The following is a 131,249-nucleotide window of genomic DNA, read 5'->3' on the forward strand; positions in this document are numbered from 1 at the left end:
ATAATTTACTTATTTATCTTTTGGTTGATTATTGTAAGCTTAACGTACAGTAGCAAATATTTCATGCTTATTCATGACTAGCTCACCAGTGAAGTTCAGAGCTTAGTTCCGGAGTTTTGATGGGGTTATTGGTGCTTAGTCTGATGTAAAGTGTTTGGAGCGTCTGTCTTTTCATCGGCGTCTTGGTTTCAATTGGTCTTTAATATATTCTTACTTTCAATATAACTGCCGTTTAAAATAACTTAAAAATTCATATTCAACTATTTATTACTGCACACCGAATTCAGAAAAGTACAAAATACCTACCAATTATGTATACTTCATTTAAATGTCGATTTAGTGTTGTCCGCCATCTTGGATTGCAAAATAGCAGAACAATCTGTCTACAAACAAGAAGATGTGGTATAATCGCCAATAAGACAGCTCTCACCAAGAGCCCAAAATAACACAGAAATTAACAACCAACGGTCACCGAACGGCCTTCAACCAGGAGCAAAGCTTCCATACCGCATAATCCAGTCCAGCATCTATGCCCGACAAAACACATCACAATGATGTTGGGCTTATCATCTGCATCACTTAGAAAATACCATAAATACAAATTAAACTGTCATTTCAATTAAAATTTGCAAGTTGAAAGAAACCACATGTTTTGTTAACCTGGTTTTGAAGTGATAATTGTTGGCCAAATGTATTAGTAGTAAATACACATCAATTATTCTTAATTGTGTCCTATTTCATAAATGTGTTAAGTTTATTTTAAAAAAAAAGGTATAATTTGAATTTTGAATTTGAATTTTGAAGCTGAAATAAAATTAACAACCACTTTCATGTTGAGATCAACTTCAGCAACAGACTTGTACAAATCTAGCAGTGTTTTGGTGTTAGTCTTTGTTTTCTCAGAAAAGAAGCAGTTGCTTATATCAGTGTCTGATTCTTTGCATATCTTATAGTCATCAAAATGATTAAAAATCAATTTAGACACTGATGTTGTTGTCACTGCTTTGCCATGAGTAAGGTCTTTGATTCCCTCTTTGTGACCTTTAAACTCCCTTAGCACATTGTGCTTGTGCAGTTTTTTATCATCAGGTGTTTGTCTTTCCATTATAAATTCGTAAAAGTCTTCAAAATAAACCAAAGGTTCATCTATTCCTTCTTCTTTGAACTGGTAAAGATGGTAAAGATCTTTCATTTTTGAAATCTTGATCCTGATAAAGGGGAAAAGTGATGTCTAAGTTTAGAATGTTATAACTATGTATTTTGCAAAGAAAAGCATGATTTTTGATACTATAAACAGCTAGAGTAAATGATTTTTTTTCTGTAGTACAAAATAAATGATCTTAGTATTCTTAGTATAAATCCATATATTTATATTGATTTTTAAATGTACCTTCAATGAGGTACGGGCTTTGCTCACTGTTGAAGGCCGTACGGTGACCTAAATATAGTTGTTAATTGCTGTGTCATTTTGGTGTCTTGTGTAGAGTTAATTGTCTCATTGGCAATCATACCACATTGTCTTTTTTATATTTATTAAGTGGTTGTATTTTACTATTATAATTAAAAAAGTTCTAATACTACGGTGACGTTTCGATTGAAAAGAAAACTGACTTCATCATTTAAGCTTTATTTTTTTCTGTAGTATTAAGACCGTTTTCCGTCTTTGGCAGTACTTCAAGGGCGGTAGATATTGTAAATATGTCATTTTGTAAAAATTAGTTAAGAATGAAAGTATCTGAATATCCAAATTAAATCTAATTTAACTATCATGCCATGCTAATGAAGTAAAATATTCAATTGCCAGTTAGATATATATCACATCTGTATATATTTGACCTTGTGTATCATTAAGATTCAATGATCATGATAATCTTAATTTCCAGTGCATGTATATAAAATGCAACTACAGCTCCTATCAAAGATCATGACTAATTAAAACATATAGTATTCTTAAAACATTAACTTTAAAGGTTTTTTTTTCATGTCAGATGATGTAAAAGTTGAAAAAAATAGTACTTACCATTTATTTGGTTATTTCTGTACTTGAGTGGTTATCAAAAATTTACACGCTTAGCTTTTGTTTTAAACATCTGTTTTGAAGCAATATTATCTGTCCCTAATCAGTTGTTGATGACAGATTTATGTATCTACTTAACCATTTTATAATTGAGAGAAGATATGAAATTTACCCTGTGTAGGGCTTAGTTTGAAGACTGTAATCAGCTCAAAATGCCCCCGAAGAGACAAATGTAAATCATTTCAATCGTGTAAATTAGCGGCCTAATTTATGTACAAAAACGAACGAAAAACAAATACTAGTTTGTCAAGATCATCTATGAAAAATGAAAATTTTTAGAGAGGATTGTTTTTTTTTCTGTTTTTTTTTAAAATTCAAATGTGTTGTTTGTCTTATTATTACGACTGTGTTCTTTTTTAATTTTTGAAAACTTTGTGTAAGAAAGAAGCTTATTTCCTATTTCATTTCAAAAAGATATCTTAAGAAATCTATTGATTATTTATGTAGACACTATCACACGACTTCGAGTCATTCTACATTAAATGCAGACAACTAAAATTTTACACTATTATGCCTCCTCTTTTAAGATACAATGATGCTGCCATCTGTTTGAAAGTTTGTTGCCATATATATCTTATAAAAGTGCTTATGCAACCTTAAAATACGTATATCTAATTTATATATATTATTGTTGCATAGAACAGTCTTTGTAATAAATTGACGACCGTATTATTTTTCTTTTTTATTCTTTCGTCTTTATCTTTTAATTGCATCGGAACTTCACTCAGTGAGAAAGTTTCAAATAATCATCTTGTTCCGACTTTTTAAAGCTTGAACGATATTGTCTAATTGGAACGCGTACAATAGAATTCGAATTACTGTCACAAAAATCAAGAGAATTGTTCACTTGTAAAAATCTAGCTTCCTAGATATTCCGATTATCTTAAGTCAGATTAGATTGACATGATTAATATTGCATACTGAAATAGTACAGCGGCGAATAACCTACTTTTATTAGAAGTGCAGAAACACTCATTCTCCAAGTATGTGGTATTGTGTCACACTGAATGTAAATGTACTATAAAGCTTTGTTCGAAACCATAGTTTAAGAAATACACAACAATACACACAACTGATGAGAAAAGTGATATAAAAAAGTACATACTTTCCATAAAAAACAAGCTTTAATTTTCGACACGGACTCTAGTTTTGAATTTTAAAATCATAAAGATGAAGTGTTTTAATTACTTATGAAATATTCAAGTGAAAATGGTACAGTTCATGTTGCTCAGTCTTGATTTTTCTATTGCTTTTTTACATACTATTGTTTAATGACTATATACAGAATTATAAATCAACGTTTTCATTGGGTTCTGATTATACCCTTGCATGTTTTTCTTTAGAACGACAAAAGCGCTTACAAGGTTATCCGTTTTATTATGAAATTGTTATTTTCAAAACCAATACTTGTTTATACTGTAAAACTTTAATTTTCTTTGTGTGTATGCTTTTCTAGACTAGAAAAAATATAAATAAACTCATCATAGATATCAGGACTAAATTTTGTATATACGCAAGACTCGCGTTTCATCTACAAAAGACTCATCAGGGACGCTGGAATCCAAAAAAGTTAAAAAGGCCAAATAAAGTATAAGTCAGTTCATGACATATTTCATAGACATTTGATTATCATTGAGGACCATACTAAGTTAACTTATTAGACTATACACTTCTTAATAACACAATACACAGCTTTAGTAGCTTGATCTCTAAGATATTTTCTAGTTGCAAAAAAAGATGCATTTCTAGAGAATATAACACCAAGGTATTTATAGTTCTTAACAATTTCTATCTCTTCTTTAATTTATCTTTTGTGTCGTTTGGCCTGTACATGTAATAACCATGTATCCAGCAGCAGCTCATTATAGTCATACTGCATTCGTTGTATATTGATGCATCTCATTTGTCTTTGTTTGCATATTGTACTAGGGGCATTGCCCTAATCATAATTTGGAATTCCGATTAAGTTTTCACAAAGTTCATCTAGCTATATTTGGTAATTCAACACCTTGATAAAAGTAAAATGTTAATAGATATATAAATGATTCAGTGTCCAATTAAATCATCTTTTGAAAGATATCGTGACTGTATCTTATAGCACTTCAAATACCATCCATGACATTCTAAAACTCCATCTTATTGCGTAGTTTTATTGCATATGGAAGTGTTTTACTGATCACAACAATAAGATAGAATTACAGTGCACGTTTTCAACCTCTTCCTGGTATCACCCTCTTCATGTCTGGTAATATTTTTTCCTCATTTTTTTCTCGGTAAAGAGGTAGTGAAAATATACCTGTATTCACTTCATACCAGGGTATTATCAAATTGTATATAAAGTTTACGCCAAAACGGTGTATATGAGAAGTAGAAACATTACATAAAAGCAGTATGACAAGAAATTGATCATGTATCAAATATGTACATCTTGAAATGAATCAGGACCATAATAAATTGAAGATCTCCTCTAAATACTTTTTTTTGTATCCCATTGGTGTGTATCATTTATGTATCTTTAACTTTTCAAACAAACAAGAATTCATTAAAAAAAAATAAAAAAAATCAGAGGCGGATACCGAAACAGCAAAGTTACATAAAAACCGTTATGATCACGATCCCATCTCATTAAAAATCACGAATACCGAATTGATTGCCGTCTTTGAAGCGGTTTTCTAACATGGGAAAGGTTACTACATTGTGAGAGATTTAGATTCGATTTACGGGTCTCTAGTGTACATTGTATTGTCTAAGCGTTTGTTCTGTGTTGTGTTTGGTATTTTGCATTTTCTTGCTTTAGGATTGTTTTGATTTTGAAATATCTTTCAATTTGATATTTCATCTTATATTTGATTGTAGTTGTTTACCATAATTTTTTGGCCTTTGTTGTTGTTTTGTTTTGATAAATTTTTGTTATATGTATGTTTCATGATAATCATAATAAAAAATAAATTTTTTTTTCACCAAAAATGATTTTCATTAACATGATTTTCGGGTAAACATGTTACTTATTGATTTGATATAAATGTCTGCTTCTATATAATTGTCATGTCATTTGACTTTGTGTGGTTCTGATAATGTTGTCGTTTTAATGTTATATTTAACATTGCAATAAAAGCGGGAGGTTTGGCATGCCACAAAACCAGGTTCAACTGTATCTAGTCAGGAGAATGGCCATTGTTATATTATAGTTCGTTTTTGTGTGTGTTACATTTCAATGTTGTGTTTCTGTTGTGTCGTTATTCTCTTCTTATATTTGATGCATTTCCATCAGTTATAGTTTATAACCCGGATTTTTTTTTCACAATCGATTTATGAATAATTTCGAACAGCGGTATACTACTGTTGCCTTTGATTATGAAATGGAAACATCGAAAGCTGATACATTTTGTAATAATAAAGCATATTTGTGGCGTGTGACTTTGACGGAACATTACATACGAATTTGTTACTCACTAGTATGGTGCAACAGGTGCAGATCAAATATTTTGAAAAAAGGGGGGCCATTACAAGTCAATGTTTTGGTGATTCTTGTAAAACATCTACGCAATTATCATATATGAAGGGGGCCGTACCTCCAGTAAATCTTCCTCTATGTAATATTTTCTATGATTGGTATTTGAAAAATTAGCATGAATACCAATTATGTGGTCATTTATATGAATTTCCTGTTCACAAAACTTTGAATTTTTTGAAAAACTAAGGATTTTTTTTTATCCCAGGCATATATTACCATAGCCGTATTTGGCACAACTGTTTTGGAATTTTGGATCCTCAATGCTCTTCAACTTTGTATTTGTTCGGTTTATAACTATTTTGATATGAGCGTCACTGGTGAGTCTATTGTAGACGAAACGCGCGTCTGGCGTACTAAATTATAATCCTGGTACCTTTGATAACTATTTACACCACTGGGTCGATGCCTCTGCTGGTGGACGTTTCGTCCCCGAGGGTATCTCCAGCCCAGTAGTCAGCACTTCGGTGTTGACATGAATATCAATTATGTGGTCATTTATATAAATTTCCTGTTCACAAACCTTTTTTTTTGAAAAACTAAGGATTTTCTTATCCCAGGCATAGATTACCAAAGCCGTAATTGGCACTTTTTATTTGGAATTTTGGATCCTCAATGCTCTTCAACTTTGTATTTGTTTGGTTTATAACTATTTTGATATGAGCGTCACTGATAGGTCTTATGTAGACGAAACGCACGTCTTGCGTACTAAATTATAATCCTGATACCTTTGATAACTATTATTTAAAAGATCTTTAAACACATCTTTAGTTTTTCATGGAAAGGGTTACCATTAGCTAAATAATGAATGTTAATATTTCTGATAAAACTTTACAAATACAATAGCGAATTAATGAACTACTAAAAAATCATTTAAAAGTATCAAGTCTAGTATGGTGTGTTGTGATACACATTGGATGGATAGTTTTCAAATCTATATTTTGTCTGCAACTATTAGTTTCTCAAATTATGATGACGCTTATGAGTTGACTTTCAGTTCTAGACTTGGGCTGTTTTCCCACTCTTTGATAGGGGTTTGTCTCTATGACGCCGCCCCAATTTCCATTTTCAGTTTTCTTAGATGATTTTGGTGGTTCTTTCATTGGCCCTTGGATTTGTATGCTCTTACTTAATTAGGTTTCCAGTTAGTTCACCATGAGCATACGATATGTATATTATCCAGACACATATCGTACACGCAGAAATCATCACATAAGCTATTTTGATTATGATATTCCTGAAAGTTTTGTACAAGAAAAACACATGACAAAGCTCTCAAGAATAAAAACTGTAAACTTTAAAATCCTTAATGGTTTTTCCCAATTTTACCATTATGTAACAAGCGGAAACTCACCTGGCGTGGTTGTGAATTATTAGCATTTTTAAACGGATATTTCTCCGTTGCTTGAACACTATTTTCTTGGAATAAGAGGATTTACTAGAAGTACTTGAAGTGAATTTTTCATCTGTCCCACTTAGTGTTTCTTTGAATAAATCATACATATTTAAACTTCAGATTATTTTTCTTCAAAAACGGTTTGCAAATTAAGAAAAGGCGGATGATATCAATATAAATGAATATCACTTTCTAAATTGTATGCGTCCAAAGCGCTTACCTTGACCAAAGCAATATACACAAAAAGAGAATATGTAAATACATAAGTATTAAACCTGAGATATGATAAGGATTAATGGATTTGAAATTTAATAATATAATGTTTTCGTACATAAATGACAGTGCATCATAAGCCTCTTAAGCCTGGTTGGTATAAATATACATGTTAATGAATTGAATGCTTATGTTTAAAATTGTAATATTTTGTTTTTCATGCATATGTACAAAGTTGTACTTTAAAATAAAGATATATATCTTTCTATCATAAACACGTAAATAGCAGTATCAGCTAAACAGAGTTAGAACCTGTTTAGTTATACCAGAAAGAGGTTTAGTTCAGCTAGCTATAACACCGGGTTCAACCCACCGTTACATACATAAGAAAATTCCTGTACCAAGTCATAAATATGAAAGTTGTTATCCATTTGTTTAAGGTGTTTGAACTTTTGATTTTGCCATTTGATTCGGGATTTTCCGTTTTGAATTTTCCTCGGTGTTCGGTATTTTTGTTACTTTACTTTTTTTGTTTCTAGTATTAGTGTTTTAATTTATCAATGGACATTATTATAAATGTAACTCATATCAGTTCAGAAGCATTTTATTGCTTTCAAATTTTCGATTTTGGAACATCTTTCATTTCCATATTCTCATCTTGTAATGTTTATGTTGCTGTTTTGTTGGGATCAGTTTGTAATATTATAATATGGTATGTATTAGACCGTTGATTATCCCGTTTGAAATGTTTTACACTAGTAATTTTGGGGCTCTTTATAGCTTGTTGTTCGGTGTGAGCCAAGGCTCTGCGTTGAAGGCCGTACATAATTTGACCTATAATGGTTTACTTTTTTAAATTGTTATTTGGATTGAGAGTTGTCTCATTGGCACTCACACCACTTCTTCCTTTATCTATATTATGATATTTATTATACACATTTACCAAGAATTTCATGTAATCACATTCCTTTCTGTGATAATTGCCATGTTGACATATAGTTTTTTGCGGTTCTGGTTTAACAGAATAATCTTCGAAACTGAAATATTTATAATAATATAGAAATTCGGGTCATGTGACTTTGGAAAAACATTTCATTCGATGTTTTTAGTAAACAGAACGGTGTTAAATGTACTATAATTGGTACGTATAGAATTGATAAGTCTACTTCAAGAGATCTTTAAGCACATCCTGAGTTTATCATGGTATAGGTTAACATAGCATAAAGGTAAAATCAAAGGTAAAATCAAAAAAATACTGAACTCAGAGGAAAATCCAATCGGAAAGTCCATAATCACATGGCAAAATCAAATAACAAAACACATCAAAAACGAATGGACAACAACTGTCATATTCCTGACTTGGTACAGGCATTTTCTAATTAAACCTGGTTTTATAGCGCTAACCCTCTCACTTTGATGACAGTCTCATCAAATTCCGTTATATTTACAATGATGCGTGAACTAAAAAGACATAATAAATAAAATAGTCAAAATATGGGTACAGCTCAATGATGGATGTTAATATTTCCGATACAACTTTCAAGACATAATAATAAAATTAATGCATACCTTAAAAATTCTTTTAAAGTCATGTGTCTTTTGTGTTGGAATAAATTAGATTGTTTCAGATTATCAACATTATGTCATTATGATGAAAGTGATCGAAAAAAAGCCTGCAAATTAATCTGATAAAGTTAACCTAGCCGGACGATTTGCTCTTCTGTTAAGGCTTCTTCTGATTTTCATGTCTATTTGCTATCAAACGTTATTACCTGAATAATGTAAATCTGTTTGCCTTTAGTGCACATGCTGCAGATTAAAACAGGAACACTTGTTATTGCGCTCGGAAATAACATACGTTTTTTCTCTCTATTTTCTCCTGTTTCGATAATGCTATCCATGAAATTTTATACAAGAAAATAACATTACAAAGCTATTACAAAACTAAACCTTCAGGACCATTAGTATTTTCTTAACTATACCATTATATAACAAGCGGAAACTTATATGGCGTGGTTTTGTGTGATTAGCATTTCTATCCGGATTTTGCTTCATTGCTTGAACAACATTTCTTGGAACAATGTGAATTGCAAGGAGTACTTTAAATGCACAGTTATACAGTCAACACACTGTTATTTTGAACTTATTATACTTATTCTACCTTAAGGATGTTTGCTGCTCAGTTTCAAAATAAATAACTTTCCATATTACTAGTAAGTATTGATAGGGAATGCATTGAGGAATCAAAAAAGCAAAAAAAATATAATGGTCAATGTGCTTGTTTTCGAAATATTAGCCATTTGAATTTCGGCGGGAAAATGTTCTCTCTTGATTTTTCATAGCTTAATCATTGACCAGTTAAAAGTGTCAAAAACTATTAAAAATAAATAAAATTTTATAAGACTTTTAAAAATGAATTATAATTATACATGTAAAAGATTTATAAAAAGAAAAATGGGGGTTCATGGGGAATTTTTTTAAGGCATTTAAATTGATAAAACCAGAGGATTCCGAAAATCTGACAAAAATTCCAAAACATGACAAGCAGACATCCTTAAGTTATTTTTCTTGATAAAAATAAAATAAGTGGTTTGTTGATTGTATGCATCCGATGCGCTTTTCAGGATCTACCAACATCATATATTAACGTACAAAGCCACAAATTCACAACCAATAATGTATGAATACTGAAACAAGTTAAGAGCTAAATTACCAAATTAGACCATAACAGTAAAAGCCAAACCCGTCTAAGGTCAACTTGTTTAAGGAAGTTGTAATCTTAGATTCTTTATATTTGAAAAATTACAGTAAAAGCCAAACCCGTAGAAGGTCAACTTTGTTTATAGTTGTAATCTTAGATTCTTTATATTTTTTATTTTTTAATTTTTTAACTAACTTGAAAGCTGATAATACATAAGGGGCTCATAGTGATCCATAGTCTATCTGCATTGGTTTTGATATTATACTATACACTAATGGGATATTAAAACTGTTAAGTGGATGACAAACTGACAACTCAATGTAATAAAAAAAACACGTAAAAAAATGAAGAAAAGACAAACAACAGTCTAAAAACTCAACAAAGAAAAAGAATATTACTGAGTTACACTTCCAAAATCAAAACGTTATTTAACTTTCTAAGAATTGGTCTTTAGGTACATGATACCCATTAAAGGTTCCGGAGATAAACTTCGGAATATTGTAGGGTTTGTGTTGGTCAGTCTTTAAATTCTCTGTACTTGTTGTCTTTTCGTCACCATTATATTTTTGCCATTGCGTTTTCAGGTTTTTCCTTAAAGTTGATGTGTTTCCCTTGGTATTTTTTTCTCTCAATCGATTAATGACTCCTGAACAGGGGTATATTACTGTTGCCTTTATTTACTTCGACTAATGCGTTTTGAATATCTCCAGCTTCTTATAAGATCAGAATCTAACATTTTGCTGCAATTAATGTTTTGAACGAAGATTTCTGTTTTAAATATACGTTTTCAGTTTTTAACGAAGAGAGTTTGCTTTTCTCAATGTTTTGATATGATGTGTGTTGTGGACTTGTTTTTTTCTGGGGTTTTTGTTTTGGTCCATAGTGCCATAGTCATGTGGATCTTTAGTCAGTTTATGGTTTTTACCCCCCCCCCCCTTGTTTTATCCTCCTTTTTTATATTTTTATTAAAAAACTAAATGAAAATCCTAAACAGATGTTTTTGGCATGATACACTGGGTGTCAAATGTTCGTCCTAATATTGTAACAACTAGAATATTATAACATTCCTTATTCTTTTTCAGATGGTAACAAAGCAGAAAATGAATCTCAAGAGAAATCATCAAGAGAAACAGAATTGATAAAGCTTTCACAAAATCACAACTCTCTAGAAACAGACAATACAATTGATTACAACGACAGTAAATATTCCAAAACAGGATGGGAAAATGTAATTTATGAATTTGTACAAAATGTGAAAATTCCAAACGGATATGAGACAGAATATGACGCCTCAGAAGAGGAGTACCACCATCTTCACAAGCGGAGAAAACGACAGGCAGAGACGACAATTAGTCCAGGTCACAGAGGCAGTTTGAAAATCATACAGGGTATTGAATGGCACAATGATCTGCTGAATGTCACATCAGACGCCTTTGTAGAACTTGAAGCAGAGGTACTCGAAATGGTACGTGTAAACTTAAATTTACGTTTAATGTAGTGTTATTGTGATGTTGATTTCATGTTTTTAGTGTTTATTATTTTTTTTAACTTAAAATTTCAAGTACATCTGATGATGTCATACAGCACGTGTTAAGTCTTAAGTACCTTTATAATGGTAGACCAGCTGATTTTCCTCGCTCATATTTTTGTTCGCTCCTTTTGCGTGTTAACAAAATACGCGATTACATATCGTGACGAATTACTTAAACTTGAATCTTTCATCATTTAACTACGTAACGTAAATTTTAAAATCAGGAAAATTAAAATGCAGCTATGTGGCTTACAAAGGGTTGAACGCGAAATGAATTATCTGCAAAAAATAAATTGATTTTTAGAAGTACTTGTTTTTCTTTCGGTCTTTTGTCCTTTTCGCCATTGCGTTATTATTTTATGTTCCACTTACTGTTCTATTTTATCCCAGCAACAATTATTTCCTATATTTAAAGGCTTTTGTAACGTACATATTGGATGATATGCCGAAATTCTAGAAACAATCCCTAGGATTCTACTGATCGGTAGCTTTATGGATATGTACTCTGACGACATTATCTAATTTTATGATGTTTGCAACCTATCTGTGCAGTGTGTCAGGATCTTAGTTAAGGTGGCTCGTGGGTACAAAAATTTAGCAAAAAATTAAATCTTTATTTTTTTTTTCATTATAAATTTTATTTATTACACTATTAGTTGTTACTTCATGATATGGTACAAAAAACAACAAAAAAAAATGATTTGGTTTGGCCCCAGATGACTTTAAAAAGCTCCAAATTATCTCCCTTTGGTGCAAAAAAATAATTGTAAAATTTAAGCGATTTCTTATATTAGGTTATTTTTTTATTTCGATATTTCCTCTATTTCTCCTATTAGTTCAACAGAAAAAAGAACATTAACAAAAATGTATGCTTCTTCCAGAGGCAGATTTTAGCTTAAATGAACGATGAACCCATTTTTTTATTTCATTTTTCTTTTAAGTATACGATAAAGTTCATTTATGAAAAAATATAGAGAAATCCTATATAAGAACAAAAAAATCATTTATACCCAGGAGCCCCCTTAATTGTGATTCTCAATGATGGCAGACCATTTCCCCCATCTTTTGTTATACAAGGGTGAAGGGACAACTTGTCCTTTGCGTATTTCTTTTTGCGTCTTTTTAGTAATGCTATAAGTTGAAGGTCACAAGGACGTATGCTGACCTTAAGTTGCTTATATTCACGTCATTTGGTCTCTTGTTGATAGTTGTCTCCATTGCTATCAAACCACATCTTTTTGTTTTCCATTATTGAATTTGTTGTGTTGATACCCTCGGGGAATGGAAATCGTGTTTCAAAGGTTGTTTCTGATTATCAAAACGATTCAGCATAATTAAATGACATCAGAAATTTCATAACCAAATACAACTGATCCGACAGATGAATTGTTCTGTTTCATGATAAATAGCTATTTTTTGTCGCTAAAATATTTACATAATCAGTTAAATATCGATTTATAATTAGATTGCAAATATTATCGTTATACATATTTACTTTGATTGGTTAGTGCCGTTCTGCAGATGGCGTTTTGGCATAAAAAAAAATGCTGATCAAACTAAAAGTTGAAACTTTTGTTTTAACTATTCTATTAGCGAAAGTGCTTTTTCGTTGGAATTCAATTTGCTGCATTGAGAATTACACGTGTTAAAGCAATGTTAAAAAAATGACCATATACAGAAAAGTAAAAGGGAAAGTGTATACATATATATACAATAGCTTTTGATCGTCGAAAACGAGGGAAATAAATTAATCTGGACCCAAAATTTATAACAGAGGTTCCCTAGCATAGGTTGGGACATGTGATCTTACACCCCTAATGGCACCCCATTACGGACTCTCATTAATCACGGTTATTTTTTTAGTCTTTCTGTATTTAATTTTTGTCTTAGTATGTCCTATTGTGTCGTATTTTTCTAAGTTTTATACGGATATTTGATGTCTTAACTTTTCTAAAGCGCTGTAGTTTTACTCCTGGTAAGTATCTTATAATTTCTGTTTATTTTTTCTAGTTTCATTTTTTGAAATATTTTTCCGTTTTCAGAAATTATTCAGATTTTGAATTTACCTAATCAATCACAATATTGAATGTTTCGCATTGCTCATTTATTTTCACTTTTTCAAAGAATTGTCTTTTTTCCACAGTCAAATCGCCTAGCTTGTCTCCAGGTTTTGAAATATATCACACAATATGATCAGTTTACAGAGTTTAATTCTGTCGTTAATTACCTTCTGATAATAGCATTTTGCGGCTTAATAATGCCTTAATAATACTGATCAAAACATTGAAGTTTTATCAAGTTACAGGAAAACTTGTCGCTTAGAATTTATTTATCTCAGTATGGCTGACTTAATTATAAATCTATAAAAATTTATCTGAAATAACGTCATATATGCATGCACGTTAGGAACTAAGCTGCTTAAATAGTAAATACGTCATAGATTGTACATCGTCACAGTGCCGTGGGACGAGAATCGACGATATTTTTTACCATAACATAACTCTTCAAGAAAAATCTTAATAAATGCAAAAAAGATAATTACTTTCCGGTTGTATAATACAAGCCCGGATGTAAAGCAAATATCAATACGAGACAATCATTTCCAAGAAAATTGCTATTTAATTGATTTTTAGTATGACTTCACATTTTATTGTCATTTGAAGAAAGAACAAAGATTTAAAACGAATTAAAAGAACATTTAAATCAGAGTTTCTACTCGAACAAGAATGTCATAAACTCCGAACTATCATTTAATATAATGGTTTAATTACAATTCCCGACATTTTGATTAAAGGGAAATGTCAGGATTTTTTTTTATTCTTTTTATTCTAAAGACACTTTCCGCTAAAATTCATCGAAAACTATCTTTCTTTGTTTTTGCCGGTTTAAAGTCTTTTGGTCCTCTTATAACAATCCTATCTCGAAGCTGTCTAAGGGGGACCTTTGCAAATATATAATTAACCTATTGTAACTTCTTGAAAAGTTTTAGATATCAACATGGATTTATTTAAAAAATCAGGCAAATGAACTATGTGTTTCCAATATATTACTAAACGTATTGCTAAATATTCAATGATAAGATAATTTGCAAAATTATAGAAATTAATTAGGATTTATACAAATAATCTTTTAATAATACACAACTAAACACCCTTATCCAAAAATGGAGGGACAAAAAGAATAAAACGATATAAATGCTTTTGTACAATTGAGATGAATTCAATTTGTCACTGTATCGGTTAAGGGAGATTAAAGGATACAATCGTGCATTCTTGCTATAAATACACTGAATTGTTCATTGCTTATTTATGAATTATTTTGATAATCCACAAACCTATAAATATTGAGTAATGTGCAGAAAATTCGAAAAAGAGTCACAATTTTACAGAATCAGATCAAACTCATTTTATGCAGTAGAAAAGACTGACTATTTTGAATTTCCCTTGGAGTTCGTTCTTTTCTAATTGTACGTATGACTATCATAATATCATCATAATACACCTCTTCTAACTTTATGACCAACTTTACGTGATGTCCTGAAATATGATCACTTTGTGAAACCAGGACTAGAAAAAATCGTAAGACCACCCTAATACATATCTTAGTTATAATACAGCTTGGTGAAACTGGCCCTTGAGAGATATTTCAACTGCACATTCGCATTGAGACTCTGGCCTTTAAACTCATTACTGAAACCTATTTATTTTGTTTTTGAATTAAAAAAGTAACTACATTTTAAAGTCGGATAGTTTTCTTTTTGTCTACGTGCAAGCTTTAAAGTATGTTGTAATATAGATATGTTATGACTACTTCTTGCTTCGTGTCTTGCAACATATAATGTATGATGTTTTTCGCGACATTAGGATCATTTTTAGATTCCTTTTCAAAAAGATACACACGGCCATTGAGATAGCGAATAGATTTTATAACTACTCTCTAGTCTTCATTTCTATTGATAATTAATAATTTGTGGTCGTTGAACAAAATGTTTTCGGTTGCTTTTTCTCATTGATGAAAAACGTAAAAAAAAAACATTACAAACTATGTTCAAATTTTGTGTGATCTATTTTGTTTTCGTTTTGCGTAGGTATAAAACATGCTCGTTGAATTATCAACAAATACTCTTCGAATTTTCTGTCGAGGTTTTAAAGTGTGTGTATTTTGTTTGTTTTAAAAGGGAGAAAGTTTGTTATTATTGACATGTTTCAGAAAACTTGTCATCGTTTAAATTTTCTTGATTGCTTTTGTCATATTCATTTTAATCGATGTCAAAAACTTTTTTTTGCTAGATATTTAAAAGGTAAAATCACAAAAATACTGAACTGCGAGGAAAATTCAAAACGGAAAGTCCCTATTCAAAAGACAAAATCAAAAACTGAAACACAGAGAACGAATGGATAACAACTGTCAAATTCCTGACTTGGCACAGGCATTTTCTTATGTTGAACTTACTCTTTGATTTCACTTCAGCTCTATTTTTTTGTACTTTACAATTATTTTATTTACCTATAATAATTATATTCTATAAAATGAAAATAATGCAAAAATAATCCTCATTAGTCATCAAAGTAAAATTGTATGAATTCAACACATCTTAAAAATTATATTATTTACTTTAAGGTAGATATTATCCCTATTGTATACTTAATTCTTGCCTTTTTGTATTATTAATTTTTAAAATGTTTTCTTTTTATTTCAGTTTAATAATTTCCTGATCAACGGACCACTCGGAAACAGTTACTCTTACGCTATAGTGGAGTCGTTCAGGTTTGATGATGTGTGACTGTATGTATGCCTATATCTGCATGCTATCTCAGAACTATTGATATGCCTTTCTTATATATTCGCCTTTCACCTTCTTCACACTTGTATCTTTCTCGATAACCGTCAATCTAGGAAATTAAAAAAAGTAAACTTTTATCTCAAATCGGTTTTTCTAATGAAAGCAACAATAAAAATAATTCTTGACACTTTATTAATTTTTCCTTAACAACGACAAAATAGAGGCGCTAAAATTTTGTTTATGATTTTAGTGATTACAAGCGAATATGTGTGATGACGAGTGATTTTGTGTTTTGCTTTGGCGCTTGTTTTCAACTTGAGTGTTCTCTGTTGTGGTGTATCATTGGGATGAAGTGATTTTGTTTTATTTCCAATTATTGACACCAAAGGTCATAAACATTACAACATCAATAATTTACATAATACAATACAACCAATAAAAAAGATTAATAAGAACTATTTAAATTCTTGAGGAATATGTAGATGAGGAATCTATAATACTTTTTTTTTAAAATATCTAATACATTTTATTGCAAGTGTGGTTGACATAATAACAAACAAACAGCCTAAACAAAAAAGGTATCCATAAATGTATAGTACACAATAAGTTAGATCAATTTAACGTATAATAAGTATCATAAGAATTAATAGTTAAGAATTTTGGACGGCATTTTCATTTGCAATATCCAGCATTCAAAAAATAAAGTTCAAGTCCCGAAGTTTTTATTATAAGGTCTAAAATAAAGTAAAACAAGTATTGATAGTCTGATTTCACTTTTGATTTTGTTGACAATAATGATTTTTGTTGTTTTATTTACACACGGTTTTAGCTGTCAATATGGATTTTAGTAATCCTAGTTACACCAAATTTTAGTTGATGATCTGGATTAAAGCAGTCCTATTTCCAATTTATAATCCGTAATAACAACTTTCTGAGTGTTTGGATTTTCCCACTTTTCATTTGAAGTATCTGATATTTTCTTTCCAAAAAAAGAAACGCAACATGTAAACATATAACTTACTTAAAATTTCGAGATCAAATTTGTGATTTATTTCATATCAATGAATAATCCACTAATTTAACAAAATCTGACACATGATACATAATATATATTTTTGTGTTTTTATCTCATTTGAGTTGATAGCAGTTATATGACGTCACTATTGCCCACTATTAGTCTGTAAAACAGCATTGACCGGTCTTGACACAGACGAATATGGTCTTTTGGAATACTCACGTTCTTGACAATGAGTCTGCTGCATTTCTAGCTGTGTACTTGAAGACTGCTGTGCACGCGTTTATCTAAACCACCCCACAAATACTCTATTGGGTTCAAACATATCTGATAAAGTCGTCAAAACATCCCTATGGAGACACGGATAGTGTTGGGCATGCGTGGTGTTAAAAATTGAACCCTTTATTCAATGACGTAAAGGAAGCAATGAATATTCTCTACAGGATTTTGTTTTCGTGCAAGGGAAGTGGAACCCCCCCCCCCCCCCCCCCCCATTATCAAGCACAAACCACCCCCGCCAAATTGTCCAACTCAAGGACACATTTCCCTTTGAACAACCCATTTCAAGGACTGTAGACAAGTTTACTCACTTCTTTTCTTCACCACAAATCTTGATTCATGGCCAGATTTGCCTAAATTTCTGCAGGTCCCAACCCTTTACCCTAATCCATCGGACCTTTGCAAACTCGATACCCAAGTATTAGTATTGCGCCAAGGGAAGTATTTCTGGTTCGTTCGAAGTTTTTACGGAGACGGGCTTTGATTGTATGAGCTGATATTTGTCGGAGACTTGGAACCTTTGGTACGGTTTTTATTTTCTGTAATGCACGATTCTGTTCTTCAATTAAAGAAACCGATAAACCAATCTTGAGCCGCGGATGTTATTCTAGGTCGGTAAGATAATCTGTTGAACCAGTTTGTATGTATCGTTGCAAGAGTCTGGAAATCGTGCTCCAGTGAATATTATAAAGTACATCAACTGCAATTTGTGATTCACTTGGTTTGAGATGACCAATGAAGATATCCCAGGTAGCTGTATCTAGTCGTTTATCATCGTAGCAGGTTCGAATTAATCTATCAAAGGGTTCCAACTAAACTATTTTCCCCTAATTAAACTTCAACTGTTCAAATTACTCCCGTACGCCTTTATCGTGCAGCGTTGCACATGATGACCGAAAAAAGTCACGTGATCTGAACAGCAGCTTGGAATTTAATTTTGAATTTGTAATTTGAATTTAACTATCAGGCTTGTTCTTGTGTTTCAATTACACAATTTTATGAGAAAATTCATATTTTGAAGAATGCAAATAGATTGTTGCGTTTCTTTTTTGGAAGGATATGTTTCAAAAGAGTGAATTTAACGCATGATATTTTGCACAAGTTTTGAATTTGTAATTATGTAAATATGTTTAATAGTGATCAAGAAGTGTTCATATTTGTTTTAGCTGCATAGGTAAAGAGAACTGTTGTTAAAATTATTTTTCGTTTTCGATCATTTTAAATCTTTAATTTTTTATTTGATTCATTGGCGAGGAGTAAATTAGACAGAACTCTCTTCAATGTTCTTCCAAATTGAACTATATTTATTCTTTCCCAATTAACAATTAAGTACTTTCAATATATTCTACGAAGCAGTATTAATAAGTGACAATTCATCTTAAGAAAGAAAAAGCATAAAATATAATTAAAATAGCTGTCGGTTTTTTTTTCAGATTTTAAAAAATAATTTGTTTGTGGATTGCACGTGAAAAAGGTTTCGGCTTTCACATGGAATTCATATATATTTTTTTGTAAAAAAATATCTAATATCTTAACTCTTAAGCGAATCTTGATATATTCAGCTTTGTATTATCTTTAGTCTATATTCTGAACTTGTAATTGTCTGTGTTAGTTGTGAGTGCAAACTTTTGTATTTTAAAGCTACACATGTACTAGTAATCTGCGTAATTTCTGAACTTATTCTATCTCAGTATTTGTTTACGTTGTTTTCCTCTCAATACAAAAATATTGTTATAATATTGTTGTGTGACTTCAAAGGGTAAACATTTTAAAAATTAATATAGCTGAATAAATATTTAATGTTGCAAAAACTGATATAATTCCCGGTTTACTTTACAGGAAATTGAATTAAAGACGTCACACTATGTTTTACAATTAAAATCTCTTTTGTAGTGCAATGTAAAGAGTTTCAGTTTTTGCATAAACAAATTGTTCTCAAATTACTTTTATGTACATGTTGAATATTAGTTCGTAGTTGAAAGCGTAATCTTCCCACTTGATGCAAACTGACAAGGACTGTAAACAATATGGCTTTCATCTAATTATTTCTTATATTTATTTAGGTTTTTTCCTTTATAACTTGAGATCTATAATCAAAGCAGAGATTTTTATTATATAAATAAAAAAAAAAAACATGGCACGCTATTACAAAGAAATAAACGTTTCTTCAATGATTTATTATTTCTTTTTAAGGAATGACGCATGATAAATTATAAAAAATGATTACGCCTGATCTATTCGTTTCATAATTGTTTCAGCAATTTTGTAATTTTCATAATGTGTAAATAAAAGAAAGAATCGATATCTTGACAGACATGTAATAATTACGCATTTCCTTTTGCCAGGCAAGGAAGCATAGAAGTGTTATTTGTGCTTCAACTGAAATCCAATGATTCGTCAACAACACAGTCAGCAGATACAATTACTGAATTGCTGAGACAAGCTATCCATAATTCCTCTCATTCACTTAATTTTACCATCGACACTGATGAAGTGATAATATTCGGTATGTTATAAATAATACCAAATCTCATAAGTAAGCAGTTTTTTTCCCGAAATAATAATGATGGTAGCTACCGTTGGCGGATGTCATTTACATCCTACAAAAAATAAAAGAAATACGTTTTGTTAAATCAAAGAATATTTATTCATTCGAAAAATTGTTCTACATGCAAAATACTCATATTAAAATGACTAGCTTTTATATTTTAGTTGCTGAATAAAAGTTATATTATGATAGTTAATTGAAAGACACACACAAGTTGCATAGAACAGTTGTATGTCGACTAGCGTGTAGTAAACCTCATGTGTTTTCTACATCTCCGTCTAACGATATTTAAAAACGATACCAAATCTAATTGAAAAACACAATTCAAAATATCGAAGTGTTCTTTGTGAAGCGAATCTATACTTTATTTTTAATATTCCTCAAAATTTATGAATTTCCTACTTAAACTTAGAAACAAAATATATATGCTCAACGTTACTCGAGTACGTTTGTTTTTCAGATACAGTTGGAATAACAGCCAGTACAACAGAAATGCAGCCAGTTGAACCATTAGAAAACAGCACATCAAATACGGAGCCAGCGTCAGGTACCAATTCTGTAAATTTTGAAACATTAAAACATTCTACCAACAGTGTGATACAACAAGAGTCTACAAACACAATTCCATACGTTGATACTGGACAAACCATCAGTACGGAAACCTCATCATCAGAACACAGTACAAGTAAAACAACTTCCGACGAAACCACGCCATCGTCATCCGATACATATCAGGAAACTACTACTGGTGATATAAATCTCAAGACAAGTACTGTGTCAATTGAATCAACAAGTACAGTTGGACAAACTCCAACCGAAACAATCTTCCATTCCACGGTTCAAGGCCGAACATCATCTGAAAAAAGTTTACAAAGTACGATAAGTAATAGGGAAAGACAAACAACAAATTCACTCTTAACAACATTATCTGAATCTACAACCTCAATGGAATCCTTGACAACGGTGGATGATGACACTGCAACTAACTTACCAAGGCAGTCAGAATCTTATGTTTCTAGCCAAATAACGCAAGGTTTTACTACTAGACACACTACGCCTTCTGGTTCTACAGCAGACCATACAACTGTTTCCGATTTAACTGCCAAACGGAAAACTACTTCTGAACTGACAACATTTTCTGATTCTAGTACACCAGAGCTAATAACACAAACCATTCCAGACGCTGGAGATCAGTCAACAAATGCAGATTCTACAACCATAGGACAAATGACATCGTCTGATTCCACCACCACAGAACAGAAAGCAAAATTCAATTCTGTCAGCACAGAAAAAACCTCACTGACCACAAAAACAGAAATGACAACGCCGTCTGATTCTACCACTACTAAGCAGACAACAGGGTCTTATTCAATCACCACAAAGCAGACAATATTGACTGATTCTATGTCCTTACCGCAGACAACACTCTCCAAATTTATTACAACAGAGCAGACAAGCCTGTCGGATTCTGATAAAAAAGAGCAGACAACGCCGCGAGATTCTATCATAACAAATACGGGAACATCACTTGGCTCTGTAAAGACTAACTTTATAACAACGGATGACTTAATCACAACAGACCAAAGAACATCAGTTGACTCTTCCATGAGAGATCTCATAACGTCAACTGATTCTTCTACAAGGGATCAAATACTATTAGGTGACGTTACCACATCAGGTCAAACACAATCAAGTGACGTTACCACATCAGGTCAAACACAATCAAGTGACGTTACCACCAGAGGTCAAACAATTCCGGTTCACATTTCAACAAGAGATCAAACACAACCAAGTGACGTTACCACAAAAAGTCAAACAACTTCAGGTGACATTTCCACAAGAGATCAAACAACATTAATCGAGCCTACAACAAAAAATCAGATAACTTCAGGTGAGTCTACCTCAGTGAGCCTAAGTTCATCAACTGACGCTTCCACAAGAGATCAAACATCATCAGATCACGTTACCACAAGATATAAAACAACGGCCGATGACTTTTCAATCAGTGATCAGTCTACACGATCTGAATCTACAACAAGAGATCAGACAACACTAGATAACTTGACCACATCATATCAAACAACATCAGGTGAGTCCATCACAAGTCAAACGTCTTTAAAATCCTTGTCCACAATAGATCAAATAAAACTAACCGACTCTTCCACAAAAGATCAAACACCAACCGGTGATGTTACCTCGGGAGATCGGACAATACCAAATGACTTTACCTCAATATATCAAACAGCACCAGAGGATGTTTCCACAAGAGTTCGCACAACATTAGCTGACCATACCGCAAGATATCAAACAGCCCCAGTGGATGTTTCCACAAGTGTTCGCACACCATTAGCTGACCATACCACAATATATCAAACAGCACAAGAGGATGTTTCCACAAGAGATCACACAACATTAGCTGACCATACCACAAGAGATCGGACAATACCAGATGACTCTACCACAAGATACCAGACAACACTAGGGGATGCTGACACACCAGTTCACACAACATTAGCAGACCACACCACAAGATATTTAACAAAGTCGGATGACTTAACCACAATAAGTCAAACGTCATTAACTGACTTTTCAAAGAGAGATAAGGCAACATCAACTAAATCTTCAACAAGTAATCAACCAACTTCAGCTGACTCAACAACAAGACACAAAACACCACCAAGTGATGCTACCACAAGAGATCAAGCAACACTAAGTGATTCTTTGATAAAAGATCACACAACAATACCTGAATCTTCAACACGAGTTCTGACTACATCAGATGATGTTTCCACAAGAGATGAAACTACATCAGCATACCCTATCACAAAAGACCAGACAACTGCAGGTGAAGATATCACAATATACAAAATTACTTCCGGTGACCCTACCACTAGATACCAAACAACTTCAGATTCCATAACTAAAAGAGATCAAACAACACCTGGTAAAGTTACCACAAAAGGCAAAACAACATCAGACTTTTCAAAGATAAGCCAAGCATTGCTACCTATTTTAACCACTGTAAATACAGTCCAATTACCAGACTCTATCGTAACAATTCCTGGTCATTTACCTGAAACTACGCATACTTACGCATCAACATCTATTGAAATGGCAATAACAAGTGAAGAAACATCTGCTAAAACAACCACGATCCTAGAGACTACTCCTGTTATTTCTACTGCAGAACATCAAGATTTTACCTCTGTAACAACAAGTCAGGTAGAATCAACTGATCCAACAACAACAACAAACTCATGGCCTATCCCTGATTTTACTACAACAAGTAAGGAACCAAAGTCTGCTTCCTCGACAAGAACATCTGATTCCAACACAAATGGAGAAACAGGGCTTGCGCGCACCACATCCAATAAAAAGATACCATCTGATTCTCCTACAAATAAACGGTCAACACCCGTTTCTGTCTCAACTAATAAGGAAATTGTACCAGAATTAACGTCTACACATCAGACAACATCAATTGTAAACTCTTTTACAAGTCAGACACCATCTGGTGATTTTTCTTCAACAATGCAAGATATGTCACCTACTTTTGATGAAAATGCAAAGCCGTCATCAACAGTACACGATTCAACTGTATCAAGTAAGTATGCACCTACTTCTATACAATCAACAAAACCAAACATTTTTGCATCAACAGAATCCACTTATTTATCACTAAAAATCTCAGAGATTTCCACACAAACTTATGTATCGTCAACAACGTCGGGGTCTTCTGCCGCCCCTGTACTACCATCGACACAATCATCATCAATATCGACAGCTGAAACTTACTTGTCAACGAATATGGATTCTAATAGTAGTCAGCAATCCACAGTCTCGACGTCGACCAAAGATTTTCCATCAACCACCTCCAAATCTAACACGTCTACCAATCTGCCATCCACATCATCAGAGATTGCCACGCCAACCAATCTACCATCCATATCACCAGAGATTGCCACAACTAATCTGCCATCCACATTATCAGAGATTACAACGCCAACCAATCTGCTATCCACATCATCAAAGATTTCCACGACAACCAATCTTCCATCCATATCACCAGAGATTCTGAAGCCAACCCATCTACCAACCACATCATCAGAGATTACTACGCCAATCAACCTACCATCAACATCATCAGAGATTGCCACGCCAACCAATCTACCATCCACACCATCAGAGATTGCCACGCCAACCCATCTGCCATCCACATCATCAGAGATTACCACGCCAACCAATATACCATCCACATCATCAGAGATTGCCACGCCAATCAATAAGCTGTCATCCTTATCTACTGAAGAACATATAGCTTCGACAACCAATCTGTCATCCACATCATTAGAGATTACCACGCCAACCAATCTATCATCCACATCATCAGAAATTGCCAGACCAACTCATCTGCCATCCACATCATCAGATATTGCCACGACAACCAATCTGCCTTCCACATCATCAGAGATTGCCACGCCAACCCATCTGCCATCCACATCATCAGAGATTACCACGCCAACCAATATACCATCCACATCATCAGAGATTACTACGACAACCAATCTACCATCCACATCATCAGAGATTGCCACGCCAACCCATCTGCCATCCACATCATCAGAGATTACCACGCCAACCAATCTATCATCCACATCATCAGAAATTGCCAGACCAACTCATCTGCCATCAACATCATCAGAGATTGCCACGCCAACCAATCTACCATCCACACCATCAGAGATTGCCACGCCAACCCATCTGCCATCCACATCATCAGAGATTACCACGCCAACCAATATACCATCCACATCATCAGAGATTGCCACGCCAATCAATAAGCTGTCATCCTTATCTACTGAAGAACATATAGCTTCGACAACCAATCTGTCATCCACGTCATTAGAGATTACCACGCCAACCAATCTATCATCCACATCATCAGAAATTGCCAGACCAACTCATCTGCCATCCACATCATCAGATATTGCCACGACAACCAATCTGCCTTCCACATCATCAGAGATTCCCACACCAACCCATCTGCCATCCACATCATCAGAGATTACAACGCCAACCAATATACCACCCACATCATCAGAGATTACCACGACAACCAATCTACCATCCACATCATCAGAGATTGTCACACCAACCCATCTGCCATCCAAATTATCAGAGATTACAACGCCAACCAATCTGCTATCCACATCATCAAAGATTTCCACGACAACCAATCTGCCATCCATATCATCAGAGATTCCGAAGCCAACCCATCTACCAACTACATCATCAGAGATTGCCACGCCAACCCATCTGCCATCCATATCATCAGAGATTCCGAAGCCAACCCATCTACCAACCACATCATCAGAGATTACTACGCCAATCAACCTACCATCAACATCATCAGAGAATGCCACGCCAACCAATCTACCATCCACACCATCAGAGATTGCCACGCCAACCCATCTGCCATCCATATCATCAGAGATTACCACGCCAACCAATATACCACCCACATCATCAGAGATTACCACGACAACCAATCTACCATCCACATCATCAGAGATTACAACGTCAACCAATCTGCTATCCACATCATCAAAGATTGCAACGACAACCAATCTGCCATCCATATCATCAAAGATTCCGAAGCCAACCCATCTACCACCCACATCATCAGAGATTACCACGCCAATCAACCTACCATCAACATCATTAGAGATTGCCACGCCAACCAATCTACCATCCACATCATCAGAGATTGCCACGCCAATCAATAAGCTGTCATCCTTATCTACTGAAGAACATATAGCTTCAACAAACAATATGATCTTGACGACCAATGATCATACAACAACTTCAGATTCAAGTTTACTCCCTTACTACAAATCAACTACTAGATCTACTGATTTAACACAGACGACGCTTGAGTCTGTCATAACCACTGAACTTCCATCAACTACCAAGGAATCTCCTACGTCGACAATTATACATTCAACAAATTCTACACGTTCCCTAATAACACAAGAAACAACGGAGTCACCAACATCTACCTATAAATTATCAACACCATTAGAACACGATGATCTTACAAGTATCCAAACAACAGGTATGCTTTTGTCTCTGTAATTGTTCAAAAGAAAAAAAGGATATGAAAACAATGCCACACTTCATAATGCAGTTCGATCAAGCTTTCCTCACCGTAGAATGCAACGAAAACAGCAAAAAGTATTGTTGTAATTGTTTTAAATACTCATTTATGTCAAAAATATGATTGTCTTTGCGTTTGTGAATGTCATACCATGTACATGTACTAGTATGTTATGATTTTGTCTGTGATGTTTTGTATAAAATGTTTTTCTTCCTAAAATAAATATGCTCTTCGTGAAATGTCTATTCGGTTAGTTACATCTTACATCATAGTTGCAAACAAGTATGCGCTACATTCTGAGTAAGTCTATACATATGAGGGCTGCAAACAAGCGATGCATAACAATTCACCAACGATACAAGGTTATAGGCTGGACGGGATTTGTTTCGTCATAACAAACCTAATCTGTGACACTCGAATCAAAACCACTGCAAATTCAAAAACATGAAAAAGCTGAAAAAATAGTACAGCCCTATTTATGTATTTATAAATCATACACGATCATCACCTACCCTTATTTTGCAGTGAATGATCAACAATTTGCAACTGATTTTAACGGATTCACAACAAAGATACAAGATACGACAACTGCAGGTATAAATAATAATGAACCAGATACGACATTATCAAACATAAGACCTACTGTACAAGATAAAATCACAGATGGTTTAACGTCTGGTGTACAATATGCTACAACAACAGATAAGACGTCAAGCGTGCAGAAAACAATCGCTGGACATTTGATGTCCCATGCGCAGGATATTTCCACAACAGATATAACATCTAGTATACAATATTCTCCAAAAGCAGGGAGAACGTTCAGTGTCCATGATACAACTACAGCTGTTATAACTTCCAGTGTACAAGATTCAACCACAGAAGACATTACGTCAGGTGTAAAAGTTGAAATCACAGCAGGTATGACGTCCAGCTCTCTTGTACTAACCACTTCAGGTATGACGTCCAGCTCTCTTGTACCAACCACTTCAGGCATGACTCCAGTTGTTCAAGATACCACCACATCAGGTTTAACGTCAAGAACTACAACAAGTATGGCATCCGGTGAACGGCAATCAACTTCAGAGGGAATAATGTCCAGAGATCATGTTTCGACAGCAGCAGCTACAATATCTATTGTTCAAGATGCAATCACATCAAATTTAATGTCCAATTTTCAAGATGCAACTACAGCAATGATAACATCCAGTGTACAGAAAACATCATCAGAGGGAATGCTTTACAAATATCATGATGAGACTACAGCAGGTTCAACTACTAGCATAAAAGATGCAACCACAGCTGGTATACCATCCAATGGACAAGATTCAACCACAGATGGTATGATGTCAAAGATTCATTATACGACCTTAAAAGATATGACCTCCAATGAACATGCTTCAACCACAACAGATAAAACGTCCATTGTACAAGGTACAACACCAGATGCGTTTACGCCCAGTTTACGAGATGCCACCAGCACAGATATGACGTCTACTGTTCAACAGACAACACCAGACCATACGAGATCAAACGTTATTTATAAAACTACGGCAGGTATGGCATCCAGTGAACACGATTCAACCAAAACAGACATAGCATCTGGTGTACCTGGTATAACCACAGATGGTTTAACACCAAGTTTACAAGATGCAACCTTAATGGGTAAAACGTCTACTATACAACCAACACCATCAGAGGCTATGCTGACAAAAGAGCAAATTGCAACCACAGCAGGTATGGCGTCCATAGTATCAGATACAACTTCGAAGGGTATGATGTCAAAAGAGCAAGGTGTAAACACAGCAGGTATGACGTCCATCGTGGTGTCAGATACATCTTCAAATGGTATAATATCAAGACAGAAAGGTGCAACCACAGCGGGTTTGAAGTCCATCGTATCAGAAACAACCTCAGAGGGTATGATGTCCAAAGATGCAACTACACCAGGTATGACGTCCATCGTATCAGATACAACATCAGAGGATATGCTATCAAAACAGCAAGGTGCAACCACAGTAGGTATAACGCCAGATACGACAACAACGGGTATAATGTCCAATGAACAGGATACAACCACATTAGACTTGACTTCAAGTATATCAGATAAAACTTCAGAAAGTATGATATACAAGGAGCAAGATACAACCACAGCAGGTTCGACGTCTGTCGTATCAATTACTACAGCAGAGGGTATGATGTCCAAAGAACAAGGTGCAATCACATCAGGCTTGACGTCCATCGTATCAGATAAAACCTCAGAAAGTATTACATACAAAGAGCAAGATACATCCACAGTAGGTACGACGTCCATCGTATCAGATGATACAGCAGAGAGTATGATAACCGCAGAACAAGATGCAACTACAGCAGGTACAACGTCCATAGCATCAGCTTCAAACTCAGATGGTATAATATTCAATGAACAAGGTGCAACCACAACAGGTATGACGTCCATCGTGCCAGATACAACCTCAGAGGGTATGATGCCCAAAGAGCAAGCTGCAACCACACCAGGTATGACGTCCATTTTATCAGATACAACCACAGAGGGTATGATATCCAACCAACAAGATGCAACAACAGTAGGTATAACGCCCATCGTATCAGAAACAACCTCAGAGGGAAATCTGTCCAAAGAGCAAGATAATACCAACTCAGGTATATCACCGATCGTATCAGGTACAACCTCAGAAGGTATGATGTCAAATGAGCAAGCTGTAACCATAGCAGGCATAACGTCCATCGTATCAGATAAAACCTCAAAAAGTATTATGTCCAAAGAGCAAGTTTTAACCACAGCAGGTATGACGTCCATCGAATCAGATACAACCCCAGAAAGTATGAAGTCCAAAAGGCAAGATGCAACCACAGCAAGCTTGACTTTCATTGTATCAGATAAAACCTCAGAAAGTACCGGTACTATGTCCAAAGAGCAAGATGCAACCACACCAAGTATGACACTCATCGTATCAGATACAACACCAGAGGGTAAAATATCCACACAGCAAGGTGCCAACTCAGTAGGTATGATGTCCATCGTATCAGAAACAACCTCAGTGGGTAAGATGTCAAAAGAGCATGCTGCAACCACAGCAGACATGACGACCATCGTATTAGATACAACATCAGAGGGTATGATGTCAAGAGATCAAGGTGCAACCACAGCAGTCATAACGCCCATCGTATCAGATACAACCTCAGAGCGTATAATCTTAAAAGAGTCAGGTGCAACCACAGAAGGTATAACGTTTATCGTATCAGATACAACCACAGATGGTATGATGTCAAAAAAGGAAGATTCAACAACAGCAGGTAAAACTACCATCGTATCATATACAACCTCAGAGGGTATGAGGTCAAAAGAGCCAGGTTCAACCATAGCAGGTATGACGTCCATCGTATCCGCTACAAACTCAGAGGGTATAATGTCAAAAGAGCGAGGTACAACCACAACAGAGATGACGTCCATCGTATCAGATACAACATCAGAGGGTATGATGTCAAAAGAGATAGGCGCAACCACAGCAGTTATAATGTCCATCGTATCAGCAACAACCTCAGAGGGTATGAAGTCAAAAAGTGCAACCACAGCAGATATGGCGTCAATCTTTTCAGATACAACCTCAGAGGGTATAATGTCAAAAGAGCAAAGTGAAACCACTACAGAGATGACGTCAATCGTTTCAGATACAACCTCAGAGGGTATAATATTAAAAGAGCCAGGTGCAACCACAGAAGGTATGACGTACATCATATCAGCAACAACCTCAGAGGGTATGAAGTCAAAAGAGCAAGGTACAACCACAGAAGGTGTAACGTCCATCATATCTGATACAACCTCACAGGATATGATGTCAAAAGAGATAGGCGAAACCACAGCAGGTATAACGTCTATCGTATCAGATACAACCTTAGACGATATATTGTCAAAAGAGACAGGTGCAACCACAGCATATATGGAGCCTTTCGTAGCAGACACAACTTCAGAGTCCAGTGTCGGAGATGGTATCACAACAGTCGATACATTGTCAAACATACCAGATACAACTACTGCAGGTATCACTTTTAACGAAACAAGTTCAACTCAAAAAGAAGAAATTATACAAGGTATTGTCTTTTTAAATTCTGTTTACAGTTTCATTACAATTTAATATCAAACAATATTTTGAGATTAAAAGCAAAAAAAGATGACAACATACTAATTTTGCTGCGTTCCAATCGGTTTTCATTACAAGCCTTCATCAGTATTTTAAAATATAATAAGCAAACAGAACCCACGTAATCTTTTATTTATGAGGCCATATGCATGCATGAAGTATCCACTGATTGTCTTGGATATATAAGGACATTTTTTTCCTAATGTTTGTGTTGTCTTATGTATCGTTGTTCTATCTTTAAATGCTATGTAAATATTTCACAAAATTTTCTTTTATTGCAAACCGATAATGATATCAATCCAAAAATAGAACAAAACAAGAGAGACGTATACTTGGACTTGTGATTTTTCTATTTGGAACATACATAAAAATAGACCAGCTTCTAAATATCATGCCGTCCATTTACAATGCCACATTACAATACACAAGCACAAACGTTAAAGGCTTTGGAAAGAAAGATGATACAGTTATTAAAGAAGAAATATGACAATTATAGTACGAAGATTTTACAAAATATTCAAAATAATCACTAAAACACGATGATGGACAACTCAAATATCTATAAATATAACATGAAAATAAAAGTACATAGTTTTGCTGGTATATTATTTAATCAAGTGAATCGTTTATCAACGATGGTCGCATGTAGAATCAAATTCAGTATTGATCATATCCCAAAACATTTTAGCATCCGCACTCATAACCACATTACCAATCTTGCACTAGTTAAAATAATCAATTGATTTGCCGATTATCATGTCATCGTATATATGTTTCATCAGCACGCAATTTGTAGAACAGGCACATCATTTATAATTGCAATACAAGAGAATTATGTATTTAAATATTTGTCATATCTTTTACAATGACAATAATTAACATTTGTTATATATTGCAAAAAAAACAAACACAAGGCAATATTACAGTAAGATTGACCATTACGATAACATAAATATTTCGACAAGTTAAAAACAAACCTACTCAAACTGAGCAACATGCATCAACTGTATATAACGGTTGAAACAAACCTAACAAAATCATATAGTAAGTATGTGTTTTTATGTGTACATTGTAGCTATGTTTATATTGTTGAGTAAATTGTCAATATATGTTATTCGTATGCTGTTCACACGATAAAAAGAATAACACACACGAAAATATTCTGGTCTATTAAAGATATAATAGAACGATAAAAGAAGGTTATAATAGTTTTATTTGACTATTTACTCTAATATTCAAATATATTCTCAGTCAATTTAATTTTAACGTATCACCAAAAAGTGCAAAATAAAAAGTCAAGTAAGAGAGAAAATTTACTTTAAAAACATACAGTAAACCACTATTTGGAGTATTACAAACGTCTATTAGGACGTCTTAAACATATTTGCCATTTAAGTGCTATAGTTGTAAAAATGTTTGTTTCAGCAATTATGAGATGTGTTATAATTGCCATTGAGAAAACTATCCACCATAGTTAAAATGACGAAGATAAAACCCATATGTTGTGTTAAGAAGGAATACACATGTACTTATTGATGTTCAGATATCGATACTCAGCTGCAATGATTTATTGGGTTCTAGTAATGTGAATGTTTGATTATCGTTTATTCGATTATTCAGTATCGTTTAAACGTATTTATTTTCCTGTTATGATTAAGCAGTGCAAAATAAATGCGCAATGTTATCTCGAAGTACACCAGAAAACACACAAAAAATGATCACAGTAACTAAATTATTGATAGGAGTATTCAAGTTGCTACGGCAGGGTCAGCATCTCATGTAATGCACAATTCAGTGTGTATACAAAACCTATTTCTGCAAAATGCAAATGGTTGTGAACAATAAGATTAGTAGTAAAAATTCCAATAAGACAAACTTGGTAGCTTTCAAAAAATTAATTCCTTAATTGAGGCCATTTCGATATATAAAATATTCGGATATTTAAATCAAGAATTCATCGAACAATTTGCATATGGTAAATAACACTCTAAAACTAGATGCCAATGTTGGGGCGTTTGTGTGATGTGGAAAGAAACGGGTGAGGTGTACAAAACTTAAACTACTCCAAGTAGACATAAAAAGATGAATTCCTACAAACTTATTTCACCGTATATATATTATATAAGCCTTGACTGTTAAATGGCTGAATTATTTAATTGATTGATTGATTGTTGGTTTACGCCGCAACTATTTATGCACTTTTTGGAAGGCTAGTAAAAGAGATAGGGTTTGGATTTACTTTCAGACACCACTACGGTAGAAATACCATTAGTTTCAAGTTCAGTAACTTCTTATCAAAATGACGCCACTCATTATACAGAAGAGAGAAACATCATTTCTACTAAAGATACGACATATCACGAAAGTATATCTAGCACAACATTTAAGCCCTTCGCATCAGAATCTGAAACAACTGCATCCGTTGCAAGGGACTACACTGCTAGTTCCACAGCAGGTTACACAGAGAATAGCGTAGAAACCGATATAGCACAATCAACTATCAATTATGGTAAGATGTCTACGAGTCAAGTTAACTCATTGACTTCTTCAGTATCTGCAGATGTAACATCAAATAGAATATCGACCGTAGAAGACCGGGAATCTACTGATCAAAGTACAGGTAGTACCACACAGACAACCCTAAACATAGGAGGAACCACTGAATCTTCAATTCATACAACTTATTCTGTTATCACTGACGATGAAAGCAGCACTATGAAAAATACAAACCAACGTACCACAGCGTTTATGTTAACTTCCATTTCTACCAGCAACGTTAATATAGACTTGGACAGGAACACAACAACTGATACCAACGAACATTTAACGAGTGAAAATGATATAAGTACTACAGGCAATGAAACAACTGTTGATAGACATACTACACATTCAGCTGGAAGCAGTTTAAGTTATGTTGATGAAATGACTACAATTGTAGATGAGGACACATCTTCAAGCTCTACAATTAGAACAAGCGTTGCTGGAATTTTCACTTCAGAAAATTTACAAACTACTGATATAAACAGAATAAGTACAGAATACGCCGGTGATACAGTTACATATGTAAACGGTTATACAAATCTGCAGTCCAGTAAACCTGGAGACCATGCTGGTGACACAACACCTGTTACTATCCAGCATGCAGTAATTAAGACATTCACAAGTGAGTACAATACTATTTTAAGTACCTCTGGCGAAACACTATCATCAACTGAAAAAAGTAACTTTGCTTTGAAATGACCACTGACGAAGATGAAGAAACCCACTCTTTCAGAAAATGGGACTTTCAAATATGTCAGTAATGATAATGCAACTTCATTTATTGATCAGAAAATGACTTCCAGCGATATAACAGCAAGAATTACTTCAGTTAATAGTAATGCCCATAGCAAATGGTAGTCGAAATCTTTTGAGGAAAACAATGACAATACAGATATCACTACTAATATATCTACTACACGCACCAATCATCAAAGCTTTGATTATGAAACTGTAGGATCTATTTTACGACAGTTCTAACCCTAATGAAGAAATAAGTTTCAAAATCAATAACGAGTTGAGAAACAGCTGGTATATATTCTATAGTTAAAATATAAGCGTCAGAATATTCAAAACGTTTATCAGCAATTCACAAAGTGTCAAAATAAAACATACACGGCTTACATAATACTTGAGGCGTAAAGAGTATTCTATTATATGTTACACAAAAATGTATGTTTGTGTTTGGCAAATATGTATTCATAGAAGTCAAATTAAACATTTTGAAAAGATCACTTTCAATTATGAAAATTAGTATAAAAACTCATAGAAACTTTCCAGTTCGAAAAAACGACAATTAAAACGGTTTATTTGTGTTAAATAAACAGTAATAATTTCTTCCAGTCATCATTCAAACATAATTCTAACACAATTTGTAATATTTTCAGATACACAAACAACCAAGAATCTGCCAACCACTGACGACACGTCCAGAATAATAACTCAAACATCTTCATCAACTAATAAACAATCCACAGAAGAACATGCAATATCAACACCTTCTGAGATGACCTCGGATCTGATTGAAACAGTTGTATTAACGACGGATGATATTGAAGCAACATCATTCTTTCCTAATGCAGAAACGACTTCAACGAATAATCAGCAAGAGAAAGGAACATCAACTAAAAACGAACAGACCACCGTAACAGGTTATGCTGAGTCGTATACAGAGCCAGAAACAAAAAATTCTTCCAGCAAATCAAACACAGATAAACTTCGAACGACACAACATGATTTTGAAACATCGTCACAATCTTTACAAGAAACAGAACAACCGATAACTGAATTTCAATTTTTCAATAATCCGACAACTAACACCAACACAATAACTAATTATCCGATGACAACAACAAAAACTACTGCCTCAAGAACTATTTCCAATGATCCGGCTACGACTAAAATTACAACTGTTCCTTCTTATTCTGAAAATCAAAAGACATCAAATACAAACACTATTTCCAGAACAAAAATACCAAGTAGTATGATAACAGCAGAGATACCGATATCAACATCTACATTCGAAAGCGCCCTAACGACAACTACAATCCCAATGACCACTTCAGAGACATTTAGTAATCCAACTAAGACAGCAATTGCACTCTCAACAACACCAACTACCAATAATCAAGTGACAGTAGCATCATCCCTTCCTAATACTTATACTTCTACATTGGCGATTTCTAACAGTGAAATGACAACTGAAAATCATATTCCTACAGAAGCTTTCTTCGGAACTTCTACGATATCAAATGTCCCTGCTTCGTCAGAAAACCAACATTCATCAACAATTACTGTGGAAAAAACGTCTTTCGAAGATATGTCGACCACATCTGAAGGACAAAGTAGAACGACAAAACAAGCAATAAATCTAGAAACTACAGCTCATACTTCTTCAGAAGATGAAACCTCAGAGGTTTTTTATGCTACTACATCAAAAGCGTCGGCAGGAAACCAGCAATCATCAACAATTATTGTGAAAACAAGACCAGTCGAAGATATATCAACCACATCTGAAGGACAAAGTAGAACGACAAAACAATTAATAAATCTAGAAACTACAGCTGCTACTTCTTCAGAAGATGAAACCTCAGAAGTTTTTTATGCTACTACATTAACGGCTGTGGCAGGAAACCAGCAATCATCAACAATTATTGTGAAAAAAACACCAGTCGAAGATATATCAATCACATCTGAAGAACAACGTAAAACAACAACACAAGCAATAACTACAGCTGATACTTCTATAGAAGATCAAACCTCACAAATTATTTATACTGCTACATCAGAGGTTTCCAACAGTGAAACAACATCTGAAAATCTTGTTTCTACAGAAGCTTTGATCAGAACTTCTACGACACCAAAACTGCCTGCTTCGTCAGAAAACCAGCATTTATCAACAATTACTTTGAAAACAACCCCAGCCGGAGATAAATCGATCACATCTGTAGGACAACGGAAAACGACAACAGAAGCAGTTACTGCAGAAAACACACCTGGTACATCAAAACATCAAACTGCAAAACTTACAGACGCTGACTTTACAGAAGGACTTACGACTGGCGGTGAGCCAACAGATAGATTAACTCACGCCACAACTGATTACACAATTTTACACATTTTTAATAGTTCTGCAATGACCCCTCGTGGAAATGACTTTACCCTTTCACAAACTCTCACAACACAAGATAGTAAACACAATTCAGGTGATATGGTTGATAAATCTACTGTCTCTAGTGTTGATAATACACACATCGATTTTACTTCTGCCACTTATTCACAAAATGGGGACATAACTCAGGCTACTACGAGTTTTCGAAATTTTATAAGTACTTTGACAAAAGAATTAAATACTCATGCAATAACAAATACTTTCAAAACTGGTATGAGTAGTAATTCATATGATAATACATTCCCTGCTTTTTCAGAACCAAGTACATCAACACCATCCAATAATGAAGGTACGGAATCTTCAATCCCGACAACAAAACTCACAAGCTCTTTATCCGATGGTTCACAATCTACGGTTTCAAGACAGACGGCATACACCAAACTTTCATCACCAGCTGACATAACAACCCAACCGCCAGCAGATTTCTCTTCAGCAACAAGTCCACATGTCACACGTATATCAGACTCTAGAGCATCATCCAGGGATAAGGAATTTACAACAAAGATGTCAACCATAGATTCGTTAAAAGACACGACAAATAATTTGCAAACTACCATTACAACATCGAATTCAGATGTTATATCAAGTACCACTACGGAAAGTGAAAGCATTGAAACAACAGGCTTTGAAAAATCAACGTTTGATATTGAAAATGGTTATAGATCAAGCACAGTAAAAGTGGATATTTCTTCTGGCTTTCCATTACATACTGATAATACTGAAAAAGTTGTAAGTAATTCGATTACAACCGATATTAATAGAGTAACTAAAACATACACTACAGAGAATGTTCCTTCTTCGGCGTCAATTACCACTAGACACTTACATACTGACACAACTGTAGGCTTTATTGATTCATCCTCACCTGAGATGTCACCAACTAAATATTCACAATATAAGGAAACATCCACTGCTGATTCCAGTACTTCCCGAACGAAAAGTGCAATAGCCGATATATCATACACATCTCCCGTTGACACATCTAGTGTACCATTTGGTTCCAAAATTACATCTGAAGATGCGACTTTTGACTTAACTGCGATCGTGACATCAGACAAAGAAATATCATCAGGCATTACCGTTACCATTACAGATAGTTCAGATAAAGAATCTGCATCTGTGAGTTCAGAAACAATTGGAACTGTCTCTGGTGATTTGCCTTCGACAACAAAAGGTTATGTTGAATCGGAGTCGACAACTACAAAGTCATTTTCAGAGGAACCTTCTACGGTGGTGGTGTCTACAGAACCAGTATCTGACATCAAATCTCCAGAGGTTATAATTACAGCGTTAAATACTAATGTACCATCCAAAAAGTTTGAGACTACATATTCAACTACTGCTGTCACGTCTCAAGAGGTGGTAATTACTACTTTAGGCAGTGATTCACTGACCACAGTGGATATTGTTTCACCATCGGATGTTGAGACATTATCTCCTAAAATGACATCTACAACAACAAAAACTGAAGAGCCGTCTACAGATGTAATAGCAACAACGTTAAAACCCGAGGTTTCCTCTATAAAATCAGTGTCTTCAGAGTCAAATACTGAGTTAACGTCACAAGAGGACATTATTACTAGAACGACAACAGAAGGGCCGACAAAGACAGTGCAGACTGCAATTTCGTCAGAGATGACGATGCATACAGCAACAAGTACTCCAGTTTCATTTGCAGTTAGTACTCCAAATGTCAAAGCAGATTCCACAGAGGTATATGTTTCAAGTGTGAAGGATAATTCAATATCTGGTGCAACTTCTCCATCGATTCAAACTACATATATTCATGAACAGTTTGTGTCGGATACAACAACAATGAGTAATGGTGCCTCAACAAGCACAACGATAGACACATTTTTATTTTCTGACACACCTTCTGTAGATCCAGCTGTTTCGACATCAAGTAGTACGCCGAAAATAGGGTCAAACACAGGTGCATCTTCTCTAGGTAGAGGCGGAACAACTTTAGGTACTGGTCCTTTCTCGTCAGAAATATCAAGGTCAACTACTAGTGCTGGAGGTATATCATCGGAAATAACATTTACAGCTACAGCGTCGCAACCTACAGATAGAACAATTGTGAATTCTTATACACAACAGCCGACTGGACGCGAATTTTCTGCAACAGACAACACTCATACTCGTTTGGCTGATGTAACAGATGTAACACCGAGCTCTGAGACGACGACTGATGAAACGTATAGCAGTAAAACAAGGGACTTATTGTCTGTAGAATTTACAGCTTCAACATCTTTTAAAGAGACGGATACAGCAGAAACTACTGATGCAATGGAATCGAATACAAAAACATCGTCTTCAGAAGTAGAAACTGTAACATCAACTGGTAAGACGACTTCCCAAAAGACGGAAAGTACAACATCCATTACAACTGCACCTACCCAGGAGATGGAGGTTACTACATTAATAAGCAAAACTCCCTCTGATGCAACTCATGAGGTTGACGGTACAGTATCTATTATAAATGCACTTTCGACAAAATATGAGGAATCAACGTCTGCTATACCGGTACCACCTTCAAGTCAAGAGGGAACCACCTCAATAAATGACACACCTCCCATAGTGACAGATGATGCACAATCAATTACTCAGACATCTACTAACAAAATGGATATAACAAAGTTTGTGACTGGCACGCCGTCTTTGAAAACTGAGAATGCAGTATCAGTTACACAAACATCGTCACAAGGATTAGATGTAAGAACATCGTCAACCTATACACCTTCGGAGGACTCATCATTAGCAAATAGTAAAGCATCATCACAGAGGAATACTGATGTTTCTTTATTTCCCATTGTTGCTACATCAATAAAGCCGTCTTCTGAAAAGACTGAAACCACTGTTACCGTTTCAAAGGTTTCAACTTTTCAAGATGAAACTGCTGTTTCAACTCATACCGCATATGCTACAAAGCCGACTGTACCATCAAGTACTGGACCATCTCTGCATCAGGTTACATTACACACTGAGATGACTTCTATAGACAATGACGAGGAAACATCTACAGCTCATTATCAGACAAGTTCTAAAATGGCAACAACTACAACACCAATCACTGATTTAGAAACCTTTACCATGATTAATGAACCGTATTCGAGTACAGAGGCTACCACATCAGATATTGCGACTACATTACTACGAACTGAAATATCTTCCTCTGAAGTTACACCTATTACATCAAACAGCCAGGCAGCTTCCCAAAAGGCAGTAACTACAACTGCTAGCACTTTGAAACCTCCCGACTCTTCAGTTGTAACATTTAGCGAAACATCTTCCAAAGACGTATCTCCTACAACTTCGAATACTCGTGTGCCATATATTGCGACTTCGACACCAAATACATTTACAGTTTTAACAGATACGTCTGATGTTTCATCAAATACTATGCAACATTCTTCCCATAAATCTAGTGGAACAACTAAAGCTATTGTATTTTCAGAAAGTACATCTTCGACATCTAATGTTGGAGATGAATTTACCTCTAAGGAATTATCGGCAGGGACATCTACATCTACAAATGAAACACCGTATTCTAGAGAATTGTCAACAACAATAAGGACTGTACCAACTTCGTCAGAGGTAACAAAACGTACGACAAGCATTAGTATGGTTTCATCAGGGGTAACTTCACAATCCGAAATTGATGTATCTTCCTTTGAGGCAACCGCTTTATCACAAGAGCATACATCGGGAGAAACTTCAACACATAGTAAATTGTCATCTTCTGCGGCTTCATATAAAACATCAACTACAAAAGCAATCGAAACAGAGGAGCAAAATACAAGATCAAGTTCTAAAGTCCTTTCTACAGTTGATACTGCTACAACATCAAGTAGTGATGGAATATCTCTAACAGACGCTACTATTACAAAGTCAATCATCAAAGGTACACAGCCAGATACAACACATATTGAAGAGATTTCGTCGCAAGGTGCCACTTCTACATTACTTGGTACAAGTGCACATTCTGTAATGATTACTACTATACCATATACTGATAGGTCGCCTGATCATTTGACGAATACAATATCGAGTACTGTCATCACTTCTCAAAACGTGGAAGCGACATTGGGCACAGAAACGCCCTACCCGGATACTACTTTTCAACCTTCTGACGACGGAGCAACATCATTTAGTAAGACAACATTCAAAGATACTTCTGCTTCAATTGATAGTACAGACGATTCAAATGTTATGTCCACAGTTTATTATACGGTTACCAATTCTAAAAAGGAAACACAAACAACCTCAGCCACTGAAACAGTGTCTGATGACAATGAAATTGTAACATCAACTTTTAAAGTTTCTAAGGATGGAAAAAGTGTAACACCAGTTGTTGAAGTATCATCTACACTTCAGTTTCAAACTCCTTCAGATGAAACTTATCTCACCAATTCAAGTTTATCAACTGATATGTACACATCTGACAAACATATATCATCAGGGTTGACATTTAGCACGGAGACGTACACTGAAAACATGAAATTGTCTCACGACCAGACGTCAACGTATTCCGAAACGGCGGATTCAATTGTTTTAAATGAAACGAACACAGTGGGTACCACATCATTAGACATGTCCACTGTCACAGAAAAGGGAACTACAGGGACATCTGTTACATTACAGACACAAGCTGAAACCAATCCTGTTACTGTTCAAAATTCCATAACAGATGAATATGATACAACAGCTGTATCCTCAATCACAAATGAAATACTAACAGATGGCATTGCGACACAAGAATCTTCAATTTTCACAGAAGAACACACTACCGCAATGTCAACTAGAGTAGACGATAACACGATGACGTCAAATATTTCAAACACGATACAAGGAAGTACAGAAAAAGTATCAACTACAGCACTTACTGAAACATCAACTAGTAAGATGACAGTCACAGATTCAGGGACTACAAAAGGCGCAGAGACATTAAATATAACACATATTTCATCTTCCGACATAACAGCAAAAACAAGTGTTACTCAATCAACCACATCATACTCCAAGGAAACAACATACGATGAGACATCTAATTCTTCTGACACTAGTATAGCAACAGAAAAACCGACCAACACGACTTCAAAATTAAATAAATATACGGAAGATGCATCTTCTATTGAAATGATCACACAAACCACAGTGGATACCCCTACAACTTCTGACGCCACACAAACAACTGTTGGTACCACTACACCTATTTACGCCACACAAACAACAGGGGATACCACTACCTCTTCTGATACCACACAATCAAATGTGGGTACTACTACCACTGCTGACGCCACACAAACAAATGTGGGTACTACCACCACTATTGACGCCACACAAACAGTTTTGGCTACCACTACCGCTTCTGACCCCACACAAACACATGTGGCTACCACTAACACTTCTCATGCCACAAAAACAACTGTAGATACCATTACCACTCTTGGCACCACACAAACAACTGTAGATACCACTTCCGCTTCTGACGCTACACAAACAAATGTGGGGACCACTACCACTTCTGACGTCAAACAAACAACAAAGGGTACTATAAATACTTCTGACGTCGCACATACCACAGAGGGTACCATTACCATTTCTGACGCCATACAAACAACTGTTGATACCACTTCCGCTTCTGACGCCACACAAACAAATATTGGTACCACTAACACTTCTGACGTCACACATGCAACTGTGGGTACCACTTTCAATTCTGACGCTGTACAAACAACTGTTAGTACAACTACCACTTATGACGCCACACAAACAACTGTTGGTACCATTACCACTTCTGACGCACCACAAACATCTGTGGGTATTACCACTACTTCTGACGCCACTCATACAACTGTGGGTACCACTTCCAATTTCGACGCCACTCAAACATCTGTCGGTATTACTACTACTTCTGACGCCACAGAAACAACTGTTGGTACCATTACCACTTCTGACGCAACACAAACATCTGTGGGTATTACCACTACTTCTGACGCCACTCATACAACTGTGGGTACCACTTCCAATTTTGACGCCACACAAACATCTGTCGGTATTACTACTACTTCTGACGCCACAGAAACAACTCTTGGTACCACTACCACTTTTGACGCAACACAAACATCTTCGGGTATTTCCACTACTTCTGACGCCACAGAAACAACTGTGGGTCCCTTTACCACCTCTGACGCAGCACAAACATCTGTGGGTATTACCACTACTTCTGATGCCACTCATACAACTGTGGGTACCACTTCCAATTTTGACGCCACACAAACATCTGTCGGTATTACTACTACTTCTGACGCCACAGAAACAACTCTTGGTACCACTACCACTTTTGACGCAACACAAACATCTGTGGGTATTTCCACTACTTCTGACGCCACAGAAACAACTGTGGGTCCCTTTACCACCTCTGACGCCACACAAACAACTGTGGATACCTCTACCCCTTCTGACGGCACACAAACAAATACAGACACAACGATCAAGTCAACCTCACGTATAGAACAAAGTACTACAATTTATGGATCAACACCTGATAGTACTTCACAGGAAACCACCGCTGGGACAACCACTGACAGACAGACTGTTACAAAAATTCAGGATACACCCACAGTCAGAACCACAATCACAGATAAGCATATTACTATGACACAAGACATATTTAACATGTCAGGTGTTACGTATACGATTACCAATGATATATCAACTGAGCTCTACACAATACCCAAAGTTAAAACAACACATGACAAAACTCTTGTGGCCACAACAGATACTACAACATTGCAAAATCTGGCACAATTATCGACGATAAAAGAGTCGAATTGGATAACTACTGTCAATGAGGCTTATAAAAGCACTACACCAACCATAAACGGATTGGTAACTGATTCAGGTAGTGAAGTTTCTAAAACCGAGTACCAAGGTCAGATAGTAACAGATGAAGAATGGGACGATAATCTGGATGATCCTAATTCACAAGCATTTAAAGATAAAGCTGAACAAATTAGACAATTTGTAAGTATATTTTGCTTTAAGATTTATTTCAATAATATGTGTTACAGTTTTGTTACGTATGCTAAAGGTAAAATAATGTTTGTATTATTTAATATCAATACAACGGAGTAAAGTTGCCTTCTTTTTATCTTGAAATAAAGTTTCAGTAGGATCGTGTACTTGTGTTAATTTTGCAACAGTTTAATCAATTTGTTTCAGCTTATGATGCTATTCGCAAATTCTGACTTAGCAGGACTCATAGATGATATCATAATAACAGGTTTCCAGTAAGTATTCTAATATATTCGCCACTTTAAAGCATTATAATTGAATTCTTGATATATTTGTTGCATACAATTACAGAATTAACACCGATGTATGGTGATAACTAAATAAATCATTAAAATAAATGCACTTATTTCCTACCGCTGTAGCCAAATTTAGCGAATTAATGTGATAGCTTTATCTTATTTGTAACATAATGTCTTAATGGAAGTTGAGAATTCACGTTAAATCATTATTACCTTAGATGTATTTGGCACAACATTTTGGAATTTTGGGTCCTCAATGCTCTTCAACTTGGGCTTTAGAACTATTTAGACCTGAGCGTCACTGATGAGTTTTGTGTAGACGAAGCGCGCGTCTTGCATATCAAATTATAATCCTGGTAGTTCCAATGTTATTTCAACTGATCGGGCGGAGCTTACATTTTAGTTTGCATAAGGACAGTCTATTTGAAGATGTGTGTGATAAGGATGATTCCCGTTATAATTATAACTGATTTCTAATCACCTATCAGTGTCATCAAAGGAATTTACAAAAGAATGACTGGACACTTCATTGATGAGTTTATTCTAAAACACCTATCTATAGATGGACTGGTTTATTATGAGCGAACCGGTCAAACTCCGCCCAGTCAAGTGAAATAAATTGAGTAATACTATTATCATATTTTTCATACGAAGTCACAAAATACCCTACATTTTGTTTTGGTTCGTATTCGTATAAAAACAAATTTAATGAATTAGATAGGAAAATATTATTGAAAGATCATATAACAAAAATCAATTGCAAATGGAACGAAAGAAAGGTACCATTTACATACAACAAGATCTTGAACATGTTGAAATGCAAGGTAAATTTATCCAATAACCTATGTGCATGTTTTATAGACCTGGCAGTATTGTAGTACGGTTTGACGTCATAGTGATTAATGTAGAATATGATGCGTCAACTATGAAGGCTAAGCTCAACCAAGGGTATCATGCCGTCAGTAATCCTGGATACGTAATTAAAGACCAAGAGACTTCCTTTATAGGTAAGATTAATTTAGCAAATAAACGTGATAACAAATAAAACGTGATTTTTACGTTATACTTTTAAATGACATTCATTGAACAGATATTGTTTCATTAATTTACTTTTGATACAAAATAGAACTATGAAAAAGGGTCTACTATATTTGATTTAGTGTATTTTTTCAATATTCTGTACGCTATCCGGAAGTCGCGATTTTCGAAGCGAGGATTTCAAACTGGCTAACAGAACGGTTTTGTTTTGGTGCTTTTTCTCATCATTTGTTTACTCCTATATCTATAAAGTGCTTTGCACATCTTAATTGTATGTATAGCATCATAAATATGAGTAACTGTAACAAAAACATGCAGTAGAATATAAAATATACGTGTGCATCACACCAACTTCATAGAAAAAAGTGAAATCGATTGACAATTTTGCTCTCGTAGTACAAAGCAAATTATCTTTTATTGCAAATATTTGCATCAGTTTACAGTTAAATATATACTGTTTCAATATTCCTATCGTATTTAAGTAGAATTTTCGTATTTCAAATAAAAAATATGCTTTCCTTGAGGATCCCAAAATAAATTACTGTACGATCAGCCTAAAACTGACTGTATTCTAGTAGCGATTTCAGATTTTTTGTCTGTATGACCAGTCGTGATTTTGAAGAAAAAAACAACAACAAATGGAAGTTTTTAACGACCTTGACTGTAAAACAACGGCAATTTGTATACGTGTCTATGTGAAATTATGATTGGTGTCCCTGGAACTATAACGTGTAATTTCTTTCATCAGACAATACAAATATATTTCTGATGATTTTTGTAGACGGCAAAATAATCATATTTTTGTTCCATCAGTCTTACTTATAATCAAATGCCTAAAAAGCAATACATGATTCGCTTGTGGACTTTGTACCAGTGTGTCGTTGCAGTTATCTGTTTAACTATTACATTTTTAAAGACTATTTACACCGTCTGCCGTTGACCAATTGGTGATAACATACATCAAGCCTGTCTCTTTTAAAATGACGAAAAATAGATAGAGAAAACTTTGTTTAAAAACTTTATGTATTGAGGAAAGAATTAACGAAATTATACCCCGCCACTTCTATAGTCCATGTTTTGGAATAAAATAAACCACCAGAAAAACTAAATTATAGGTGCACAGGGGCATCATTTAATAACGAATATGAGGAAGTTTTATTAATACTAGTATATGGTAAGTTTTTGAAAGTTGCGTATAGTAAACGGGTACCACCCAATAAGGTAGTGGAAAAGTCCTAATCATGGAAATAAAAAACTGATGATTTTTCGAAAAACCAAATAAGAGGTACACAATTGAATTTAATGATAAGGAATCTGAAAAAGATTCATTAAGTTATGACACTTGTCTGAAGGAAGTTGTGGATATAAAATAGGTACGCCCAATATAAGGTTATGACAAAGTCCGTATTTAAGATATAGAAACATCAAAAATATTTTTACCAAAAATTCGAAATAGAAGCTCCATAATACATTAATTGATTAAAAATGGAGCAATTTAAAAAAAGTTTAACAATTGGTTTTGAGGGTCACGGTTGGAAATACCTGATGGGTGCCCCCATATAATGCAATGTTCAAGTCCGTATCTTATATAAAGAAACCCCATAAAAAATTTTTAATAAAATTCGAAAAACATTTTTTTTTATATAAATAAGGCCGTTAATTTTCTCGTTTGAATTGTTTTACATTGTCATTTCGAGGGCTTTTATAGCTGACTTTGTAGTATTGGCTTTGCTTATTGTTGAAGGCCATACGGTGACCGATATTTGTTAATGTCTGTGTCATTTTTATCTCTTGTGGACGGTTGTCTCATTGGCAATCATACCGCATCTTCTTTTTTTATATTATAATTTATGATACGGAATCCGAGAAAAAAATTAATTAACAGTTATATTAGTGAAGGATTCAAGAAAATTGGGATCCGGCGGTTTGAAACTCTTTTTTAACTTTCAATGCATTTGTATGGGAACATATATTTAGAATCCTCTTTTCTCCTGGATTGGACACCCTCTCCATTTAAAAATGTCTGGAAACCCCAATGTATGTTAAGTGGTTTATGAGGAGATGCGCTTGCAAAACCGGCGAAACATGTTGTACCGGTCCAACGGACGAACGGAAAGACGGACTTCATTATCACTAGTAACCTATAAATCATCGCTTTACAAAGTGGTGTACAATTGAGTGTGAAAGAGACAGATCTACATCCAAAACAAAGTGAAGGAACTGTGATCAATTATAGGCTACAGTACGGCCTCGAATGTTTGTAAATACATGCATTTTTATATAACAATTAAATCTCTGTGTTTGTACAATTTTAAGTATAACGGAGGACATTTCTGAAACTTATATAAACAAACAAACCTTCTTCTTATTTCAGCCACATTCAAACATCCTTATACTTAATGTAGTAAGTCGAGTACCCCTTATCAAGCTAAAACATGTTTGAAGTTTACAGGATGTGAATTTATTAAAATATATTTGTGTTATTTAGAAAAATGCCATCCTCTAATGTATCGTAAATAACTTTGAAATCACTACTAGAATACAGTGAAATAAAGACTGATCATACAGTTTCAAAATATACAAGCGAGACTGATAGTACAGTGCGAAATTCGAACAAGTGTAATTTTCTTAATTCTGACTTCAAAGATCTGGCTGAAACTTTTACCACCACTTAAAATATACTTTATTTAGTAAATTAAGTCTGGATTTTACGTTAATTTGTACAGTAAGGGTGCAAAAAGATTGTTTTTAGGTTCACCGACTGATTTTCCTTAGTGATGCACTTGAAAATCTCTTGATTAAGGCAAAGATACGAATAATGAATGTGCTACATTTAATTATAAACCATTTGTGAATATCGATGTCAGCTGAATTAATCATTAAGCAATGTACAGATGAATATCTTACCGTTTAATATAGAATATCCGACAAATTTAAAATGTGATCCAAAAAGTTTTCGCTTCGAAAATCGCGACTTCCGGAAAGCGTACAGAATAGTATCTACACTGTGAGACTGAGAACATAAAGAATACATTGATTTGTTTAATATAAAACAAGGGGAGTTAAAAAAAAAACTAATGGCATGAAAATTGTATTTATAAAAAAAGACAAACATATCCATACAAATAATTGGTTGTAGAGGCATATCAATATGTTATCTTTATCATTTTTGTATCACTTATCTCATAGGTCTTGGTACGCATGATATTTTGTTGATATATCATGCGAACGATAAATATTAAACACAATACAGTAAGGTTTGCCTAGCCGTAGTACAAACTCTGATTCGGAAAACAGTCCATTTATGTGAAAACGAGATACTATTTTTATATGATATGATATTTTGTTTAATCCTTCACTTTACTTGACAATCTACGTGTATTTTCTATGTATTTCCACTCAATGAAGAAACGAAACAATGTCTAGCTTATCATCAGAGCTAATAAACATTGACTTCAATTTTCCATTTTTATGTTTCATTAGAACAAGGAACGATAACAACGTCAGCTGAAGATGTTATTACAACTCCCCCTTTAACAACACCCTACAGTAAGTTCTTTTGATACAAGATAGATGTGTACCAAACAACCAGACAATTTGTTCTGAAAGTTATTAATATAGATAAATGTTGCAAAGGTTTCCATTTTGAAAAAATTCGACTTCGGGATTTTTGTTGTTTATACTTTCATCTCTCGCTGTCTGTTCATGGAAGACCACAAATTCGAAAGATACAATGAACTGCTCAACAATTACTGGATTGAGCATAGAGATATTTCAATGAACATTCCGTATAAATTGTATTTCCTGTAAACATGGTTTTGAATAGACACTACAAATAGCTTGTGATGTAACTTTACACTATAAACAAAATACTACAAAATGATAATATGCTGCTTAACGTGTGAATCCACTCATTTACACATTAAGTCGTGTCCTAAAAACAGGAGGTCATATAAGAATATGAATTTTACTATGCAATAAGCGTCAGACGCTTCGAATGAATTAACATGTGTACACTACATGTATATCTCATTTAAGTAATGTAACGTCGATAAATATATTTTAGTTGATCCATGCTTGTCTGCACCCTGTCCAGGAAACAGTAATTGTTCCAGTAATGGACACGATCATACTTGTATTTGCCATCCTGGATACATCTTGGATGTTGGTACTTGTAAGGGTAAGTGTATTGTAATGTCATCGTAAAACATATTCGGATGTTAACCATAGTGTGCGTTAGATGTAACGAGGAATGCTACTTATATGCGAGAACGTTTGAAAACCATTATCATAGATCCAATGTTGATGTATAAGTAAAGTATCACACTTAATAATATTGTAATGTAGACACAGCAACTATGGTATTATGTTTTTCAATGACAGGGATGCAAATATATGTAAACGTTCGATATTTAAAAAGAATGATAAGATAAAGATAGTAATCAAAAGAAGACAAACAAATCTTCTACCTTAAATTTTCATCTGCTTGCTACTTACATTAAATCAGAATTAGGTTTACTTAATATGACTTGTCAGAAGTCAATCCACATTATATTATTATTAACTTATTTTTAAAGTATTGACCACTGTAGCGTTTTCCCCAATGTTGATATATTCCTTTTTATTTTTAGACTTTGATGAATGCTCAAATTACCTTTGTCCACCGTATTCCATTTGTAATAATACAGTAGGAAGTTATACATGTACATGCAGAGCAGGATTCTACCAAGAAAATGACATATGTAAAGGTAAGATTATTTTATGCAAGAGATGTATTGATATATGTATGTTGCTTTCAAATATATTGGCCGCGAGCAATATCGAAGAGACAATATTTGTCGAAATTCGCAATTTATGCAGTAAAATTATTACAGTTAATGTTAGTGACTATTAATACATTTTGCAGATATGGATGAGTGTTTGGTAACAGATGTATGCACGAGTAATTCGTCTTGTATTAACACTGTTGGAAGTTACAAATGTCAGTGTGATGAAGGCTTCAAGAAATCCAGTGTTGGACTATGTGAAGGTCAAATTTTAGATTAGTTTTCACTTTAATAAGAAATCACAAACATTAATGAAATTCTTGCAGCGAAGAAGCCATTGAGATGATGGATATGATATTTTCCTTATTTAACTATACTGAACAAAGTCTTATTTACAAGATTAATGACGAAAACGGGAAAATACATGAGTAAATAAAAAAATTTAACAATACATCAACTTCGTGCGTTCGAAAAATTACATTAATTGTGATTGCATGAATTATATAATTTTATTGAGGACAATCTTAATTTAAAGACTGTAGATTGTTGATAGAGTTAAATTGATTGATTATTAGTGATTAACGCCAGTTTCAGCTAATTACGGCTTTGTCGCAGAGACCGTTTTTTATTGGTCGAGGAAATCAGAATAGCCGTAGAGAACACCTTCTTTAGACAGGAAAAGGGGCATTCCAAGACAATCAAAATAGGACCGGATCACACCTTCCGAGGGCTGGTTCAAACTCATAAGCTCTGTGTTGACACGACTGGTGATAATTAAGATGAACTACTTACAACGACTCCACCACGTATGCCCCCTAAAACGTTATAGGTTATGACAAAGGTTATCAACCATCATAGAAAGTCCATCATACAACACCATGACTAAAAGAAAAAAACATGAAAAGACACAAAACTATTTAAATATATTACGGAGAAAACAAAAGAAAATACCAGACATAAAATCTTTCCCTAATGTAGGATAACGAAATCAATATAATATATTTGTAGATATCAATGAATGCTTAGACTATGCCTGTTCAAGTCATGCTTATTGTAACAATACTATTGGCAGTTTTCTCTGCACCTGTGAAGAAGGCTTCTATGAATCTGGTGGAGCATGCCTGGGTATTTTATAGATAGAAATAGGATAACCAATGATTACTTGCAATTACGCAGCTCATCTTTTGATTTTTATCAATGAAGAATAAGCATATTTGTGACACAAAAGATAACCTGAAGTACTTTTAGATATCATATCTAAATTAACTATTAAGAAAAAAGTAGAATCACAAAAAATACTTCTCACCAAGGAAAATTCAAAACGGAATGTCAACAGTGACGCTCAGATAAAAAAAAGTAATCAAGCCAAACAAGTACAAAGTTGAAGAGCACTGAGGACCCAAAATCCAAAATGATAGTAATGTCAAAAAAATAAACATTACTTTAATTTCTAGTATGGAACGAATAAATACCTCAAGTACGATCTCGAACCATATATTTTCGTACAAAATATCCATTGCATTTCTGCTGTTCTTTACAGTCCTGCTTTAGGGTTTTTACTTTCTTGATTTCTAGATATAGATGAGTGCTCATATCCAGACGTCTGTTCAAACCATTCTACATGTATCAATATAGATGGTGGGTTTTACTGTGTGTGTGATCATGGATATCAAAATACAAGTGGTATATGTACAGGTGAGTACACTGTTGTTAAATGTATTATTATCATCAACAAGTGAATTAATTGTTGATATTCTTTATAAATAAATTTCAAAAATTATATTCCAATATAATGTTGACAGATAAAGATCAATAGCATTAAGACTATATATATATAAATATATACATGGTAAGAAAAAAATGTACATCAGGTACAATTATGTATTTATATTACATGTCTGAATGATCTGCCTAATTGGTATTCAGAAATGCATTACCGATATGTTTTTTCTTTGTTTTACAGACATAAATGAATGTTTACAAGACGTCTGTCCTACTGATTCTACGTGTAACAATACAGATGGCAGTTATATATGCAGCTGCAATACTGGATTTGTAAAGTCACAAGACGCATGTGAAGGTCAGTATGTTCGTAGACGATTAGAACTTCTAAACCAACTTTAAACCATTTTTTTTAAAAAGGTTATACATTAATACTACAGCCGTGACCTGGTATACATCTATAGAAGATATTTGATATTTGACATTGATTATATAGTATATTGTCATGATTTTTTAATGACCTGTTTCAATGAAGCAACGCGTTGAAAGTACCGTAATGTTCAGCTTGTAGGCTGAAAGGACTTCGACTATATTTACAGCTCTATGCAAATAATAAAATAAGCAAATAAGATAAACAGTATGCACGTTTTTCAATAATAAGTCCTTTGAACTCAACGACACATGCAGTAATAACAAAAACACATAATTAATATCGTTGCTTTTTACTGCAGATAAGATACTTTTCATGGTGGTATGAAAAGATTTAATGATAATGTGTTAATAGGAAACTGAATAGGTTCTAGTTCAATACATTCGTTTTAATTCATTTACCATGTATGTTGCAGATATAAATGAATGTTTGAATAGCCCATGTCCTATGAACTCTGTTTGCCACAACTTAAAGGGTAGTTATGGCTGTACCTGTAGAGCTGGTTACCATGATTCTGGTGGCGACTGTATAGGTATTTTATTATATTCTGTACAACACATTGCAATATTCGAAGAAAAAAATATACCACAAAAAGTTATGGTCACTTCAAGTTTTGTGTAATTGTTACGAGTTTCGAATAAAAAATATATAAACTAATACTACTTAAATAGTCGTACGAATTTAAAATATTGGTAACATGCTGAAATTTAAAGTGGTTTTTTTTTTAAAGCCATGGAAGGGTACTTCCGATAACTTTATTTGCTGATGTTTTCACACTAGATTTCGTGTAAAATATTTCATGTGAGTGCAGAAAATAACATCATTTTAAAACAAGAGTATCTAACATGATAATATCGTAATCCTAAATGTGTTCAATTTAATTTTTATTGAAATATTACTATGTTATATTGTATAGACAATATTGAATTTTAAATACAGTGAAACCTGACCAATAATATTAATACTTTTTCGCTTTACAACAGAAGCATCAAGATAAGATTACAATCTTGACTCATCGGAAATAAAAATAACTTTGCGAATTCCATTTTAAGCACTGTTATCCAATCTAGGCATATATAACCTTAGCTGTATTTGACAAAACGTTTAGGAATTTTGGTCTGTACTGCTCTTCAACTACATACTACATTTTGCCCTTTAACTTTTTTGATTTGAGCGTCACTGATGAGTCTTTTGTAGAAGAAACGCGCGTCTGGTGAATATACAAAATTTAGCCCTGGTATCTATCATGAGTTTATCTAGTGAAAGGGTCTTTTTGTAGATGTCAATGAATGTCAGAATGATCCCTGTCCAGATCATTCAAGCTGTTCAAACACTAATGGAAGTTTTACCTGTACCTGCATGACTGGTTACATTAACACAGGAACGGAATGCCGAGGTTAGTAAACTTTCTTTTTCGAGTGATAAAATTACCAAAGAAAATCTATGATGATTGAAAAAAAGACTCCTCATTATTAATGTTTAAAAAAAAGACTGATTTGAATTATGAATTTCAAAATTCAAACCAATTGATTATTCTTTTTTTCTTCGATTATAAATGTAATTATATTAATTTTGAATACAATCTCACCTTATCAATATAACATGTTAATGTGAACGTTTAAATATTTTTCAGATGTTAATGAATGCTTGTATGGTATCTGTCCGTCACAATCAGAATGTATTAACACCGATGGCAGCTACATGTGTAACTGTACTTCTGGTTATCAGATGATCAACATGCAATGCGAAGGTAAATTTCATAATCTTGAAATAAACAACTTTGTTTTAATAATTTAATTTGACATTACAAATAACATGAAAAAACATCATCTATTACAAACATTTACAAACAGCATATTATTTCATCATAGAGTTCCACACAATTGTTTATGACTTACTCATTTATTAGAAACAGTAATTGAAGTGATATTTTGATAATCTGATCATTACATTAGTGAAAATCAAATTCATAACTAAAAAAAATGTGTTTTTGTTAGAATAAATGTCTGAAATTGTCTCAATATCAACCTTGATCTATATTTTAGATATAGATGAATGTCTGTCTTCTCCATGTTCAGATCATACAGAGTGTATAAATACGATTGGTAGCTATACATGCAACTGTATACCAGGATTTCAGTTGCTTAATGGACAGTGTCAGGGTATTATGTTATTTTTAGTTTATAGAAATGATTTTATAGCTTTCTTTAATTTCAACATGACATATTAGATAAAAGCAACAGTAGTATACCGCTGTTCGAAAGTCATAAATCCATTGAGAGAAAACAAATCCGGGTTACAAACTAAACCCGAGGGATACAAAGAAACAAAACAGAAACACTAAAGTGCAACACAAATCCAAACGACAATGTAACACACACACATGTCTGAAGAAGGAATGTTTGTAGCTTAAAATGGTAAAGACGGTGACAAAAGAAAAATATGTAAAATCAGTTTATTAAGTACTAAATAAATCTACTATTTGAAGGATTGTGTCCAAATTCACAAATAATTTAAATCTGTTTGTGTTCATAAAGATTTGTGACAATTATTTATTTTAATTTTGATGAAATTGTTAATTAGTTCTTATTATTTCGGACGATATTATTTCAGTCTTAAGGTTTTTAGTTTGCTGTATCAATTGTAAGAGTATGATATTTGAAATATTATCAAAAACATTTAAAGCATCAAATTTTAAAATGTTACAGACATTGACGAATGTAAGGAGAGTCCTTGCCCATCACATTCGAATTGTACCAACACGGACGGAAGTTATTGGTGTGGATGTTATGATGGTTTCTATCAAGAGAATGCTTTTACTTGTCTAGGTATGTATCTTTAATTAAAATATATGCTGTTCTCCTTAAAATGAGCGAAAGACCGTGCTTCCGATATAACGACCGCAATAAAAGAACAATAAAGGTATTGACAGGAATACCAAACTCAATAGATAATCCAAAAAGGGAGATGTTCATTAAGCATGAAAAATCAAAATGTCGATAATATCACCCATCAGAACGAACAGAAAAAATACCACATTTCTTCCTCTGGTCTTTGCGGAACTAATATCAATACCTTAGTAAATATTAACTGTTGATTAATTTATTATCATGCATTTAGGCAAACATGTGTTTTGATATCTAATTAATTCATATTTTTTATTTGAAATTTCTGCATACTAGATTATAAAGGTCTCAGTTTGTAAAATAGTCGAAAAGATACAGAGATCTAGTTCATTTTGGAGAGAAAATATGCAAATCTTAATTCATTTAGAATAATTTCATATAGCTATCTTAAAACGTTTACATACTCGTCAATTCTGTCTTTTTAATACTTGATATTGTGTTTGTGCAGATCTACAAATATTTGAGTTAGGGATGAAGATAACGAAATTAAATGGTAGTCAGGCTGTATATACCTCTGATATGCAAAGTTCATCATCACCTATATATCAGCAATTGTTGAAACAGTTACAAAATTCCGTAAGTGAATATGATATTTATAGTTTATATGTAGTAGTAATGGCAAACAGTTTTAGATTCAATAAGTTTGAACGATCAAATGTTCTTCTTTGTGCTCCTTTGAGAAGTGCTGTGCAACTATTTTGTCTTTTATAATGCATTAATTTTAGACGCAAAGATATATCGTCATCGCGTGTATTGATTATTCAATTTAGCAGTAATTAATTTCAAAAACTTTTGACCACAGTTCCAACAGATAATGGAGTCCAATTTTATGAACGAAACATACAAAGACGTTGCAATACATAGTGTTCTGCCTGGAAGTATCATAGTGGATATATATGTATACTACAAATTAACAACAAACGCTTCGGCAATGGATTTGTATACAGCTGTCACTGGCGGAGGTGGTGATTTTCTAGATTATGGGATAGAGTTCTCATCAGACAATTTGACTGTTCAAGGTATGTATATCTTTTACAGATATAAAAAAGTTAGATCGGTTTAACATTAATTGTGGATATTTTAGATACTTTATTTTACAAGAAATATGTTACCCGTATAAATTTGAGGCAAATTTTTCACACGGTAATATTCAAACCTTATGTGCAAAAAAAAGACCAAAACACAAACAACTGTACACAAAAAACAACATAGAAAACTATAGACTTTGCAACACGAAAACCAACCAAAAAATATTTAAGAAATGACTGTAGTGTAGCGGGTTATTAAACAGTGTGCACCAATTTTTTTTATGATATTTCGAATAGACAGAAAAAATATTACAGTCATTTCTTAAATATTTTTTGGTTGGTTTTCGTAGAAAACCACGAAAAAACGTTGATGTTCTCACGCTCACATGACTAAATTACGTCTTTAGGCTTATAACAAAATAACGGCAGCCAATCAAAAAACGCTTTACATCCAAAATTAAATTATTTAAAAATATAGGTTTTACGATATTATCAAATGCGTCTTTGCTTTCTTATTTCAGATATCAATGAATGCGAAAGTTCTCTTTGGAACGACTGCGACTTGAATGCGGAATGCACGAATTATGAAGGCCGTTATAATTGTACATGTAAAACAGGGTATTTGGACATATCAGTAGATACAAGTCGGCCTGGACGCTCATGTGGAAGTAAGAATAATTATTTTACATTGATATAAGTATAAAAAAATATATATATTACTTTATATTCTTCTATTTTAAATCTATAGTTTTCTTCTCCAGTTTTGTTTCATTGCGGTTTGGTATTTGTAATTGGATTTTTATAAACTTTAAATGATCTAAATTCAATTTCTTGTTTAAATTTGCATTGCAATATGAAATATAAAATTGAGAAAGGAAATGGTGAATATGTCAAAGCGACAACCACCCGACCATAGAGCAAACAATTTTTTTTTTTTGAAATACACAGAAAGGAAAACAGTTAGATAAATGCCATATAATATGATCCGAAATAAGTACACCTTTTGCCAAATCTGTCAAAAGAGGGTTAGTAACCCTTTTTTAAAGGTGAATAAAATAATGATGGTATAAGTACTCCATTTAATTTCAACGAATATGCTTTTTCTGAAAGTTACAAAAAGATGATTTAAACTGTCTTATGTTAACGAACTCCAAATTCATCAGACAGGACAACCCAATCCTCAGACATGTCCCTGGCGTTCATCGATGAAGTTATCAGCACATACACTTAAGTTTTTCTTTTTTAAAATTTCAGTAATTGATAAGGTTAATGTCGATCCTATCAGTGGTATGAAGCTTGCCTGTAATAAACAATATTACAAACTATCAGACATAGTTACATGTACAGTAACGTTAACAAGAGGGTCAGATGTATCATATAACATTGATTTTGGTGACGGGACAAGTTCCAGTTATACTGATCCAGAGATGTTGTCATTCTTGTCACCCTGGACATTTTATCATCAGTAAGATATGTTATTTCCTTATTTTATTATCAAATATGCAATTGAGTAATTTGAATGTTTATATAAATAGTAAAGTTGGAGTTGTTTGAATAACGAAATCATTTGTAAAAGTAGTAAAATTACTAATGGTATATCAAATGTATCTACGGCTATTACATTCTTTTTTTAAATTTTGATAACTTTAATAATCTATCATTATTCTGTATTATTATTATGTTTCTCCGAAATCATTAAATAAAGCAACAGTGGTATACCGCAGTTTAAAGTTCATCAATCGTTTTTAAAAGAAAAATCAAATCTTAATTACGAAATAAACCGAGAGGATAACATCAATTATAAGAGGAAAACAACGGAACAACAGAAAATTTGAACTGCAAAAAAACACCCAAAACAAACGCAGAACATACGTAGAAACGGACTTTTTGATAATAAACGCCATATTCCTGACTTGGTATATGAAAATTTGAAACAAATCGTGGGTTGAACCTGGTTTTATGGCTGCAAAATATCCCGCGTATATAGCAATGTTTAAAAAAGCCGGTTAGATAACAACACAACGTAACAGGAATACAGTACAAACAAACGCAAGTATAACATTCAGCACAAAGAAGTAAATCAATACAATAATTAATAGTACAAGTTGACAACCGATGAACCACAACTGACAGAAACCATGAATATAGGACAGCACGGGACACCACATAAAGTATAAAACACGTAGGAAAATATTTTTTTACAGTCACAGCTAAATTTTAGTAAAAATAAAACAAAATAATGGAGTTAAATAGGTTTGAGTTACGGGAACTGAAAAAAATATTGCCGAGATGGCGGCCATGTGTCATTTATAAATAACTCTTAAGGTGGTATATACCGGTAACACTACAGTGAGTGAACTATGCAAAAAGAGCCACATTAATTTTAGTGAAGGTGTTGGGTACCACCTTAAGTGAAGAACAACAAAAGAGTGAATGAAAATGAATTCTTTATTTTCTTTTTACTGTTTTCAAGGTATACGAATGAAGGGAATATTACTATAATGGTAAATGCATCAAATGGTGTCAGTCATGTTCAAACCAGTACAGATATCATCATGCAGAAAGTAGTTTTTGGTTTTATTCTTAACACAACACAGATTGATCCAGTGTATTCTGGATACTTAATGTTCGACCTCAATTCTGCAGAATATATCTACAGTAATTTATTTCTCCAAATAAACTTTGGTGACGGCGAAATCTCAAACCATTTTGTTGCAAAATTTCAAAAAATATCAAAATATCATTATTATGACGTTGGAACATACATTTTAAAAGCCAACATATCTAATCTTGTGAGTTATCAGATAATAGAGGCCAATTTTACTGTGGATGAAGTTGTCCACGATCTAACTGTGACAGCAAACTCGTATGCAGTTAACCCAAACACTGATGTGATTCTTAACTTACGGACCAGTAATGGATCAAATTTAAATTTTGATATATTTGTTAACGAGGAAAATTATGACACCGTATATATCAGAAATGAGAAACGTGGAATAACGTTATTCTATCACATAATATCAATTAACAAAGTTGGAATATTTAATGTGTCTGTTGTAGCCTCAAATAATATTTCTTCTGAAACTTTTACCATGAACGACCAGGTATATATCGAAAACGAGGTGCAAGATTTGATTTTATCTACAGATCCTGTAATTGCTAATCCACCTGGAGACATAGTTTTAACAGTGGATTACAATGCAGTTATCAATCCACCATCACACATGACATGCAATGTTACACACGGAAATATGTTTTCGGATACATTTTACATAAATCAGATGCAAGTTGGTAAATCGGAACAATTCAACATTAAATATGATAATGCCAATTTTATTGGGGAAGTTAAGATAGATATGAACTGTTTGAATAAAATAAGTCACATGTCTCTTACCACGTGGACTTCTCTACAACAACCTATTTCTGGTATATCTATTCACCAAAGCATACCGTACATTCCATCCGGAAAATTTATTGACTTCATGTTTAACATTGAAAGCGGAAGTAAAGTCAAATACAACTATTCTGTAGGAGATGGAACAGTATATTCTGATAATATAAATCAGGACTCTGTTAGTAATTTTCAAATAAATAGAACTCAAACCTATAATCAAAAAGGAAAATTTCAAATAACATTTCATGCTATCAATAGCGTATCTCAAAAATATGCAGAAGCTTATGTATGGGTGTTAGAAGCTGTGACAGGACTGAAAATTACCAAATACTTTTATTTGTCGGATCACAGCTCTGACGTAAGTTTCGGTTATGGGGATGAGGAAAATATTTATCCAACTGAAAGAGATATAACATTTGATGCATCAACTGTGAGCGGAAACTATATAAAATATGTGTGGGACTTGGGAAATAACGTTGTTAGAGAAACTGAAGATCCAACCTTGACATATCAATTTATAAATGGCGGAAATTTTAAAATTGTTGTAAACGCCAGTAATCAGCTGTCGCATATTACTAGATCGTTCAATATGTCCATTTACCAGACTGTTCTCATTTCAACATTAAGTAACAACGGACCTACAGATGCATTTGAAACTATTACGTTTACTCTTCAATTAAGTCAACCTGGTACAGAATCTTGCTATAAATGGGATTTGGGTGATAAATCACCAATTGTTTTGTATGGTGAGAAAAACTGTGAAGAAATCGCAACGTCATTGAATTATAAATACATGTACTGGAAGGCGTCCTCAAGTCTTATTCATACGCATATGTATCGTAAAAATTCAACGTATCAAGTGTTACTTACAGGAACTAATCTTATTTCATCTAAAAATATATCATCGATGGCTATAATAAGTGGAATAAGTTGTTTTTACCCGGATGTTCATATAAACGGAGGTGGACAAGATATTGATGAACCAGAGGTTATCCAGAAATCACAGAGGATAACTCTAGAAAGTTCTGCAGAGGTTAACTGTAAAGTATCACAGACAGTTTCATATCTTTGGAATATTTACAAAATTAGCCAAGGAGAAACCTATCAAGATTATATATTTGAAAACTACAAGATAGATGATTCTGTTGAATTGGATAACTTGAATTTAGTTTTCATACCAAGAATTTTACCGATTGGGCAATACCGAATCAATTTAAATGTTTCAATGACTGAAATCTACGGATTGTCAGCTGAAGATTTTACCTACATTGAAATTATACCAACTCCTCTCAAGGTTAAAATAAGCGGCGGCAACGCTAGAGTTGTTGGTTATAATCAAATGCTGATTGTGAATGCAGGGGAACAATCATATGACCCAGACATTGATGACCCCAACAACAAGACAGGAATGAGATTTATATGGAAATGCCGACAGTCCACAGATATATACGAAGAAAAGATTTCACAGATTGATATTCCTGAATGGGATATATATGTCAACATGACTAGACAGGATGGTTGTTTTGGAACAGGTATTGGCATCCTACCATTTCACGAGTCACAATTGAAAATCAGTACTTTGTATTTAGAACCCAATACAGAGAATGTGTTTGAAGTAGAAGTGTATAAAGATGACAGAATGGGTTCGTTTGAACAGTTAGTTTATGTTGTTGAAGGAGATCCACCTACGCTTATCATTAAGTAAGTGATTATCATTAAGTAAGTGATTATGTTTTGTGTGGTTGTGATGGTGCCAACCTATCAAGATTATGATATGTAATGTTGATAAGACATCACTTGATAATTCTCATTTAGAAACCTGTAAAAAATATTTTAAAGCGGGAAATTAGTTTTTAAAATGCACATGTTGATTATCAGTTATTTCCACTTGGTGTTTCTCCCTGAATATAACAGTAACATCTATGTTAGCCAGTTCTATAGAAATTCCATCAAAATAATGAAAGATGTATAAAGACAAAAACAATAAATTTTCAAATTTATGACAGAAGATACTCACAAAGAACTGTTGTTAACACACGATATTTAATTTGATATGACAGAGCTGGCCTTCCTTTTATGATTGCTTTGATAGAGGGTTGGTCTTTTCGTGGTATATATTGAAGCAAGAGTTCTTTGTAGTTAAATTAAATTTATCCCTTTCAAAAGGTCCTTGACTTTGTAACAGTTGATCACGAATATGTTCCAATAATCCTAGCAACAAACCCATTTTCTTTTACTCGTTTGTGACATCATTGAATTAAATTTATCACCTATTTTTTACTCAATGTGCAGCACGGAGGTGTCACATATTGAACATGATCTACTGGGTTTACCTCCAAGTTATGATTTACAAATATATAAATTATAGCCATTGGGGAATGTAAACTACTGTCATGCAGGTGAAAAGTTTATCTATCTTTTTTCAATGAGTGTTAAGCCACCATTTTCTTCCAACAATGTTTGTACTAAGTCAGACAGTCGTTTGTCTCTCGTTCCATTGGCTGACAACGTTTTCTTCTGACAATGTTTGTACTAAGTCAGACAGTCGTTTGTCTCTCGTTCCATTGGCTGACAACGTTTTCTTCTGACAATGTTTGTACTAAGTCAGACAGTCGTTTGTCTCTCGTTCCATTGGCTGATAACGTTTTCTTCTGACAATGTCTGTACTAAGTCAGACAGTCGTTTGTCTCTCGTTCCATTGGCTGACAACGTTTTCTTCTGACAATGTTTGTACTAAGTCAGACAGTCGTTTGTCTCTCGTTCCATTGGCTGACAACGTTTTCTTCTGACAATGTCTGTACTAAGTCAGAAGGTCGTTTGTCTCTTGTTCCATTGGCTGACAACGTTTTCTTCTGACAATGTCTGTACTAAGTCAGACAGTCGTTTGTCTCTCGTTCCATTGGCTGATAACGTTTTCTTCTGACAATGTCTGTACTAAGTCAGACAGTCGTTTGTCTCTCGTTCCATTGGCTGACAACGTTTTCTTCTGACAATGTCTGTACTAAGTCAGACAGTTGTTTGTCTCTCGTTCCATTGGCTGACAACGTTTTCTTCTGACAATGTCTGTACTAAGTCAGACAGTCGTTTGTCTCTCGTTCCATTGGCTGACAACGTTTTCTTCTGACAGTGTTTGTACTAAGTCAGACAGTCGTTTGTCTCTCGTTCCATTGGCTGACAACGTTTTCTTCTGACAATGTCTGTACTAAGTCAGACAGTCGTTTGTCTCTCGTTCCATTGGCTGACAACGTTTTCTTCTGACAATGTCTGTACTAAGTCAGACAGTCGTTTGTCTCTCGTTCCATTGGCTGACAACGTTCTCTTCTGACAATGTCTGTACTAAGTCAGACAGTCGTTTGTCTCTCGTTCCATTGGCTGACAACGTTTTCTTCTGACAATGTCTGTACTAAGTCAGACAGTCGTTTGTCTCTCGTTCCATTGGCTGACAACGTTTTCTTCTGACAATGTCTGTACTAAGTCAGACAGTCGTTTGTCTCTCGTTCCATTGGCTGACAACGTTTTCTTCCGACAATGTTTGTTCTAAGTCAGACAGTCGTTTTTCTCTCGTTCCATTGGCTGACAACGTTTTCTTCTGACAATGTTTGTACTAAGTCAGACAGTCGTTTATCTCTCGTTCCATTGGCTGACAACGTTTTCTTCCGACAATGTTTGTACTAAGTCAGACAGTCGTTTGTCTCTCGTTCCATTGGCTGACAACGTTTTCTTCTGACAATGTTTGTACTAAGTCAGACAGTCGTTTTTCTCTCGTTCCATTGGCTGACAACGTTTTCTTCTGACAATGTTTGTACTAAGTCAGACAGTCGTTTGTCTCTCGTTCCATTGGCTGACAACGTTTTCTTCCGACAATGTTTGTACTAAGTCAGACAGTCGTTTTTCTCTCGTTCCATTCGCTGATAACGTTTAATTAGGTCTTTCAACCTTTTTGGTTGAAAGACCAATAGGTTTTGTTCTGATTATTATTTTTTTTTTCTTCCGCCTAACTTTTTTCTTGCGTATTATTGATGTTTCAAAAGATGTCGCTTAGATATTTGGAATATGATATTGTAAAGTTTATACGCTTTAAAAATTGACAAAGGCGTAACCAAAAACTTAACGTTGTAAAAGTTATCTCACCAAACACTGTTTTTCTTTTTCCTTCAAATTTATTTTACCAAATTGCTCGTTACATCTTCAGGATTAGGATTTTAATTTTAACCGAAGCTATCCGGTGACTCCATATGAGAGTTATCCCCCCTTTTGTATATGATATAAGTGATATAAGTAATATGCATTTCTAACTGGTAAACCATAAGTGATAGAGACCTAGGGTCTTTTGATTTAAGATCCTTTGTCCAAAAAAAAATGAAAATAAGGTCAAGGCCAAAGGTCAAGGTAAAAACTTCTAAATGTTGATTTTGGCTTATTTTCACTAACCTTATAAGATATCGACAAATTATTTTTACTAAATTGTTAGTTTCGACATGTCGTAACTTATAAATTTTGGTTGAAATGGTGCGTAGACAATAAATGGGAGTTTTCGCCCCTCTTATATTTAGAATTATGTGTAAAGTGATATTACTCATGAACCATACATATTAAGGGACTAGTGTATTTTGATTTGAGATGTTTAGTCTGTGACATGGAAATTGAGGTCTAGGTCATAGGTTAATTGGACGTCCTAGATTTTGACCTTCGCTCGAAATTCATATTTATACATCATAAAGCCATAGGAACTGACATTTTCAACTAAATTTAAATATTTATATCAAGATAGATCCTTATTGGTTGAAAAACCTTCAATTGTTCTCTGAACAATTGGTTTTTAATTTTATCAGTTTTTTTACTTCCCCTTTTTGAATTTAATTTGAATTTATGTATTTTGGTTTTAGTTTTTTTTATAGATATACATTAGTATAAATAGATATTGTTTTATTTTATAACCTTTGTTTTATATATGTGTTAATGGTGTGCATATATCCTCAGATGTCGATGCAAATGAAGTTGCTATCACCAATTTAAAAGGCGTATTCAAATTCAATTAACTGTCCTACTGTTGTGCGATTCATTTTCGTTAATCTTAATGTTTCCTTTTGATGGTTTGTTAACAATTATTTGTGCTATTATCCTTTTTCTTTTTTAATGATTTGGTAATAATAACAATATTTATCTAACTCTAAGGAAATTTTTTAGTTATTTTTTTATTTACTTTGCAGTTGCCATGTCAATTGCAAATCGAAGATGAATCCGTCTGGTGAATTCACTCTTTCGGTTACGTGTGTTGAATGTACCAACTACGATAAAGAGGAGTACAAATGGAGCCTTTATCTAAAGAATGAGACCCTTGGAGGATTTTATCTTGTCAACAACTTAGATGCCATTACCGAAGCAGGTAAATCTAAACATGGGTATACGTTTTAGAAACTGGAGTGGTATAACTTTCATACATTATTTATTTAAAGTAATTTTTTTAATAAAATGCAAAAAAATCACGAATACCTTTTACCTTAAGTTAAATTACAATTCAGAATTAAAATCAGGACATCGTTTTAATCATACAAGATATTTATAACAATTGTATTATCGCATGATTCCTATTTCTGTTTTGACAAAAAAATACATTTCTGCAGTGACCATAGAATTTTGATTTATTGTTGTTTTTTTTGGTTTTTTTCATGCTGTTCATTTAAGGTGATATGGATGTGTTCTGCAATCTAAAACTTCAAAATAGCAGAATACATTTGCATATAAATTTTCTTTTAGGTCATCAAATTTGAATCAAGGATTGCAGCTTAAAATCAAGTTCGGCACTACCATTTTTTGTAATATTAAAATTAAGGGAGATAACTCAGATAATTTTGTTTTACAATAAATTAACTAAAATTTAGCAAATTAAAAAGAAATTCCATATATTTAATTTTGGAAATCCCTGTACCTAAAATAGTATTCAAATTAGTCAAAACTCTTCTTATCTATATTAACAAGTTTGATGACGAATAATTTGTATTTTCAGGAACGTCCTCTCAGGCGATAAAAATCAAACAGGGGTCCCTTATTGGAGGACAGGTATATCGCTTTAGAATAGATGGCAAAGTGTATGGTTACGCTCCTAGCTTTACTGAATATGAATTCATAACCAATCTGCCACCATATGGAGGAACTTGCGACATTGATCCAATATCAGGTAGATATATATCTTTAAATCTTAATATGCGGTATGGGTGTTGCTCATTGTTGAAGGTTTTACGGTGACCAATAATTTCTCTGTCATTTGGTCTCATTGTCATTATGCCATTTCTTCTTATTTTCATATATAGATACTGGTGTACTATTATTAATTGCATAGTTTATGTTATTATTATATTTTATTAAAAATATCAAATATGTTTTAAATAATGATTAGATGCGTCATTATTTATTTACTATTCCTACCTTTGATAATCTTTTTGAAAAAATATTGCGAGTTCTCGTACTAAACAGTGCTAGTTAATTCTTAAAAACTATTTTCAGGTTACGCATTAGAGACGGAGTTTGAAATACGTTGTCGGGGATGGTTAAACCCTGGAGAAGAGGCAATATTAGGACGTGGTTTGTTATACAGATTTTGGTCTCGTCCGCAGGGATCTTTTGATACACAGCTTTTGTATTATGGAAAAGATGCTTTCACCCCTAAGAGCAAATTCTCACTTGGGCCTGTGGACAATGATTTCTTCCATGACGTTGTAGTTAGAATTTCCAATCCTATCGGAGAATTCGTAGAAACGTATCTTAAAGTGAAGGTATGAACACTAATGTCAAGCAACTTCGAAATGATGTGTATGTTTTGTCCATAAAATAAACATGTTAAATATTTAACTGTGATTACAAACACATCCGGCGAAAAGAAGTTCCATACATTATGATGTTCACGGTAAGTTTTCATTTCAAAGCAAACACTTATCCTGTATTTGGATGCATCACGAATCACCTAATTCCTTAATAGGATATCAACAAATCAACCTCCCTGAAAAAAGAATAATTAGCTCTATGTCGTGTACTTGCGGCAAAAGGTTATTTAAAAAATAATTGCGAATTACAAATTTCATTATTTGTTTAAAACTTACTTGACATTAAATATTGTTAATTTAATGAATCATTGGTTTCATGTTGGATACTACTGTTTTACCATCACTATATATCGTCTGCTGAAGCTGTTAAAATAAAGTATCAGTTTTAAAGCACATTATGATTGTGTTTGTCAAAGCAAGCCACGACCGTATACGTAACAGGTACAGCAGACGGGGGGGGGGGGGGAACCTTAAAAAAACAGTTCTACATGTACAATTATTGAACGAGGCTGCTCACAAGTACTTAAAAGTTTGTTCTAAGTGTTTTTCTTTTTAAGTCACTTATATAGACGTTGCAAATAAACTCATTAAAGATATCAGGACTAAATTTTGTATATACGCCAGACGCACGTTTCGTCTACAAAAGACTCATCAGTGACGCTCGAATAAAAAAAAGTTGAATAGGCCAAATAAAGTACGAAGTTGAAGAGCATTGATAACCAAAATTCCTAAAAGTTTTGCCATTTATATATTCACTGCTATTTATTTTGTAAGGTAAATGAACCGATGGAAGACGATGTCTCTGACCTCCTTACCCTTACTAGTGGAGAATCTAATCAATTGACTACTCTGTTGTCATCCGGTAAAGCACAGGAAGCTAAGCAACTCGTGGTCGCTGTGGCATCACTCATCAATTATTCACCAGTTCTGGTAAGCGATTACTTCATTGTGACAACTTAAGATATAAAGTGAACCAAGAAATGTATTTAGAAACAGTAAAAATTTATGGAAGATGTTGCTTATCTTTTTTTGTGATGATGATGATGATTATGGTAGAAATTTTAAACGACATTGACTGGCTATACAGACATCGCACAGTCAGCCATTTCTTTTTGTGAATTAGACAATCATATATTTATATCTACATTGGCCTTTGAATTGGAAGAACAAAATTGATAAAGTACTATTATGAGGTCTTTTTTTATAATGAATCTAATATTGAAATCCCTTTGTAGAAAATGTTCTTATTCAGTTTTAATGAGCAATAATACTATTATACTGTTTGTACTTAACACCAGAAGCGTTTTATGTATCCTTACTATAGATGATAATAGAAGAAGAAGGCTTATCATGTCTAAGCTTAACTCGTATGTTGGGTCTATGTTTTTCTTTACTCTTTTAAATCTTCATTCTCTAGATAGGAGTTTCAAGGGCGTCACTCCTACAAATGATAACAGCACCTAATACCCCACCATCGACAGATGGTAGTACAACAAACGGTTGGACCAACCAAACTACAACATTGTTACCAGGAGACACGTCTATCGAACCAGGAAGTACTATTGATCCAGAAGAGGCAGAGAGATTGAGACAAGAACAGGCCGCTGAAGAAAAGAAATTAAGGACCGAGGTAATATAAATGTCATTTCCATAATTATAGAACAATTTTATTGTTTACTTCACGAAATGCATGCTATATTCATTTAAATGCATTACCTGGTTTAACACATTCATATATTAAGTAATTTTCATTCAATGTCATGAAAAATGAATTAACAAATGGCACGTATCTTTTATCCTTGTTACCTAATAAAACAACATTAAAGAATTTGTTAAGAATAAAATAATAATAATTTAATAATATATATACTATCTTACAGCTTCGAACGTCCGTTATCAAAACGTTATCCTTGGAAACAGAAAGTCCTACTCTGGACTCACTACAGCAAACAGCTATGGCTTTTCGAGTCATTACCCATGAGAGTTCAGAGATATCGGATGAATCCCAGGTAAACAAAATCAAATAACAGTTTTATTAAGACCCTTCATGTATTTTTTTTTTATAAATAAAACAATTAAACAGCACGAGAATGGTTTCATTTTTACGATTCAGTTGTATCTTTTATTGCCCTTAGTGTCTTGAGGAAACTCGCCAACTTAGGAAAGATAGCTAAATCAGAATATAGTTAAAAAAGATTCAAAAATTTTCATTTTCGTGAATATACTAGCTGCTAATGCTTCTGTTTAAACAAATATTTCAAAGGGTGTTGCAGTTGATGCTATAAGGAAAATGGCTGACACGTTCCAGTTAATGGTGGAATCCGAGCAAACAGAGGCACAGGGTCAAAAATACAGTACGGCGGAAGGTAATAGACCTAAAATACTTATAATAAAGTTCATGGTATTATACGAAATACAGGACGGCTGTCATATGTGGAGAAAATATAATACCCCCATAGAGCACCTCAGATCACATCCAGATTTTGATGGGGGTCGTGTTGATCGTCAGTTTTTTTTTATTTCTACCTTGTGTTTTATATTCTTTTGTTTATTTATTTGAGCCATGGCGTTGACGGTTTATTTTTGAAGTTGGTAAAAGGTCAACAAAGAGTTGTGAGATACATAGAAACATCATATATATTTTTTGTTTATTCATTATTTATAATAGGCCAATATATTTTTGAAATTTTTCACTAGATTTGAAATTTCATTTTTTTTAAAGATATGATTGCAACATTAGGAAGTATAGTCATTGCCGCTACAGGAGAAGAAATCATGAATATCTTCAAACAGAACATATTGGAATCGTCTGGTATCGACACAGAATCTACTATTGAACAGACTACACAGGCAGAACGTACACAAGCAGAAACAAACAATACAACATCGTCTATAACAGCGGAGCAAAAGAAGGCAAAGGTATAAAAATTGTTTGCAATGTTTAGTGATATAATTGTGTCTTTTCATTCCTTTTAATCATATTTGGAAATGTCTTAAAATCTTTAAGCTCAAAAACTGTATCTTTTAATTTGAAAGAACAAGAGTGCACACGCTGAAATGTCTCGCCTTCTTTACTTATCATAGATATAAAAATATGTTGATAGACCAAATATAAAGCTTTATTACAACTCTCACATAAACTCAACATTAAAAAAGAAAAAAAACCATCGATCAATGAACCATGAAAATGAGGTCAAGGTCAGATGAACCATGCCAGGCTGAAATGTACAGCTAACAATTCTTCAATACAAAAAATATAGTTGACTTATTGCTCATAAATTCAGAAAAACAGACCAAAACACAAGAACTTAACACTGAACAATAAGCTGTGAAAATGAGGTGAAGGTCAAATAAAACCTGCGTAACAGACAAATAGATCATAAATCATTTCCATACACTAAATATAGTTGACCTAATGCATAAAGTATTAGAAAAATAGACCAAAACTCAAAAATTTAACTTTGACCACTGAACCATGAAAATGAGGTCAAAGTCAGATGAAACCTGTCAGCTAGACATGTACACCTTACAATTATTCCATACACCAAATATAGTAGACCTATTGCATACAGTATAAGAAAAACAGACCAAAGCACAAAAACTTAACTATAACCACTGAACCATGAAAATGAGGTCAAGGTCAGATGACACCTGCCAGTTGGACATGTACACCTTACAGTCCTTCCATACACCAAATATACTAGACCTATTGCTTATAGTATCTGAGATATGGACTTGACCACCAAAACTTAACCTTGTTCACTGATCCATGAAATGAGGTCGAGGTCAAGTGAAAACTGTCTGACGGGCATGAGGACCTTGCAAGGTACGCACATACCAAATATAGTTATTCAATTACTTATAATAAGAGAGAATTTAACATTACAAAAAATCTTAACTTTTTTTTCAAGTAGTCACTGAACCATGAAAATGAGGTCAAGGACATTGGACATGTGACTGACAGAAAGTTCGTAACATGAAGCATCTATATACAAAGTATGAAGCATCCAGGTCTTCTACCTTCTAAAATATAAAGCTTTTAAGAAGTGAGCTAACACCGCCGCCGCCGCCGGAACACTATCCCTATGTCGAGCTTTCTGCAACAAAAGTTGCAGGCTCGACAAAAATCGTCTATTTAATATGTCATGAATATTAATTTGTAAAAAAGTTTTCCAATCTTCTGTTTCTATTTTCGTATAGGTAACCAACTTAAAGCCCTGGTCACAACGAACCCACGACACATCTATGCAGCGTCACGACATGAAATTTGGTCAAATGGCGGGTCATCTGTGATCGTCGTACGACAATCGCGCACGACAGTTGCACGATATTTTGATCATCGTGGCGCTGTCGTGTGTCGTGGGACGAAAATTGGACATGCACCTTTTTCGCTCTACGATTTTTTTACACACAAAATATAGAAAAAACAAATATCTCATTCGTTCTTTGTGTACTTCGTATATTTTATTTAGACATAACAAGATGTAGTATAAGTGCCAGTGAGACAACTCTACACCCAAGTAACAATTCGGAAAAGTAAATCATTATAGGTCAAAGTACGGTATTTAATACGGAGCTATAAAGGGCCCCAAAAATGACTGGTGTAAATCAGAAAAACCAACGTTAGTTCATATAAAGGTTTGTTTTTGAAAAAAAACATTTGAATTTTGATTATATTGTCAATTGAAAGTTTGATTGATTGATTGATTGATAGATTAATGGTTACCCATCGTCCAGCGGCAAATATGTTATGCATGTTCTTGATGAGAACAAATTTAAAATAAATACAACAGGTTATCCGGTAATATAGGTCAACTTGGTTGCCGGTCGGTAAATTTAGAATTTCACTGGAAAATGAAGGTATATTGGATAAGGACAGAAACTTAGCCTTGCAACTGACAACATAAGGACCACTTAAAGCTTTGTTCCAATAGGTTCTTAACGTGCAGAGAGCGTGACAATTTCTTTATTAGAATCAGATTTAACGTCCCCATTCACACCGAACATGACTGCGTACTTGATACATTCCGCAAAGCCAAACGGACGCACCAGTTTTGCAAGTTTTTACTGCCGAACGGAAGGAGACATGCAATAACCTTATTTATATTCCCTATTCCCTTTTGGGTGAAAAGTTGTAAATGATTTTAAACTCATGAGGTATAATTATATTGTAATATTTGAGAGACATTTTTTATACGCCTTGAAAAAACGTTTTTAAAACGAGTTTTCCTGTTTCCGTTCATGCAAAATTTTTTGGATAAAAAAAAATCAATTCATGGATACTCTACTTTTCTGGATTTACGAATTATATTTACAAACTCATATTTCTTTTTCTTATTTCGAACCTTTAAAATCGTATTGTGTTGTGTTATCCCTAACATCAACGAATATCATACCCCACACATTATGTAAAGTAAAAGTGTCTATTTTCCTAATTTCGCTTCTACAGGTTAAAGAAATTGCATCCAAAGTTTTGAGTGTAGCAGATACCATATACCAGTCTGTAATAAAGAACCAGGCTACAGATGAACCACCAGTTATACTGCAATCTCCACTACTAACAGTGCTGGCACAACGTAGTTCTATAGCCAAAATCAATAACTCTAATGTCGAAGCTGTTGGTGGATCATTCAAAATGCCGTCATCAGATTCACTTCTATTAAACATGAAGAATTCAACATTCGTAGATGTTAAGGTTTGACATTTCACAAAAGTAGAATATTCTTATGAAAAACAACTGGATACTTAAAAAGATACCAATTTTCTTATGCAAGAATCATGCATGAATAGTGCATATCATCCCTAAGGAGATAATTTGATGTGAATTAAAGAGATTTTAAGTTTCCATCTTATAAGACAACAACCCACCAGTAGAAAAACAAAATGAACAAATTAAAGATGACTTCAACAATGCAATACAAAATGTCAAGTCATCAATTGCCACCCACGACTCTATAAAATAATAAATTTAATGAAGATATATATTATTCTTGGTTTTTCAAATACATAACATAAACAATTTTTTAAACTAAGCGATAATTATTATCAATTATTTATTTTGAACATCAGATTGGAAATGTAATATTGTTTATTTAATTCATAAATGGTTTATAAATAGTTATGTAATTTTTTTAAAATACGTTTTAAAACATCGAAATAATCTACAACTCACGAGAGTAAAGCCATTTTCATTTGAGGGATTGCAAATCATATAGCTTTTTATGGTATATTTCTAAATTTCAGGTACTTAGTTCACAAACAAATCCTTATATATGGGATGCTACAGCTAAATACATCAACAGTGCCATTGTGACCATGGACATATATGGAGACGAAGGACAGATGATAAATGTTACAAACCTTCAGGAAGATATTGTCATTGATATTTTAGTAGATTCTTCGGCACTGAATGTACAGACTTTTAGTCTAGATGTTGATAATTCGGATAATTTGTATTTTCATTCGTTTAGTGTTCGTTCTAATGATAGTGTTCTTAGTATTATAATTGAACCAGGTGAAATCAACAGGAAATTAGAAGTATTTGTGAAATTTGGAGATTTCCCCTCTGTTAATGATCATGACTGGAATATTACAATCCCCCATTCAGTTACTGAGACATTGGACAAAGGTAATTCTGATATGTTTGAAGAATTATCTCACAGAGTGTTCTTGTCACAGGAATATGTACGACAACATGGAGAAGGCATCTACTTCATTGGACTCCGAGGAGAAGGTATGATGATAAGTCTTTTTTCGATATTGTTGAATTTCTATATTTGTGTGTCTATATAAGATAGAAGAAGTGGTATGATTGCCAATGAAACAACCATAGGCGTATTTTAAAAAGGGGGCCGGCCCGAGGGTGGGGAGGGGGCTACAGTGGGCCTGCCCTCCCCTTTCTGGGAAAAATATGGTAGATTAAATAACGAATCACTGAAGCATGACCGGAACGGGCCCACTTTCAAAATTGTTGGATCCGCCTCTGAAAACTCTTTGCAATAGACGAAATGACACAGAAGTTAACAACTATAGGTAACCAGTCTCCAAGAATAAGCACAGCCAATGCCGCATAGTCAGCTATTAAAGGCCTCGAAATTACAAATGTAAAACAATTAAAAAAAGAAAACTATCGGCCAAAAAATGAAATTTCTAAGTTTATTCTTCTTCTGCAGGTTATATTTTAGGGTACCATTTTACGTGCATTTACCTCAAAGTATTGTCATGGAAATTCGATTTTGGATTTTTTTTAGAATTCTATAATTCTGTATTTTCTTGATTTTGTATAACTACGAAATCAACGAGAATTAGTATTCAAAGACTAAGTTTACTTTTTATCACATGGATAAGACGGAAAAAAAGTGTAGGTACGTTCAATTTGATGCCCAATCAATCGTATTTTGGTAACCACTCTCGTTATTCCTTTAAAAAAAATCATCTTTTCAATAAAATATTCAGAAAGATGAAACAAACCTTGAGGGTATAGAGGAAAACCCTATTTGAGGGCTTCGAAATTGGTCGATAACAGCAGGTTTGACTATATATGACTAAACACTAGAAAACGATTGTATGTGTTATAAAGTATGAAGCTTATGTAACGGGGTATTTTCTGGTCAAATACAACGAACACTATTCTAGGGTTCTGTTCTTTTAATACACAAATATTTAAGACCCTACAACATATAATAACAAATAATAAATATTCACATGACAAGACAGAAAGGGGAATAACTACAATTCATATTTATTCCTTTAGATATCTATATACTTCAAATAAGCCCTAAAAGCACTCAAATCTAACTCTTTGGTTAACTTTCCAATACAATATTCATATATATATTGTAATAATTAATAATTATATACATCTCAAATCTATTAATGAGTTGTCCATTTTATAAATATGTTTGTATACAAAGCATACAAATTCTGACCAACATAAAGATATTACATAAACTACACTTCACATAAACAGACAATTACTTGAATAAAACATATAGACAGTACAGACATTACAAATAAACAACATAGAACACAATGCTTTCTATGTATATGGTACAAAGGTCAGTGTACTAGCTGGAATATCACAGTGCTGTGTATATTAAAATCTGAGCACTACTCATTTGACAAATTGACAAGGTATTAATCCATATCCTGAATAAATACAAATATAACATTCATAAGTCCAGTGGCAGGACTATTTCACCAATTAAATAAAATATACAACTACATCTAAAATATGTAGTTTCAGAGTTCTGTGTTATTCAAATACCAAAGTTATCTGTCTTTCACTTTTATTGTAACTTTATAATATTTAAAGTACTAGAATGTTTATATTAAAATGTTTAGTATGACTCTGTGTTTTTATAAAATGATAAAATCTTTTACTCTTTCATACTCCAAATATTCCTCCATTCAATACATAGAATCACTCCTTTCACAAAGTATTATGGTGACTTGAAAAACACCGGTACCACTCAGATTACAATTCTACCTTGACAGGTAAGTGTGTATCTAGCTTATAAAATACTTATTTAGCCTTGAAAATTGAAAGGTCAGTTTATCCCATGCATACAAAAAGAGTTTACCTATGAGGGTCAGAATGGGGTTTACAGAATAGAGAATACATGTAATAGCAACAAAAAATGATAGAGAATAGAGAAAATGAACATCAAAATAAAGAATAGAAAATAATTTACTGCACTGCAAAAGTATAAAGTATAACTGTGCAAAATAAAAAGGTAACTTAGGTAACTGTAATGTAATACTGATAATATAATCATGATCAATGTACATAATTGATAAATAATCTTGTAACAGAAAGACTAAATAGTAAAATCATTTTCATGAGAATTTACAGAATGAGAGTTATTTCAAGGCTATTAAAAGAAAATGCCCTAAAACTATAAAGTCAAGCCGATACTAACACGTAAAAAAAAGGCCGAAAGTAACCCCTAAAATTCAACATTAACATATTTTGAACAACTGAATCAAGATGCACAAAGTTTAAGCATTGGTCAGAATATAGGGTTCTTTTGTACTTTAACAATATCACAATAACAATATAGTGACCTTAATTTTGGACAAGGTAAATGGCATGAAGCCAATTTTACCAATTTCTTTTGTATGAATGGATTAACTGACCTTTCAATTCTCAAGGCTAAATAAGTATTTTATAGGCTAGATACAAACTTACCTGTCAAGGTAGAATTGTAATCTGAGTGATACCGGTGTTTTTCAAGTCACCATAAAATGACATACTATTAGTTTGTTAATAAGAAATAAGGTTAATCAACTGACCTGAATATAAGAATATTGAAAATCCAAGAAGTATAATACAAATCATCAATGTCAGAATTGAATATATCAAGCAGGAAATTTTCACTACATTTCAATATGTCTGCAGTCTAAATCTACCAGAAACAATGAAAACATATAGTAAGACCTTTGGCCTAAAGATTGACCAATCAAAAGGTTAGAATTTTCCCTCCAAAATGATATGAAAGAAATGAGGTTCACCAAAGTGAAAAGAGAATGATACTAGAACAATAGTGCTAGAAAGAGAAACAATGAATAACCAAACTATCAAACCCTCCAATAAAATTAATATCATCAATATCATATTTGATATATCAATCAAATATGACTCTGCCACACTTACACACTTATAGAATAAAATGGGGGACGGGATATGCTGTTAAATATAATGAAAAAGAAAAATAACTTGATCGATCCAAACTTTTAATAATCTTTAAAACGATTTCAGTGAATATAACGGAAGAAGATGTATACGAAGATTACTATGAATACACGCTGGAACCAGATGAACCAGTCTTTGTTAACTACACCCTTAGTTTTGTTACATCAGGTTGCTATTACTGGAGTGAGATGAAGGATAAATGGACGACCGATAACTGCTCTGTATGTTCTTATATATATCAGTAAATTTGCTAATGTTGTTCATCTGGACATTTTCATTGACAATTATAGTTTATTCGTGACTTTTTTTTAACTTTTAAGTAAAGCATATTGATTTCCTCGACATTCAGGTTTTAGAAATATTGGACAGGTTTTGAATTATAACGATTTTATGTGTTTAACCCCTTAATATGAGGCGAATGAAATCTAAGGGATATTTCAAATTAATAAGTAGAAGAGAAAAATGAGACTTAATAAGTCCATACGGATTTTTTCTATTGTACTATTATTTTGCATCTGAATACAAATCTTAGTCCTTTACGAATAAATAATGTACAAGTATTGACTCATGCATCTATCTTCTGGCAGGTCAGTCCATTATCAAACACAAACTTTACTAGATGTCTTTGTAACCATCTGACGTCATTTGGTGTTGACTTTTTTGTCCCTCCAAATGAAATAGACTTCAAGTCCGTCTTCAACAACTTAGACCAGAAACTTAAGGATAACTGGGCTGTTTTGGCAACACTGTGTGGATTTATATTTTTCTATATTGTGGGTATCATATGGACCAGATACCAGGATAAGAAAGATATAATTAAGGTACTTAGAATAGTTAAATTCACTACGAAAATATACATTAATCATTATGTATGTAACACGTAACACGAACCTTATTCAAAACAGGGAACGTACTTGGATGCTTTAGAAGGACATGAAACTTCTTTTTATGGCAAGTGCAAGTTCGATGAGCAGTAACATTCGTTGTTATCCATAACACATGGATTGTCGTTGTTAAAATACTATTGCGAAAATGTGAACATACAAATTAATAGTCCTTTGTTAATTTATGTATCGGTGTCATTTTGTTTAGTTTCTTTTGATACCTATTCTGACATCTGGTTAAGACTTCTTTTGAACTGAATTTTACTGTGCGTATTGTTGTGTGTTTGTTTTGTCAACATTGGCTAGAGGTATAGGGAAGTATGAGATATCAAGAAACATGTTTAACCCCGCCGCATTTTTGCGCCTGTCTTAAGTCAGACGCCTCCGGCCTTTGTTAGTCTTGTATAATTTTTAATTTTAATTTCTTGTGTATATTTCGGATTTAAGTATGACGTCCATTATCACTATACATTTTTGTTTAGGGGCCAGCTGAAGCACACCTCCGGGTGTGGCATTTCTTGCTGCGTTGAAGGCTCATTGGTGGACTTCGGCTCTTTGGTCGGGTTATTGTCTCTTTGGCACATTCCCCATTTCCATTCTCAATTTTATTATAGACCGTGAGCGTTAATCTGGTATTACACCCCTTCGTAAGACCTACTCAATAAAATGGTTAATGTACCTATCTACCCTCTTCGTAAAGCTAAAATCTGATAACAAAATGTTCAAACTAATTTGCTTTTTTTAGTGGGGAGTTTCACCTCTGATGGACAACATAGTTCAAGACAATTACTGCTACCAGGTAACAGTGTGTACAGGAATGAGGCGAGGGGCAGGAACCAGGTCACATGTCAACTTTATACTGGCGGGTGACTTGAAGGATACGGGTGTGCGACAATTAGAAGATGAAAAACAAATAAAGGTGAATATTTGGAATAGCAAAATAAAATCCATATTATAAGTTTAACATTTTTCAACTGATTTCCATAGTTTGTTCTCGTATTGTGCTATAACACTACTGCCCCAGGTGAGAACAGTGTTGAGCTCTTTACAAACATGTTTAACCCTAGCACATCGTTCTTTATGTGCATGTCCATCAGGAGTATGCAGTTAAGTGGTTGTAGTTTAAGTCAGGAGTATGAAGTTAAGTGGTTGTAGTTTAAGTCAGGAGTAGAAAGTTAAGTGATTGTCGTTTAAGTCAGGAGTATGAAGTTAAGTGGTTGTCGTTTAAGTCAGGAGTATGAAGTTCAGTGGTTGTCGTTTAAATCAGGAGTATGAAGTTAAGTGGTTGTAGTTTAAGTCAGGAGTAGAAAGTTAAGTGGTTGTAGTTTAAATCAGGAGTATGAAGTTAAGTGGTTGTCGTTTAAGTCAGGAGTATGAAGTTAAGTGATTGTCGTTTAAGTCAGGAGTATGAAGTTAAGTGGTTGTCGTTTAAGTCAGGAGTATGAAGTTAAGTGGTTGTCGTTTAAGTCAGGAGTATGAAGTTAAGTGGTTGTCGTTTAAGTCAGGAGTGTGAAGTTAAGTGGATGTCGTTTAAGTCAGGAGTATGAAGTTCAGTGGTTGTAGTTTAAGTCAGGAGTATGAAGTTAAGTGGTTGTAGTTTAAGTCGGGAGTATGAAGTTCAGTGGTTGTAGTTTAAGTCAGGAGTATGAAGTTAAGTGGTTGTCGTTTAAGTCAGGAGTATGAAGTTAAGTGGTTGTCGTTTAAGTCAGGAGTATGAAGTTAAGTGGTTGTCGTTTAAGTCAGGAGTATGAAGTTAAGTGGTTGTCGTTTAAGTCAGGAGTATGAAGTTTAGTGGTTGTCGTTTAAGGCAGGAGTATGAAGTTAAGTGGTTGTCGTTTAAGTCAGGAGTAGGAAGTTAAGTGGATGTAGTTTAAGTCAGGAGTATGAAGTTCAGTGGTTGTAGTTTAAGTCAGAAGTATGAAGTTAAGTGGTTGTAGTTTAAGTCAGGAGTAGAAAGTTAAGTGGTTGTCGTTTAAATCAGGAGTATGAAGTTAAGCGGTTGTCGTTTAAGTCAGGAGTATGAAGTTAAGTGATTGTCGTTTAAGTCAGGAGTATGAAGTTAAGTGGTTGTCGTTTAAGTCAGGAGTATGAAGTTAAGTGGATGTCGTTTAAGTCATGAGTATGAAGTTAAGTGGTTGTCGTTTAAGTCAGGAGTATGAAGTTAAGTGGTTGTCGTTTAAGTCAGGAGTGTGAAGTTAAGTGGATGTCGTTTAAGTCAGGAGTATGAAGTTCAGTGGTTGTAATTTAAGTCAGGAGTATGAAGTTAAGTGGTTGTAGTTTAAGTCAGGAGTATGAAGTTCAGTGGTTGTAGTTTAAGTCAGGAGTATGAAGTTAAGTGGTTGTAGTTTAAGTCAGGAGTATGAAGTTAAGTGGTTGTCGTTTAAATCAGGAGTATGAAGTTGAGGGTTGTCGTTTAAGGCAGGAGTATGAAGTTAAGTGGTTGTCGTTTAAGTCAGGAGTATGAAGTGAAGTGGTTGTCGTTTAAGTCAGGAGTAGGAAGTTAAGTGGTTGTAGTTTAAGTCAGGAGTATGAAGTTAAGTGGTTGTCGTTTTAGTCAGGAGTATGAAGTTAAGTGGTTGTAGTTTAAGTCAGGAGTATGAAGTTAAGTGGTTGTCGTTTAAGTCAGGAGTAAGAAGTTAAGTGGTTGTCGTTTAAGGCAGGAGTATGAAGTTAAGTGGTTGTCGTTTAAGTCAGGAGTATGAAGTTAAGTGGTTGTCGTTTAAGTCAGGAGTATGAAGTTAAGTGGTTGTCGTTTAAGTCAGGAGTATGAAGTTAAGTGGTTGTCGTTTAAGGCAGGAGTATGAAGTTTAGTGGTTGTCGTTTAAGGCAGGAGTATGAAGTTAAGTGGTTGTCGTTTAAGTCAGGAGTAGGAAGTTAAGTGGATGTAGTTTAAGTCAGGAGTATGAAGTTCAGTGGTTGTAGTTTAAGTCAGAAGTATGAAGTTAAGTGGTTGTAGTTTAAGTCAGGAGTAGAAAGTTAAGTGGTTGTAGTTTAAATCAGGAGTATGAAGTTAAGCGGTTGTCGTTTAAGTCAGGAGTATGAAGTTAAGTGATTGTCGTTTAAGTCAGGAGTATGAAGTTAAGTGGTTGTCGTTTAAGTCAGGAGTATGAAGTTAAGTGGATGTCGTTTAAGTCATGAGTATGAAGTTAAGTGGTTGTCGTTTAAGTCAGGAGTATGAAGTTAAGTGGTTGTCGTTTAAGTCAGGAGTGTGAAGTTAAGTGGATGTCGTTTAAGTCAGGAGTATGAAGTTCAGTGGTTGTAATTTAAGTCAGGAGTATGAAGTTAAGTGGTTGTAGTTTAAGTCAGGAGTATGAAGTTCAGTGGTTGTAGTTTAAGTCAGGAGTATGAAGTTAAGTGGTTGTCGTTTAAGTCAGGAGTATGAAGTTAAGTGGTTGTAGTTTAAGTCAGGAGTATGAAGTTAAGTGGTTGTCGTTTAAGTCAGGAGTATGAAGTTGAGGGTTGTCGTTTAAGGCAGGAGTATGAAGTTAAGTGGTTGTCGTTTAAGGCAGGAGTATGAAGTTAAGTGGTTGTCGTTTAAGTCAGGAGTATGAAGTTAAGTGGTTGTCGTTTAAGTCAGGAGTAGGAAGTTAAGTGGTTGTAGTTTAAGTCAGGAGTATGAAGTTAAGTGGTTGTCGTTTTAGTCAGGAGTATGAAGTTAAGTGGTTGTAGTTTAAGTCAGGAGTATGAAGTTAAGTGGTTGTCGTTTAAGTCAGGAGTAAGAAGTTAAGTGGTTGTCGTTTAAGGCAGGAGTATAAAGTTAAGTGGTTGTCGTTTAAGTCAGGAGTATGAAGTTAAGTGGTTGTCGTTTAAGTCAGGAGTAGGAAGTTAAGTGGTTGTAGTTTAAGTCAGGAGTATGAAGTTAAGTGGTTGTCGTTTTAGTCAGGAGTATGAAGTTAAGTGGTTGTAGTTTAAGTCAGGAGTATGAAGTTAAGTGGTTGTCGTTTAAGTCAGGAGTAAGAAGTTAAGTGGTTGTCGTTTAAGGCAGGAGTATGAAGTTAAGTGGTTGTCGTTTAAGTCAGGAGTATGAAGTTAAGTGGTTGTCGTTTAAGTCAGGAGTAGGAAGTTAAGTGGTTGTAGTTTAAGTCATGAGTATGAAGTTAAGTGGTTGTCGTTTAAGTCATGAGTATGAAGTTAAGTGGTTGTAGTTTAAGTCAGGAGTATGAAGTTAAGTGGTTGTAGTTTAACTCAGAAGTATGAAGTTAAGTGGTTGTAGTTTAAGTCATGAGTATGAAGTTAAGTGGTTGTCGTTTAAGTCAGGAGTATGAAGTTAAGTGGTTGTAGTTTAAGTCAGGAGTATGAAGTTAAGTGGTTGTAGTTTAAGTCATGAGTATGAAGTTAAGTGGTTGTAGTTTAAGTCAGGAGTATGAAGTTAAGTGGTTGTAGTTTAACTCAGAAGTATGAAGTTAAGTGGTTGTAGTTTAAGTCATGAGTATGAAGTTAAGTGGTTGTCGTTTAAGTCAGGAGTATGAAGTTAAGTGGTTGTAGTTTAAGTCATGAGTATGAAGTTAAGTGGTTGTCGTTTAAGTCATGAGTATGAAGTTAAGTGGTTGTAGTTTAAGTCAGGAGTATGAAGTTAAGTGGTTGTAGTTTAACTCAGAAGTATGAAGTTAAGTGGTTGTAGTTTAAGTCATGAGTATGAAGTTAAGTGGTTGTCGTTTAAGTCAGGAGTATGAAGTTAAGTGGTTGTAGTCTAAGTCATGAGTATGAAGTTAAGTGGTTGTCGTTTAAGTCAGGAGTATGAAGTTAAGTGGTTGTAGTTTAAGTCATGAGTATGAAGTTAAGTGGTTGTCGTTTAAGTCAGGAGTATGAAGTTAAGTGGTTGTCGTTTAAGTCAGGAGTATGAAGTTAAGTGGTTGTAGTTTAAGTCAGGAGTATGAAGTTAAGTGGTTGTAGTTTAAGTCATGAGTATGAAGTTAAGTGGTTGTAGTTTAAGTCAGGAGTATGAAGTTAAGTGGTTGTAGTTTAACTCAGAAGTATGAAGTTAAGTGGTTGTAGTTTAAGTCATGAGTATGAAGTTAAGTGGTTGTCGTTTAAGTCAGGAGTATGAAGTTAAGTGGTTGTAGTTTAAGTCAGGAGTATGAAGTTCAGTGGTTGAAGTTTAAGTCAGGAGTATGAAGTTAAGTGGTTGTGGTTTAAGTCAGGAGTATGCAGTTAAGTGGTTGTCGTTTAAGTCAGGAGTATGAAGTAAAGTTGTTGTCGTTTAAGTCAGGAGTATGAAGTTAAGTGGTTGTCGTTTAAGTCAGGAGTATGAAGTTAAGTGGTTGTAGTTTAAGTCATGAGTATGAAGTTAAGTGGTTGTCGTTTAAGTCAGGATATTATAAAAAAGAAGATGTGGTATGATTGTCAATGAGACAACTATCCACAAAAGACCAAAATGACACAAACATTAACAATTATAGGTCTCCGTACGGCCTTGTTTCATGTTGGTGCCTTTTAAATTCGGCTATAACGGTATAAATTTTTCTCATTGATGAAGGCCACACGGTTGGCTATAATTGCTAACATTCATTTCAATCGAACGCTGGTGGATAATTGTCTAGTTGGTCTGTTCACAATGTTTTAATATGTTATACAATAACTTTGTTTCTCTTGCCAAGCTTAAAAAAGAAATCATGTTAATATTTAAATTTGTTTCAGACTTTATCCAGAGGAAGTATAAATCATTACATAATGAGTGTCCCAGAATGGCTAGGACCTCTGACCTATATTAGGATGTGGCATGATAATAGTGGGAAGGGAAGGAATCAGGGATGGTATCTCAACAAAATTATTATCACTGACCTACAAACAAGAGAAACGTAAATAAAAATCTGTGAAATTAAAACAACAAGACTGTGATATACTAGTATAGTATTTTAATGACGTTGTAAAAATTAAAATATGAACCTTCCTTTTTCAAAAGCAATTGTGATTCCAGCTTTACAAACTATATATCTAAAGTTAACAAAGTTTCTGTGTAACAAAACAATTGCTACGCTTTAGATAGTATAACGTTACGTATTTTTATAGTCCCTTTATTTTGTTGTTATCTAATAAGTGCATGTTTTCCGTTATTACGTTTATTCAAATTTAAAACTGTAAAGAACATATTTCAATCGCACATTGGATGGTGACGGAACTTAACAATCAACAAATAAAATAATCATACAATAAGACAATAAAACTAAAGTAATGGTGGTTCTTTTCTTTGCAGGTTTTTCTTTCTGTGTAATAAATGGTTTGCTGTAGAAGAAGATGATGGCATGGTCGATAGGTTGATACCAGTAGCAGGATCACAAGATCTTACAAGCTTTCAAAACGTATTTATGACAAAGACAAGGAAAAATTTCAGTGATTCTCATCTGTGGATATCTATATTCTCTAGACCACAGAGAAGTAGTTTTACACGAACTCAAAGACTTTCCTGTATCTTATCGTTAGTGTTTACCACAATGGTGGCAAATGCTATGTTTTATCAAGCTGAAGAAAAAGTTACAAATGTTGAGTCATTTAAAATAGGACCCTTAGAGTTTACATTGCATGGCTTATACATAAGCGTTGTTTGCAGTTTTATTGTGCTTCCTATAAATATATTAATTGACTTAATATTCCGAAAATCACGTCCAAAGGAAACAAAGATTACAAATGCATTCATGGGAAATGTTAAACCAGTGAGAACACTATCAGAAATTAGATTAAAACCAAGAAATTTTAAGTCTGATGATATGTCTATAAAAGAGGTATCAGACTTTGATATTGTACCACAGGAAGATTCAGAACATAAAAATTGTCTGGATGATGAAAGAAATAAATCTGGTACTCCAGAGTCATCGACCGAGCATTCTCAAACAGTAAAACGTAAAGAAAAGTTCAAATTGCCTCATTGGTGTGTTTACATTGGTTGGTTATTAGTTTTTATATCCGCTGGAGTGTCCTCGTTCTTTACGTTCCTGTACAGCATGGAATGGGGTAAAGAGAAATCCTTAAACTGGTTATCATCTATGATCCTTTCAATATTTGAATCGGTAACAGTCATACAGCCTACCAAGGTAAGTACTATTATGTCAATTTAATTAATTATAGATAGATATATACTTCGCCCTATCGGACACATTAAAATTATTTATTTGAACTCATCTGAATTTCTGATATATAAAAGTGCAATTGGAGGTTTAAAAGAAGTTACATTCATCAAATATATCCATAAAAGGGAACACACATGTTTTTAATTCTTGCCAAACAGAGAAAATATTAGTACACATTTGAGTAAATCATTTTAAAACAAGTCGTAATCTATAAGTTGTTCACAGAATACCTCCTGACAAATTATCATGCAATCTTCGTTTTAATGTTGTCTTGACTTATTTCTTGTCTTTCGATAGATTATCGTCATTGCTGTACTTATTGCTGCATTACTGCGCAAACCAGATATTGAAGACGAAACAGACTTTGATGAGGATGCATCTAATCACCCAAAACCAGATGAGGAATTAATTCATTCCTCACCAAAACGAGGTAATTCTGACAGATATGTATTTGTTTATTTGATATTTATTGTTTTATGTTCAAGACGGGCATGGAAGACACACTTATTTGCAATGATTATCAAATTGTTATGATAGAATAGCTTTGATTTTGCATACATTTTATTGATAGCAGAGGAATAGGTCCGTTTTTTCGTGAAGTGTTTTTTTATATTGGAGATAAATGGTATCTTAGAAAATGTGTTTGTTGGTAAATAATTATATCGCATTTTGGTTATTGTGTTCTTTGGGTCCCTTTGCCAATATAGCTCCTCCTGTGTTTAAACATATCCGAGCCTTTAATATTTGATTTAAAGCGTTCTTGGTGAAGCGGCTTAATAAAGAAAATCTTTTCAAGCACATCAAATTCATAATGAAGAATATCAACTTTTAAACAAACATTCCACTGCAATGATGTTTTAATTATAACATGATTATTTGAAAAGCTTTTTGACCAAATATACAAAATAAGAACCGTTTTATTAGTTTTTAAATGTTTTTACTTTTTCAGAAATGCGACCATCTTTACATATTGAACCACCAGATCCTGAAGAAGTTGCTAAAGCAAGAGAAATAAGGTTGAAAGAGATGAAAATGCACGCTGCATTGAGGGAAATCGTATTTTATTTTCTATTTCTGGCGTTGATGATATTAGTAGCAAATCACAACAGAGATACTAGATCGTTTAACGTAAAAGATGCAATTGTTCAAATGTTAACAGTGGAACAAAATTTAACCAAGGTTTGTTAGCTAATGCTCTGAGAGATTTTTCTTCACGTTTTATGAAATTTTATAATTTACCTGTGACGGCATTTTTTTTGTGGCGATGAAAAAGAGGGGCGAAAGATACCAGAGAGACACTCAAACTCATAGATTGAATATAAAATGACAACGCCATGGCTAAAAATGAAGAAAGACAAACAAACAAACACATAGTACACATAACGCAACAAAGCAAACTAAAGACTAAGCAATACGAACCCCATCCGAAAACTACAGGTAAGCAGATCCTGCTCCATGTATGGCACCCGTCGTGTTGCTCATGTAGTTACACGCCCGGTAATAGTCTTATTCGGTAGGTCACATTCATGAAAGGGAAGGAACATATCCGATCACATATGTGAAGCGATTATTCCATAACATTCTTGTGATGCACAGTTCGTAATTTTGTCATGCTGTGTTTGTGTACTGCTCACATTACTTGAGGCATTCTATGTTATTTTGTGGTTAACATATCGGAAGGTATATTATTTATTTATGTCTTTCCTGAGTGTCCATGCATTTATTTTTTTTGTCATTCGAACGGTAAATTTAACATTGATTTAAAGCGCGAGGTTTTGCTAGCCATAACACTAGATTCAACCCACCATTTTTTTTCTTAAAACTTTCTGTACAAAGTTAAAAAAATATGGCAGCTGTTATCTTATAGTTCGTTTCTATTTAAATGGCATTGTAGTTTATTTTTTGTTGCACTTCATGTTGGTTCGTTATTTTCCTCTAATACTAGTTGATGTATTTCCCTCGGTTTTAGTTTGCTTTCTCTAAGTCGATTTATTACTTTTAAACAGGGTGTTTACGGTCGGAACGGGGACTTTAAATCCGATGCCTCGTGTAAAGAGAGTGTCACGCTCTTTGCACGTTAAGAACCCTTGCAACCACTCTTTGAGGGGTCCGTAGGTGGCCTGTTGCACGGCAAGATTTCTGTCCCTATCCAATATACTCTCATTTTCCTGTGGCAGTCAGTGGCGGATCCAGGAATTTTCATAAGTGGGGGCCCACAGACTGACCTAAGAGGGGCCCCAACAATCAATCCTGAAATGGTTAGGACCAATATGTAATAAAAACAAATTAAATATATAGCAAATTTAGGGATTTGTATAATTTATTTATTAAATACACCAATAATTTGAATAATTATTGGCATTTTTGTTGAAATATAATTTCAAGCAGACTGGAACATAATGACAGACTGTGAAAGCACCTTTAATATATTTCACACTTCGGTTTATTTTATCAATGCAATTCTGCTGACTTGCTTATCACAGCAATCCTATAAAAAAATAGTATCTACTGCATAGACAATTCCTGTCAACAGGTAAAGAGGAGGTTATGTGCATAGGAAAATGTATAGAATGATATATTGGCTTCAGGGTAGACGAAGAAACTTTTTTTCTTTTAACATTACATTTCTATCTTTATGCAATGTTTTTCTATACAAAACATATTGAAGCAATAAGTGTTAAGCAGGACATCACAATCTTCTTGCGAGTTTTTGTAAAAAAAATTAAATGAAGGCTGATGTTTTCAATATTTTGGTTATCATATTCAAAAGTATGCCTTATCAAATCTAGAAAATATCAGATTTTCAGTTGTTTTTACCTTAAAATATTGTTCTTGTTTGTTTCAGATCCATAAACCAGAGCACATATGGAAATGGATAAAGTTGGAATTACTTCCAAATCTCTATGTATCTAAACATTGGAATGGCGATCCGTTGGGCTCTCTCGGGGAAAGAATTGTTTCAACATTACAGTCGTACAGAGTTGGTCCGATAAGAATAAGACAAGAACGAGTAAGACCCGGTAAAAACTTTCTTTAGTGTTACTTATTTTATTGCTGATTGTAAACATTTTGTTTTGTTTTAAATTACGTCTAGTGTCTATTGTATAAAGAGGGACGAAAGATACCAAGGGGACAGTAAAACTCATAAATCTAAAACAAACTGACAACGCCATGGCTAAAAATGAAAGAGACAAACAGAAAAAACAATAGTACACATGACACAACATAGAAAACTAAAGAATAAACAACATGAACCCCACCAAAAACTAGCGGTGATCTCAGGTGCTCCGGAAGGGTAAGCAGATCCTGCTCCACATGCGGCACCCGTCGTGTTGCTTATGTGATTACAAATACCATGAATCCGGTAAATAGTCTAATTCGGTAGGTCAAATTCAAGAAAGGGAAGGGGATTGTAGCTACGACGCAAGGAACATATCCGATATCATTTGTGAAACGGTTGTTCCATAACGGTAAACCAACTCGTATATAGGGAACACACAGCGCATCAAATTTGAGAGTTTATCAATAGGAATAGCATTTATGGTTCTTAGTGGATATATGTCTACTAAAAATTTGACAAAGGGAGACGCTTTGAAAATTTTATCAATTAAACACGAAATTATGCACAGTAAATTATTGCCTTAATTTATCATGTTCCATGGTTTGACACTTTGCTATCGTTACATAAAGCTTCTATCATTGATTGAGAAGCTAAAAGAACTCAAATAACGCAAGCCTAGTCAAGAACAACCCAAGGATAACTCTGACAATGCTTCTAAATTATTAACGTGGTGATTATTACATTATCAAAACATCATAAAATGGCATATTATTCTTGTAGACAAAACGCGCGTCTGGCGTTCGAAATGTTAATCATGATATATTTTATCAGATAATTAAAGCATTTCGTGATTTGAAAAAAAGTAGAGCAAAATATATCAAACGATTACAAACAAACAATATACATTTTATTTTTCGTTGCAGAATCTTGTAATATTCCATTAGTTATCCATTCTGTTATCGGTGTCTGTAGTCTGGATTGGTCAACCGATGTGGGAGATGAACAAACGTATAGCAAAGGCTGGTTAGCACTGCCATCAGAAATGACGTATCGTAATGTTCCAAATTATCCTTGGAAATATCGAGGTCTAATGGATAATGAAGGCATTCCATATAAGGGTACCTTTGGTACTTATCCTGGAGGAGGCTATGTAGCAGATCTAATTGGAAAATACGACCGTGTAAAACAAACGGTAGAGGAATTAGAAAAAGATCATTGGATAGATAGGTATTCGAGAGGAGTTTTTGTCGAATTTACTTTATATAACCCAAACGTCAATATGTTTTCTAACATATTTATATCATTTGAGCAGAGTACTTCTGGGAAAATGATACCAGAATTTTTCTTGAAAACATTTCGTTTATTTTCCTATATTGGTGGATACGGGCTTTTTGTTGTGGCATGTGAGATTTTGACTGTTATATTTATTGTTTATTATCTTGTACGTGAAATAAGACATATACGAAGGCAAGGCCGACAGTATTTCAAAAGTTTCTGGAACGTTTTAGAACTAACTAACCTGTTGTTAGCCATTGTGAGTGTAGCTATGTATACCATGAGACATGCCATTACCACCCTGGCACTGAAAAGTGTGACGAAATTAAGAGGTAATTCAGTATCAATATTTCAAATTTAATCAGTTTGTTTTCCGAATTCAGTTTTTGTAAAGAAGTTTATGGACATTTTGTTTTTGTTCGTTTCATCATTCCTAACATTATGTTGTATATTTCATTTGTAGTCATCTATTTTGTATGAAATATAGGAAATTGGACCCCACTGCTTAAAGGTTTTCTATTCAACCAATGAATAAACATATACAATAGAATTAATTCGACGATGCTTGTGAACTGTCAATGCCCGGCTAAATTCTATTCGAAATATTAATTTTAGCAGCTACTACAGACACAACCTTGAAAAGTATAGCCAATATATCTGAGCAGTTTTCAATTAGCATTTTCAGTACCGCGGTTTCCATCATTTCTTTTATATAATGCGATAAGAAGATTTATTTTTATCAACAATGCTGCTAACAGGTTTTTTACGATTTCTCTTTTCAGATAGATTTTATAATTTTCAAAGGCTGGCTATGTGGGATGAGATATTTGGATACCTCGTAGCTTTCACAATTTTTGTGTGCATTATTAAACTTTTACACATGTTTCGATTTAACCGTAAGATGTCTATGCTTGCGGGTGTCATAAAGAACTCAGCAAATGAGCTGGCTGCTTTCTCAGTAGCATTAACAGTATTTATGCTTGGCTATGCTATATGGGGCTACATGATGTTTGGACCAAAGTTAGCTTCATATCGGACTATGCTTGACTCTTTAGAGACTCTATTGGCGTTTGCTTTGGGAAGTTATGACTACAGATCATTGGAAGAAGTAAACAGAGTATTCGGTCCGATGTTTTTCTTTGCATTCTTTTTTTCTGTGATGTTTTTGCTGATCAACATTTTTGTTGCTATATTGAATGAATCTATAGCAGCCATCAAAAAAGATGTTTCAAAACAGAGCAACGAATATGAACTTGTTTCTTTTGTTTGGAACCGATTTATAGCATGGACAGGAATAAACTTGGACAGAATTGTCCAAAATATGAAATTAAAATATTTCCTAAGTAAGTATTGCACATTTCGTATAGTTTTATATATATGTTGTCTAAAATCCGTCATTGTGGCCTCGCACTACCCTCATGATAGGTACATGTATTTATTTTTGATATATCTGTGATTCTTTAATAATTGATAACATTAGTTGTAATTTTATCTTTATTCAACTTTGTCATAACAGTTGTTTATTAATCAGGTTTATGTAAACGATTCTTTCTGAATCTGTTAATACTGTCATACAAGTCGGAAGTTTAGCTACCTAATCAAACTTGGTTTAATCCACCATTTTCTACATTAAGAAAACATTAACCAAATCAAAAATAAAGTAGTTGTTTTTCATTCGTAGGATTTGTTTGAGCTTTTGATTTTGCCATTTTAAAAACTGCCCGTTTTGAGTTTTTCTTTGAGTTTGTTATGTTTTTTATTTTACTTTTTGTATATTGTAGGTGATGAAGACATCAAGGAACTAGGAGAATCTGTTGACAACATCGAGGATAAGTTGGATGATATATTTGTACGGCTTGATAACCTAGCCGCTGCATGCACAAAAACCGAAAATTCGTTTGGAGAGAGTAGTGGTCTACAACCTCCCGTCTATACCCACCTTTTCCCAGGGTCATTTAAGAAACCAATCACGTTTAAACAAGGGAATTCACTACAACATCCCGTTTTCAAAACTGAAAAATGGTATGCACCAGATGCTTCCAAATGTTAAATTTTGCATCTTATACAAATCGAAAATAATCAGAAATAGAATTTGCCAAAACGATTGTGTATCAGTCTTCATAATTACGATTCGTTAACGTATTATAAAGTTAACATGTGTGCTGTGTCTATAATATTTGCAACAGATGTTCTATACCTATAAGGGTAATATGTATTTAATACAAGAACTTAATTGCAAATATAAATCTGTTGGGTCCTGATACATATGTTAGTTAGAAATAGAAAATGTTATGTTTTAATTGTGTTATTAATATATTTAATCTAATATATGATTGTCCTTGCCTTTTAAATTCCTAATCTGAAATAAAGAATAGTCGGAAATCAGGATTTATTGATTTCAATGCATCGTTTTTAACTTGAAGTTGACTATTTTAGAGAATACCAAAGGCCTATCTGGTGCACCGAATGACATGCCTGGTATCCATGATGAGATTACCACTTGCTAGGTATATGCCACTGTTGATTGACCTATGACGTTTCGTCCTAAAATATATCACTAAACTTCATGTGCGCAAATTGATGCCATTAAGGGGCTCATTTCCCATAAATTTACAGTTCATAAAATGTCAAAATAATTCGGAACACTTAAAGTTTGTCAACCTAAAGGCATGAATGCTATAAGAGTTAAAGGTATTTAATACAATATCCTGGCAAGATTGTGTCTCTTTGAAATATGGGGTGATCATGTATTTAAATTATAATCCTGGTACTTGATAACTATTTACACCACTGGGTCGATGCCACTGCTGGTGGACGTTTCGTCCCCGAGGGTATCACCAGCTCAGTAGTCAGCACTTCGGTGTTGACATAAATATCAATTATATGGTCATTTTTATAAATTTTCTGTTAACAAAACTTTAAATTTTTCGAAAAACTAAGGATTTTCTTACCCCAGGAGTAGATTACCTTAGCCGTATTTGGCACAACTTTTTGGAATTTTGGGTCCTCAATGCTCTTCAACTTTGTATTTGTTTGGCTTTTTAACTATTTTGATCTGAGCGTCACTGATGAGTCTTATTTAGACGAAACGCGCGTCTGGCGTTTGAATTATAATCCTGGTACTTTTGATAACTATTTTCATATGTGACGTGTTGCGTAAAGACAAGTAAGCAAGTAAGTCATAGGGGAATATTTGCATCAATTTTATTCAAACTTAAGTTCGAAGAAACATAACAATGAGATCTTTGAAGTTGCATGCATATAACTGCTAATTGTTTTTTGATAACTTTTTGTCATAATTGAATTAACAAGACTTAATTTTAAAATTAACAATGCTTAATTTATTAGTATGGCCACAAAGTGGAATTATTTCCCAATTCACTAAACCATTGTAATGTTTATATGTGAAAAATGCTTTGAAATAAATAATGTGCATATTGGCAAATCAATAAGATTTGTTGTCATACAAAAGTGCGGCACAATGGAGTAAGTGTATAAAAGAAGGCTCCGAGAATTGTAAACTATATCTAAAGGTATTTTACTGTTTGGTCACCATTATGTCAAATACTAAACATGTGAAGAAATCTTGTTTGAAGATCATTTTTTCTGTATGTCTTAATATTCACCCGTTGACAAGATATTTGAAATCAGCTTTACATATGAACTAACATGAAGATTTCCAATATTTCAATATATTCGTTCTTGTTCTTGTAGTAAATACGGAAAAAAATTCCCTGAGAAAAGGTCTAACACAAAACTTATAAAAAAATCGATTTGTGAATGTATATATCAGTGAATGGCTCTATGTGAATTCTTTCTCTTCCAATCATTAATATTCTTAATTCACTTTCCTTGTGAAAAGCTATTGAAAACAAACAACAAAATGATATGAGTAAAACTTGGAAACTCTTAGTAATATAACATGAAACAATAACAAACAAGAATCGTCAAACTTTGTCAACAATTTTCTGGCTTCAGGATGTTCGCTTCCTCTTTTACAGATTGAAGCCGTTTAAAAGTTTGTAGGAAATCTAGATTTTTCCTACATCTAACATTGGCATACTTTTTCCTTGAAAAATGTGAAAAAATAGCAAGGATTTTATAAGATATTTATGGCGTGTTTAACTGTATGTAATACAATGATGAAAAGAAAGATAAGGTTTACCGTGCAAATTTTAATGGCAATATATGGATGAAAGCAGAAGATTCCGAACATGTGACAAATTTCGAAAACAAAAAAAGCGAACATCCTTAACAGTCTTATCCTATAACACCTTGAATTTTCTTCCACATGAAATCAACAATCTCATACTCGTTCGTTTGATTGGCGACATTTTCCTTCACGGTGTTGAAAGCATCTGCAATTATCGTTAGGAAAATACTCATTAACCCAACATAAACTATGAAAATAAACAAAAAGAAAAATATTGGGCCCAAAATCTTTTGTGATGCTTCCATTGCGGCGAAATCAAAACTACCCAACGTGAATGCAAACATTGATTCTGCTGCACTGACAAAACTGGCAAATGCATATAAGGTAGAACCAAAAAGGAGAAATCCAAATATGGTGAACGCTAAAAAGTACATAATGAACGCAAACGAAAAAACTTTCAGATCTTTTGATGCTAAATTTACTGTATCTCCCAACATATTCATTTTCTTGTTAAACTGTAGAAGCTTAAGAAACTGTATGGTAGCAAGAAACACGACTATTCCAACCATATAACTGTAAAGTTCATCATACGCAGCGAGAGACTGGAAATTAACGTTGTCAGCTGTAATAAAAAAACAAACATTACCGGTATTAATAAGTACATGGTTGTGTATATGCAGTGAAAGCATATTCTTTTCTACAAGAGAAACTGTCAACTAAACAAGCGAATTAATGTTTTATATTAGAAATAGTCTGACGACAAAAATGATTTATCGATTAAGGGGATTTAGGTAATTGTAAAAAATTATGAAGTTTATACTTTGCGAATATGACTGCTTCGTGAAAAAACAGTTACCTGATATTTCACATTATTCAACGTAAACACTCAATAAGGCGATTTAAACATTGATAATATACCAAGTTATGATTTAAAATATAAGACGAGATTGATGGGCCCCTATTATAACCCGAGAACGACAAAACAAAATTATGTTCTTCAGTTTGATTCAATGGTGTTGCCCGTGTTGTTTTTGTACCCCTATATGTGAAATTTTGTTCATGCATCATTGACAATCTAAGGAAATTGATGCGACTGTCGTACAAGGTTTAGCGCTATAAAACCAGGTTCAATCCACCATTTTCTTCATTTGAAAATGTCTGTTTCAAGTCAGGAGTATGACAGTTGTTGTCCATTCGTTTGAAGTGTTTTAAGGATGTTCTTATCCCTGACAGAACACCCCAGCCGTATTGGGCACAATTTTCTGGAACTTGTGCTCCTCAATGTTCTTCAACTTTGTCCTTTTTATTTGGCTTTCGAACATTTTTAAATAGAGCGTCACTGGCGTATGGAATTGTAATCTGGTACCTTTTGTTAGCTATTATTCGTGTGTTTCTCTGTCCTATATGTTCTCCTATTTATTTGTATGGTAGTCCTAGCATGTAATGTTGTTATTTTAATGTTACATTCAACATTGCCATAAAAGCGGGAGGTTTGGCATGCAACTAAACCAGGTTCAACCCACCATTTTTTTTAATAAAATATCCTGTACCAAGTCAGGAAAATGGCCATTGTTATATTATAGTTCGTTTCTGTGTGTTGCATTTTAATGTTGTGTTTTTGTTGTGTTGTAGTACTCCTCTAATATTTTATGTGTTTCCCTCAGATTTAGTTTGAAATCCGAATTTGTTTTTTTCTCAATCGATTTATGAATTTCGAACAGCAGTATACTACTGTTGCCTTTATTTATCATTTGATTTTGCCATTTGATTAGGGACTTTCCGTTTTTAATTTTCTTCGGAGTTCAGTATTTTTTTTAATTTACTTTTTATAGGGGTGGGCTCCATCAGGAAGAAAAAAGCTCCAACAGAGCCATTTTTATGACGTCACATTATGTGGTGTTGATACATTCATGTAACGTACAGTTCATAATCGTATTACTGTGTACTATCGTAAATCTAATGTGGGTGTCCGTTTTCATTCTGTGGGTTACATGTTGTAATGTAATTTTAAATTATGTATTTGTGTATTTCTTTGTACTATAGGTTTCTGCGTTCTTTTGTATGTGTTTCTGTCACGTAATATTGTCGTTTTAGTGGGTTTTAACATTACTTTATAAGCAGGAGGTTTGGCTACCAATAAAAACAGGTGCAAACAACCATTTATTGTTGTCCAAGTCAGGATTTCAGCTGTTGTTATCAAATAGTTCGTCTCAATATATATGTTGTCGTTTGTGTTTGTAGCAGCTAAGTGTTTCTATTGTTTCGTTGTTTTCCCATTTTGTTGATGTGTTTTCCTCGCTTTTATTTGTGACCCGGATTTGTTTCAGGGAAATCGAGTTCTGACTTTTGAACTGCGGTATACTACTATTGTCTTTATTTTTCACGAAAAACAAATGAAAATGACACTCCCATTGTTAACGGTCATCACCACGCATTGGTTGACCGATATGAAATGTTTGTGTGTCAACTCGCAGACAACATTAACTACAGATTGTAATATTCTGTCCGAGTATCGTTTATCTTCGCAGATAATGCGTGAATAGCAGGATGTGTTTACTCTATTTCCGAATGGGCCTAGCTCCGTTTGAGATTAGTGCAACTTCCCTCATTTTATGTTTGTTACCTGACTGTTTGCATTTACCTTATCAAATTCTGAGATTTGAAGACCACAAGACTTCTGTTAACAAACTTTAACCGAATGTGATCTACCGTATTTGACTATTTACCGGATTTGTAATAAAATAAGTAACACCACAGGTGCCACATGTAGAGCACGATCTGCTTACCCTTCCGGAGCACATGAGATCACCCCCAGTATTTGGTGTGGTTGTTTTTATTTTATCTTTGGTTTTTTATGTTATGTTGTGTGTACTATTATTTGTCTGTTTGTTTTTTTCCATTTTTGGCCATGGCGTAATCATTTTTTTTATCTATGAGGGTGGCTGTCCCTATGCTATATTTCGCCCCTGCCTGAGTCCAATAAGTCCAAATTTTTTTTTTTTAAGACTGTTTACATGGTTGTCTTCCGAAATACAAACTAAATTTAGATTTTTAAAAACTTTGATTTGTTAAAATTAAACCATTTGTTGTTAACCAATATACGTACCTCGCTCTCTGTCTTTCAAAGCGTTCATTGCAACAGACGTCAAAATGTGTTTTAAAGCATACATAGCTATCACAGTAACACAAAACAGCATTAAAGCAAATTCCAGTTTGTTCCAGAACGAATTGAAATATTTCTTTCTCTCCTTCTTTAGTTTCTTTACGAAGTGGACAAAGAAGTACAGTGTGAAACAGGCGTACAAAACTTCAAATAGCATAACAACAACTCCCATGCCTCCAATATAGCTCAACAGTCTAAAAATCTGATAGAAGATAACATTACATTTGTTTATTTTATGTATAATTAACTGTTTACATAACTTTAAATTATTCGACATACTGAATATTTTCTACTTCACGTAAATTATCATATCTGTATTCTGCAAACAACTCGTTATTATGGGTCATCGATGCTTTTGCAGTAAAGCCTTTTGGATTTTTTGTCATCGATGCTTTTCAAGCTATACTGCCCTGAATTTTGGGTTCCAATGCTCTTCCATTTCGTACCTATTTGACTTTTTAACTTTTTTACTTGAGCGTCCCAAACGAGTGTTTTGTATACGAAACGGGCGTCTGGCGTACAAAATTATACGCCTCTTTGAATAGCAATGGTAACATGAGGTCCTACCTGATCTTTAGATTGTGTTTAATGTTTTGGTTTATTTTATCTTTTATGTAAATTTTTATAATGTCATCATTATTTTTTTTTATTGCATGTAATTGTCATGCCTTTGGCCCTCTAATGGGTGTAATTTGTGCTTCCAAAAATAAATTGAGCATTAACTGCATGCATATGCCAGAAAAATATTTTCTATAAAAAAAACATAAAAAAACATGTGTATTTTGATTGATAGTACATACATCAATTAAGTTTACTCTTTAATATAAACATTGATAAAAGTAACTTCGGATATCACTGTGCTAGAATTATATATCTAGATAGATTTTTACCTTAAACTCCATTCTGGTTACAGCACCACCTGATTGCATGAATTCTACTAACATTATCATCGAACCAAATAGATTAAGATTGGGATTATACACAGTGAACTCCAGAAATACTCCTCTTGTATAGACGTCTAACCAAACCTCTTTCCGTAAATGCTCAATAAGTTCGTTAGTTCTTTCAACATTCCTCTCAAACATAGCTACATATCCACCACCTTTATACGTTGATATTTCTCCAAGATACGGAGCATTGGCCAATTCAAAAGAACTTCTGTAAACCCAAGGAGTTTTCGACTCCTCTACCGCCGAGAGGTTACTTATATGAGGCTTCACCCATCCAGGAAGATAATCTTTAGCGTCATCGTCGGTCCATCCGTACTCGTTTCTACAGTGGTTAATTAGACTATCTAACCGCTGATTTACCGAACAAGTATCTGCAACATTACATTCAGTTAACGATCGAAATCACATTTTCTCATAAAAAAAAACACCTATTCCTGCACAAAATTGCTAAAAAATACACTTGTACATAGTTAACTCCAATTTTCAGCAAAAGATGACATCAAGATGAAAATATGAGAACATGATTTCACATTCAACTAGATCAAGCGGGCCAGCAACAATATGTTTAAATCATAAAGCAAGACATTCACATCCATTTGGTTTTTAATGTACATCAACGACAAACATTTTATCTCCAAAAAACCTTCAAATTTCCATAATGCTTTATAGTTGTTATCCCCGTTTGTTTAACGAATTTGTTTTATTTGTAATACATATGCTACCATGCCTTATATCCCATATGTCTACTTTTGACAATTAATCAAACATTGTTTTGGGGTTAATAAATTAGCACTTCGATGAAACAATTTGAACTGATAATTAATTTTCCACGATCTTCTTCCAATATTTAAATGACTTTTTAACATACTAGGTCAACTGTTTCATAAGTGTGCAATCTGATGTACAGTAGTTGTCGTTTGTTTATGTAATATATATACGTGTTTCTCGTTTCTCGTTTTTTTTATATAGATTAGACCGTTGGTTTTCCCGTTTGAATGGTTTTACACTAGTAATTTTGGGGCCCTTTATAGCTTGTTGTTCGGTGTGAGCCAAGGCTCCGTGTTGAAGGCCGTACTTTAACCTATAATTGTTTGCTTTTTAAATTGTTATTTGGATGGAGAGTTGTCTCATTGGCACTCACACCACATCTTCCTATATCTATATGTATTTTATTTTTCCAAAAATTGATTTGATGAAATCTTGGTTAATAAAATTAAGGGCTGCTGAAACTATAAAATAATATAATCGAGTACTATATGTCTGAGGATAAGTACTGCATTCAATAAACATGTGCGAGCAAAATTTGTGATTTTTATTGAATTATTATTTATAAAGGAGAGTCGGAAGATAAAAATGGGAATTACTTTTCAGTAATAAGTACTTGACCAATATTTACCAGGCTTTATCCGAAGCTGTCGAAGTCGCGGAATACCAACCCTACGAGAAACCATATCTGCTGTACACCTCTTATCCCACCACTGTATTATTTCAGTGCCATTGGCGTAATGCGAGGCATACATTGCTGGAATAAGCTTTTTATCCATCCATTTCCAATATCCTTCGGTTGTAGTTATCTGTGGTGTGTTATAATAAAAACCAAAATATCAAGATTTTCTAAGTTATCAAACAGATAATAAAATCAATTAATGCAAAAAACCTTGGATTAGTAATGACAAACATATTATCTTCCGGAAATAATAAGGACCAGCCAGCAAAACATCCTGCAAAAAGTGATTCCGGACGTCAAGGTAGATAAGTTTTTATAATACAATGAAGGACAAGAATGTGAAAATGATGAAAGTTTTATGCATATTTGACTAAGAAAAAAATTAAATCAACAAAAATAACGAACTCCAAGTAAAATTCTGTACGAAAAGTCACTTTTCAAATGGCAAAATCAAAAGCTCAAACGAATGGGAAAAATAACTGTCATATTTCCTTACGTAGAAAATGGTTGATTCAAAATGGTTTATAGCTAGCTAAACTGCTCACTTGTATGGTATTGACATAAAATTATACTATATCATTTTAAACAATTTATTTATAGTGGATTGGGAAACAAGTTATTACAACTGACATTAATCCCTTTCCACTTAGCTTTATATCACTTTATTGATAACAATGTGTGCACCAAACAAACATTAATAGTAAGTCGGCTGCAAATTAAAAGAATTACTGAATAATTACCGATGTGAATCCGTTATCGAAATAATTTCTAAGATTTGCAGCCATCTGGTATGAAAATGAATCCCTCTGTTGGTATGACAGGAAAAAAAGAACGAGAACAAATAATAAATATATAGCAATCTCCCTTAACAGTGTTTCCATCTTGATCTCCATCATTCGGTTCTCTCTAGCTTTGTTCAATGCTTCCATGTCGATTGGCTTACAGTCTTCATTCGCTAGTTTTCTTTTAGCTACAATTGCTGAAAAAAAACAATTATCATTTTATTTTGATTTTAAAATCAAATGTTTTGACCTGAAACAAGGTGTGGCATTTATAAATTTGATACTGTTCAGTATAAATAGCTGTTTGGTATGATCCATGTCTCCGTGCTAAAGGCTTGGCCAATAAATGTTTGATTTTTACACATTGTGACTTGGATGGAGCGTTGTCTCATTACCTCTCATACCAAGGCTTCTTATTTTTTTTTTGTTAAACCATATTTTGGTCAGTACAATCAATAACTTAAATATAGTACCAATAATTAAAGGTCACTTCAGGCAGAACAAAATAGTGAAGTATAAATTTCATTATAATTTCAACTATTTAGAATGCCATTTTTGTAAGATCTAAACAAAATAGGAATATAGCAATACCATCCAGTTCTTCGTGATCTTTATGTAACATTTCTTCATCATGGGCTGCGATAACATTGTTTATATCTTCTGAAGCACCGTCCTCTTCGTCAATGTCGGGTTTCTTCACTATACATGCTATGAAGGCAACCAAAACCATAACCTGCAATATAAAAGTTATATAATAGGTCACCATGCTATGAAGGCAACCAAAACCACAACCTTCAATACAAAATTCATGTAATAGGTCACCATGCTATGAAGGCAACCAAAACCATAAACTGCAATATGATAGTTATGTAAATAGGTCAAACAAAAACAGTGTACTGAAAGTGTGAAAATTTTAAAGTAATTTGGGATGTTCAACGATTCTATCTCCGTATTGGCTTATGCATCATGATATTTCTTATCTTCTTTTCCTCCAAAGAATGATACCATTGACATATTAAGTTCCAGCTAACTTTGGAAGATTGATCATAATATCGGCAAAATCATTTAAGACAAGAATGTTTCCGTAGTACACGGATGTCCTTATCATTTTCTATATTCAGTGGACCGTGAAAATGGGGAAATTTTTCTTAATTGGCATTAAAATTAGAAAGATCATATCGTAGAGAGCATGTGTACTAAGTTTCAAATAAACTCATCATAGATACCAGGACTAAATTTTGTATATACACCAGACGCGCGTTTCGTCTACAAAAGACTCATCAGTGACACTCGAATCCAAAAAAGTTAAAAAGGCCAAATAAAGTACGAAGTTGAAGAGCATTGAAGACCAAAATTCCTAAAATTGTTGCCAAATACAGCTAAGGTAATCAAATTGATTGGACTTCAACTTCATCAAAAACTACCTCGACCAAAAACTTGAACATGAAGTGGGACAGACGGACGCACAGACCAGAAATCATAATGCCCATAAATGGGGCATAAAAACCAGCTTACCAATAGTTCAACAAAACATTTGAATATGACTCTTTTAGTGAATTGATCATCCATCTGATCTGAATTTGAAGTTTCAGAACGTGCAATATTCTTTCTAATAAAATACCTTGAGTGGTTGGACTACAATCACTGACTGAAAAAATGACATGATGAACGTAGTAAGCCATTCATTTGCCTTCTCTGGTCCCCATTCCATACTGTACAATATAGTAAAAAATCCTGGTACTATCATACTCATCACAGTTACTGTAATTAAACAAAAACAATCAGAACAATATTCTGACTTATATATTCTATACAAAATTATTTACCTTTCATATAATCAAAACTATAATTGTGCTGCATGACATTTGTCACTTATTCACAAGAATAGATAAACATTTACAAACGAGTTATACATCAAACATGTCAAAAGTATAATACTTTGCGAAAATGTATGTGCTTCATGTACTATTAACAATGCAAACATGAACAATTATGGAAACCAAATAATAAGACTACAAAAAAAACTATACGAGATTCAGAAAGTGCATCGAATTTTAATCACCATAAGGTTGTAACCATTAATCATAGAAGTGAAATATCTGATGGAATACATTACTTGTTGTGGTCAGCTTCTTCTAGTTTGTATTCAATTTTGTTCTTGTGCATCTACATTCACCCCTATTAGGGTGCTTGTGTATTGCTCAATTTTCACTTAATTTTTTTACTATGTTTCTTTTTTTTTCTTTTTTGAACATGGTATTTAAAAAGTAAAATCACAAAATAATCGTGTTAAAATTATTTTCTTTGTATCTTCTTATTTCTAAAAAACAGAACACAAGTACGGAAGAAATTTCAACTTTTCTCTGAATAAACTGAATTGCAATATTTTGAATAAATAGGTACTTACATACATACGCAATATAGATGCACCAATGAGGAAAGGTTCCTGGCTTCTTTTTCTTTTTTGCTTGTTTTTCTTCCGGCATTCCTACAATTTTTGGCATTGGTTTGTCTTCTTCTTCAGGATCGATGTCCTGAGCATTGTATTTCGATCTTTGGTGAAAGTTAGTTATATTTTCTATTGAATCTTTGAACTTTTGCCATTTACTCCTTTTTGGTGCATTACCCCAGATCTGTGAAGTATTAGTTACATTCTTCCATTTCCCGCGTTTTGGCATCTGTTGATTAATTTGCATAATGGCGTTTTTCTTTGGACGACAACGGCGGAAGAACGTGATTATAATTAAGTTAACAGGAAGAACAATCATGGTACTTACAAAACTTACAAAAACCTGAAATATGATAAAAATAAATCTAAACATACATTAAATTTCATCTTCAACTCGAAATATTATTAAATGAAATATGATTTTTTTTATGAAACTAACCTAACATGGTAAATTCTGTTTTAAAATGAGTAAGATGGGGAGGTAGTTTTAAAGACAATCATCCTAATTCTATATCTTTGTTATGGACAGTTAAAGTAAGTCTGAATTATTGAATATGTTGTCTTGACCTACTTTAAAATAGACAAATAACCTATAATTAAGTCAAAACTAAGTGCATCATAATTGTAACTGGCACATTTTTTTATCAAATGAATACCGTTATTATTATAAAATGTTACAAGTAAAATCACAAAAACGCTGAACTTCGAGTAAAATTCAAAGGGATAGTCACTACTCAAATGGCAAAATTAAAAGCTCAAACACATCAAACGAATGAATAACAACTATTCCTGACTTGGTACAGGCATTTTCTTAAGTAGAAAAAAGTTGATAAAAGCTGATTTTAAAGCTAGCTTAACCTCTCACTTGGATGACAGTCGCATTAACAAGATATATCCAAGCAAAGTTTTAAAAAGGGTTCAGATAAAAACTTATTGTTTTAAAACATGCCTGTTGTAGAGTAAAGGAAACTGGTCCTATTGTCATGGCATTTGATTGCGTTCCGTTTTCTTCTGACTTGAAAAACATGGCATTTGATATCATGGTCATAAATAATAGAGACATACAGCAGGATATACGATGGACGCGTGTGAAATTACTTCTTGTTGGTCGAGAAAATATTGAAAACCACAGATGGTCACTAGTCAGTTTCTTTCTGATAGATGAGGTAAAGAGATGTTTGAATGCAGCTAAGTCCTCCCGTCCAGCAACAGGTATTATCCTATCTACCATACCATCATCCTCTTCTACAGCTAACCAACGGTCACACAAAAAGAAGTATCTGCAAACATAAATTCTGATTTAATTAATTGAAATTACTTGATGGAAAAATGATTAATAACGGCAAGCTTATCTATTTGAAAAATTGCTGACATATCTTGTCTTCTGCAGGTATAAAATTATATCGCAGGTTCTGATTGAAGGCATAAGGTAATATCCTGTGATGGTTTAAATGCGGAAAAAACTTTAGAATAACAATAACAAATAACAAATAACAATTAAATGTTGAATAAAGTAAAAGAAATTATTTCTCTTTTTGATTTTCTAACACAGTATGTAATCAAGATAATTGTTTGTTATCCGATAAAATATGGTTAAACGAATATGTTTTTCAATCTAGAGAGAGTGAAATATCTTTGAAAGGATAATTTACCATGTCTTAGAAACACATTAAACGTTTTCCTACCGTTCCCCGGTTTGTATATCTGACACCTGTATTTGGTCCAGTTTCCAAGATCTCATCTTTCCTTTTCCACTATTGTCATGCCATATTCGGAGAAATGATAATGGACCTAAACATCGTTCAACACTTAGAATGTAATTCAATATACTCCCAGTGGGTAGAATCTGTAAATAAATATAAAATTTTAAATATTTATTGTGTTAATTTGAATTTACGTGAATTCTTTATATCTATTTAAATAATAGTATCGGATAATGAAAAAATACGTTGTTACTGTTCGTTAATCTAAAAGATTAACTTCGATCATAACAATAAGAATGCTCTAACTTTGTTAACGTAATTTGAAAAATTGTAATTTGAATTTAATCGCATGAGGTTTCTTAATAGTCATTAGTACCTTTCTGTGTCCATCATAAAGTCTTCTAGCTCCAGAGTCGTTTGTTTCTCCAGACATTACAAAACTAATCTTAGAGGAGGTACCAGATTTCTTTTTCATTCCAGTTTGAACTGTAACCTGGTAGTGATAATTGTCAGTAGGAAGGTTGTCTTCCAAAGGTGTCGCTCCCCACTGTGAAAAATATCATTCATTAGGTACTGGTAACAAAATTTAAAATATTGGTGTCTTACCTGTTGTCAACTGTAACAATAATTTAACTGGTGTTTTAGAGTTAAAAAATGACAAGACCATGAATGGAAATAAACATTTAATTTTAAAATAAAGTGTACTAGAAATCATTGCATTTTGACTGGATCATAAATATAAGCTTCAAACTTAATAGTTTTATGCGATTTTAAAGTTTCGTGTAATCTTTAAAATATACTACAGTCTTCCTTTAATTCAACCTTGTAGAATCTTTAGGAAAAGGAGTATATTGTAATATTCATAGTTGCAGGCTATGAACGCTACAAGATGTTTAAGTCTGATATATTTCGATAATAGAGTAAAATGAACTTACTTTTAAAAGATCCTTCTTATCCATATGTTGTGCCCAAATAATACCAATGATGTATATACCTATTAGTGCAATAACTGTTGAGAATACGGCAGCATTGCTGGTCAAATCAAATTTAGCCCAAACATTGCTAAAGTCAATTGTATTAGGTGGTACAGCGAAGTCACCACCAAAAGATGTAAGATGGGTTGATAAACACTTTGTCTTCCAGATTGTTGTTTCATTGGAAACCTACAATAATTGAATCGTAAAAATTCCAACACTTAATCACATTTTAATGCAGTTTTCATTTATCAAATTATCTGATAGTATAAATAATCAGCCTTATAAAAATATGCATATAGGCAAAGCATATTTGTAATGAAACAGTTGTACTACCTATTTTAGATTTGAGAAATAGCTTTAAATGAACACATATGAATGAAGCTTTTGTGCATTCAGTATAAGTTAGATCAGTTGCAAGTTCTTATGATTTTTGTATACCAATAGGTTAAAGTATTATTACAAGAAAAATATGTCTTTGAAATTCAAGCTAAACATGTATTACTTCATTGAAAACAAAAATTTAAATGTCATGTACAGTTGTGAAAATAACAAGGTTTGCCGTATATAGTCATGAATAAATTTGCATTTCAAGCGTGTATCACACAAATGAAGGCACTTATGTAACCAGAAATAAAAAGGAACTAATCACTTTAATGAATAACATGATTTTTTAAAAGGTCTATTCATTTTTTACTGTGGACAAGTTCAGATGACTAGAAAAGATCACCATATCATTGATTTCCGAACAAACCATTTGGAAAAAATATTTTTCAGTAAACGATGAATCTAAACTGTTCCATCACTGAACGTTTTGATTGTAAAAATGTTATCATTCTCTACAAACGTTTATATAGTTATATTTGTATTCAAAACGAGGACTAAAAATTCATATGTTCAAAAAGAAATTTGTCAAACCGTTTAAACAAATGATCAAACCTTACCAAAAGACCATCTCCTTTGTATGTTTGATCTTCTTCACTCCAGAATTTACATCCGGATATCATCAACTGTGTAGAGTAGTTCAGACAAACTTTGGTCTCCTCAAAATTTACAGTTGTCTTTTCTTATTTAAAGAAAAAGAAATATATGAATTAATGCCTTCAAATCAATAATCACATAACATCAATAGTATATACACTAGACATTATAATAACAAATATCCTATCTCAAAGTCAAGGATTAAAATCTCATCACAAACAATGAAATCAAATTTCTCAGACATTTCATTTTATTATTTGGAAACAAAATTTCATACCAATTAAATAAAGGCAACAGTAGTATACCGCTGTGAGACACTTTATTTCGCAGATTACATTGTTAACTTGGAACCGAAATTACTTTTTTGAAATAATCAACAGGACAGACTCAATAATTAAAAGTCCAACCAACATGAGAGGTATTCATAAATAGGTGCATCCACATATAAAAACAGTCAAAACTAACTGTAATACCATCAATGATTTATTTAACTGCAATAGTTGTCATCTCCATTGCGAGGTGAGATAGGTTTCTATGAAAGTATTCACGATCAAGTCGGTAAGACAAAAAGATGCAGCACACAATAATGATAAAAGCAGTTGTTTAATAGAGGTGAATATAAACAAAACTAAAGCATTTTGACTGCTCCTTTTGTTCACGATTCACTTTCAATGCGTTTCGAAATGATCAAAGCTAATATTTCTATCTGCTACTGCTGGTGGATTGTAAGTCCCTGAGATATTTTCTGCCCAATAGATTGTGCTTTGGTAATCTCATTTTCAAAATTTAAATTCCTTTTTTTCAAACATCAATTTACTAATTATGTAATCGAATTTATCTTAAGGTTGCCACTATCTATCTATGTTGACCTATGAAATTGTTTGCTAGCTTATTTTCATTTTTTATAATATCGAATATTAACCTTACATAGTTTGATCTCTGACATACACGAAGATCATAGTTCTATAAACGTATCAAACGCGAAAAGATTTGTACAATAGGTCCATATGTTAATACATCTATGATATCATAAAAGAGGGACGAAAGATACCAGAGGGACAGTCAATAAAGTTCTTATTATTTTAGAATTTTAAAATATGAAACGACATTTGTAGACCAACCTATTGGTATCGTCTTTTATAACAATCATATCTTTAGATGAATAAACAAACAATTATAAAAAATATATACTTTATTGCCTAACCAAATTAATGAAACAATATATAAACTAGGGTCTAGCTGTATCGCAGAGCGTATTAAGTCTATTTTATCACTTCTCATAAATAATGATCGAACAGGGTTCATTCCTGGTAGATATATTGGTGAAAATACTAGACTAATTTATGATATTTTATTGTATACAGAAGAACATAATATACCTGGTATTCTCCTCCTTATTGATTTTGAAAAGGCGTTTGATTCAATTTCTTGGAGTTTTATTGAAAGTGTATTAGACTTTTTTAATTTTGGCCTTCTATTAAACATTGGATCACTACTTTTTATACTAAGATTCAATCTGCAGTAACTCAAAATTTCCATCTCTCAGATTTTTTTGAGATTCGGAGGGGCTGCCGACAAGGGGATCCCCTATCACCTTATGTATTTTTACTATGTGCAGAAATACTCGGTATACATATACGAAATAATGACAAGGTTAAAGGAATCACTATAGATGACTCAGAATATCTCATATCACAATATGCAGATGATACCTCTCTTTTACTTGATGGATCACCTGAATCTTTGGATGCATCTCTCCGTACTCTAGATAAATATGCAGATTTATCAGGTCTCAATATAAACTTAGACAAGACCAAGGTTGTTTGGATTGGGAAGAAAAGGTTTAGCCAAGAAACTATGTGTGTCAAGTGGGGATTGGAATGGGGTTCCAGCAGATTTACACTTCTTGGGATAAATTTCTCAGTGGATATTAGTGAAATTGAAAATTTAAACTATAACCCCAGGTTAAAAGAAATTGAAAACATTATAAAAAATTGGACTAATCAAATACTCTCACCAATTGGAAAAATTACAGTGATAAAAACACTTATAATATCAAAATTAAACCATCTATTCCTATCCATACCTAGCCCAAATAGCACAAAGCTGAAACATTTTACTGAAAAAATATTTTCCTTTATTTGGGATTACAAACCAGATAAAGTCAATAGAGACACCTTATCCAAACCGCACTGTTTAGGAGGACTAAAAATTATAAATATTGAAAACTATATAAAAGGTCTTAAATTAACCTGGATAAGAAGAATTAATAGAAATAATTCAAAACTAGTAAAACTATTCCTCTTTTCAGAAAATTTGAATTTTTTTGGAAATGCAATTTCTTGGTCCTTATAAAAAGTTGAATAATCCATTTTGGAAAGAAGTATTTGACGCTTGGCAAGATCTACAAAATGTACAAAATAACTGTCAAATTAAAACATGCCCTTTATGGAAGAATGATAGAATAAAGATAGGTAACAATCCAGTACTATATAAAGATTGGACAAAAAAGGGGGTTTGGCTGATCAATGACTTGTTACAGGAAGATGGAAATTTTATGACTTTTGATCACTTTAATAAGGTATACAATATTAAAACTAATTTTCTCACATATCAAGGCCTAATTTCGTCAATCAAAAAGTATTTAAAAGAATATCAAATATGTCCAAATGACTTAAAGAGAGAAAACGGTCCTGTGTTAAAGGTTTTTTTTTAAATCCCAGAAGGGTTCAAAAGATATGTATAACATTTTGAATGGTAACAAGTCAAATCCTAAACAAAAATGTGAACAAAAATGGTTATTAATTCTCAATGCAAACTTCAATTGGAAAAATATTCATGTACTGCCCTTTCATATAACAAAAAATTCAAAACTGCAGTGGTTTCAATACAGAGTAATACATCGAATCTTAGGCACAAATGAACTCCTCCTTAAAATAAAAATTAAAGATACAAATATTTTCAGTTTTGGGTGCGGAGGGGTCGAAACAATAGAACAAATATTCTGGACGTGCCCATATATATCAAAATTATGGGAAGACCTTAACTTCTGGATATTTGAGAAGACAGAAATAGAACTAACTTTAAATATTGATTTGGTTTTATTTGGTATTTTAACAAAAACAGATAAAAATGATATAAGAAACATAATACTTCTGTTAACAAAATTCTACATCTATAGAAGCAAGTTAGCTATGGAACAAACCAATATAATAGCGCTTAAAAATTATTTGAAGGAAAACTTATTGATAGAAAAAAAATATATTCTATAAAAATAAATTACTCAGTAGGGCAGAAAACTGCTGGAACCCCTGGACTCCTTTACTATCATAAAAAACAAAACAAAAAAAACCAAAACAAATAGACTCCACATATATTGTATATATTTCATATGCAAACAGCCTCTGTTTTAAAATCATTATCTGCAATGTATCAAACTACTTTTTAGTGTATATAACTATTATGCATACAAATGTGTGTAACCTATTATGTTCATGTGCAAATAAGGAAAAAAGAATATAGAAAACAGTATATATATTTTTCAAAACCTGTGCATTTGTTATACAAATAATTATATTTGAAGATCTCAATAGTAAACTTCGTTCTGTTTTTTTTTTCTTTCAAATATTGAAAATTGAATGTATAATACTAACAAATACTAACAACTGTATAAATATGATATTTACTAATGTTAACGAGGCCGGGATAAGGTACCGGTACTTGATGTTTTAAACTAACAAATGTACAGATTTCATTAAAATATGATAAATTAAAAAAAAAAAAAAAAAAAAAAAATAATAATAATAATGAAAGGAACATACAAGAGGGACGAAAGACACCAAAGGGACAGTCAAACTCGTAAATCTAAAACAAACTGACAACGCCATGGCAAAAAATGAAAAAGACAAACAGAAAAACAATAGTACACATGACACAACATTGAAAAATAAAGAATAAACAACACGAACCCCACCAAAAACTAGGGGTGATCTCAGGTGCTCCGGAAGGGTAAGCAGATCCTGCTCCACATGCGGCACCCGTCGTGTTGCTTATGTGATTACAAATCCGGTAAATAGTCTAATTCGGTAGGTCAAATTCATGAAAGGGAAGGGGATTGTAGTTACGACGTAAGGAACATATCCGATATCATTTGTGAAACGGTTATTCCATAACGGTAAACCAACTCGTGATGGCGTCCGTAAACTTTACGAAGGGATGATTTCAACTTCACCATTACAAGACGTTAGCGATGTCAATCATCCAGTCTAATAATCAATATTAAAGCCTTACCATGTAACTTGATAGCAACTCTATATGTTCCATTCAGCTTAGTTAAATGCTGAGGAGGGAAGTATGTATGCTGTAGATATCTTCTTTTCTCGGGATACTTATCTGGATCAATATGCTGAAAAGCGTCCTTGTCATGAGGTATGATGGTAGTGTGGTCATAGAAGGTTGCATTTGGGTAGTCCTCATACTTTAAAAACACTTTAAATCTATCTCCCTCTCTGTCAGGCCATATTGTAAAATGTATTGTTGAATCGTTTGTATCCACTTGAACTGGGTGATAGTTATACTCTCTTGGGTCTACGCCAGTTGTTTTTCGGGACAAACATAGTATAAATTCCATTGGACAATCTATTTTATCTGGATTACCTGCAGTTTGATGAGGAAATAAGTATAGTGTGAATCAAAATAATGGCAATACACGTCGTAAAAGTATATGTGTTGATAAACTGTTTTTATGATTGTGTATTATTTCGGTGTTATTTATAAATGAAACTTATACTTTATAGTAATGCATAGACATCTTCACTATCTTAAAAGTGGTAAACTCATTGATGTAAAACAAAAATCAGTTATAATAGTGATGTCTTTTCATAAAATGAAAAGGAACATGAAAAACAGCTTCTAAATTTTAAGTATATATTACCTTCCATTTCTACTTCTATAGGTTTAGACGTGTTTTGTACCACAGCCTTCTGTCCAGTGCAGGGATTACTCAAATCAATAGAAACTACTCTGGTCTTCACATTAGAATCGGAGGTATTACCAAATGTAAAAGGATTGTCTTTGTTAACTACCACCTGCAAAAATACAATGATTTTTGTTTACCTTTCTGAATGAAATAATCAGCCAATAGGTATTATTCATTTGATCGCTAGTAATAATTTTGTATACGACAAATATATAGATAGTCTTATCATATTCCGTTATATTTACAATGATGCGTGAACTAAATAGGCATAATTAAATAAACTGCATGTACGTCTGATTGTGATAATATATAACACAGATGTTGGCCATGATTAGAAGCTAAACGTTGTGCAATATCTATGTCATAGTTAAATTTTACAATATGAAAAAGCAGGCATTGTGGAAGCATCAATAAAGGAAACAATAGTATACCGCTGTTCAAAGTAATAAAATGATAAAGAGAAAAAAGTGTCGGGTTAAAGGAAACAAAACATTTATCAGAGGAAAACAACGGAACAACAGAAACTCTGAAGTAGAACAAAATAACCGCAAACATTCATACAAACTGGCTATTAAATAACATCTGATATATTCCTGTATTGGTTCAGGACAAATTAATAACAAAATGGTGGATTTGACCAGGTGCGATGGCTAGCATATCCCCCGCTTATATGACAATGTTTAAAAAAGATATCGCGAAAAAGACATCAGTTCGTAACAGGAATACAGTAAAAACATTCACAAGAAAACTCAGCACAGAGACACGCATCAATAAAATTGGTACCCACGAAAATAAATAAATCCACAGTAGCATAAACTACATGAAAAAGCTTAAATATCTGTATGAATGACTTACAGTGGCACCCACAGCACAACCTCCTTCAGCTCCCATATCACCAAACAAACTGGGATCCATTGAAGCTCCACCCGAGTCAGTTCCCATTGCCTGAGCGCCTGTCATGAATTAAGAAAAGTTACAAGCAAATGACAGACTCGTCTACAAAATTTGATAAAAGTCTTTCATTCAAATCATAAAAACTGAATCACTTGAGTTCTCAATACTCTTCAATTTTGTACTTTAGTTGGACTTTTAACTAATGTTACTTGTTTGATTTGGACGTCACTAATGAGTCTTTTGTAAACCAAACGCGAGTCTGGTTTACACATTGTAATACTAATATTTATGATAAGTTATTTGGAGTGAAACCAGACACATTTTTAGATTTATTTTAAATAAGGTTGTCTGTAGGAGCTAGAACTTGCAGAAGACAATGTAACAAGCAATTTTTGGAAATAAAGGAATATAAAAAAAAAAAGTCTCTCTAATTGAAATGAGGAAATGTTTATTCTGAAACATACCTTCAGCATTAGGGTCTATATTCTGCATTTGAACAGCAACATTATCGGCCTCTATTGTCAAGCTCTGATCAACATCCTCAACATCATCGTCGTCATCATCACCGCCAGGGTCGGTCCCGTTAGCAATAGCCTCTCTCCTTCTCCTCCTGCGTCGGGATGCTTCCATCTTACCAAGCATCAAGTTAGAAACGTCACCAATAGCATTCATACTAGCTGCTGCCACATCTTTATCCTACATTTTAGATTATCGTTTATTGATAAGACACAGGTAGATTTTTTTCTGTTTTTGATAGTCTTTTTCTCTATTTTGTACAAATCTCCTGTTTTACTTGTTTTTTTAAGAATAGCTTTAATCATGCAGGGTTTTTTATCAGAGAAATAACAATTGTGTCGAGAAACGGAACATGATGGTTTTAGAATTAATTTAAAGATTGGCGTAATAAAAATTTATAATTTATATGATTAAATGTGGACGTTCAAATAGTAATATTGTATACCGAACCATCACAAACAAAAAATCCATTAAAACCGAGTTTTTATTTTTGATTCTGCGTCTTATAAATGGAATTCGTTTAGTTAGTTAATATGATATAATAACAAACTTACAGCTTCGAGTTTCTCTCGAGCAAGCCTCTGTATTTCCTTCATACAATATTCATTAATGTATTCATCCACATCAAAAGGTTCCCATTCCACTGAATATTTAGCAAAAATCTTCTCATTGTCCACTTCTAGAATAGACAAAGGAAACCACATGATATGTCCATACTTCCGAACGGCTCCTCGGAAAGCCTTAGGGAAATCATACAGACAGTCGTAAAAATACAGGAGTTCTTTTGAGGTTTTTAAGTCGTATCTTTTAAGGAAAGCATTATAACTATCAACTTCTTCTTCCTCCTCTGGTTCTTCACTTTCTTCGGTTGGAACAGATGTCTCGACTGTACAATGGTCAATCTATGAAAAAAGAAAATATCCATTTAATTTGCTTGATGATGTTTAGCCAGCTTTAATCTCACCTCATATACACTTCTGTGAAAATCATTGTATTAAAGCAACCAATTGAAGACCATGTATATTTAATCTTTGGTCACTGTACATCTTAGCAATGCATTTATAAATGGCATTAATAATCAAATTATCCCTGATCAGGAGCCTTTTACGGCTTGAGTGACATGATACATTTTTGGATAAAGTATATATTATTACTGATTAAATGTATATGGGAAATTTAATAATATTCACAGTATTTGATTTCAAAATATTGTGACTACACACTACCAATTATAACAAAATTCATACTTATTCTAAGGGTAATTGTTGATGTTATCACTACTGTAACATACAGATAATGTGCATAAAAGACTAAAATTGATTTTATATTATTATAAAACGTTGTAAATACTTTTCAGAATAAAAAACAACACATAAATTTTACCTTCACTGATAAGTCATTTTCTAGTTTCAGTTGTCTCTTTTTACGCTTTTCTGCCTTGTCTTTGTCTTCGGTTGATTCTTTAGGTAAAACATTGCTTATACCTTTTAATCCCACTAAAACAATCCAAGATTATTCATCTTAAAATAGATACAATGAAATAAGCTTTAAATACTAGTAAACAGTAGTATACCGCTGTTCAAATATCATATATTGATTGAGAGGAAAAAAATCCGGGTTACAATCTAAAAACCATGAAAACACATCCACTATAAAAGGAAAACCAAATAATACAAAAACACTGAAGTGCAACAAAAACAAACGCCAACCTTCACAAAAAGTATTTGATAAAAACTGGTGCAGGACAAGAAAAAAAGGTGTGTTTATCCTTGTTGTATGGCTAGCCTAACCTCCCGCTTATATGACAATGTTACAAAATATCGATAAAATTACAACACTAAGTGACAGAAATACAGCACAAACAAATGTAAAAATACGTAAAGAAACGAACAAATAAAAAATATAACAGACATTATCAGATTTTAACCACAGAATAACAACGAACAACTTCCATTGGCGAACATCACAACCAATGAGTTACTTTTGTATATGTTCCCCATTTCCATTCTCAATTTTATTTTTACATGTGTAATATTGTATTTCATACAATAATTTTTAAGACATTAGTCCAAACAATGATCATGATAATGGCGGTATTAAAAGGCTAATTTAAATGAATGCTGTGATGACGTCTTAACTTTTTTGACTAACACAATATTGTGTCCATGGGAAATAAAAATTAACTCGACTATACTGACAAATAAGACATAAGTATGTAAAATGTATCGAAAATACAGAATGTTAACCACAAACGATAAAACACAACAAATTATCCAACCGAAACCACAACAGAAACATAAATAAATACATAAATGATGCAATTTCACACTCTGCAAAACAGTCATATCGGTCACGCTCTGTACTTAGATGAAGGCGACATAGATATTAAACCACACATCGTATAAGACGCAGTAAAAATGACATAAATAAGTTTAGACACAGACGTATCGTATAGAATAACCAATTCGTGTAATGTCCATAAAAGTTTTTAATATTTCCTCCTCATAACTCAGTTAGACATTTTCTGCAGAGGAAGCACTTTCCTTCATATAAAGTCTGTATAGTGTCTTCGTGCACGAGCCTAACATATACTAGAACACACCCGTGATATCGCGGGTCCGTGACTGAATTAAAGTATATAACTATGCGCAAGCCTGATTTTAGTATTAGTATTGTCATCTGATAAAGTCATGCCGATTCTAAGATACACAGTGTTTTTGCTTTCAAATCTTTCTGTTTGAACCCGTCGAACTGGAACTTAGCAATTATTGGGAATATTAATTATTTGGAAAACAAAAGTTTCGGGTATGGAGTATTTTTTAATCAACAGCATTGTCCTATATTAGTTATAAATAAAGTTGAATTCTTTGATTCACTGTTTTTAGTATTCGTATTATTATCTTATAAAGTCTTTCTGATCAAATGATTAAATTTAGTAGTGTTAACCTTGTAATTATGACCCGCGTATATAGCATATTAATCCTAAGTACACTGTTTGGTGGTGCGCCTGTCAGATGCGGAACGTACAGAGAAGGTAATAGGTAACAGGTGAATATACTATTGGTATCGGTATCGGACTCGACCCGGAACTTCTTTATTATTGGCAATATTAATTACGTGGAAAACAAAAGGGTCTGGAGCTATGTAATTTCTAATCTACATCAACCCTTATACGCATGCGCCAGTATGGTGGCAGTGAAATTTTCTTGTTAATAAATTTCTTGAAAAAGTTAAATTAATTGGATTTAAACAGAATTTTTTATGATTTTGTTGGATGTTCTATCCTTACGCAAGTAATGACAAAACGAAAAAACAAGAAACTGAAGCGATCGACACCAGATAAAGGAAATAATTCATCAGGAAATTCTACTTCAGACAGTTCTTTGTTTACAAACAGTACAGTTAAAAGAAAGAGTGACAAAAACAAGGTAGTGTTTACTAAAAATACGTTGAGTACATTTAATAACAGTTCACCAACGAATAGTTACGATCAAATTAATACTATGAATCAAGGTTACAATCAATACACGCCAATTTAGTCCAGTACCCCAAATGTGGCATACCCTTTTACGCATGTACAACAGTTCCAACAGTACCCACATCCTTTCACAAGCCCCCTCCCCCCCCCCCCCCCCCCAACACCACAGCAGCTTCAAAATACGTGTGATATTGAGTTAATGCTTAAAACTTTATGTTGTAAAGTAGACAATATTTGAAATCAAACTCAATAAATTGGATTCTATTGAACACAAATTGAATAATTTTGAACAGAAATTTAGCAATGTCGATACCGAAATAATTACATGTAAAGATAGAATAAGTGTATTGGAATATAGTGCGGCATTTATGTCAGACATTAAAGATGAACACAAATCGATAAAAGCTAAAATTCAAACTCTGACAAAAAGTTTTGAAGTATCAAAAAACTACCAGTAATTCAGTGAAGGAGAGATTAGCAGGTGTTGAGGCGCAAAACTTGAGTAACAATCTTTTGTTTTTTTGCAATTGAAGAAAAAATAGTTAATGAAGAAATGGAGACGAACGGGGCTCAGGGTAATGTAGATGAAGGTAATATCGGAGAAGGAAAGAAAAACATACTAGAAAACTGTTTAGACATAATTTTAGACTTCTGTGAACAAACATTGAAAATTGAAAATGCCAAAGCGATCCTTAAATTAGAAAAAGCGTACAGACTTGGTAAAAAAAAAGTCGGAGAAAGTAGACCTAGGCCAATAGTGGTAAAATTTTCTAAGTACAGTGACCGGGAGATGGTACGAAAGTCATCAAAAAGACTAAAGGGGTCAGATTTCGGAATTAGTCCACAATATCCACAAGAAGTGTTAGCCAAACGAAAAAAGTTAATACCGGTAATTTTGGAAAAACGAAAAGAAAAGAATAATGCGTACTTGGTTGGGGACAGGTTATTCGTTGAGGGAGTTTTATACGATGAATAGAAATTAGCGGGAGATGATACAAATAAAAACAGAAAATAAATCGTTAAATATTCATTAAAAGTATGTTCTTGGAACATTTCTAAAGGTTTGATAAGAAAATTAGCCGACGCCGAATTTCAACATGAAATTGCTGATTATGACATATTATGTTTTAACGAATGTTGGGTTAAATGTCCAAAAGAATTTGAGATAGCAGGTTACGAAAAAAATTATGTGCAAAGGAAGAAATGCAAAGGAGGCGGTGTTATTGTTTTTCATAAAAAGTGGTTAAATTCGTATCTTGAGGTCTTAAAATGTTGTGCAGACAGTATGATATGGTTGAAAATAAGCAATATTATTATGTCTGATTGTAAAGATTTATATTTATGTGCTATATATGTACCACCAGATAAAAATATACTTTACCGCAAATATGACTGTGACGTATTTGAAGTTTTACAGGAACATATAGAGCATTATGGTGCATTAGGTAACATTGCTATAATTGGTGACCTGAATGGACGAATTGGTAAAGCAAACGACCTTATAGGGCATGATCTATTGAGTACTCAATTACAAAGTGATATAAGTGGTTTAATTGATTACACACCCGATTTACCGAGTGAGCGAACTACTGAGGACATAAAGCCTGCTAACACTTTTGGTCGAAAGATTTTGGACTTGTGTAAATCGTCTGGGGTTAGAGTATGTAATGGACGGTTCGGGAAAAGCAGTGGTAAATTTACATTTCAAAATAAAAATGGTTGTAGCGTTATTGACTATGTGTTATTATCTCATGAATCTTTTTCTATAGTAAATAATTTTATGATTGGTAATTTTAATACATTTTCATGTCATGCTCCTGTAATTATTGATTTCAAACTGAAAGGATTATCATTAACTGATTTTTGTTCATGTAAAATTATAAAATATAATACCTATAACTGGAATGAAGAGTATAAAGATGATATAAAGAGAGACCTTTGTGCAAGTGCAGATAAAATAAGCGATCTTGTGAATAGTATGAATGAAACGGACAATATTGACGATATTGTGGCTGAAACGAACGACATTTTTTTTTAAAACCATTTCTAGTCTGTCTGCACGGCAAAATGCATATTTTAGTTGAGTCTAATTTAGTGGCCAAAATTATTGTGTAGTTAGGACATATATTTTTAGTCTGTCTGCACGGCAAAATGCATATTTTAGTTGAGTCTAATTTAGTGGCCAAAATTATTGTGTAGTTAGGACATGATACGGGTAACTATAGAGGAATATCACTGGTTTCTCACGTTGGAAAGTTATTCACATCGGTGATACATACTAGATTGATGAAATGGTGTAAAGAAAACAGTAGTTTGACAGATGCGCAATTCAGTTTCATTCCAGGATATGGTACAAGGGACGCAATCTTTGCTCTTCATTCTGTTATAGCTAAATCTTTACGTAAAGGAAAACGGTTATATTGTTGCTTTGTTGATTATGTTGAAGCTTTTGATAGCGTTTCACATCTTATTTTATGGCAAAAAAAATGAAAACATGTGTTAAGTTAGATGGTCAGTTTTCAGAGTTTTTTAGTTGTAACGCAGGATTGATGCAAGGGGAGTCATTATCTCCTTTTTTATATTCGCTCTATGTAAATGATATAGAAATAGAATTAATCAAACAGGTTATTGAGCCATATGAAGTCAGAATGTTAAATTTATATTTGTTCATGTATGCAGACGATACAGTTCTTTTTAGTGAAAGTGTTATTGAGTTACAAAAAATGATAGATACTGTGAATGAGTGTTCAACACAGTATGGGCTACATATAAATCTAAGTAAGACAAAAATTGTAATTTTTCGTAATAGAGGTAAAATAAAAGATAATGAAAAATGGTATTTAAATGGTAACATAGTAGAAGTATGTTATGAATTTGTTTACCTGGGTTTATTGTTTAATTATAACGGTATATTTACTGTAACACAAAAGACACTAACTGAACAGGGTAGAAAAGCTATTTTCAACTTACTTAGCAAAACATATGATGATTTTTTTAATATAGAAACTTTACTATCTTTATTTGATACTTATGTTACAAGTATAATGAATTATGCCAGTGAAGTCTGTGGCTTTCATAAAGCCGAAGATATAGAAAAATTGCATTTATATTATATGAAAAGAATTTTAAAAGTTAGAAAAGGAACTGTTAATAACATGGTATATTTTGAGTTGGGCAGAGTGCCCTTGTATGTAAATGGATATGTGAAAATGGTAGCCTACTGGTTGAGATTGTTAGACACAGAAAACTGTATTTTAAAACATGTATATAAAGATATGTACGAATCTAGTTGTGTGAAGCCAAATTACAAGCTAAATTGGTCTTGTAAGATACGAGATATATTATCGTCGCTGGGCTTCTAAAATGTTGTAAATTCCAAATTTTTCAAGAAAAAAATATCTCACAAACAGGCTTAGAAAATTTTGGCAAAATGCATGCTTCCAAAATGTCGTATGAGAACTTGAACATTTTTGTAAATAGCAGTGAAATAAAAACTTTGACATTTCTGGATTATCCAAGAACTTTAATTATTTTCACAGAAATAAAGTAATGTACAATTATTTTTTTCCCAAAGCATTCTACAACGATTTTCAAGTTTTCATACAACATTTTGGAAGCAAACTTTACAAACAACTGACAATGGCAATTTTGTAATATGTCTTATTTCACACATTTTGATTGGTCTAACTGTATGCTATTTTTTACTATTAAAGATTTCCTCTCGCCCCGACCATTGGTGTCAAAAAGTATTTTTTAGCCAAAAAAATTATATACGACATTTTAGAAGCCCAGCGACGTTATGTAAATATGGTTTCAGTGATGTTTGGTTTTCACAGAGAGTTAGAAACAGTGAATAATTTTTGAGTGAATTTAAACAAAGAGTAATAGATAATTATATATCTGAAGGTTTATATCATATTTTGAAAATTCGTCGAAATGTACTTTGTATCAGTATTTACATGATGGCCACACTATGCAATTTTACCTTAGTCGTCCATTATACAGTTTGTATAGATCTTATATTACTAGATATAGAATAAATGCTCATGCTCATAGAAACAGGTAGATACTATAGTATAGCCAGAAATGAACGTTTGTGTAGTATGTGTAATAAAAATGCTATTGAAGATGAGTATCATTTTATTTTAGAATGTGATAAATATAACGACATCAGATGTAAATATTTAAAGAGTTATTATTATGAGAAACCATCTACTTTTAAATTAGTACAACTGGTATCTGTAAGAAATGTCAAAGAGCTAAACAACCTAGGAAAATATTTATTTTCTGCAGAAAAAGCACGTAATGTTTAATTATTCAAATGTTTAATTTTAGTTTAATATGTCTATATGTCATACTCCGCTTAATTCTTTCATTGATTTGTATAATTTGTGTATAAATATTATATTATGCTGTATATTATCTATTGGATATTTATATTGTGTAGATCCAATAAGCTGTATTTGCTTACGGAAATAAAGTATTATTATTATTGTACTATATTAGTTATATATAAAGTTGAATTTTTTGATTCGTCGTTTTTACGTGATGACGGCTGACAAATTGGACATCGTAATTTTAGTATTATAGATGTACGTAAGTTGTATATTGATGCTTTAATATGAAACCATATGAACTTTTTTTACCATTACTGTTATTTTTTTATAACAAATAGTAGTTGTTATTCAGCTGTGAGCCCTTCGTCACAATAAACTACAAAGCTCTTACCGCTTGCAACATCTGTCAGTGTTCCCATGGACTCATCAGCAAATTTAGATGACATACTGGAAGCAGTCTTGGCTATGGCACCACTACCTTTTGACTAATAAAACAAGAAGTCTCTCTTACTAGGTATTACAAAATTGTTTAAATTAAATAATGTCACAGTGCACTTCGTATGATAAACTGGCTCCCCTTTGACCGATCAAGTGTACATAATTGTACTTTTTCGTATAACTTCTAATATTTCAAACTATTACGTTAAAGGAAAATATAAAACTTATCTCCTTTTTCTAGCAATTTTTTGTCATTTTTCCTACACATTTCATGATAACTATTTAATTGTTCCATGCCCTTTTTGGCTAATTTTTTTATAAGTACATAATATTATCGTTCAAGGAATTGAATAACTGAGAAAAAATTGTATATTAGTATAAAGGAACGAATTTAAAGGCACATACCCTCGTTTTCATACTGATATCACCTTCCGTTAGTCCGTTGACTGCCGAGGCTGCCATTTTAGCCTGACCAAGATTCTGAACTTTGTCTGATACTGCCTCAACATAATTTACTAAAGCTTCTTTCATCTTATAAAGTAGAACATACAATTGTTAAGTGAATATGAATATACCGATTGTAACTTTTCTACTTTAAATAATTTAAAAGGCGTGTTGCTCAATCATTTGTGTTCTATGTTGTGTTCTATGTTGTGTTTTTTGTATTATTGTTTGTGTTTTAGTAATGTCAATTTTTACCATTGAACTGTCATATTTCTTTTCAACTTATTGGAGTTTGGATATCACTTTGTTTCTTTCGTCTCTCGTTTCTTTGTGAATGGCTTTTTTACGAATGTTTCCATAGCTTTGAAATACGATAAACTATAAATGCAAATCTTATTTAATCAACTCAATAATTTCAATTTGGAAATTACTGCGCGCATTTGTTCTGTTGCGTTTTTTTTTTATTTGCCCACATTTTACTACACTCGATGCGAACGGAATTGCATGTTAAACACCCGCATAGTAGTAGTAATTTTATTCTAATATTGAATTCATTCAAACTAAATATCACTAACCTCAGTCATTTCTTCTTGGGCAGCCGTACTATTGTCCTAGAAAAGAAAACCTTGGTTACTGGCTTCATTTGCTTAGAAACGACATCGTAAAAGAAGAAATATGGGGAAAAATAGTATTTGTTTAAAACATGAAGACATATTGACAAAAGCAAAAATCCTATGGTCGTATATTTGTATATTGTCTTTAAGATATATTCAAGTTGGTTAAAGATGTTATTCGACAGGGTGTTTTACAACAATAAAAAATGTAAAAATCGACATTATTTGTTTGTAAAGCGACATATTATTAAATGACTAATTACAAACTTACATCACCACCAATACCAGAAGACAAAATGTTCACCGCAGCAAGTACTCCAGCTACATCTTTCTTTGCCAGTAGAGCATCAAGTTCACTGAAAGCATCTGTAGAATTTGAAACACGCAGCTCGATTGTTTTCAAAGTTTTACTGGTTCTTCCGCTTTTAGTCACAAATAGCACAAATGTTTTAAATGGTGTGTCGGAGTTAAACATACGTGATGGCATATTAAACATCCCACCAGAAAGGGATATATCTAGAGTGGCGTTTATTGTGTTTGCTGGATCTAGACACTCTGCATAATCATAAAACCGGGCTGGGTTCCTTGTTTTGCCTCCAAACAAAGTATCTTCAATGACAAATAGAGATTTTCGTCTCATCATTTCCAGTTCATCGTTATCTATAGTGGAATAAGCACTCTCTGGCATGCAGAACAGGTCATACTCAAGACCTTTCCGGTAATTGGTCAATAAATCTGGATCACGTGACAGCCTAAAATCTATAGTCGTGCTACCAAACGTTAGAAACCACATATCATCATCGCCTGCAATGTATGCAACTGGTTGTGACGGAATAACGACAAGATTTATAGTCTTGACAGTTGCTGCTCGAGGAAAACCCTTTGGAGATACTGTAACTATGATACGGTAGTGTCCAAACTCTAGAGACACTGCTGGAATTTGTCGTGTTCTGTTTACTGATTCTGTGTCACAAATCTTGTCAAAGGACTTGTAATAACCATTGAGTAACCTTGTCATCTTCCAGGAGTAAGTGAACTGATTACTGCATGAAGACATAGAATTGATTAGAAGGTCTATTTGTTCAGATCGCACGCGTTCATATGGTTGACTAATATCAATGTTATCAAACGATACTGTTGGTGGACCACAATTCTCAATATCTGTATCATCTACTATTATTGTTGGGCATAACGTTTTAATATCGTGTGCGAATTCATTTTGAATAGTTACTGTTACCCTGTAACTTCCTGTCTGACGATACATATGTTTTACGGATATTGTTTCAAATGATAATCTATCCGCATGAGACATTGGTATCACTCCGTCTGATCGAGGGTCTATACTGGGCTCAGCCGTCACCATAAGAATGTTATCAGCAGTGGTCATGCTATTATCCGGAACCGTCGTGTCGTTGTTCCCAAGATTGATGAAGATTTGGCTGAACACCTGACCTCTTTCTAATTCGATATCAGTGAAGGTAAAAGGAAACCCGTCACCAAAATCAACAACATATGTTCTATCCGAACCGGATGTACTTGTTAACGTTACTTCTGCGTATTCTGATGTACTAGCACGTGCATCTGTGTCTGTTTGAAGGTCATTGTAAGTCATATTTTGTCCTACTTGTACTTTGGTACATCCAGTCACATTGCTGATTTCATTAATAGCAGTGACACATATTTTATATATACCCCATTCAGCATACACATAGTTGTTCGTATATGTTGAAAACATTTTTGTTGAGCTGAAATAATTATAATCTCGGACATTACCGTCACCATGATCAATTCTAAACCTAGCCTTTTGTGGACCATCCATGTCCATATTCAAACTGATGTTCAAAACAACAGGCTCTGTTCTGTCAATTATATTTTCTGTGTCTATTTGCAAAGATACAATAGGAACCTCAACAGAAATCAGTTCAGACATGGAGGTCTCGCTTATGTCGTTTGAGGTGCTTACAACAACATCGTAATATCCTATACTTGTGTAGCTGATGGTAAACTCGACTGCGACCGTCGTATTAGATTCATAGACATAGAACATGTCATCCAATGACAAACCAAAGGTACAGTTAACGAAAGTATGGTACCCCGACGGTATAAGAATGGTGATGTTTGTTGTCAGAGTCCAAGAGTCAGCCTTTGTGTTTATCTCTATTTCTGCTTCCGTAAGCTTGGTCTGTATATAAAATATTCTTTTCTGAATTGACTCTGTTCCTACATCAAATGATACAAGATTTTCAAACGGGCGATGAAGTGGAAGTGTCAAATCTCCATCTTCACTATAGAACGATAATGATTCAATTTCGTTTTGTAGAATTTCTAGATTTTGATTGTAGTTAAATCCCGGTGAGTACTGTGTAGTAAAATTGTGCCCAACTTCGAAGTAATTGAACAAAAGATCAAATCTCTTTGCCAGGAATATATCACTGGTTGATATTTGGCCATATACATTGACACAAGTAGCGGAAATGTTGTAAAGTCCAAGCTGTGGAAACGTGTATTCAATATTCTGGCGGGAAAGGAAGGTTTTTGATGAACTTACCTTTTGCAGAGGTGATACATCACCAAAACTAACCGAACAATCGGTAGAATAGTTACTAGCAAAGGAAACTTCGAATTTCGCCTTTCGATTGTCAGTTTGGTGATAGCTTGATATGTGAACCATCTGTGGAGGAATTCCTTCGTCAACATCTTCGATTATGAAATAGGTAGATCCAGAGACAGATATAGACCCTAAGCTGGCAGTTACAGTTATGGTATAGTTGCCTTCTTTATACCAATAGTGGTAAACACTCCGTTCATATGTGGTGATTTTAACTCCGTCACCCATGTCTATAGTAAAAGCAACAAATTCTTGAAGATTAGATGTTATTTTGATCATGACGGTTTCTAACGGTTTGACGTAAGTTCTGTCAGTCAAACAGTTAACTGCCACGTTGATGGAATACGGATTATCGTTGGTCATTCCTGATGCGAAGTACACTTCCCATTCTTCACCATCACAAGCATTGTTACCAAGTACGCTATATGTGATATCAATCTCGGCACAAGAACAGTAACTACCTTTTACAAGACATAATCCTGGTTTATCGAGTCGGGTACACATCTGTCGACATTGTTGGATAATACCGTTGGTATTGGTACCATTCAATTCAGTTCCTTGTATGTCATCATGGTTACGATAACAACCTAGAGGCATGATGTTCTGATCTGGAATACATAAAAGATACTTAAGCTACCAAAAGAGAAAGTGATATTTTTCATTATTACACTTCATATTGAATTACAAATTCGTATTGGTTTATATGAGGTGACATTCTTCTCGATCTGGTATAGTGAACAATCGTTAAATTTTAATCGTCCGTGAATAAGTCGACATTTTTTTTAAATAATCTAAATATACTCTAAAAATTGTAAATGAAAGCAACTTTAAGAAAAGACTCAATTGTTTATAACAGTATAATTGTTATTTTTTCGAATAGTGTTATATGCAGTGGCTGGTGTATAACAGATTTTAGTAATTATATACGAAATTTTTAATTATGTCAGCTACTAAAAGTACTTACAAGTTCAATCTTCCTTCTTTTTAGATTATTCATCTTTTCACTATGTGTCTCCGTTGCTCATCACGTATCTTTTGTATAATGAAAAGGGTTGTGGGAACCGATTGTTGATCAGATTAAAGATTTATCAAAATTAGAAAGAAGTATGCGTTAGGAAAGCATATATACGACACTCTAAGATTGGTTTGCTGTTTGTTTAATATACATTGTTCTTTTACCCTCTATACGTTTTGTAATTCGTTTATCTGGTAAATACATAAACATATAAAGCGTTTCACTTACCTAAATCGTTTTGAATTACTTTATCGTGGAATTCTATGGACTGAATCTCAAACAAGTTGTCGTCTTTCACTGGTTCAGCATGTCCGTCCAGACCAACCGTGAATGTACTGAACGTGTCATAACTGTCACCATCATTGTCCTCTTCTTCAAAATACTCATCTTTATATTCTTGTTCGTCAATAAATACATTCAGTCCTGACGATTCATTCCACGTGATCATTAAATGAATAAAATAATCTGGTATAAGTCTAAAATTTACCCGCCATTTCTTGTTGCCCTTGGTAACACCAACCTCGTATTGGTCTCCAAGTATTTGATAAAGATAGAAACCTTCCGAGAAGAACGATTTTCCACCATTTGATAGGATGACAAGTTCAGATGTGTCCACATTTCTTGGATTCAACTTCAGCCAAACGTCCAATGAAAATCCATTGTCGCATTTTTGAATGTTTCCAAGACACCAATGAGGAAAGTCTCCAACAAGTGCGTGCGAACCTGACTGCTCTATTATTTCAGGAATATTTAGATCATCGTGTTCGTTATATTTAAATCTAAAAGCCAGTACATTCAAAGACAGTCCTAAAATGCAGAAAAAGTTCTTTTAATCATCATCATATAAATTATATAAATTGTACAACTGATTACATACTAGTATTTACAATAACTATATTTGAAATTCCTCTATGAAAATTCAAACTTTGTATACAGCATCTACAACTCAAAAGATTTACCATAAAACTCATCAATCGTGGATAATTTTGAAATTGACAAAATAAAATAGATACAGTCAAGTACTAGAAAAAATATCAAATGCCAATGAAACATTTTATTGATTGCTGAAAAGTTTTTCTACAGGTGGAGGGTTGAGATCTCACAAAACTTGTTTAACCCCGCTCCATTGTTGCACCTGTCCGAAATCAGGAGCCTCTTCTGGCCTTTGTTAGTCTTGTATTAGTTAAATTTAGGTCATTTATATATTTCAAAGTTTAGTATGACATCCAGCTGAAGCACACCTCTGGGTACGGAGTTTTCTCCCTGTGTTGAAGACCCATTGGTGTCCTTTGGCTGTTTTATGCTGCTTAGTCGGTTTGTTGTCTCTTTGACGCTTTCCCTATTTCTATTCTCAATTTCATTTGACTCATTAGATAGGTATAAAAAAAAACTAATAAAAATATAATGTAAAAAATAACAAACAACGCCCCAAAAAATACAGATTAAAACTTTAACCTCTAATGATGCCTTTACACGCAACCTCTAACAGCTTCAGTGTAAAGGCATTATTAGAATTCTGAGAAAAGCATCACCTTTTAAAATGCCAGATATTAGCATCAACAGGATGTATGGCACTGCATAGCATGTACTAAAAATGAGCTTGTTGCTAGAACCGTTAATGATAATATTACATCTTAGTAATACTATGGATATTGTGTTTTCATAATTTGCTGTTATCAAATTTTTGAAATTATTATAGAATAAGAAATATTTCACACTGATGCAAAGCTCTTATTCCTTGTCCGGCTTTGGCTTTACATTTCATCTTTCTCTTTTATATATATATAAAACATCTGAATAGAATTCAACGATTTTCCCCACGAGGGCGCCGGATCGTTACGAGTAACGATACATGTACCCAATAAATATATTATATAAACGCCTAAAAAAGTGTACACAACAACTCCAAATACAAAAAAGGGTAACTATAAATGTAATTATTTATAAATATTTCGGATAACAGATATCCTTCGTCAGTCAGATTCTGATGTTAAATGAATCATCTTTTAGTCTTCTTAGATTAAACTTTTACTAAATCTTGAAATTTATACAATAAAAAAGTCAAACCGAACATTATTTTAGACGCTTGCATCATTCTTAAAAATTGTTAAACATGACAAAGGTTATATATGGCTTATTACAACAGAGAGCTCACATATATGCTTTAAATACAAATAATAATGTGCGATTTGAACTAGCACAATTCTAAAACTTTATCAGGAACGACAATTATGATGGTATAACATATATAAGCTTGATAACGTCTGTAAAATTACCAAATAGACAGCACTGAACGATCTAAACACTTGAAATTGACAGAGTAAAGTAGCTACAACAGAGTCTGAATATCTAAACATCGCAAAAAAACGGCCGTTAAATTGTAATAATAAGTTTGACTAAGTATAACTAGATGAACGTAGCTAGGTACTTATACATCCCTAAAAAAATTAAGCAATTTAATTTGGTATCTTCCACAAATTTATTTAATAAATGAAAATGGTTAAGAAAAAGAAACAGAGACTGTAATAATAAGTAATATAACCTGAATGTGAAGCACTACAATGAGTCGAACTACATCTTTTCATTTATCCCATTTGGTGCAAAAGTTGTTAATTTTCTTATCCAAAATCTTTCCCGAGCGAGTCTATCCTTTAAAATCATTGACCACAACTCTGCTTGGTCTAAGGAGGATAGACTCGCTCGGGAAAGATTTTATCCAATTTTATACAGAAAATAGAAAGCGTATTGCTGGAATTTGATGATAAGAATATGCTTGTAATGTACAGTACTTCCTTCAAACTAACAAAGTTCACCAAATGATCAGTTTGAAAAAATAAAACTTGGAAAAATACTTTGCTTCATAATAATTGGCAAAGGACTAATCCTTTTGGGTGATCAATAGCGTAATAAGTCCTATAAACTTTTATTACTTTAATTGAAAATAAAGATATATCGGCGTTGAGGAAAAGGAGTTAAAGCAACCTGTGTATTATTTACGTTTTTGAAATACTATAGTAGGTTTTGCAAAATTCTTCTTGTATTGCTATGAATAATAGTTGATGGCCAAACCCAGTAAAATTTCAAAATATTTACCGTTTAACTTACCTGGGGGATGTTTTGCTTTCAAAAATCAAGATTTGTTTTTAATTTATTGAAAAATTGACCCACGGAAATTCACTTAAGATGAACTTATTTCAGACAGCAATAATTGTCCTCTAAGGGATTTTATATTCCAGTTTCATATGAGAAACTATACACAGGAATTCGATAACAAAGAGACGACTTTTCGTTCAAAATTGTCATTTTTGTGATTTTTTATGCTGATGTTCCTTTGGTCCCATCTTACGGTGTGTATTCTGAGACCTCATACCTGATTTCCTTATTTTTATATTGGAAAGATACATATAATTTTAGATAATCAAACATTTCACTTTGTATGAACAGCCAACTAATAAAGTTAGATCGGGAAAGTTTTGACTAACAATACTTGGAGTTTTCGGAAGGTCTGTCCTGATCTGGCCTTGTAGTAGGCAATACTAATTACCTTCAAATACCGATACTTAAAACACAATGAAAGTTATCGTTTGAACATAATACCTTTCCTTCATTTTGGTTATGTCACGTCAATAAAAATATCAATATCAAGGCATCTGGGGTTTATGTCATTGATGCTGTAATCCAGTTCAACTAAAAGTCAAAAGGCATCGAATAGAGGTCAGCTCAATAGACACGTTTCTATACAAAAGGTTAAGTTGTAACTGTCCCAAAAAATATAAATCTATTTATAAAAGACATTCAAAGACAAATTTATCTAAATCAAAAAAAAACAGGAGACAACACAAGATAGGGTTTCATATAGGCATGTGATTATATGCATGGCCTTGTAAATAAAATGATAAGTTTTTTTAATGCCGATCATTGGAATAACAAAACGTACGAATAAACGTCAGTACAGAAACAAATCTTTGAAATAGCGATAAAACAATAACAAAACGCAAATACAAATTTATGAGAATGAATTCATTCATTCAGTACAAGTACATACAGAAGATAACACAACAATAGCAAATAAAATGGCACACCGCAAGCTCAAATTTCTTATCTATCCAAGTTAAATATGGATAAACGAGGGTTTCACAAGGATGTGGGCTATTATGTATTGCTATGAGGAAACCCAGATGGTCCTATACTGTAATATCAAGTTTTTATTTTATTATTAAGGTTACAGAGAAGTTAAAAAAAATAATATACATAAAAAAATGCATTAAAAATGCATAAATTTTTAATTAAAATAAAGCAATGTCCAGAATAAATCATTATTATGCAGAATTCGTTTCCTCAATTATTGAATGAATGGTATTACTTTTAAGAAATAAATTATAATATTATATTCTTTTTTTTTTTAAGATCGACTGTTTCTACATTTTGCTACAAAGATTGATAAACGGTAAAAATTCACGACGCGAGTTTTCTTCTTACGATGAACACGAATGACAAACTATCATAAATCTGTGTCATGTTAAAAAACAGTATTGCGTAGGTATAAAAAAAGAAAGCGCGACATGTTTGCACATATTTTCGGTTTTGTAATAGCAATTGCTCTATATATTTGAATTATAATTTTATACGTATTCCACAACTTCCTACTTAGGCGTAGCCGAAGACAGCAGTAAGCCAACTTTGTATTTATGTTTAACTTTTTTTTTTCTATGACATGTTTTCATAGAAACCAAATCGAGACATTTGTTACCAAATTTAACTCTTTCCTCTATTTTCGTTTTGGTTTTTTTAAACGTTCATATCATATAATAGAACACACAAAAAATCCACGAAAATCAATGAAAGTTAAAATAACTTACCGAGTAGAATGATGATCGTAAAACATTGTTTCATCTTCTTATTCCTTATTACAAATATCACTAAATAAAATTCATCCTGACCCTCAATAACCCGAAACAAAAACTGTATGTATTCCTCGGTATCTTTTTGTTAACCATTAATTAATTATTAAGCATATTAAGGTGAACTAAAAACAAAATTTAATTAAGGCCTCGCACACCTGTTGATCTCAAGGGCCTTCTAAAATTCACCTTTATATGTATTGGTGTTTGATTTGACCTTTCTTACGTAGGACTATCAATTAATTATTTATGTATAATTGACTGAGAACAAGTGTATATAGCATCTTAGGGGGTAAAAAAATCTTCATTAATTTATACTTTGATTAGTATCTATAGAAACGTCAATTGGAAATTATTGATTCTTTATTTACGTAAAAAATAAGTTTTGATAAGATGATTATCAGCATCTTGTTTCAAACGGATTTTAGTTCGTGATGCTGCGTAGTTTTCTGCAGGTATTTTTCTCTCTGTTGATTGTGTTCATGTGTTCAGTGTCTGTCATCCAGAATCAATTCTCATCTCCTTGTATGCATATAGACAGAAACTGGACAATAATTAAGAAATACAGAAGTACAGAAGAATCCGTTATTTTGATTGGATGACAACACCTGTGCGTCATACTCAAATTCACCTTCATATCCCCGAATGAAGTTGAATATTCATGATGCCATGTGCTAACACAAAAAAGAAACATTTTATGTCGTAAACAAATAAATAATATAAATCGATTTTTCAGGATCATAGCTAAAAAAATGTAATTATAACGAAACATTAAATGCTTCTTTTAGTAATTGCATAGGGTAGGTGGTAAAAGTTGTTACCGTGCACACATGTTTAGAATGAAGCGCGGCATCTTCGCTAACCCTTGACTAGTGAAGATGGAAGCGCGGAAGCGTTTAACGCTTTTACATCCCATGGAATTACTAAAAGAAGCATAAATGCAGGAAAGCTCTTCAGATCATTGGTATCAAAAGTTCAATTGGTTGTGTCATTTTTATGTGATAATATGAATAAAAACCAGATGCTCCGCAGGGCATAGCTTTATACGACCGCAGAGGTTGAACCCTGAACGGTTGGGGCAAGTATGGACACAACATTCAAGCTGGATTCAGCTCTAAATTTGGATTGTGATTAAATAGTTGACACAACATAGGTTTCTAACACAGAATGAATGTGTTCTAATGAACTTAATTTTTTTGTTTTCTCTTAGAGCAATTCACTATGCTGTTGAATATTAATCCTCTCAAAAAAATGTTTGAAGAAATTTTCTTTTTATTTATGAAATTTCAAATGAGAAAATTGAACCCAATTTTTTTAATCACATCCCCCTTTCCCTTATTCAAAAACTAATCTCAATTAAAATTTCTAATGGAGTTTGCAACAATAACTACTCATTTAAATACATCATAAAATATTAAGATGTAAAAAAAAACTGCTTGTTATCACTGAATGGTAAAGATTATTTTAATTTATCAGTTGGTAGTAAAACGTGAATATACATTGTATATTGTATATAACAAAGATTTAAGTTGATTCTGGACAAAGAAAGATAACTCCAATTAAAAAAAATTCTTGCAATTGCAAAATATTGTGCAATTAGATATTTCTTGCTTACTATTCTGGACAAAGAAAGATAACTCTACTTAAAAAAAAATTTGCTATTTCACAATATTGTGCAATTAGATATTTCTTGCTTACTATTCTGGACAAAGAAAGATAACTCTACTTAAAAAAAAATTTGCTATTTCACAATATTGTGCAATTGGATATTTCTTGCCATTGCGCAATACTGTGCAATTGAAAAGACTTGCTATTGCACAATACTTAATATAACAATTTTAGATCCTGATTTGGACCAACTTGAAAACTGGTTCCATAATCAAAAATCTAAGTACATGTTTGGATTCAGCATATCAAAGAACCCCAAGATTTCAATTTTTGTTAAAATCAAACTAAGTTTAATTTTGGACCCTTTGGACTTTAATGTAGACCAATTTGAAAACAGGACCAAAAATGAAGAATCTACATACACAGTTAGATTTGGCATATCAAAGAACCCCTTTTATTCAATTTTTGATGAAATCAAACAAAGTTTAATTTTGGACCCCGATTTGGACCAACTTCAAAACTGGGCCAATAATCAAGAATCTAAGTACATTTTTAGATTTAGCATATCAAAGAACCCAACCGATTCATTTTTGGTCAAAATCAAACTAAGTTTAATTTTGGACCCTTTGGACCTTAATGTAGACCAATTTGAAAACGGGACCAAAAGTTAAGAAACAACATACACAGTTTGATTCGGCATATCAAAGAACCCCAATTATTCAATTTTGATGAAATCAAACAAAGTTTAGTTTTGGACCCTTTGGGCCCCTTTTTCCTAAACTGTTGGAACCAAAACTCCCAAAATCAATACCAACCGTCCTCTTATGGTCATAAACCTTGTGTTTAAATTTCATAGATTTCTACTTACTTATACTAACGTTATGGTGCGAAAACCAAGAAAAATGCTTATTTGGGTCCCTTTTTGGCCCCTAATTCCTAAACTGTTGGGACCTAAACTGCTAAAATCAATACCAACCTTCCTTTTGTGGTTATAAACATTGTGTTTAAATTTCATTGATCTCTATAAACTTAAACTCAAGTTATTGTGCGAAAACCAAGAATAATGCTTATTTGGGCCCTTTTTTGGCCCCTAATTCCTAAACTGTTGAAACGAAAACTCCCAAAAATCAATCCCAACCTTTCTTTTGTGGTCATAAACCTTGTGTCAAAATTTCATAGATTTCTATTCACTTAAACTAAAGTTATAGTGCGAAAACCAAGAAAATGCTTATTTGGGCCCTTTTTGGCCCCTAATTCCTAAAATATTGGGACCAAAACTCCCAAAATCAATACCAACCTTCCTTTTGTGGTCATAAACCTTGTGTTAAAATTTCAT

At 33.3% G+C, this 131,249-nt stretch overlaps 4 protein-coding genes across 4 annotated transcripts; 3 read left to right on the forward strand and 1 right to left on the reverse strand.

Moving 5' to 3' along the window:
- Nucleotides 1–8,691: 8,691 nt before the first annotated feature.
- Nucleotides 8,692–33,608, forward strand: LOC134726189 (mucin-3B-like). Its single transcript, XM_063590588.1, has 8 exons — nucleotides 8,692–8,695; nucleotides 10,981–11,363; nucleotides 16,129–16,196; nucleotides 16,463–16,564; nucleotides 19,852–20,012; nucleotides 20,515–26,169; nucleotides 26,737–30,318; nucleotides 32,614–33,608. The coding sequence occupies exons 1-8, from the start codon at nucleotides 8,692–8,694 to the stop codon at nucleotides 33,606–33,608; spliced, it is 10,950 nt and encodes a 3,649-aa protein (XP_063446658.1).
- Nucleotides 33,609–33,620: 12 nt separating this feature from the next.
- Nucleotides 33,621–56,756, forward strand: LOC134726190 (mucin-3B-like). Its single transcript, XM_063590589.1, has 19 exons — nucleotides 33,621–33,744; nucleotides 34,295–43,107; nucleotides 43,306–43,373; nucleotides 44,259–44,404; nucleotides 47,919–47,984; nucleotides 48,502–48,615; nucleotides 49,067–49,183; nucleotides 49,342–49,464; nucleotides 50,210–50,326; nucleotides 50,777–50,896; nucleotides 51,165–51,281; nucleotides 51,769–51,885; nucleotides 52,633–52,749; nucleotides 52,987–53,103; nucleotides 53,399–53,515; nucleotides 54,062–54,181; nucleotides 54,708–54,835; nucleotides 55,062–55,278; nucleotides 56,542–56,756. The coding sequence occupies exons 1-19, from the start codon at nucleotides 33,621–33,623 to the stop codon at nucleotides 56,754–56,756; spliced, it is 11,073 nt and encodes a 3,690-aa protein (XP_063446659.1).
- A 1,032-nt stretch (nucleotides 56,757–57,788) lies between these two features.
- LOC134726191 (uncharacterized) lies at nucleotides 57,789–89,530 on the forward strand. The gene is made up of 23 exons (XM_063590591.1): nucleotides 57,789–58,738; nucleotides 58,940–60,382; nucleotides 63,892–64,067; nucleotides 64,689–64,859; nucleotides 65,186–65,454; nucleotides 66,277–66,432; nucleotides 66,920–67,132; nucleotides 67,383–67,511; nucleotides 67,766–67,868; nucleotides 68,225–68,421; nucleotides 70,952–71,197; nucleotides 71,746–72,235; nucleotides 75,263–75,417; nucleotides 75,784–76,017; nucleotides 76,826–76,999; nucleotides 81,718–81,878; nucleotides 82,274–83,108; nucleotides 83,442–83,574; nucleotides 84,094–84,323; nucleotides 85,990–86,164; nucleotides 87,129–87,812; nucleotides 88,263–88,823; nucleotides 89,262–89,530. The coding sequence occupies exons 1-23, from the start codon at nucleotides 57,789–57,791 to the stop codon at nucleotides 89,528–89,530; spliced, it is 8,154 nt and encodes a 2,717-aa protein (XP_063446661.1).
- A 1,142-nt stretch (nucleotides 89,531–90,672) lies between these two features.
- On the reverse strand, nucleotides 90,673–111,307 carry LOC134724674 (polycystin-1-like protein 2). The gene is made up of 18 exons (XM_063587844.1): nucleotides 111,025–111,307; nucleotides 110,419–110,650; nucleotides 109,916–110,013; nucleotides 109,016–109,169; nucleotides 108,373–108,738; nucleotides 104,046–104,167; nucleotides 103,063–103,290; nucleotides 102,504–102,674; nucleotides 102,110–102,270; nucleotides 101,374–101,704; nucleotides 100,383–100,767; nucleotides 99,597–99,736; nucleotides 98,567–98,708; nucleotides 97,934–98,172; nucleotides 97,143–97,320; nucleotides 95,687–96,117; nucleotides 94,740–94,998; nucleotides 90,673–92,255 (listed from the first exon to the last, which is right to left on the reverse strand). Exons 1-18 carry the CDS (start codon nucleotides 111,172–111,174, stop codon nucleotides 91,741–91,743), a joined length of 4,302 nt encoding a protein of 1,433 aa, XP_063443914.1. The 5' UTR covers nucleotides 111,175–111,307; the 3' UTR covers nucleotides 90,673–91,740.
- Nucleotides 111,308–131,249: the final 19,942 nt, after the last annotated feature.

Source organism: Mytilus trossulus, chromosome 7, assembly GCF_036588685.1.
Source record: "Mytilus trossulus isolate FHL-02 chromosome 7, PNRI_Mtr1.1.1.hap1, whole genome shotgun sequence".
Lineage (NCBI taxonomy): Eukaryota > Metazoa > Mollusca > Bivalvia > Mytilida > Mytilidae > Mytilus > Mytilus trossulus.

What these genes read in the sequence shown, in the direction of transcription:
- LOC134726189 (XM_063590588.1), top strand. An exon ending in TGGTGTATCATTGGGATGAA is followed by an intron (nt 16,565 to 19,851) that starts GTGATTTTGTTT and finishes TCCTTTTGCCAG; the next exon opens with GCAAGGAAGCATAGAAGTGT. An exon ending in TGATGAAGTGATAATATTCG is followed by an intron (nt 20,013 to 20,514) that starts GTATGTTATAAA and finishes TTTGTTTTTCAG; the next exon opens with ATACAGTTGGAATAACAGCC.
- LOC134726190 (XM_063590589.1), top strand. Translation starts at nt 33,621, where the DNA reads ATGAAGAAACCCACTCTTTCAGAAAATGGGACTTTCAAATATGTCAGT. An exon ending in CCAAGAGACTTCCTTTATAG is followed by an intron (nt 44,405 to 47,918) that starts GTAAGATTAATT and finishes ATGTTTCATTAG; the next exon opens with AACAAGGAACGATAACAACG. An exon ending in TTCTGGTGGCGACTGTATAG is followed by an intron (nt 51,886 to 52,632) that starts GTATTTTATTAT and finishes GTCTTTTTGTAG; the next exon opens with ATGTCAATGAATGTCAGAAT.
- LOC134726191 (XM_063590591.1), top strand. Translation starts at nt 57,789, where the DNA reads ATGGTAAATGCATCAAATGGTGTCAGTCATGTTCAAACCAGTACAGAT. An exon ending in AAAAGAAATTAAGGACCGAG is followed by an intron (nt 67,133 to 67,382) that starts GTAATATAAATG and finishes ACTATCTTACAG; the next exon opens with CTTCGAACGTCCGTTATCAA. An exon ending in GACCTACAAACAAGAGAAAC is followed by an intron (nt 81,879 to 82,273) that starts GTAAATAAAAAT and finishes TTTTCTTTGCAG; the next exon opens with GTTTTTCTTTCTGTGTAATA.
- LOC134724674 (XM_063587844.1), bottom strand. Translation starts at nt 111,174, where the DNA reads ATGTGGTTTCCTTTGTCTATTCTAGAAGTGGACAATGAGAAGATTTTT. An exon ending in CTCGAGAGAAACTCGAAGCT is followed by an intron (nt 110,651 to 111,024) that starts GTAAGTTTGTTA and finishes TCTAAAATGTAG; the next exon opens with GATAAAGATGTGGCAGCAGC. An exon ending in AGATCACGAAGAACTGGATG is followed by an intron (nt 98,173 to 98,566) that starts GTATTGCTATAT and finishes GTTTTTTTTCAG; the next exon opens with CAATTGTAGCTAAAAGAAAA.